Source organism: Scardinius erythrophthalmus (assembly GCF_964197995.2).
Source record: "Scardinius erythrophthalmus genome assembly, chromosome: 24".
Taxonomy (NCBI): Eukaryota; Metazoa; Chordata; class Actinopteri; order Cypriniformes; family Leuciscidae; genus Scardinius; species Scardinius erythrophthalmus.
In genome coordinates this window covers 15041612-15185790 of record NC_138244.1, presented here as the reverse complement: position 1 = coordinate 15185790, position 144179 = coordinate 15041612, and the positions used below count along the sequence as shown (strand labels likewise).

Below are 144179 nucleotides of genomic sequence, written 5' to 3'. Positions count from 1 at the left end.
AGAAACCCCCGCCTAAACTAGAGCCAATATCCCTTGGAGTGGAATCCCTGCAATACAGGACCAGCTAGTTGAAGTGAGTACCCTACAAAACAACTGCTTTAATCGCGATCAATACACCCGAATATAATTACTTCAGCGGTATTAGGTTTGCATATGTGTGTTGAAGCAGACTAACCCCATGGTTAAATCATAAAACATTGAGTTTAAGTGAAAGGTGAAGTCAAAGGTGGACAGGCAGCGGTTCCTCCTGTAGTCGCCGGGCCGATCAGTAGGAGAGTCGCAGGCTTTAGCTGTGTGTAGGCCGCAAAATAGAAACGTTCAGAAAACACTCGTTGTCGACAAAAAATGTATGTGAGGAAAGTCATTTTATTCTTTTATAAGCATTTCAAAATATGCGTGCCTTTAGGTTTGTGTGTTATTGTTGGAGGGAGAGTGAAATCGATGTTTTAGGCGTTGTGTTATATGCCGCACGTCAGTTGAAGTCTGTCCCAGCTGTGGAGACACCTGACCGGCTTTCAGCGCGACTGACGCGCCGCTAGACATACATGATGTGAGATATCAATAATTGGGGTTTTAATAAAGATTCATAGATATTAAAATAAGGATTAAATGTGTTGTTTATTTAATTATTGTCATTTTGAAGCAGAAACGGGCTCTACGGAGGTCTGCGAATCTAAACATAGTGTTTGAGCAGGGATGATGTGAGATATATAAGTGGGAATCTTTCATATATGTTTTCGCTGAAAATAAATAGTAATTTGCTTTTAGAATTTATATTTTTCTGAGTAAATATGAACTGCGTCGTTTATAAGTGCGTTTGTTGTGATACAATGTCAGTGTTGCACAAAAGACAGGCTGAATCGCTAGTTGTGATTTGCAATTCATTTTAACGTTAGCTATAGTATGTTGTTCTGAATATAACTTTGGTTCTGTATTCAGTGGTAAAATGTGGACGTAATTTAATTTGTTTGCTAGTTTTTTTAATTATCTGTGCGTGGACTGCGAAAACCTGCCAAACATTCATCTCTAATGTGACCCAGTGATCCTATTCTGCAATCCCAATACATCAGCATGTTTATAGCCAACTGGGCTAACTGACTGTATTGAGAGTAACATGAAAAGGCTTAATGTGCTTTGTGGTAGCTTGATGTTTTGAACTGCTTTGAGTCTATGACAGCTGACTATATTCACTTGTAATGGCTATTAAATTAGTTTTGAGCTAACGCCATGTATTTTTTCGATATGAATATTTAACAAGAGCATTTATGTAATAGAGTAAAGTATTGTCATCATCCAGGCTGCTGTGTTTAAATCAAATCTCACTTAATCCCAAACTACTTTCTGTGACTTTGCATCAGCCTATTGGCCGACCTGCCATAGAATCTCCTGAACTTACCGTGCGATAGGATGTCCCGCAGTCCAGAGCTGAAGGAAGACCCCATGGAGTGCCCACTGTGCATGGAACCGCTGGAGATTGACGATGTCAACTTCTTCCCCTGCACCTGCGGCTACCAGATCTGCCGTTTCTGCTGGCACCGCATCCGCACAGACGAGAACGGCCTCTGCCCTGCTTGCAGAAAGGTAAGAGCTTCTGATGATTGTTTATTGTATTGTTATATATATCTAGTTGCGAAACACATTCTAATACCAACTTCACTCAGTCTGCGTGTTCAGCTTTGTTTTTAAAACGGGTGGTTTGCGATTTAGCTGCTCCATGTCAACCTTTCTCACTCATTGTGACAACTAACCTGTCACTTCCACACCATACACACGGACCAACTGGCTGGACCAACTTCCCGCAAAAAACATCCGGTCAAGTCTAAAATATAAACACGTATAACAGGCTTACCATAGTAAATCATGGTAAGACAAAAACGTGTTTTGGTATTTCTGCTACTGTGTTGGCTCGCCACTTGTTGCCCAATATACAAGCTAGTTTCTGAAACAAAATCAGTTTAAAATCAAAACCACTGAAACTAGTAGCAGAATCTAGAGAACTGGATGATTGATATGTATTTAAACAAGAAGTTGCCATGACTATATTTAATTGTTGATTGTAAAAAGCACACAAGCACACTGGTGAAATATTGTCTGATTAACTGGCCTAAATGTTCTAAAGCCGGGTTATGCATTTGTGGCTAAAGTATGTTGTACCACTTTTTTGGCAAACCGCACTTCCCAAGTGTAAACGCGATGTGGTTCATTTCATTCACTGTAATGGTGTCAGCCTGAAAACTTGACCTATTTGCAGAGTTCTTTGAGCATGCCAGCCCTCAGGATACGGGTTCAAGCGAGATCATGAGTTGTGTGTGTCTTCTGTAGCCTTACCCGGAGGATCCGGCAGTATACAAGCCACTGTCACAAGAGGAGATCCAGAGGATAAAGAACGAGAAGAAGCAGAAGCAGAATGAAAAGAAGCAGAAGGTGACGGAGAACCGCAAGCACCTGGCCAGCGTCCGCGTGGTGCAGCGAAACCTCGTGTTCGTGGTGGGACTTTCTCAAAGACTCGCGGACGCAGAGGTGATTCATCGTATTAGACAATGTCAATGTCTTTTTTTGTGCTTTTTATTATATAGTGCAGGGCTCCAGACTAACTTTTTTTATTAGGAGCGCTGTAGCCCCTGACTTAAAATTTTAGGAGCGCAAGCAGAAAATTTAGGGGCACACCTTCACATTTTCCCCCTAAATAACTATTACAGACAAATGCTTTGATAATAAATAGATTAAGCGTACAGAAATTATGGTGCAGTTTTATTTTAAGTTCACAGGGCTCCAGACTAACATCTGAGGGCCGCGGCTCTAAGTTCTACAGAAAGTATTTGGTAGCACTGTGGGATGACAAAGCACTGAGCTAAATTTGTGGTGTATAGATAAAGTTAAATTTAATTATTATCCTTCATAATGTCTTAATATTATTTCAAAAGCAAAATGAGTGACAAAATAGATATTAGGGAGTGAAAATAGCCAATAAGCACCCTCAGCAGCTGTTTACAATGGTAATTTAGTCTTCTTTTAAAAAAAAATAAGTGTGAGTTTTCCTACTTCTTGAAACTTTCAGTTTTATAAATAGAGACAATCTTTAAAGGATGAACAAAATGTTTTGGTCGACACATTAAAAACAACAACATTTTAATAGGATATAGTTTTGAAGTGCTGTAAAAAGATGTGTAGGCTACTTTCATAACCACAGTATACCATAGTTATAGTTATGCCTGGTTCAGAATACGCAATTTTTTTGTCTGTTACTATAGTCAATGTATCAGATTACACTCGACTCCTAAAAATCTTGTCATGTCCTGGACAAGAAACATTGTCAGACTACACATTGCTTTACGACCAGTCATCTCGAGCCGTCTCACACACATATTCACTCGCACATGTACACACGCACTCACTCACATACACGCACATAGACTAACGCACGCACACACTCACTCGCGCACACACTCTCTCACTCTCTCTCGCTCGCTCGCTCGCTCACTCACTCACTCACGGTGCGTGTCCACTACAGCGGCAAAAGTCCGCTCAGTGCCGCTGGTAACGCTGTAACGTCTCCGCTTTGGGGTGTGTCTGTTGCGAGTGTGTTTAATCTATGTTTTTTACAACACACGTACAATATAATCATCAGAGATGCACGCCATTACATTTAGAAATAGGCAAGCTTTGTTTCCAAATGCACCAAGCAAAGATATCCTTTCAATTTTATAAACTTTTATTAACCCAGCCAATATAATCACAATGAACACATCCAAAATAAAATCTTTAACATATATAACAACTGCAAAGCGTCTAATTTGTAAACAAAATGATTTACGCACTAAATCCAGCATTAACTCCGGCACAATTTGCATATTTTTAAACTCTCAGAACAGACGTCACATCCCGAACCTCACAGCAATTGGCTGCCGACCGCGTTTTTCGCTTGATATTTGCATAAAGTCAAAAACTGCCCAACCTTTTTGACGCTCTCGGTCGCTCTCAACGCTTTCTCCGGTCCGCTGGCAATCCCAAAATGCACTGCGCGAGCGTGAAGCTCAACTTCCATAGGAATGAATTGAAAACGCTCGCTCCGCTCCGCTCGCAACGCGCCAGTGGACACGCACCGTCACTTGCGCGCGGGCGCACACACACACACACACACACACACTCATTCACTCACTCACTCGCGCGCACACACACACTCATTCACTCGGAACCCTTCATGGAGGACCGTTAAAAAATTAAACATGCTAGTCTTCTTGTCGTGATGTCGTAAACAAAGCATCGCAGACGCGACGTCGGTTGTCGCCCACTTTGAACGAGATGAAATTTACTGGTCGCACATGTGCGACTGGATGTAAAATTTAGTCGCACACTCTCAAATTTTGGTCGCAAAATGCGACCATTTGGTCGCAGTCTGGAGCCCTGTAGTGACTGTTTTCAGTCTTTTCTTTTTGTGGATCTATTGAATTATGCACGTCAATATATATTTTTTAATAATTCATTCTAATTTTATTGTTATTCTAATTATTGCGAATGTACTTTAACAAATTAGTTGATAATGGTACAAACGTTTGGGTCAGTTTATTTTATTTTATTTTTCATAAAGGATTTTTAAATGTTTTTGTAAGAAGTCTATTCTGCTCACCAAAGCTGCATTTATTTAATACAAAATACAGTAAAAGCGGTAATATTCTGAAATGTTAATACAAATTATAATACAGATATTTTAAATTGTAATTTATTCCTGTGACGACAAAGCTGCATTTTCAGCATCCAATCTTCCAAGTCACATGATCCTTCAGAAATCATTCTAATGTGCTGATTTGCTGTTTAAGAAACTTTTATTTTTTTTTATCAATGTTGAAAACCGTTGTGCTGCTTAATATTTTTGTGGAAACCGTGATACACTTTTCTTTTGAGAGAAAAATCTCACTGACCCCAAACCTTTGAACAGTAGTGTACAATCTAAAAGTACTACAATAAAAGTAGTAATTTATGATATAATGTACATGTATCTAAATCACTGATCATGCGAAGAAGGGCAGATCACCCTGTGCCCATATCACATCAGTGAGAAATGTATCACTTCCTGTCGGAGGTAAATGAGAATGGCACAAAAATAGAGTGTTTTCATCAGGGAGCCGTTTACATTTTGCTGAACAAAAAGAAATTTCCTCCCTCAGAGTCATTTCACAGTTTGATTGTGTGATATATATAATAAGTGGGCATAATTCAGCGTAGTGTCGGTTTTGTCGTTCATGCACTAATTCGCTTGAAGGAATCACTGTCACTTTGATCATTTCGTAGGTTCTAAAGCGCCCAGAATATTTCGGGAAGTTCGGCAAAATTCATAAAGTGGTCATCAATAACAGCACATCATATGCAGGTTCACAGGTAGGAAAAACTTCATGTCCATGTGCTTCTCGTGTGTGGAAAAAGTCTCTGGCTTATAGGGATAGCTACCAAAAATGATAATTCTGTCATCATTTACTCACCCTCATGTTGTTCCAAACCTGTATGAATTTCATTCTTCTGCTGAACACACAAGATTGAAGAATATGGATAACGGTAGCCATTGACTTCCATTGTGTATTTTTTTTTCCACACAATGGAAGTCAATGGCTTCAGCAGAAGAATGGACTATATCTAAATAAGAAAAACAAACTGAGGCATGAGGGCGAGTAAACGATGACAGAATTTTCTTTGTTGTGTGAACTGTCCCTTTAAGGCTACAGCAAAACAGTAGAATAAAGAAAACGCACTTATATTTTGACCTTTCACTCCACAGGGTCCTAGTGCCAGTGCCTATGTAACTTACATTCGTTCAGAGGACGCCCTTAGAGCAATACAGTGTGTGAACAATGTCATAGTGGATGGTAGAACACTCAAGGTAAGTGTTAAACCATCACATCACAGCACAGTCCTTTTAACAAATATGATTCAGAACGTCCCTTAGAAGTGTCATGACGTTTAAAGTTTAGTGTTATTTATATATTACATTTATTCTTCTATCAATTTTTGTTTGTTATTAAAGTAGTTCTGTGTGTTGCTGTTTTGTCTCCAGGCTTCTTTAGGTACAACAAAGTACTGCAGTTATTTTCTTAAAAGCATGCAGTGTCCCAAACCAGACTGCATGTATTTACATGAACTGGGGGATGAAGCGGCTAGTTTTACAAAAGAAGAAATGCAGGTGAGCGATTATGCAGATCAATCAGTTCAGGCAAGTCAATACATAAATTAAATTACATTTTGAAAATTATTTTGCTCTCTCTGTATGTGTAAAAAAAATGTTTAGGCTGGGAAACATCAAGAGTATGAACAAAAATTACTCCAAGACCTTTACAAAGCGAACCCTAACTTTTTACAAACCTCAACATGTGGGGAGAAGTCGAAGAGCAAACCCAACTCCACTCAGAGGTGCTGCTTTTAATCTTCAATTTCATTACTGCACACACCAAGTATGATAACCATATCCAGATTTTTTGCAATATATGCAATAAGTAATTATATGATAGTTAAATAATTATTTTGTTTATAATTATAATGAAATAATTGTATGATAATTAATTATAATTATATTAATTATATATACCTTTCATAGGTTTGGGGTTGGTATGAAATATTATGAAATATTCAAGAAACATTTCTTATCAATGTTGAAAACAGTTGTGCTGCTTAATAGTTTGTGGAACCTGTGATACATTTTTGCGATATTTTTTGATGAATAGAAACTGCGTTTATGTGAATTATGTTTATTTTTTTGTAATATTATAAATGTCTTCACTGTCACTTTTGATCTGTTTAATGTGATTTTGCTGACAAAAAGTATTCATTTTAAAAAGAAAAATGTCTTACTGACCCCAAACTTTTGAATGGTAGTGTAAGTATATAAGTTTCTGGTAACACTTTACAATAAAGTTCCTTAGTTAACATTAGTTAACTACCTTAGCTAACACGAACTAAGAATGAACAATACCTCCACAGCATTTATTAATCTTAGTTAATATTAATTTCAACATTTACTAATACATTGGAAATCAAATGTTATATTTGTTAACATTCGTTAATACACTGTGAACTAACATGCACAAACACCGAACAGCTGTATTTTTATTAACTAACATTTTTCTTATTGTAAAGTGTTACCAAGTTTCTCTTTTCTTTTAGAAGTGTGGTTCCCATTTTTAACTTAGCATTGTTTTATTCCCAGACCAAATAGCACCAATAAAGAAGGGTGGCCCTCATTACAAAGCTATGGGAAAATGGTTAACGGTTTAACCACAGAGCATCGCAAGTCCCCTCCTCTTTTAGACTGCCTAACAGACTCAGACCACATGACTCCAGATGAACCAGACCCTGATCAGGGAACAGAGCAGAACATGGGCCTCCCACCCTTCCCATCAGCCTTAGAGCCTACCAGGTACTGTACTGCAGAAGCCTAGCCAATAGTGTTGATAGATAACAACATCTAATGACGGCACTTTTTTGTGTGTTTTCATTTCAGTCCAATTGAGAAACCATCAGAACCCCTAAGTATAGGAAACGGGGAAAATATATCACAGGTAAGTGCAAAAAAAGTAATTACTGATAATAGTTATCATGTTTTTTAGTTTTTTTGATCCATCTTTCTGTATTTGGTTTGGCAGACATCCAGTAGCGAGTCCCCATCTCCTCCACCTGGCCTTACTAAACCCAGCCTCGTTGTGCCCATCAGCGTGGCCGAACTCGCAGCGCGCTCACCCTTCGAAGGGGCGGCAGCGGAGTCTCAGTCTCTTTTCTCAGACAACAGCAATTTCAGACATCCCAACCCCATCCCCAGCAGCCTGCCCCCCTTCTCCAGTTCACCACAGGGAGCCTCTGACTGGCCCATGACTCCAGAACCACAGAGCCTTTTCACCTCAGGTAGGCCCATGCAATGTAGTAGGATTTTGGAACAATAAGATTTCAGTGTAAGCGGAGCTAATCGGGTAAACCCATCAATCTCTCTTCCTTGTTGCAGACACTATCCCCGTGTCGTCCTCCACTGATTGGCAGGCGGCCTTCGGTTTTGGCTCTTCGGCCAAGCAGCAGCAGCAGGACGATGACCTGGGCTTCGACCCATTCGACGTCACACGGAAGGCTCTGGCCGACCTCATAGAGAAAGAGCTGTCAGTCCAGGAGCATTCCCCCCTCTCTCCCAACCCCTCCCATCAAACCAGCCTCCCCAACGGCCAACAGCGCCTTCCTCACCTCCAGCACAGAGGCCTCTATAACTCCTTCAGCCTTCCCCAACACATGGCCGCACGCCACCCCTGGATGGGCCTCCCTACCCGCAATAACCTCACACACTTGAACCACACGGCCACCGCAGCAGCTGCGCACAGCCATTTCTTAGACCTGAGCATGCCGGCCCAGCACCACAGCACCGGCCTTGGGGGGATTCCTATATCAGGTTTGGGAATGCATCTGTCTTGTGCACTTTTATGAATCACCTGTGTGTGTATTAAAACACCTTGTCTAAGCAGAGTACTACAGATGTAGCCCACTGATCCAAATAGAAACAAGTTGTTGAACTCATTCCCAGTTTGTTTGTTGTTGTATTTTGCACCGAGTTGCCTTTTAATTGACCTTTCGCAAAGAATGGCGCCCTTTAGTTACTGTTGCTATGTCCGACAAGCCATGCCGCTCTTACAGCACATATCATGTTCTCACGTGGTAAAAAATACATCGCGAAGCAGAGAGGACACTGACAACGTGACAGATGTGATATGAAACAAAGTCAAACTTTCAAATTTGGTCATTTTTTAAAGAAATTTAAACGATAAATACCGTTCTCTTTAATGTGTCGTGACAGATCCCTCTATAGCACCTCATTAAACTGCGCATGAACCGATCATCTCTTCCTTCTAGTTAATTTATTGCATCAAATAAACATGAATGAACATCAGAAGGAATGCACCGACGTTGATCTACTAACTCTTCTGACTGCCTTGTCGGACAAAATGACGGATTTGGCGGATTATGATTGGTCAGATCTCCTGTCAATCAAATTACCTGCGAAGGGTGAATTGTTAACTTTTTTTATTTGTTTTAAATAAGGCAGAAATAAATATGAATATTAAATGGAAAAACGTAGAAATTGTGCCTTGGAAACTAAGTTAAAGGTATAATGGAGGATTTTTTACTTCCGGGTGGATCACCTATACTATTGGTCCTCCTAATTGTCAATCATTCTGGTGAATCAATCAAACTTATTCAAAAAGTGGAGAGGGCGGGTCTTATCTAAAATTCGGAAAGATCCTCCACTATACCTTTAAATATATTTCAACTGAAAATATAAAAATAAATGGTAAAAAGAAAATCAAAACTATTATATTCAGTGACACCAACAGTAAGTTGATGCCCCGTTCTTTTCCAGTATAACAGTACATATGGTTCAGAACATTTGCTCTGACATATTCAGTGTAGACAAGGTGTAAGGATACAACAAGTTAAAATGTTTCATTCATTTTTTTTTCTCTTTCAGAAAACAATGGCTCTACAGAAAGCATAAATGTGAAAGAGTGGCAGGACGGACTGCGAGCACTCCTACCAAATATCAACATCAACTTCGGTGGCCTCCCGAACTCTACCTCTTCCTCATCCTCCTCCTCTACTTCCAGCGTGAATCACATCGGGGTGCCGGTAGGCCCAGCTGGAGTCTCGCACAGCCTCAGCTGGGACAGTGCGGCCAGTTGGATGGACCCCGCCATCATCACAGGTGCGGTTTGTGTTTTATAAACTAGTTGCGGATAAAAGCTTGGCTGGTAATAGTGCTAAATCGTGTCCATTTTCAAACTCCAGGTATCCCAGCATCCACAGGCAACAGTTTGGACTGTCTCCAGGATGACAATCCGCCACACTGGCTCAAGTCACTGCAGGCGCTCACAGAGATTGACGGACCGCCCAGCTCCAGCGCACTCCCACAGCCCCCTCACACTGGCCTCCTGGACGCGGCGGCCCACCTCTCCTTACACAGAGCCGCCTGGGCCCCCTACCTCCCCCCGCCCACACTCACCCCAAGTCAGTTCCACTCCCCCCCTCCAGGCTTTCAGACAGCCTTCAGACCCCCAGCACAGACGGCCACAGACATCCTACAGAGTGCCGGTATCGACCGTCACTAAAGACAACCCTTGATTTAACTGCATTACAAACATGAAACTGCAAATATACCCCTTCCATTAATAACGTAACATAAGCTCTCGTCTTTCTACCCTTTCCCTCTCCATCCCTTTCCCATCAGGATTTGTTTGTCTGCTGTCACTTTTTTTGGAAGGCTCTGTATTATGAGCACCATCAGTGCAGGGTAATGATTGAATGAAGGTGCCTGGCAGACACTGAGGGTCCTAACACATATACACACACCTTCACATATGATTCTGAGAGGGGGGGAGGAGGGAAAGAGTCTGACATTGAAATGTGCAGAGAACACCATGAGCACTCATGTGTACATGTGACTAATAATGGCTAAACGGAATGTGCTTAAGTGAATAACATGTCTGATTGGCCTCACTCCTTCACCCAAGGTACAGACTGAAATTTAATACTGTGAATCTTTACACTTCCCGTATGTTAGGTCTCACCACCACTCAAAGGAAACGGAAGCGGATTATTTTAAGATAAGTCTATGTAATGCTCTCTGCTTCTTACACGCTTAATGTTTACGGAGCCACGGGTGAGATGTTTGAGGGCATTTGTAGAGTCAAGACCCTGGTCCTCTTTGGAAGGGACTTCATTAATGACAGAGTGGAACCTTCTATATCTTAGGGAGGAACCCATTTTGTATTCAGGGGGTTTGTCTAAAGCGTCTTAGGGCAAGGATGGTGATGTGAGACCTGACATGCTGCTACAGGATGTCTGCAGTAACTTCATTCCCATGAAGAAAGGTGAGCAAGACCTCTGTGGAAGTGTTTTTTTGGCTTGCCTATAGAATAAGCCATTCATACAAGGTATGAATCAGGAATCGAGTCTGGAACCTTGGGAAGGATGGTGATGGTAATAAAAGGGAGACACGTCAAGGCTTGATTGAAGATAATACGAATTTTGAAGGCAAAACGACAGGCACACACTACCATGCCCCCATTCCAATGCCTTCAAACGAGTTCTACTCTTTTCTTTCTCATCTGTGTGGCCATACTAAACAGTATTTATCAAACACAATCACTCATTCTTTCAGGAAAAAAATCAATGTAGTCCGACATTTGGGTTTAACATGCTGCTGAAATCATTTAATGCAAAATAAAGCGCTAAAAGAGAAGAATTGACCCCCTTTTCTGCTGGTCTGGAACAGTGAAATCTTAAATAAAATTGAGTATTCAGTGCCTCTGTTTGATTCTCTTTTTTTTCTGATGTAGAAACAGTAGAATTGTTTTCTTACATGAGGCATTTTATTGTCCAACGATGAAATTATTGACATTGAAAACATTTATAGCACATAATGAAATCCATGGTAAATCATACATTTTTGAAACGGTGAATTTGTCTCGAAATTCAAACACGATCTACTGAACACAAGGACAAACACCAAGGACATGCTGAACTCATGTCATGATGAAAGCTTTTATACAACTGTACAAATGTGCTTTCATAGGTCCTCTTTGTGTAGTCCCAACAACCATGGCTTGTCACCTTCCGGGACAAAACGTCTTTCAACAGCCTCCGTGATTTTAATACCCATAACAAAGTCTATGAACAAGTTTGTGTTAATGTATCAAGTGTCACAACATGTGAAGCTTTAGCACACCGTTCCGTTCTCCATGCGAGACTTAGGACAGGAGGTACGGGATGGTGGAGGGGGCTGAATCGATGGTGCCAGGGTGCAGAAGAACCCGGCTATGAGGGTCAGTCCCAGCCCTCCCCAGGCACTGAACATGGACCAGCCGTAACCATGGCTTATATCATCCGGCAGGCTGAACAGATAACGTGGGTAGCGAGACAGTTCGAAGTTGATGCCGGCCACACAGGTGCACAGAGAGATGATGCAGAAGGTACCTGTGGTGGGACATAATTACTAATCAAAAATAGGGGAGAACCCTAAAACACATTAAAGAGCAATTCAGTGAATGAACGTACCTCCCATTAGGAAGAGTAGACCAGCAACGTAATGCATGAGGCCTTGCTGCCAGCAACAGCCCAAAACGCCAATGGTCCAGCCAAAGAGAATGATGGATAGAGCCATGCCCATGAACCCAGCTGTCATCCGACGCAAATCTGGAGGGGAACACAACAAGTTACTGGGGGTGCCCAATCCTGCTCCTGGATTACTACTATCTTGTAGAGTTTAGCTCCAACCTGTTCCAGCACACCTGGCAGGAATTTCTAGTAATTCTGAAGGCATTGATTAGTTTGTTCCAGCTGAACTTGACAGGAAGGTGACAATTCCAGGAACAGGATTGGATACCCTTGCTTGAAACTACTGCTATATCAAACACACTCATTTGCAGGGCCTTTTAATTTGTTATGAGTAGGCAAGCTTTAAGGTGCAGTCACGTTTACTGTTGTTTAGCCAAATTTTGAGGGCGAAATCCAATTCATTCCAATCAGAATCCTTGCAATCAGGCAGATTTCCTCATGTTCAAGTCGATTATGAGAATTTGACGTGCTGACCAACAGAAAGCTGCTTGGTTTGAAAGTGATACATACATCTCTGTGCTACTGACAATGGATTTTTGGATTTTGCTGAAATGTCCCTAATGTGACCTTTATCCAGGGCCCAGTCAGTATAGTCAAGTCAAGTCGAGTCACCTTCATTTATATAGCGCTTTTAACAACATAGATTGTTTCAAAGCAGCTTTACAGTGATAATAGGAAATTAAAGTAACAGAGATTGTTTTGGCTTTACAGCAGCTCTAGAATAAAGTTATTGTCCAGCTAAACTTAGTTTTGATTGATTCACTGATTGAAGATCATTAGTTATTAACTTAGGGGCCGTTTACACGACATCGTTCTAACAGAAAACCCTTAATGCGCTCCGGCCCGCTCATTCGCACAACAACCGTGCCTGGTGGCTCGAGAACGCAAACCTTGAAATAGGTTCCAAGGTGCAAGCGCTGAAATTTTTTGAAAAAAGTTATCATCTCTGCGTAAACTTCAAAAACGCGAAACTGTGGACTGCGGCGGACTGCGGTAAACCTTGGGATAAACTAATATTAGCGTAGACGCCATTCTTCTTATGATGTAACGAGTAAGTCAGGATTTATTGGAAGTGTTCCCGGTTCCGGCTGACCTAATCACAGCCATACATTGAATTATAGAAGTTGATAATGTGTTATGTGTATGCTAGGTCAAAGAGATGTGTCTTTAATCTAGCTTTGAACTGACAGAGTGTGTCTGCTTCCCGGACAATGGTAGGAAGACTGTTCCAAATTTTTGGTGCTAAATAGGAAAAGGATCTACCACCAGCAGTCGATTTGGTTATTCTAGGTATTATCAACTGACCGGAATTTTGAGATCGCAATAGACATGAAGGACTATAATGCGTTAAGAGCTCGCTCAAGTACTGCGGAGCTAAACCATTTAGTGCTTTGTAAGTGATCAGCAATATTTTAAAATTGATGCGATGTTTAATAGGGAGCCAATGCAGTGTTGACAGAACCGGGCTAATATGGTCATACTTCCTGGTTCTGGTAAGAACTCGAGCTGCTGCGTTTTGGACCAGCTGTAGTTTGTTTATTAAGCGTGCAGGGCAACCACCCATAATAGCATTACAATAATCTAGCCTTGAGGTCATGAATGCATGAACTAATTGTTCCGCATTTGTCATTGAGAGCATATGACGTAATTTAGATATATTTTTAAGATGGAAGAATGCGTTTTTACAGATACTAGACACTTGACTTTCAAATGAAAGATTGGTACACCTAGGTTCCTAACCGACGACGAAGACTTAACAGAGCAGCCATCAAGTGTTAGACAGTATTCTAGGTTATTACGTGAGGACGTTTTTTGTCCAATAATAAGAATCTCTGTTTTTTCAGAATTAAGTAGTAGGAAATTACTAGTCATCCAGTTTTTTACATCAGCTATGCATTCAGTTAATTTTGTGAATTGGTAAGTTTCGTCAGGGCATGAAGAAATATAGAGCTGAGTATCATCAGCATAACAGTGAAAACTAATGCCATGCTTCCTAATGATTCCTAATCGCATGGTAGACTAGTATAGTAACACTACATGGAGGACTATAGGGAAGGCCCAGGATAACACTGATGCAGATCGAAAAGAGCAAGTCCCACTCACGCAGGGCATGCCAATCATCTTGCTGGATAGTCTTGGTGATGTTGTAGGAAAGATCCTTTCGAGTCACTGCAGGGGAGGAGTAAAAGTACCTTATAAAGGAGCAACGCTCGATAGTTCCTGGAAAAACAAGAAAATCAGAATCGGCATTACATCCGATCCCAGTATGATCCCAAGCTCCAAGATATAAAGTAGGTCCAGACAGTTGTTAGTGGTTGTCAAGCTCATGGTTAGGTGGACCAGGTCCTCTGTTGAGCTGAGCCTGCTTGTGCATATGGACAAGTGTCACATTTAGATGTGTAAACTACACAAATGGTCAAGTGAGTATTGCTCGATTAAATAAGTAGTTCTCAATCCAGGTCCCAGAGTACCCTAGCAGACCATGTTCAATTATTGGAGCCTCTACTAATGAGTTGATGAAATATATCAAGTGTATTGAATGAGGACATTCAAAATGTGTATTGTTCAGGTACTCCAGGACCAAGATTGTGGACCACTGAACTAAGCCACTACAATATAGAGAACAGAATGTATAACTACAATTCATGTTCAGAGGTGCTCATTATGTTTAACAGTGCCCTGTGCAACTGATTATAATGAATTGGCATTTTACTCTGATGCATAGTACATTGCAAAGCAGATGCTTCAATAATGTGAGCCTGGAAAATGCCATTTCAAGCTAGTAGACATGTCTTCCAGCTTGAAATGGCATTTTCCAGGCTCTCATTATTGTAGCATTTGCTTTGCATCAACACAGCCAACACATTCCTATAAGACTCAGTTGGATGTTTTTACCTTTCTGAATGAGCTCTTCGATGTCTGGGTCAAATCCCACCCTGTAGCATTTGCTCCACAGCCCCATGTTGGTTGAATTGTAGCGTCTGCTGCACTCATCCGCCGCGCTCATCGCGAACAGCTGACGCCGGTTTCTAGTCAGCAGCAGTCGGTTTTCCCATCGGTCCAGGTTCGCTCGGCTGGCTCGCAGTGGAAGGCTGTGGTTGGGGATGTATATGAAACCCGGATCGCTCCTGCGGTTCGAGAAAGTGCGGCAACGTTCCTTGTATCTCCTCGCGTCTGTTTCGTACCAGTGATCCGATGAGATTGCGATCGTCAAGAAACACAAGGCGACGAGAGACAGACAGAGACCCGTGTACAGAAGCCACTTCCCCGTCGCCATCGTTCTGCCAGGCCGCCGATCAGCACCTCATGGTGGACAGCTCCTTTCACCGACGCAGCGACTCAATCCTGCTTCAGCATCTCTTTGCGTGTTAAAAAAGCGAAATGGTGTGCTTGCTGTAAACATGCCCTTTTAAATGAATGAGATACGTCGACTATTACAAAAAAAAAACCCGTTCCGTCTGTAATTTCCTCTAGCCTGCTCGTGGACTGTATTTGAGGAGCTCTTCCTCTCTGAGCTGCTGCAGGCAGGGACACAATCACACAGAGGGGAATCATGCAAAAATCATGACTGAAAAAGAAATAAAAAAATAAAGGAACTGGAAATTATTAAAAAATGACGACTGAAAAGGCATTTAAAAACAAAGGAACTGGAAATTATTAAAAAATGACGACTGAAAAGGCATTTTAAAATAAAAGAACTGGATATTATTTAAAAAAAACGACTGAAAAAGATTTTAAAAATGGATTCGTTCAGATAAATCACTGCAAATACAAAAGAATATAAATAATCTCGATTATTTTACCCACTTAAAACCTCACCCCTTAAATATAGAAAAGAAAGAAAGAAATAAACCCACACACAAAGACACTAAAGCTTACCATTCACTTGGCCTACTACTGTTGCTTTCTCGTGTTAAGCATGTTATCACTCGAGGAACAGCAGTTAAAAGTTCTGAACAAAATAAGCTTTAAAACTGCTTTAAAGTCACGTTAATGACTCGTAGTCATTTCAAATGAATGTTTATTGGTGATGGATGCACAGTAGTATCAAAGAACAGGGGTGATTTACACAATGGCCTCCATGGGGATCAGAGAGTTGGGTGGTTATATAGGTCTATATAAATATGTACATATATCCCTTAAGAGAAAAGTGGAAAATGATCAGCAAAAAAAGCATTTCCTGACACCTTTTAAAAAATAAATAATTTAGACAAGTAAAACATATTCAATGAATATAAATTATATAAATGAATTTGATATGTGATTTGAGTTGTATATCCCATTATACATTGGCCTATTATATTAAAAAGCCAAAGTCATTAATATTTCTGTTTTATGTGATGCAGCATTTCACATTTTTTTCATGTATAACATGTCTATCTTCCAGTTTCACAGACAAGGCTTAAGATCAGTCCCAGACTAAAATGCATGTTTGAGCAGTTTTAACTGAAAGACACTTGCACTAACATATCTTAAAATGTCAAAAACATTGTTTTGTCTCAAGATGCAAACCAGTAGTGTTGTTTTTAATAAGGCAAGTTTATAAAAACTACTTAAAAGCCCTAATTGAACTAAGGCCAAATCCTGGCTTAATCTAAGCCCTGTCTGTGAAACCAGGCCTAAGTGTCCAAGCTCTCATTGTAGCATTTGCTTTGCAAAATTGAAAAGGTGTAAATCTGAAGACTTTTATCAGGCATTGGTGTGTTTGATCAGGGTTGGAGAAACTCTGCAGAAGGTTAGTCCTCAGGGGCGGGGTTTCACACCCCTGTTCTACCCTAAAAGAACATATCTAGTTGAATACTTTATTACCTTAAACTAGAAACATACCTCAGGGGGTACAGAGGTTTCAAAGTGTGACTTACTTTCTTAAACCAATGTTCACAATTAATATTAGCAATTTTATTGTTTGTACTGAAAAGCAATATTAATATACAACTACTTTCTGCAAAGTCAGAATGTCCAGTACATTGGCAAATTTGTTTCGAGTCAATCCTGGGATTCTGTACCTTTTGTGTCCCCAGTAAAGATCATGATCTTACTGCCAACATCAACTTTTAAAACCGGTCATAGTACCATTAAACTAAGCATATTGAAGTTGATTAAATTACTGCATTTTGAAGCATAAAAATAATTTCTTATGTAACCATACTTGGGTACCCCATTTTCATTAAAAATACAACACTTGTGATATTTCCCAAATTTTGTACATTGTATATCAGTAATGATTCTCTCTGAGGTTTTCAATTACTACATTTAACAATTATAATAGAGGTTTAGCTTGTCCCTCAATGTATTGTCCACTGTTATTTGACTACTTTACCCCCTTCTAATTAAAGTTTAGAAGAAAAAAAAAAAAAAAAAAAAAAAAAAAAAGCATCCATCCTTTCTTTGGACCTTGGGAAAGTGATGGGGAGCCTCCATTTTAAGTTGCGTTTTTATAAAAAAAAAAAAAATCCTTCAAATTTGACGTGGTCGACCTCAACACGTCCACTGTCTGTTTAAGGAAATTTGAAACAAGTTAGTCGAAAAGTCACTTAAACCCACACAATTATTTATTTGAGAACCTGTTCGCTTATTACTGGTGGATAAAGTAATAGCAGGGTGGACAAGTTAAACGCCCAATAGGAAAGACCGCAAATTGAATATTAAAAAGGCCTGTTCACACCAAGAACTAGACTATAACGAACTTAAGGTAACGTTATACAGGCCTACCATGTGTAAGTTAGCCTATGTGCAAACAATTTTAACGTAGGCTAGGGGTTAAAAAGCTGAACATTCAACATGAAGTACAAAACACCACCTCCAGTATTTCTCAAATGCTCTTTATTCAGTACAGTTTACGTTTCAGATCTCAATGAAATAGATTTACAACAAAAACGGTCAATTTAAATAAAATACGCAAGTAACTCCCCCATTACAGCCCATTTAAAGATCAGATATGGCGCCATCAAAGTTACCAATGAAAAAAAGAATAAACGTAATGCAGTTCGTTAGAAGAACGTTGACATTAAAAGATAAAATACCAACACACACCATAACGTTACACACAACACGAAGCATGATTCGAGCACTTACACGAGTCTGTTGTACACAACGCAATGAAACGGCTGTCTCGGAGGGATCCTAACCCGCAGCGAGTGTCTGAGCGCGGGCTTGTTTGCAGGATCACTGGAGAGGTCCGCAAAAGTTCGCCATGCTCAGTTTAATCTGCTCGGGCTGCTGAAGCCCACAGGTCGGAAGCCTGTGCAACAGAGTTGAACTCTTCGCGGCAGCAGGACTGTCCGCGCACAAAACACTCAAACCTGTGAGACCGAGCATCAGAGTACTCTATAGCTTTTTTACACGAATCGGAACCACGGAAAACTTCCTGTAATATACTGAAAGCTTAAGACAAAACAGCATAAATACCGTACAGGAAGCCAGAGAGCGTTAGGGTTAGAAGAAGTACTCTGCTTTTTCCCGCACGCGGTGACGGTTTATATAGTGTTGATGATGTCATGAGTATGGACACTCCCACTGATCTCTGATTGGCTAGATCGCCCGCCAAATTGCTGATTAAACTCAATCACATTTGATAGGCACTAATTGCATTATTCAACTCAAATTAGACAAAAACAACATGATTGCATTATTAATATGGTCGTGGAACCCCTTCAAATAGCCACATCCTGGTAGTTGAACTTTATTAATTGAAAAGAAAGAATGTCCATCCATAACACAAATCTGTGGTTGAACAAATTGCAAAGATTATGCTCAGATTATTTATCAAAATAAATTATTCAGTCGTAACGTCATGGGTTCGCTCTTAAATTTCTAATGGGCTTTTAGATTGGTTTTGTTAGATTTAGTGAATTAATACTGTGGTTATCATTACATTACCTGATAAAAACTTTCACGTTTTTTTCCTCCCACAAAATAAAATACATGCAGTTATTATTTACAAGTACAACTAAATGCTAAAATGTATTTTTGTTGTTGTTGTTTAATGACATATAGGCCAACCCGAAAATTATGCTGCTTTCGTGTGTTATCGTAAGTAGGTAGCCTAGGTAGGCCTTGTTTTCTAATCTAGTTAAAAAATTCGACATGAATGCTCTCTCAAGTCAAAATTTGAATGTGATGTGGTCGTAATCACGACTTCAGAAGTAGGAAGTAGGAAATTTCCGATAGCACATGAAGATTAGTATTTTGTTCATCACAAATTAACACAACCTTTGTGAATTTTGAAGCCTAAATACAATCTGCAGAAGAAAAAAAGCTAAAGTAGCCTAAGCTGAACGACTGCATGACTTCCGTGTTACTAAACTTCCAACAACTCTTTCAATTTCTAGCCTATATATATATATATATATATATATATATATATATATATATATATATATATATATATATATATATATATATATATATATATATATATATAAACATTTACCATAAAAGAGAGTGATAACAAACTCGTGATTAATTTGGTGTGATAATGTTTAATGTCTCCGTATCCTCTGTAGTCCCATTTAGCCACTTATTAGCAACTGCATTTCTCAAGACAAGTAAAAGCTTTTAAAATATCACAAGGGGGTATTAATGATGTATTTTATGTTGTAGAATAAAACGTGAAAATCTTTCAAAGCTAATCTCAGGAAATTTTACACACACACACACACACACACACACACACACACACACACACACACACACACACACACACACACAAAAAAAAAAATCCATTGACTTCATCAGACGTGCTAATGCTAACTCGTTTCCAGGTTTTTGGCCTACAGAAATACGTCATCCCTGCAGCACTCCATGATGTCATACAGGTTCTGAACATCATGAGAGTGAGCAAATAGTGACTATTCATTTTGAGCGAATTATTCCTTTAATCTTTCACATTTTGCTGTTACTTATGGCAGGAGTTTGTTGTTTCCAGTAGATGGCAGTAGCGACACACTCGCTGTCTCGTCCAGCTGTCTTCTGTGTGAGAAATCATAACACGTCCTCTACTGTACTTGAGTGAAAGTGAGATGTCCACCACCGGACACCAGGCAGACCACCACCTAAAATGATTATAGTTCTGCACAATAATTGTAATAAACGATAATCCTTTCTCTATTAATATGCATTCAGTTTATTAGTATAATAATCTAACATGTCACTGTCATTGAAAACACGCATGTACCATATTGATGCACATTAAACTGAATGATATAATCCCATCATTTGCTCTTAGCTATCTTTTAGGTGCTGAGGCAGCATTTACTGGTGGGAAGGTGAGCAGGGTATTAATGCAGACAGACAGCATATTCTGGGCCAGTGACAGTGAGTCAGCACCAGCAGAGGGGGGGAGAGAGAGAGAGAAAGAGGAGAGAGAGAGGAGGGGGGGGGTAAAGTTCTACATCACTAACCAAAAAGCTGCAACCGACAATACACGAAAAGAAGCATGCATATAACACAAATCATTTTTAAAGTGCAAGCAATGGGCTTTTTGCATGCACACTTTGTGTCTACTGATACACATGTACATATTGCACCATACTGCAGTGAATCTCCTTGATGCCGTTGAGCTGACATTAAAGAGGCTTGGGAATCTTATTACATTCCTTGTTCTTTATACATACCTTTTTGACTGTCAAATTCATGCTTGTTTGCAGTTATTTCACATTCTGATGCCAGGACTCATTTGGATGCCAATGAGTGAGATATTCTTTGCTGCAGGAGTTTTCTCACTCTCTCACTCTCTCACGCAGGCGCTCTAAACTGCTGAATTCTCTGCTTCATGGAAGACTGCAGAAGCCTGCTGGGTGCTGCTGAGCCTTTCTGACCTGCCTGTCCTTGACTGCTCTTGAGAGAATGATGGAGGGAGAGAGTGGGAGAGAGAAAGAGAGAGCTCCGAAGCACTGGCACAAAACTCCTCGCTCTTCATGCTTCGCAAAAAGAGAGAAAAAAAAAGAGCACATGGCTCATTGCCATTATCTTCAAATTCTATCAAAGGAAACATACTCAACCAATGTGTTTCACTGCAAAACACAAGCTATATTTTATTCTATTCTGATAAGTTTACTTATCATCATTAATATTTTTTTTGTTTTTATATATATATATATATATATATATATATATATATATATATATGTGTGTGTGTGTGTGTGTATGTATAATTTCAAAAATAATAAAGATAAAAGTTAAATTTGGCAAAAAAAGAGGATAAAATGATCATATCCATAAACTGCTGTCACATCAAAGTCAAGGACGTTTGAAAAGTGTAAACTGTCTAAAATCAGCTGCGGTTGATGATGTGATACCTAAAGAGTGACTTTCATGCTGCCAACAATGTCACAAACTGAGAGCGTTGATCATGTGATCCGGAGAGGAGGAGTCACACTGAACCTGAGAGTGAAGGAAATAAACTGACTGGTTAATAGACAACTCAAAATATCATAAGTATTTATTTCTGATATAATATATATTAAAAAAGTATTAATATAATTTATGTTCATAAGATGTATATGTATATTCTGTCAAAAATGTTGACATTCTTGTAAAATTAAATTTAAACATTCTTTTGGATAATAACAGAAATCCATTATGTTTGGCAAGAAATTAGCAATGTTAGAATGATAGATGTTGATTTAGTCCATTTTAGGGATTCTTAATAATTATTCAAAATATCATTGCATGTAATAAATAAATAGAAAAATAATAAATAAAGCAACAAGAACAACAATACAGATGAAATATATAGCTAAATACAGCAATTGTTGTGGTCCAAGTGCTTTAAGACATATCAAACTAACTAAAATGAACTAAAAATATAGCTGCAAGCAGCAATTATCGGGGCCAAGCAGAAAAAGAAAATGAATGCTTTAGAAGTATTGTTTTCCATTGTTGGTTCATGTTAATTAATGTTAACAAATGGAACCAATTAATCTTTTTTAATGTAAAGCAAAAGTAAATAATCTATTAGTATTAGTATTTGTTTGCTAGTTTTGTTTTTATATAAAAAAAATAGTTTAAAGAGGTATGATGCATGAAACATGTTGGAGAGTTGGCTTATTGGCAAGTGTATGAATTTTTTTCCCCAATAAAAATGCCGTTACTGTAAAAACATCAGTGCCAACATTAATCATCTGCAGTGCAATATTGTGCTCTCGAAAATCTAAAAGGGAGCGAACATGTGCATAACCAGCGAACATATATTAATGAGGACATCACAGCACTTCTGCGCACTGACACTATCACATTACTGACAAACATATGACCCTCTTCAGCGAGTCTGATGGAACTTAAATGACAGTGTGAGCTGTAGATTGTATATATATGGTGATGGATGATGATGACTCTTTCTCCTCCGTCCTCAGTGCCGCAGGCTGACACAGCTGGAAGGAGTGATCTGTATTCTGGGAACAGTGAGGTCAACCAATGCTCAGCCACTGCAACTTATTAAAAGGCTAGATGTACTGACTGAGAGAGCAGCATGTGCACTGCATAAGCACTCTTAAAGTACTGACTGATACATACATGTGCTGATACAAGTGCTGGATATGCATATGGACAGCATAAAAACATGCTACCTGACAAAAACAAAACGAAGCACAGTGCTCTTTTTCCCTTTATCTTTTCAATTTCAATTCCCCAAACTATGTAACGCACATATGTTCAGGGCTATTCCATACGGCGCATCAACTTTTACTGGCCTTGGTTTGATAAAGAGCACTGTGCATAGTTTACATAAGATGGACGAATAGATGGACATGCCTTTAATTATTAAACACGGCTGACGGCAGCATTACAGAGATAATGCGAAGAGGAAGAAACCATAAAGTGAGGCAAAGGAAAGGCACAGACTGAATGAATGGATGGGTGGATGTATAGATTGATGCATGCATTAATATCTGCATTACGCAGTCCGATGCGACCATCTGATTTCAGAGCAGCGCAGTCAGGGAAAGAGAGAGAGAGAGAGGGGGAAAACGCTTTATCAGGTAATCATATTCTGAACACATGACACATGCAGGAACAGTGCCATCTGCAACTCAATCTGACTGATGCAGTGTGATGCGCTTCAGATCATTCAGAGCTTTCCGAAGACACAAAACAGATCTGAGAGACTTGCATTCGTCGAGACATTAATGTTGCAGTCAGATAGAGGAAAAGTCTCGCATGATGACAGCAGGATATGCATGATTCATCTGTATTGAGTTGCGCAGAGTTTCCGTCTTTAAAGGGAGTGACTAGCAGCACTGAACGTGCCAGAGGCCTGACTAAGGGAAATGCATGTCCCATTAGCCCGACTTTCCATCTGATTTATGAGTATTTACATCTGTGTGTGTGTGTGAGTGTGAGTGTGAGTGTGTGTTCCCTTCAGAATTATTTCAGCAAATGGTAAGGTATTTATAAAACACAACATGTGCAGCTTGTGCACACAGAAAAGTGACAACCCAACCTGTTATGAAAAATACTCTTGACCTGTAAACACAGTTACAACTTTTTGGTAAAATCTACCTTCAAAATTTAAATAAAAATAAATAAATCATTTATATAAAATAATATAATAAAATATAATATAAGTAATGTTATATAATTTAATATTTTTTTTCTATATTCATTTCATTCCATATATATAATTTCATTTATAGAATAAAAAGAAAGGGTTTTTTTTGTTGCATTTTTATATATTGTGTGTAATGGGTATATTTATTATATATTTATACAACTCATTTTTATTAATAAATATTATATTTATATATTAATAAAATATTTATTTTTTATATATTAATTATATATATATATATAATTAATATATAAAAAATAAATATTTTATTAATATATAAATATATATATATTTATTTTTTATATATTAATTACAGTATAATTAATTATATATATATAAAAATATAAATATTTATTATATATTAATTATATATATATATTCTGATATAATATTTATAATTTCACATAAATACTAAATAAATATACCTATTTTACATTTGTATTTATTTAGTAGCCTAGCCTATATATACACTCTAAAAAATGCTGGGTTGTTTTAACCCAATGTTGGGTCAAATATGGACTAACCCACCGTTGGGTTAAAAATGCAATTTAAAAATAGACAAACCCAGCCGTTGGATTACATTTTTAATGTAACCAATGCAATTTGTCCTTTTTTAAATTGCATTTTTGTCCATTTTTGATTTTGTCCAAAATGCAATTTGTCCATTTTTAAATTGTATTTTTTAACCCAACGTTGGGTTAGTCCATATTTGACCCAACATTGGGTTAAAACAACCCAGCATTTTTCATTAGAAAGTATATTTGCTTTCTAATAAAAAATGCACTGCTTTAATACTCTGCTAGTAAGTTGCGCCAAAGTATTTATTCCCTAAATGATCCAAAAACACTGACTTTGCACTCAAGCTAATAACCTTGTCTGACCTCAGATAGCCTATATCTCGGGGCTTCCATTAGGGCGGTCTGTTTTTGTGACTGAGAAATCTGAGCAATCCTCAATCAGCGCAGCAGACGGCAGAGATTACCCAGACTCGAGCTGCTGTTAATTGCGAGGTGGAGTTTTCCAGCTCCATCATGGCACAGCTGGAGGATCCATGTGAACGATTTTAACACCAGAAGATAAAACTGCTTTATGACAGGGAACACATGGAGATCAGTCTCGGATCCTCAGCACTAGGAGGCATGTGGTCGGTCAGGACAGGACAGGACAGAGGAACTGCACTGGGCCTGATGCCAGCTCACCCCACCCCAGCTCCAGCCTGCAGAGAACTGCAGCTCCAGAGGGCAATGCAGAGGAGGAGAGAGCAAGGGTACTCCAAGCACAAGACACTCCAATATCATGCTTTCCACTCTCAAGGGAAACCAAATGTGCCTGATGTGCGTGTATATAAAGGAAAGCAGGCGGTAGGTGGATTGAAAGCAGGAGATAGACATCTTGTTGACGATGTAAACTGCCCGTTCACATCCTTTTGTTGCCATGTCTGTTCAGTGTGAACTGGATGACTAGGGGCTTTCTGTTACAATACACTGACCACACTCCATAGACATCCTCATTATCATTGATCACTTTTTTTTTGTCACCTTGCTTGAGGATGTTTTTGATAAGTTTGAATTAAGGACAAAGTGTTCAGCACTGCACTGCATGATATTCATCATATGTCCTTCATCATGACTGAATATTTGTCAGTTTCCACAAACAGGGTTCAAACTCTTCTTTTTCATCAATTGGACAGTGAAATAAATCGTCAATATTCATCAACTCACACATCAGTTGTGGTAAACGGAAGCTCAAGCATGCTTGCTTGACGTGCGATAGCCAATGAGGCTCTGTTTGAGTTCACTGATCAATAGCCTAAATTCAATCTGTTCATTATATAAAGCGATTGTGTAAACCGCGCTATTCATGTGGATTTGTTTTATGATCTCTTTATGAATTTTTTGAAGTTGTCAATGGAGGGACAAATAAAAGGATCTTCATTTGTTTTTCAAAGATGAACGAAAGTCTTGCGGGTTTGGAAAGACATGAGGGTGAGTAAATGATGAAAATGTTTTCATTTTTGGGTGAAACAACCCTTTAAAACCCTTATTTGTGTCATTTAATAAGCATAACGCAAATTATTACATTAAAACAATAAAAAAAAATCATACAATAATTTGGGTTACAAAGTTAATTGTTTGATCTTGGCAAATGCCGTCAACTGAGAAAAAAAACTAAAACTAAAATAATACTACTTACTTTGTTTGAATTATGTCACTTCCTGCATGTCACAGTTTTTATGTAATATTAATACAGAAAATCATGCAGCAACAGGGTTGGTCGTAAAATATCTGTTATTCGTGAATAAACTACGTTTTGGTCATTAAAATGGTTTCATAATTTAAAAAATCTATATTTTACTGCTAAGCATTGAATATCTTTTCAACAGATTATGGTACAATTATGATATTAAATATATATAAAAATCTATGCAAGATTAAAAAAATAGAAAAACAACCAAATAAAAATAAATTGTAAAAAACATTATGGAAATACACCTTTACAGACTTAACTGATAAAAGTTTTTACTGCTAAGCATTGAATATCATTTCAACAGAAATCATGAATCATGTTAAAATCATGATATTTATCCCATTTTATGGGGAATACAGGCATTTAATGGGCTACTTTTCAAGTTTATTTTATGTTAGTTTATCAAACATGTCTAGTAACAATGAAAAATTTTGTTGCATCTAATGCTTGCAACAAAAAAATGTTAAAAAAGTAACAGGAAAAAATTGTTGCGCACTCATGAAAAGTGTCATTCACTTGTGTTATCAAAGCTATAGACCTTATGCGCCAGAGAAACTAGGGCGCCGCCATCTTTAGAATATTGTCTGCGAACTTCCGTTTTTGCGGTCGCTCTGTATTTCTATGACATTGCTGTCCTTTTGAAGTGAATTTACTTAATGTAAAGTTAACGAAAGTTATCATGAGGATTGTAATGTTTAAAGCAGATGTCTTAACAAATGTCAGTAGACCGGGAAGATTTTAAAACGAGCCGTTCATTCATAAATATGCAAGATCGCTGTGAAAATACAGACCGGAAGTCAAAAGACAACGAGCGTAGCGCTGAAAAGGGGCGGGGCTACATAAGGTCTATAGCATTTAAAAAATAGACCACAGCCACTGCCTCCAAAAACCAGTAACATACACCTGACAGCTGATAATTAAAAATTTATTGATTTGTATGTATGATCAAATCATATTTGACATAAGAAACAAAAGAACCCTTGCATAGATCACAGACCATGCCTTTGTCAATGTACGACAACATTAAAAATAATTTAGCATAACAAAGATTAAAAAATAATAAAAAAAACGTACAGAAACATGTAAAAGACGACATGAACAGTTTGACCAGATGTACATGGAACAACCATTAACATGGAGTCATCATCTGTCTAACATAAACATGTAGCTGAGATGGTCAGTAATGACTGTATGGACTCTAGTTTGGGTTTTTTGGCGGAATTGAATGTTTTGTCAAATGCATCATTCCATGACTTGTATCATTCAGCATCCTGAAAGCAAACGGCAAAATCTCAAATGAAGCAAAAAAAAAAAAAAAAAAAAAAAACAGAATACGGAAATCTGATCAGTGGAGTTTGACGGATTAAAGAACTTTTCCCAAACGAAAGGGAACAGAAATAACATTGGCGAATAAATAATGAAGATGGCTTTAGGAACAAATGACAGCAAGGGCTTAAAAAAATGATGCAACCAGAATATAGTTGATCCTCAGTTTTGAAAGGCTAAGCTCATGCAGTCTTCCATACACCATGCAGATTTTTGCAATTGCTAGGTTGCTGTTGTGTTTTGGTTTGGTATGGCGGTATGGAGTTAAGGTTATTACAAAAAAAAGTACAATGTACAGTACATTTTCGATGCTAATGCCATTTTTTTTTATTTCATGAAATTGATAATACAAGCTATAATCTTCCTATATATTTGTAATGGCTTGTCTTATGGACTCGTTTGTGAGTCTACTGTAGTTTTATCAAGGGCATGGGTTTGTTATAGTACAGTTAACTATAGTGCCACATGGACGTAACATGGTAATATAGCTAGACGAGGCCACGCAGGTGAAGAAAATAAGTATGTCTGACATCCTCCTAAAGGCCACAACCTAGGGATCCTCATTTTTCAACAGAAAGCTTTCACATCGGGTAACTTAGTATTAGTTATGATGGCACGTTTTATTCCACTACAGTGTATTTTACCTTTTATCTCTTCTTGAAATAAGGTTTCAGCTTGTTGTTAGGAAATTCTGAGCAATGCAAAACAACCAAATCAAAAGAAAGAAAACTAAAACATGTAGTATGCTATGGATTTACACCTTTACAGACTCAACTGATAAAAGACCTACCTCCTAAGCCATAATTCTTTTCACATTTTGCTCATAAACGGTCCTCGCCTTATATCAGATGCAAAATAGACTTCTTAGTACCACAGTACTAACATAATTTGCTTCAATAGGGAAAAAGAAGCGACACTTCCACTTAAAGGAACATTTCTTATTTTTTGTTATAGTCTCTCAACATAAAGTACATGAAAAATGATCATTGGTGGAAATTGTTTGTCCTCTTGCATTATAATAGGTTTACATCTCTATTCTTATCAAAAGTTTGTTTGCCACAGCCCTTGGTAAATATCAAAATAAGCATTCTGGACAGTCCTGTAATACACTTAATCCCTATTGCTATGATATATGGTGTAGTTATTAAATATAGGATTATGCATAGCACCATAGGGTTTGATCACCACTCACATGCCCAGTGGAAACAGTTACTTACTCATCTCATCATGTTTCATTTACCATATTAAAATGAAATTGTTGTGATAAAATGTGTTGCCTGTTAAGATAACACCACGATTTTACGTTTGCTAAGCCCATTTTTGTTTCCGCTGAAGCAATGTTATGAACTCTAAACAAAATACACATAAATAAAGCCCTGAAAACTTCGTTCTGGCACAGAGCTACAGCAGAGGTGACTAAACCCATGTTAGTGTTATAGAAAACTGCCCAATGGTAAAATGCTGCTGTTTGCCTTTGATTACAATCACACCTCAAGGATCAATAAAGGTCACATGATCAGGCAACTTGTTTACGAGCTGCTCTAGCAGACTTGCTTGTGTTCGTCAAATGAAGACTAATTTAATCGTGGCCATAAAGCGCTTTTTAATTATCAAGGAAAATGAAAAACTTTTAGCTCTATGCACTGAAATAGCCCTCATTAGCATGAACACAAGATTTCACATTAAAGTTTAAGTCATCAGTACACTCCATAAATCAATTAAGTCTGCATTCAAATTTGGTCATTTACAGTACCTGTGTGCATATGGCCCGGACGGGTGCAGGCTCAATATACCGTCTTAATTTGAGGTTGCTATACTAATGGGATAAACATGACTTTTTAACATTACGTAGACATGTCTTTTTGAGGACATACTTTAAAATGACTTTGCAAACGTTACAATCTACTTTGTACCCTGTGGTATTAGGAAAACCTGTGCTGTGGTCTCTTCCCAGATCTCTCTTTTAAAAAAGGACTAAATCGCAAAACAGAAACCAAAGTGAATGTTGATTGTGCTTAGCAATGGAGCGTTACAGATACGAGGGGTCAGGGACGGGCGCATTGTTGAAATTTGTTGTAAGTGCTTGAAAAAAGGCTAATTCTAGGACACACTAAGTGTATTATTTCTGCCGTATCATCACACTTCACAGGCTCTTATGTATCTCATGTTCTGCTCTGCAGTGAGCTGTGCGGCGACCTCACTGAGGTAGACTCTTTATTATGGCACAACATAATCAAAACCACAACGAAAGGCAGATCGAAAACTCTAAAAGGTCCCGTCATGTGAAAGTCATATGTCTGATTTCATACTCAAGCTCAGCTGTCATATGAAAACACAGAAAATGTTTGAGTTTGTGCCTGACAACCGTGTGTCACGTTCGGCAAAACAACAATGAAAATGAAAAGCACTCCGAATACACTGTAATGACCAGCCTCAACATACATTATGACAGTTCTAGAGCAGATATTGTTCCCTTGCCCTGCCCAAAACTCCAGTTACTCTGAGGCACTTTCACCTGTCCGGTTGCTGAGAGGGTCAAAGGCACTAGCAACTAATATGAGTAATTCTGCCATGTTCTCTTTTGCATCCTGCTAAGATAAATTAAGCGATTTTTGATTTCATAAATCCTAAATTTGATCGCAAAATGGAAGCGTGTAGTATAATTGCCCATAGTTTTCTTTTTTTTCTCAAAGAGAGAGAGAATGCCCATGCACTGCACTATTTAAGTTATATTCTTTTTTTTTCTTTTTTTTTTTAACAGGTGCGCTTATTATGAGTATATGCATTTGATAGTATCTTGATAGTTCTTTTTCTGTGTCTTTGACTACTTTTTAGATTGAAAAGTTTGCATCCCAGCGTTGGGGCTTGCATATATATTTTGTCACATTTCAGAAAATGTCAAGGAATCAACGTCCCTAGTTTCCCTGATTGTAACAACGACACCCTTATGAGGTATCTCAATTGCAACAAGCTGTTATACCGATGTCATGCATTAAATATACTAGGATACACAGTACCTTAGTTGAGTAGGCCATAATGCAGGTTCTTTTGACATGCTATGATATCATTAAGATTCTGTTTCCCGTAAGGTTAAACATTCAGTCTTTAAATACACCTAAATGATAAGCATCTCAAATCATGACACACTAGTGCACTTTTCATGGCGACAAATAAGGAGGTTGATGGAGAGGGGGAGCTGATGGAACCGAATGCAAAAGAAAAGCAAAACAGGAACAGGTGTCCTATCGTCATGAGGTAATGTCCGACGCATGCCAATATCAAAACGAGGATAATCTAAACATGCTAACTATGAGGCTCCTCTTTCGGCATTGTGCTGTCTTATATCTAAAGGTCATGGCATTTAATCACTTGGTGATATCTAAATTACAGCATCTGCTGGAAAATAGCAGCAATGCGGATGTCCATGAGGCGATGACCTTGGCCTCCGTAGCATCCCAGCAGAAGATAAGTCTTGTTCATTATAAGGTGCTTTGCTGGTCAGTTGGGGAAGACCACCTACGGACGAGGTGTCCACCGCACACTGCACTTGGTCTTTTATGCATTTTCCCGGATGCAGTGTGCAGCTTACTGAAATGTAGTCTACAGTCCATGCGTGATTTTTTAGTAATCCCATCGTCGAGAGTCCTTCAGTGCCTGTGGACGTTAGCTAGGTGCTCGTGGAGGCTTTTTTCTGAATCATCCTCTTTGGAAATGTATTAGACTAAGTATATACTGAATCATCTGCCTCATTTGCTGCAGTTATGTTCTATATGTTTTGGTGTAGTATTTTTCTTTCGTCTGCATTGTAAAGATATTCGCATTGCAAGGGCTCACGAGAGGAGGTAAAGTAAGCATTCATATGTGACCAGTCAGTACTTGACTGAGTTTTCTACTGTGTCTCTAGACATCGGTTAGCAGCTTACTTTTGTTCACACAGTTCTGATTAGCGGTAGTGCAGTTGCCAGTTCTGAGGTTGGCATCTCTGAAGTTGTCGATGCTGTTGTTTATGTCTCCGTCTATCTCCATGTACTCTGACTTGCTGACGGTCGAAGAGCTGCGACGACTGGAGTTGGAATCAGAGGCGATGTTCGGGTTGCTCACGTTGAGGAGTTGGGCCTGCTCCTCTCCTTCAGTTTCTCTATGGTAGAAATAGTTGAAGTTGGACACGATGACAGGCACTGGGAGGGCGATGGTCAGCACACCGGCGATGGCGCACAGGGAACCCACGATCTTGCCCCCTATAGTCACTGGCACCATGTCCCCGTAGCCTACGGTAGTCATCGACACAACCGCCCACCAGAACGCGTCAGGGATGCTGGTGAAGTAGGACCCTTTTTCCTCGGCCTCTGCAAAATACACAGCACTGGAAAACAATATGACGCCAATGAAGAGGAAGAAAATAAGCAATCCAAGCTCTCGCATACTGGCTTTGAGGGTCTGCCCCAAAATCTGAAGGCCTTTGGAGTGCCTGGATAGTTTAAAGATCCTGAACACCCTGACCAGACGGATCACCCTGAGGATGGCCAGTGATGTTGCCTGCTCGCCCTTTCCCTCCTTTCCGTCAGGCTCGTCCGCTAACTCTGTGCCCAAGGTGATGAAGTAGGGGATGATGGCCACGATGTCAATGGTGTTCATCATATTCTTAAAGAAAGCCGCTTTGCTCGGGCAAGCAAAGAAGCGGACTATCAATTCAAATGAAAACCAGATGATACAGAGGGTCTCTACAATGAAGAAGGGATCGGTCAGGATGTTTGGTTTGTAGTAGAAGGTGGTGTTGCCTATAATCTGTATCCGCCCTGCAGGGTCCTCTTTCAGTTCAGGTAAAGTCTCCAAACAGAAAATGACAATGGAAATTAAAATGACCATAACAGATACGATAGCAATTCCTCTGGCCGGCCCCGAGCTCTCGGGATGCTCGAACAGAAGCCAGATTTGCCGTTGAAACTCACGCTCTGGTAAGGGCCGCTCTTCCTCACGGATGAAGCCCTCATCTTCACGAAACTTCTCCATCGCCTCGACCCCAAGTTCATAGAACTTAATTTCTTCCGAGAACATATCCAATGGGACGTTTGCCGGCCTTCTCAGTCTTCCACCGGACTGATAGTAGTAGAGGATGGCATCAAAGCTCGGACGATTTCTGTCAAAGAAGTACTCGTTTCTCAAGGGATCAAAATACCGCATCCGCTTCTTTGGGTTACCTAAGAGAGTCTCTGGAAACTGGGAGAGAGTTTTGAGCTGGGTCTCGAAGCGCAGCCCCGCTATATTGATGACCACCCGTTCGCAGCATTCATGATCATCGTGGTCAGGAGGGTACGTGTCCTGCGGATGTCCCGGCACGGCAGAGGTCTCATCCATGTTGTCCCCAGCCACGACTGTCATCCTGCAGGTCAAAGTTGGAGCTCCGCAGGAGTTAATTTAATTGAGTAGACATCCAATTGCCCTCCCAAGGCGTCGCTTTCCGTACTTTGCTCTGATTCCAGACCCTTAAATCTATCTCGATCCCCGGGTATATGGTATGACTTGATCTTTCCTCAGTGTGGCCCCACTGCGGTTGTCACTGATTCGACCATCGCTCCCTTCCGCTGCATCCACTACGGCTGCCTCTGTCACCGAGTCAGAGAAAAATGGATCGAACAGCGGCGATATTTGCTAGCTCAGCAAGTTCACACTACTTATTTATTTATTTACTTGTTATTGTATGTATATATCACAGAAGTGCACAGCCTTAAGGGCACAATTCTGAATCATTATGCTAATTTAGGTTATTGAAAAGATGTGACAAGACACTGTCACTTTTGCTCCATCACCACATACATGCAGTCTACTTCTCACTATATATATGGGAAACATATTATTGAATAGCTTAGATGTAAGTTTGAGTACATAAATTGATAGGAAAACATGAAAATGACTTTCACTTGAGGCTGATACATGCAGTTATGATGCTCACCTCGCTACTGAAGGAATGCGTCTTCTGCCGGCAGTCTCCTGTCAGAAATGCACCCTCGATTCTCTTTTGTTGTAGAAAATGTCCTTGTAAAAGCTTCTTTACATTTTCTCACTTTCAAAATGTTCGTCCATAAATGTCACATCCATAATGAAATGAAATGATTCACGACATTCGCACGCGACGCTATAATGACAGAAATATGGCTTTGAGATGTATTACAAAGCTTCACATTCAATTTAAACGAGGGATAAAATACAAGAAGCGGGGAAAAAAGGCTAAAAGAAAACATGAAGCCGCAACGTCCTCCCTCCGCTCATGCTCGTGCGGCGGCACCTTGGTGTAAATGGCTTATACTGCATGAGAAATTGTAATGCTGCAGCTCAGCTCAGGCGGGAGATACATTAAGGGGGCAAAAGCGAACCATACCATTTCCAGACATTACTGCATCAGCAAAATTTCCCTCTTACGAGTAGACAAGATGACGAGCGGTCTGTTTTATCTGGACACACTGACAGGGGTGTATGGAAGCGAAAGGCTTCTTAAAGAGGAGATCAATAAGGGGAGAGGGAATAATTCCTTAATCATGCCCAACATATTGTTGCACTGTATTGCACATGGGAGAACGAGGAGCGGGAGAGGGGGGTAGGACAGTATGGGGGAGGGGTTCGACGCAATGCGTGGCCACAAGTGCTGGTCCACGCAATGCGCGAGAGCTTTTATGTGCCAACACTGGCGCAGTATCTGATTCGCCGAGCACTAATGTGCACAGATACTTTAACTGACCACACTAACCAATAACCACAATAAAAAGACGGCTTCTCTAAAGTGCTCTTCTTCGTGCAATACTGCGACTTCTTTCCACCCAAAAGAGTTATAGAGCCTCACAGCTCCATGCGTGTTGATGGGAGACTAGATCGTGCGGGGGTTGGAATATTTATAGAATAACGTGGGTGTATGTACTTGGACGGACGGCGGTTTGTGCAGCACCTCGGTTAGAGCTCTTTTCAGCAAACGCCAATAATAGGCTTTCCCCCCTCCCAAAAAAAAAAAAAAAAATCACATTTTTCTCTAAATAATTAACTGGATTTTTTTTTTTTTCTTGACATGTTTGAATTGCTTGTTTAACATTTTGGTCATTTAGAAAATCACTCTTTATAATTCACAAATGTATAGAATACACAATATTATACTATACCCTAACAATATAGAATACACAAATATATCAAGAATATAGGCTACCACTGATATTTAAGTTAATGACAGAAAAGAGAAGTCATTTTAAGATGCAGTTATTATAAATGTAGCCTAATATTTGAGTCTATCCTTTAATGTTTTTCTAAAAAATAAATAAATAAAATAAATTATATTATATATATACATACATATTTTTTAATAAATTATATTTATAATATTGCAATAATAATAATAATAAAATATTAATATTTTTAAAATATATAAAAAAAATATTTACGTCAACATTTCAAGACTTTCTGTCATTTTATTTATTTATTATTTAATATTAATTAATATTATAATTTTATTTTACAATCTGTGTATAGTTTCACCACCAAGATATGTTCAGAAATTGAAAATATATGTTCATTACAGAAAGCTTTAAACTAAATAAGCTTAAATGTATTTAATAAACCTCACTGATATATATATATATATATATATATATATATATATATATATATATATATATATATATATATATATATATATATATATATATATATAAATTTAATTAAGGAAAGTATTATTACGGTGATGATTCCTCCTATTCACCAGTAGGTGGCATACAAACATCACCAAACGATGTAAACACCACAGGAATGATTGATCTGTGCATGACATCTTCCCATTAGTGTCATGTAGCACAATTAAGAGAGGGAAAAGCCTGAATAAAAAGATACATTACAATTATAAATAAATATAGGCTAAAATGTATAAGATAACTCATGAAACTTAGTATATCCAGTTGATCTACTAATTTGTTTCACATAAATCATCAGCCAAATCAGCCAACCAGAGTACAAGCACAACCGTTTTTATTATAAGGCACTAGAACAGCAGCTGCAGTGAGCTCTTAACTGCTAAAAATCATGAATAAGAAATGGGCAGCCCTTTCCTCCCTTCACTTTGCCGTTCAATGACTTCCCCTCAATACATGTATAGGCCTACTTTCGGTGAGCAGTGATTAGTTCAATCAACATAAATGCATAGGTAGTCATTAATCAGAGCTGTCTGAAGTGTCATAGATCCCACCTGTTATACATTATTGATGGAGTAATTGTGCAGTTTTGTAAGTGTTTCATCTCTCTGTTTAAACTGACCATGACCAAATTACTTCATCTTTATTTTGGAGACATATAATTGCATGCATCCACTTCACTTTCTTGGACACCCAACTCAATCTAGTTAAATTGCAAGTGTTTCTTGGACCATTGCTATCATATATAGGCCTATATATACAGGGTGGGCCATTTATATGGATACACCATAATAACATGGGAATGGTTGGTGAAATTAAAGTCCTGTTTGTGAACTTCTAAATGGCCACCATGGTCACCACCCATCTTGAGGAGTTTGCCCCCTCACATATACTAATGTGCCACAAACAGGACTTTAATATCACCAACCAGCCATATCCATATAAATGGCCCACCCTGTAGATATATTTTATGCTTAGTCAGAAATATTAGTCAAGGTAACAAGCTACAATGCTAGTTAAAAAATGATGAAAACAAACGTCTAATATGAATGTAACAAATTATTTATTTACCAAAAATAAGTTCATTCTTACCTCATTAATAAGTTAGAAAAATAGTTAATTTACTTGGTCTGATGCTGTCATGTGGGCAGGTTAACAAATCAAAACAAATGTTAAGGAAACAAGTGTCAGACCATTCAATTACATTTCATCCTGAGCAAAGGCAACATGTGCCAACAACAACTCTTGCATTTTCAAAGCACACATAAAGCACAAGGCAGAGATTACTGAGATATTTTAAGAGCAATATCTATAAGGCACTGACATAATGAAGGCTTAAACAAAGCTTAAATCAGTTTATAAATATTTAAATAAGTTCTAGATTACAAATATATTACAATATATTACAAAAATCAGTGGCAGCCATACACTTTTACATCCTTCATTAATTTTGTTTTTCCATTGATATTTTGGCTAAATTTGAAAGTTCCTCTTCACCTGGCTGTTGTCAGACAACAATCAGGTTTGATGACGCACTTACGACACAATGAAAGCTATAATATTTTCACATAGGCTACAGTATGTATTTGCATTATGCACATAAATAGGCAAATGAAAAAAAGTCAACTGTATCAGCTTTGCTGTTACATTCCTTTCGAATTCATATTTTTCCTTCCCTGACGAACAACCACAGACATAAAAGGTTATAATGCACACATATTGCATGTTTACGAAGATCATATGAACTTCTGTCTTCTTTATAGAGAAGAAATGCCTTCATACATCTGCTGCATCCTGCAATCAGAAGTAACATCAGGTGGTGACAGATAATGAGACATGCACCCATCAGTGAGTGACATTTGCCTTCTCAAACAGGTTCCATGCTGTAGGACTCTCTAGATCCCTAACCCCGCCGCAAGGGGGCGATTGGCACCCATAATATCACATTGGTCCTTTTAACTCTTTCCCCACAAGCGTTTTTGAAAAAAGTTGCCAGCCAGAGAGAGCATTTTTGATTATTATCACGAAAGTTTCACGTAAAAGCGTTTTTGCCAAAGACTACACTGGGATTCAAAACGATAATCAAAAGAGATCGAGTCCATCAACACCCCCAAAGCTTCACAGTCCTAGCGCGTCCTGGGTCAACATTTCATTTTGATTTATATGTTGTTTAATGATGATGATTGAACGTTATTTTACATATGCACATGTTTACAAATGATATGGTTTGTTTCTGCTGCTTGATCAGATTTTGTACTCTTTCAGAAGATGTGGCATAGCGCCCCCTACCGTATAACAGTGAAAACACAGAAAGCCGGAAATTTCCGTCAATGGTTGGGGAAAGAGTTAAGTTTGAGCGGGGCTGTCCACCTGAACAAGAGGACAAATAATTTACACAAAGCTTATTCTCTCGACTTAGGAACTTAGAACACTAATTTAGAATTCAACCAGTGTGATGTCAGGCACATATATTGACTTTTCTACCATCATTATCTAGAGTTGGAACCCTACCAACAAGATTCCCAAACGTACGCGCACAGAATGTGATACTCACATAAAAGCTCTTTTTGGATTTCTTATACATCTGTGAGTTTGTCTGTATGTTCCTCTGGTGGATTCAAATTTGATACGCTTGATGAAATCCAGTCGTCTTCGTTTGAATGTTCTGATATCACGAGAGAGGGTTTACTGTCGCTTTTATTTCGGTCACATAGCGAAGGCAACGGGCGGCCACAGGTCACGTGCGTGTATTCCTCTTGCTCATCTGCGTTGTGCTCTCGGTGATAGAAATAATTGAAATTCGACACGATTACCGGTACCGGCAGGGCGATTGTAAGAACTCCTGCAATGGCACACATTGATCCAACAACTTTGCCTCCAATGGTGACGGGATACATGTCGCCATATCCAACTGTAGTCATGGTAACAACCGCCCACCAGAACGCGTCAGGGATGCTAGTAAAAGAAGATTCTGGGTCGTCCACTTCGGCGAAGTAAACCGCACTGGAGAACAATATAATGCCGATGAGAAGGAAAAATATCAGTAGTCCGAGTTCTCGCATACTCGCTCGTAGGGTCTGACCGAGAATTTGGAGACCCTTGGAGTGCCGTGAGAGTTTGAAAATCCTGAAGACGCGAACCAAGCGGATAACTCTCAGTATGGCGAGGGACGTGGTCTGTTGCGAGTTTGACTCGGTCTCGGAAAGGTCTAAACCTAGAGTAATGAAATATGGAATAATAGCCACAATATCTATGGTGTTCATTATGTCTTTGAAGAAGGCAGCTTTGCTTGGACATGCAAGAAACCTTACAATTAGTTCGAAGGAAAACCAAACGACGCAGATCGTCTCCAACAAGAAGAATGGATCCATGAACAGACTTTTTTTCCCTGAAGTCGTTCCGTTCGGCGCAAGGTGGTTATTGAACACACGATCATCCTCTCTAAATTCGGGCAAAGTTTCTAGACAGAAGATAACAATGGATATCAAGATGATCATTACAGATATTATGGCAATGATTCTGGCTGCTCCTGAGCTGTCAGGATACTCGAACAGCAGCCAGATTTGACGCTTAAACTCACTGGACGGCATGGGCCGTTCTTCCTCTTTCAGCAAACCCTCGTCCTCTTGGAAATGTTGGATGACGTCATCACCGATCTCGTAAAATTTGATTTCATCGATAAAAATCTCAACCGGCACGTTGACGGGTCTTCGAAGCCTCCCACCTGACTGGTAGTAATACAAGATCGCATCAAAACTAGGTCTGTTTCTGTCGAAGAAGAACTCGTTCCTCAACGGGTCGAAGAACCGCATCCTTTTAATCGGGTCTCCTAGCAGCGTGTTCGGGAATCTTGCGAGTGTTTTAAGTTGCGTTTCGAAACGCAGACCTGAAATGTTGATGGTGATGAGCTCGCAGCACTCCTGGTCAGGACACTCCACTTCACAGACGTCCTGGAAGGGGGGGTCAGCGTGGTCCACGCTTTCATCCTGGTTCTCTCGGGACATATTTGCCCCTCGAGAGTTTTGCCTGTTGTTCCTCCTCGACTTGCCGCCACTCCACCAGTTTTGGGGATCCGATAGCTCCAGCCTGACGGAGATCGAGACCTAACTAACTTCTGAAACTTTACTACCTTCTAAAAATTATTCAAACCCGGTTTATTGTTGTAAGGGAATAGAAAGTCATACTGCCAACACGCTCAGCCGAGAGCTGGAACAGATATAGTAACTCAGACTGCTTGAGACAGCAGAGGGTGGGCTGACTGTGATTGGCAAACTGTGACAGAAGCAATGCGCCTTGGCTGGTTTGAACTTTAGAACCTGTAATTTGAAGACTGAAAAGCTTGATGTTGTTTCTGTTCATTGTATTTGTCAAGTACATTGTAATTATAAATACACACATACCCCTAACAAATTCTCTCTCTCTCTCTCTCTCTCTCTCACACACACACACACACACACACACACACACACACACACACACACCCCCCACACACTCACTCACTCACTCACTCACACACACACAAACAAAAATTACCCATTTATAGTAAATGTACAAATAGTTTGCAAATTCAAAATTTTTTCCAAACTGTTTATTTAACACCCAAAAGAACAGTTTCAGTGCTGCTCAGATCTGGGTCCTCTTGAAGTGAGAAGTGAAAGTGCTGGCTTGACTGACACCTGAGCACCAGCAGACTCGCACTGGATTAGCAGCCGTTACACTGTACAACTTTACAACTAACACCAATAGCCGTGTTTCCACTGTCGGGCCAGTGCGAGCCAGGGCTGTAAACGGGCAGGTGCCGGGCTAAAAGCCCCGGGCCTGTAGCACCGGGCCCAATATCTGCTTCCACCAACAAATGGAAGTTTTGTTGAGAGAGAGAGAGAGAGAGAGAGAGAGAGAGAGAGAGAGAGAGAGAGAGAGAGAGAGAGAGAGAGAGAGAGAGAGAGAGAGAGAGAGAGAGATCATCACACCTCTGACACCTGTGTGCTGCAGCTGTCTGGATCAGCCGTCTTGGTTCATATATTCTGTGCTTTTGCTTGCTTGTTAGACCTGTGCTTTCAGCAGAGCCAGTCAGGGACCTCTATCTACATCAGTGGTTCTTATCAATATGCAAAATTACTAACATATGCCAAATAACAAAATTTACCATTTTGGTGAACACCAAACGTTTAATTAGACCAGCTGAAATGGAGTGTTTTTTCATTCTTTCTAAAAGTTATTTTACTATCTTATCAATTATAGTTAGTTGGATTTTATGATTTCTATATCACTTCACTGTAAATTATTTTTTTTTTAAATCACAACTTTTTATCTTTTGTCAAATCAACTTAGATGTGATTCAGATAACATATTTTGAGTTTCTATTTATTAAACCAATCACCATTGTATTAACTCAAATTTTTAATTTCAATTAACTCAAAATTAAGGCAACCAGCTAACTTACTTTTTTAAGTTAAACCAACATTTTTTTTATATAGAGTATGATAGGTTGTAGCTGCAGCTGTACCTCTTGTGTTCTTTATTAATAAATTACACAACACTTGCTGCTCCCGACATTAAAAATAACTCTGCATATGGATATAAACAGACATGATAAATCAGTTAGGCGTTTCCAAGCAATCAGTAACAGTAGATTGAATCTTGGAGATATCCGATAAACAGGACAATTTATTCAAGGCAGAAAGGCCAGGGATTCCCATGAGAGGAAAATGCTGACAGAATGCAATTTGCCACCTTAATAAACGGCACCAGCACTGGTCATGTGAGTGAAGGACAGCCCTATGGGACGAGATATCATCATTCAATTCACACCCAAACGTCAGTGTGGAATTCCTGCAATGTTCAGATGCCGTCAGGCTCCCCGAGGAATCAGGGCTCACGTTTCACCTTGTTGTGTGTAATGGTGTGATGGTACATCCAAGAAATGTAACATGTTTTCAGGTATGACAACCCTTAAGCCCTCAAATTTCAAAGATCTTATATGGAGCTGCGACCCTCAATGAAAGTTTCTCACTGCTTCTGTGCAGTTGTGTATACTAGTATATAATAGTATAGGAGTCTTTCCCGTTGCTACAGTAAATAAAGCTCAGATGAATTTCAGTCTCTGTTTAGTTTATCAACTTATATTACACTCTTGTCCAACAGAGAACTTAATACTTTCATCATCCCCTGTGTGTGATAGTACCTTAAAAAACGTGTGTGTGTATGTGTGTAAATATAGTGGGGCAAATTTGTACTCATTCACATACACAATGTTTTGGCTCAGTAGTTGATTTGCATGTGAGGTAACATTCCTTTTTAAAGAGATAGGTCATTCTATAATTATTTCGTTTACTCACCCTCATGTCATTAAGTGAATGTCCAGGCTTCTTTTTTTTCCCCCTGGACAACCAAAGCAAATGAAAATTGGACTATTAAGTTCCACAGATGACAAATAAGTAGTTTTTAAAAAAAGTACTAAAAAGATGGGTGGGAAATTCCATTAAATATCTTTTATTATTAACTAGAAGACTTGACTAGCAGCTACTATAGCTAATATATCTGTCCTCTCAGTCAGATGTGAGACAGACCGATTTATGCGTGATGATTGATAGCTTCTTATGATAGGTCTGCTGAGAGATGTTCTATTAAATGATAATTTTCTTAAACATTATTAACCCATTTTCATGTAGTTATTCTAATGTGACCTAAATGGAGCATGATAGATGGTGGTTCGCAACAACACCTAATTACTACATTTAAGGTGAAAAATGGCCGTGTCAAAACAAGCTAAGAAACACCTGCTACTGAAGCTCAGCAGGTTCATAGTGTGAAACAGTGCTAAGTTGCTGCTGACTTCAACACCTTACGCTACTGCAGATCAAGGCTTCCTCCATAGAAAGTGAATACGACTGCTAGGCATTGCGCCAGTTCTTGGGGTTTGATGGTCACCAGTTTTAGCAGGGTGTCAGTTGAGTTTGATGACCATGTTTTTGCTGATAGGCGACCATGGCATGAGGCAAGGGGTGGTGGTGGTGAAACCCGAGACTGGAGATCCGGGATGTTGGAAGGCATCTCTTCTGCATGCTCTGTTCCTCTCCTGACTCTTTCCGGATTATGATTACAGTCCTTGATTAAGACTTGCCCTTTTTAGCCTCAGACACACGACGTCTGCCGTCTACAGCTGCGATCGGATCTGCTGGAAGGAAGGAAGCCCTGAACTGTGTCCTGCTCAACATGAAAGGGTCAGTTTTAAATGTGAGTGAAACAAAGGAAATTTTCTCAAATGTCATTTTATTTGTGGTTTACTGGAGGTTTACGTGCAAAATCATAATTGAGGTAAAAGGGAGTTTTTATAATGAAAATGATTCCTAATGTTATTTTTCTTGTTGCAAAAACGACCCTTAAAAAGTGCATTCAGTATTTTTTGTTGCACTATGCAGTCGTTTTGGGCTTACAGTGGCACCTAGTGGTGTGGATGAAGCATTACCCAGAAACGTATGTTTCAAAATAAATTATAAATATATATAATTACTAATAGATTCTTGACAGTAAAACAGAAAAAAATGACTGAGTGATATATAATTTTTATCTGCTTTTTTGAAAGCTGCTATACATTTATATAGCTATACACACAACTCAATATTTAATCAATATTCGTTTACTTAAAGAAATGAGTGATAAAATAAATAAAAAGCAGTTTATTATATTATAAACAGGCTACATTAAGTGTTAATTTCTTTTTAGAGTAAAACTGGAAAAGAATATGTAAAAAAAATTACTGGGGTATGAAATTAACCTTCTTAAAGTGTGTGAATGCTCTGAACAAAATTAAAAAGTATGCAAATATAATTCCTTGACAATTTCTGAATCAGCATTGCAGCCATAAACCATCAAGTATCTCAGTAATAAATCTGATACTGTAGCTGGTATGTAGATGTATGCGATACAGCTGAACATTGTGTGCATCATTTCTCAGTCTTCTCAGTAACAGTACTGGGAGACACAGATGTTTGACCCTCAGATGCAGCTGAAACTGTATCCAGCCTCACAAGTATCCCTCTGGACTGCCAGGAACTACAGCTAGTATTAATAGCCCTCCAGCACTTTCTGAAGAACCGTATTGGAAAACATCCCCCAATACATGCAATTAGTCTGCATTGAATCAATCAATAGCAACTTTTAATGAAGAGCTATAAAACAATCGATCTATGACTGGAGTCCTTTCTCATTCAGCTGATTCATGCATTTATAACAGGCAAACTGGTGAGAAAGTGGTTGGAAATGTTCTTTTAGACTGTTTTGCTTGAAGATCTGCAAGTTTTCTTCTAAAGTTGTGGTCACATTAGCGAAATTTCTCAAATTTCACAAAGTCCACCGTCTACTGCCAATGTAGTATAGTATGAAAACACAGCTCACACAGAAGCTAAACCAATCAGCTTTCAGTTTGCAAATTTGCATGGCCAACCTGAACCCACTGCGAAATCTGCGTGGGGAAATCCTTCACTCACAAATTAAATTCCTGATTGGGTGGATTCCTATTGCAATGAACGAATTATCAACGTTAAATGTGACCACACCTTAAGAGCAACGGATGCTTTTAAGTGCTTTTCTCATTACATTTCAAAGTATACTTTGAGTTCTAAGACCAAACCAGACCACAGGTTTCTGATGTTTGTGTAAAACAAGGTGAAATTCTTTCTCGCACCCATTTTTGTCCACCTAAATCAGGGGTGTCCAATCCTGCTTCTGGAAGGCCACTGTCCTGCAAAGTTTAACACTCTAAACCCCAGTTAAACACACCTAAAGCAGCGAATCAAGGTCTTACTAGGCATTCTAGAAACTTCCAAGCTGGAGTCTGCAGGACAGTGGCCCCCCAGAACCAACTTTGGACACCCCTGACCTAAATGTAAATCAAACTGTAGGTATTCAATGCAATGATAATGATTTATTTATATATGAACTAATTAACTAATTTTCCTAATTAAATTAAAGAATTGAGTAGTGAGATGTAATTCTGTTTTTTTTTTATTACATCCCCCTTTCAGTTGAAAAGAAGCTATTAAATATCCTTGTAAATCCTTCCCCACACTACTGCATGTGATCCACATATCAAGTTCTCTGTTTGAACAATATGCTTAAAATTCCCCTATTATGCCTTTTCGAATAGTACATTTCATGCAGTGAAGTTGTAAAAATCAAAGTGCAGAACATATAAAAAGTTAGTGTCTCCTAAAAGAAGGAATCGATTCTAAACTGCTGAAACGAGTGCCAGCAATTCCAGTCTCACTTCCTGTTACAAACCCATGTAGATTTGTAACAAATTCACAAAAAAGTGAATCGCTACAATTCTACTTTGACTCGCCCTCAAACACCGTAGTTGGAGGCCAGGAAGAATTTGATGTGTGTTGTCGACATGTCGAGAAGACACCGTTTTCTGTGCTAAGAAAGCAAATCCACTTTGCATGGGCTTCAACTGATCCGGTAAAACCAACGCCATCGTTGTCTGTATCACAGTGTATACAAGTGGTGAGGAAGCCTAGCCTGGCAAGCCAGACCTACATCAAGATGTTAGGTCTGGCAACTCACCATAGACACGGCTCAATCCGAGGGGCGGGCTTTCAAATTCCCTCTGCACGCAATAGGACAGCGCTTCAACCTAGTGCTGGGCGGTTTGACCAAAAATCAACATCACGATTTTTTTCTAAATTATACCGGTTTCACGGTTTTTACCGTTTTTTTTTCTTTTTTTCAAGCATGATGGGTGTTAACCACATTTTCTACTGAGTGAGAGGAAATACTGCAGTAGATTTACTTATAATGCCCTATTTTATTGTCATGAGTGAATATTATAGAAAAAATCCACACTAATATTAATAATACAGGTTTGCAAGGCTGTTTACAAAGAGGTGCCAGCAGGACGCGCTTTAGGAGCGGCAGAAACAGTGGTTTCCCCGGTAACGGCTGTACACAAAGCAGCAACGCTCATAAACACTGCTTTATCAGGAAAGATAAAGAAAGATTCAATCGTAATAACAAAGAAACTTTTCTAAAGACCGTCAGTTCACTTCAGGTACGTTAATACAGTATAAAAACACGCGCGCCGCGAGAAAAAAGACACTCTCACCCCCACACGTCTCGTGCCCATTCTAGTCAATGCTTGTGTTTCAGATCGAAGCTTCCCAGAAGCGGCTCTCCGCGCTGCTTCGCTAAATATAGGCGCCTAGTCTATTTTGACGCACCGCGTGGAGGACGGAATAAAACCTTGTCGCAGCTGTAATGCGCCGCAGACGTGTGTTGTAAATGAGGGGTAAAGCGACATACACCGGTATTGCGGTATATTAAAAATTCATATCGTAACAAAAATAAACACCGGTATTCGGTATGAACCGGTAAACCGCCCAGCACTACTTCAACCAACCAGAGCATTTTCCCAAAAGCGGAGCTAATATTGATAGATTCAACTTTTGAATCTGGCCGGCAAAACTACGAACACATCTTCCTTTTTTAAGAATGACTTAAGTGCCGTTCTTTGCTCTTTTCTCAAAGAAAAACCTAACTCCAAGTCCTCCAGAGTCACGGCCAAAGCTGATTTGAAAGACTGTTCGCCAGAAGCAGCAACTCTTCTTTGTTTAAGTAGCAGGGAACCGTCGCAACTCTGTCGTCATTATGTTAAGCCCGCCCCGCCTTCTCTATACGCGATGTGATTGGCCTGACCCAATTTAGGTTTTTACAGCTCCGAAAGTCAACGGAGAGTTGCTAGACTACCCTGGCGGCAAAATACATTTTGCTGCCACTAGGGTGCGTCTAGATTTCTAGGCTAGAGGAAGCCTCCAGAGCTGAAATTCAGATATGGTAATAGCCGTTTTGTTTCCGACACGCGCTGTTAGCGATAGACCAATCACAACAGACTGGGCCATCTGACCAATCAGAGCAGAGTAGGCTCTCAGAAAGGAGGGGTTTAGAGAGACCAAATCCTCGAACAAACTGTTTTCAGGCTCTTTGAGAAATGAGGTGATGTGCAATGTATATCATGAGAAAATTACAGAGATTTTGACCTTAGATGAACGTAAACCTGTTGTAGGAGACCTCCAAAACAAAACGAGGAACATTAGAAAGACATACAGTAGTGGAGCCCTCTAATCAAGGTTAAGATTCATGTGGTGCCTTCTAGTGAAACATCACACTATCTGTGGGCACTCTGATATATTAGAACTGACATGTGTCTCATTCATTGTATAATGCTATTTGGCATCTCCACAGGTGGAAAAAAAAGAAAACAAACAATAAAGGTTACAAAGAACTCCCGAGTTTATTTCTTCTCCAATGAAGACTAATCAGAGGAAAGCAGGAAAGAGTTTACCAGACATGTACATCCAGTGTAAATACAAATGTTTGATAAACAAACATCCAGTCACATTCAGCACATCAGATTTACTCAAGTCTCTGAGTAATTGGACTCCAATTTACGGTGGTTGTTTCTCTGAAAAAAGTCTATTAAACCCAGTTGCTGGGTGGCCGTACCAATGTAAATGCCATTGTGACAACTGTGTGCTATACAACCAAGTGCAACCATGTAAAACAACTTGAACAGAGTAATACACTGAGTGAAATAATACAAAAACACCCTTTTCATGCTATAGCCAATGACTTCCAGGGAACAATAATCCATTTTTTAAAGCTGGATGAAGAATATGGTAGAATGCAAAATAAAAGAATAAAATGTTTCAACAAGGCATTTAAAAACTATGATTTTCCAGCTCCTTCAACATTTACTACAGGCAACCATGGCTAATTTTCATGCCCCCATTGCTCCAGGGATCAAACTAGCCCATTGTGGAACACAAATGTCTGTAAACGAAACTGTTCTGGGGCAGAAACAGAGCGCAAACAACAATACATATTTATTTGGCAAATGACAATCATTGGTGGTCAATTTTTCCACTTCAAAAATCAATAATGGAATTTGATTTTTAGAACAATGTTAAAAGATGAAATTAATAAAACCAAGGTGCACTATTCATGTGTTTTCACAAATACATACTTCTGCACAGACAAAATTACCATCATATTTATTCTAACTAAATGATCTTCCACTATGTAAGTGGCCATATATTTATTAAGCCCAAAAGTGCCATATAAAAATCTATGGTAAACAAACAGCATCCAAGGAGTCCAGAGTCTAACTCCAACAGGCATATACTGACTCAAAATGATTTGAAGAAAGAAATTTTCAAGTGGCAAATGGTCTGAAAAAATAAAATAAAAATAAAAAATAAGGCAGAATAAGGCAGGTGAGAAACAAGGCTTGAACGGATAAAACAAAAGAATAAAAGACTGTCTAAAGTGCAACTTAGCACAACACATTTTGAAACGCGTAAACATGAAAAGAGCAAAAAAAGAAGTGTTGGGGACAAATAAACCAGAAAACCATGACATACTGTAAGACCCTCTTCTCTTTAGAAAGAAAAGACCTGCTTTTAATCCAAAACGAGCTGTAAAAATCTGCATAGTCAAAAGTTACAAATAGAGATGCTATGAATGAGTAAAACAAATAGAAATGTTATGAATGAGTAAAACAAATTAGTAGTTTTTATGCATCAAGTTAATTTGGAGTTCCCTATGCACACTTTTAGAAGAATCATAACATATTACATACATAGAGAAATTAGCCTGTGGTTGCTTCAATAATCAGATCTTTTTTGGGGGTACAATATTATTAAATGAAGACATTTAACTAACCATATTCAAAAGGCCTTAATACTTCAATAATCTCAGGGCTCAATGATGAGGAATGAGAATTAATATATTAACATTACCAGCTAATTCCTGCTTAGTTTGAACAGTCTTTTATTTGTGCACATTCATTTAATGAGTAAGACTGGTGATATTTTTGTGCTTCAAGTAAAAACAAAAAACAAACAAAAAAACACCCTGATACAGACCAGAATGAGAATAGTTCAGCCAAGAAGTATTTTAATATTTTATCATGTTGCTTCAAACATGTATGGCTTTTTATGTGGAACACAATAGGAGATATTTTAAAAACTTTTTTTTCTCTCTTCATAAAATGAAAGTCATTGGGGTCCCAGAGTTGTTTTGGACCCCACTGACTTTAAATGTATGAAAAAAAGAAAGAAAAAAAAAATCTTCAAAATATCTTCTAGTGCATCCCACATGAGCAAATCATATGGGTTTGAAACAACATGAGAGTGAGTAAATGTTGACAGAATTTTTCCTATTTGGGTGAAAGGAGCAGCTTGGACATTCTGCTTAAATACCTCCCTTCTGGGTTAATATGTGAACTATTCCTTTAAAATGAGGTCGTTTTTTTGTCAGAAGTTAATACAAGTATCACTAATGAGAAAGTTGGCGCGTCCCAAGGAACGGTGTGGTCGGCAGTTGGGAGCTGCTTTGCGCGTATGGATTTCAGTTGACGGTTAAGTCTGTTTCTTTTCCCCCTAAATCACATCTAAAAGCTCTCAGCAACACTAAGTGCTGTTTCTTTGTGCAAGGCCAGCGGTGATGCAATTAAGTGAAAATGGCGGTAAGCTCAGAGAAGGTTATATGGTCTGACTACACACGGATCACACAGAGCCCTCCGAGAGACACAAAGGAGTACCAGCTCCCGTTCTGAAGTGGCATTTCACTATTGTAGGACACAGGACAAACAAGTAAGAAGCACAACCAACCCCCAACCTTATAAAATAAGACCCATCCTGACAAACACTTGTGTAAGATTATAGTACGCCATTTGAGAGAACATTATATAAAACACCCCTTCCTAATACTCACATGTCATTTAAAAGAGAATATGAAATTATTAATTTTTTTGCAGTTTCCTCTCCTCAAATCCATCTTTTTGGGTTGGAGATTGGGCGGACAACTTCCGGAAGCCATCTTCTCCATATAGCGGTTAGGATAGTGCTACATTAAGATTAGGGCTGCCTTATGGACTACCTTATGTCATATGTTGATCCAGTTATGTCTCTGGGCTTGTGACTGTGGTAGCTGCTGTGGAATTTATGATCTTCATGTACTGAGTGTTGATGGCATCGAAGGCCTCGTCCCGATGAATCATGGCACCAAACACTAGAGGCTGCGGAAGAGGCATAAAAAAGTTAGTGTGCTTTTCACACTAGTGATTTTGGTCCATTTGACATCACAGAAAGTTTTGCATGGACTTCAGTATGAATCGCAGTCGATATGAAAGCGATCCGGTGTAGAAGCGATTCTATTGGCTGAAAGAACATGTAAAGGACACTCGGTTTGGTGCCTGATTAGAAATCTAGCAAAATGCAGCTTTTAGATGGTCACGTATCATATAATATAACCAATGCTATAAATACAGTAAGAATTTCACATTCAGTTATCTCAGTTAGTGTGCAAGCTAAACAATTAGCCTACTAGCTTTTCCTTTTTTGGCACCTTCTTTGTTACCTAGCTACAGTGGTAAACAGCTGCCTCTGGTGCTCACTGTGGTGCCATGGTTTGGAGCCAGAGAATACAATGAGCAAAGAAACCTAGCAGGGTGAGAGGGTGGAATTGAACTGTGTAAACAACCTTGAAACATTTCACCTTAATATCCTACTATTATAAAGAGGAAGTAATTATAAATTAGAAGTAATAATACTGAAAAAAAAAAAAAAGTTATACAGGTAGCTTTACAATTTAATTTATTTATTTTTAATTAAACCTGTGTGCAACGATACTCATTACAGTAATTAGCCTACACATGCACAGTAGTATATACATGTGTTTTAGTATGTAAACAATACATGTATATTATTTATAGAATGTATATATACAGACACCAGAAAAAAATGCCATTCCAAATATTTGCTGTTTGTTTGAAATTTCTTTACTTCAAAGATCTGATTTTTTTTTTAAATCATGGTTTACACTAAAATAATGAGCAGCACAACTGTTTTCAACTTAAAGAAAAAATGAAATAAAAAAAATCTGGGTTGGAAATGAATGGTGGCTTTGGGCAAAAATACCATGAAAACGAACAAAAATGCCCCCCAAATTCAAGATAAGGGGGCAAAATACTAATGTAAATAATTTTCATGTCACTTTTATCATGACAGACTTAAAGGGAAAGTTCACCCAAAAATAAAAATTAGCCCATAATTTACTCCCCCTGAAGCCATCCTAAGTTTATGACATTCTTCTTTCGGACGAATACAAATCGGGGTTATATTAAAAGAATTGTCCTGGCTCTTCCAAGCTTTGTAATGGGAGTCAATGGGTATATATTTTTGGAAGTCCATCAAAGCTCATCCATCCATCCATGATAAAAGTGCTTGACACGGCTCTGGCAGGTTAAAGGAGAACTCCGGTCAATTTTAACATTGAGCTCATTTTTTTGTACATTTGGAGTGCTGTCAATACAGAGAACAACGCCAAAAAATCGGTGTTGTCTACACCGTGTTATCCTCTTTTTAAAATTTGCACCCTGTTGACTTCAATGGGGCAAGTACTAAACCTGCTTTTAGCCTCTTAACATCCTTAATGTGTCATTACAAGTGCCCAGCCAATGTGAGTGATTCCTTCAGAGTGATCACGGGTGAATCTGACTGCAGTAGATGTGAAAGATATGAATAAAAATGATGTTATTTCAGCCAGCGCACATACCTGTGTTTATTTCCTGTTTTCGGTCGAAGTCCACAGTAGTCGATTGCCGAGTTCTCCACTGTTGCTTAGCTACCTGCTAAGGTGTATGATCACGCGCGTGAACTCGAACAATCGATTACTATGGACTTCGACCGAAAACAGGAAATAAACACAGGTATGTGCGCTGGCTGAAATAACATCATTTTTATTCATATCTTTCACATCTACTGCAGTCAGATTCACCCGTGATCACTCTGAAGGAATCACTCACATTGGCTGGGCACTTGTAATGACACATTAAGGATGTAAGAGGCTAAAAGCAGGTTTAGTACTTGCCCCATTGAAGTCAACAGGGTGCAAATTTTAAAAAGAGGATAACACGGTGAAGGCAACACCGATTTTTGCCGTTGTTCTCTGTACTGACAGCACTCCAAATTTACAAAAAAAATGAGCTCAATGTTAAAATTGACTGGTGTTCTCCTTTAATAAAGGCCTTCTGAAGTGAAGTGAAGGGTTACTCTTTTGGCAAAAGTCGACTTGCGTACGGCCGTCTACCAGAAGCAAGTTATTTTAGTCGATAAAGTTTTAAATATATATAATTTTCTTACACGAACACATCGCTTCACTTCAGAAGGCCTTTATTAACCGAGCACTTTTATAATGGATGGATGGATGCGCTTTGATGGACTTCCAAAAAAAAATATATAACTATATATAGACATTTTTCAATATAACTCTGTATTCGACTGAAAGAAGAACGTAATAAACACCTAGGATGGCTTCAGGTTGAGTAAATCATGGGCTAATTTTCATATTTGGGTGAACTATCCCTTTAATGAAAGTTTTCTGACAGATCTAATGAAAAGTGTAGATTCCGGTATTACATTGAGATCGTTTTGTTGAATTTAGGGCAAGTTAACATGACAACAACGCATTAACAGCAAAAAAAAAAAAAAAACAAGTTACAAAAGCAGACTCCATTTGACCCTATGAATCACCGTAGTTCAAGCCGGGGTTGCCTTGTCTGCAGTTTTTCCCTATACAAAACAGTACATGTAGCACACCTCCCATCCAATAATTGCAAAGAGCTTTGTTTTGATACTTCTAATAAGAAAAAGTCTCAGCTTTCAAATTCCGTCCATTTTAAAAAGTTAGTGTAGTCACGAAATTCAAACAATAAATGATTGGTGATGCTCTTAAATGTGATGTTACAGAGTGCTGTAGTGCCTCCAATCAAGCGGCAGCTTAAATACAAGTTATAGTACGAAAAAACATGCATGAAGGTATGTTGAAAGATACAGTACGTCTTACCGAAATGAATCATGTTTAATGTAATCGATCAATCGTTTTAAACCGCGGAGATACGTCAATAAAACAGCTTGTGAACAATGTTGCTCAACCTTGCATTTACCTCAGGAAAGTTATTCGATATTCATTAGTTAGCAATAAAAATCACTAGAGAAGAGCTTATTTACGGTTAATTGTATATGTATGCTCCAATAAATTCATAAGAGTTTATGAAAACTACCAACATTTCAGTTTTTATTTAAGCACTATTATTATATCTGAAAATAAATAGCAGTTGAAAATAATCGTTTGAGCTCTGTTGTTAATTTTAACCTCTGATATAATAGTAATGTACCAAATGAGAGGGTTCTCAGTATACTTTGCAGCATTATTTGGGAGAGATTTTTTCCCCTTAAGAAAATCAAAGATAATTCTGAACAATCGGCTATTGGTATCGGTGGAGAAACTTAGTATCGGTGCATCTCATATATATATATACACATACACAAACGCTCTCTGATATTCTGTACATTGGCTGCTGGCCACTTACCTTTAGAGTGGATGGCGTTGTAATCGAGATCCCCATCCCAGATCCAGGCAATACTGACAACACCTTGTACTGTTAACATGTGTGGAGAATCCAGTTAGAACAAAGCACTCGAGAAAAATTAGTTAATCATCCACAAAACATTTGGCAGACCTTCTGAATATCTGTGATGTCGTTGAGCTTGATGACTTTATTTTTTTTCGAGGAGGTTGCCCGGGAACTGGAACTCTCGAAACACAGGTAACTAAAAACACAAAACACAGTTTTATCATGAAGAACTGCAGTGGGCCTAGCAATTCTCTCATGCAACTCTTGTGCCTAAAACATGACAAAACATTTACAACTTTGTTCAGAGTAATGCAATTGGTAAACATTGTCATTTAATGGAAAAATACTGCTGTCCTGCATGCGTACTTCTCTGTGACGTAGAGGACACCATTGCGGATGTAGTCAGTCGGCATTTTCCTGTCTCTGTTGATCAAGCAACATCGCCATCCGTTCTCACACACTGTGAATCAAATCAAACATTCTTTTACAATTAAAGACACAACAAAGTCCATATGAAATGTTCAACGGCTACCGCAGTTTCCCTTCCCACCTGGCAGGGGGCGCTCATTTTCAGACAAGTTGAAGACTTCATGAAACGGGCCTCTCTTGGTGTTGTAAGCCCGTCCGCTTTCCTCCTCACGACCAATCCCGCATGACATCCCAGCCGATTGAGCGCCACGTGCTACCGTTGGCTGGATCTGCTAAGGGGAACAATCAAAATGATTAATTTAGGCGCAGGATGTGCAAATAAAGCCCCAGGTTCCTGTGTGCCAATGAAGGATCAATGCTATCTTTTACCTCCTCACCAGATAAAGAACAGAATTAATCCTAGATCAGCACTTGAGGGCCCCAAAAACAGCACCCATGTGGGGGAAGCTTGTCAATTGTCATAAAACCAGTGAATGCCATTGAGCCAAGCAGCAGTGTTGACCTATAGCAAAGTGTATGATGGGTCAGTGGCTCAGCTGCGTGTGGACTCCTGGTGACAGACTCGGTTCTCTGGGTTGGATGCCAAACAGTAGCGAGGGATGCCTGGAGGAGGGTGCTGCTGAGGACTAGTGCAAAGCTCAAAGCCGGAGTTAAACAGCCACTTATCATAGGTATTACCACTCACCAACATACTGCCATATTACCAAGGTATTCATTTATTTACAGAATGTGTTAGAGTTTGGGACTGAGCAAGACAAATGTCATCTGATCAATGTTCATGGGCATTTCTTCAACTACGGGCACTTTTAAGTCGTGGGAGTTGATTTATATTAAAATTAGCAGAAGAGCTATTTGTTATACATACATATACACTTTAAAATTAATTAATAAATATTCTATTCACAATACAATTTGATAAATTTTCAATGCCATCATGAGCTATTTTTGATACTTTCTAATGTCTTATGACTAGATTTTATCGTTTAGGTTATACAAATCAATCAATAATAAAATTGATAACAATAAAACATCCAATTGTCTTATCATAGATGTATATAATAAAACTACACACATGCACTCTTATTTTATGCCATCCTATTTTTAATGATGATTATGTTGATGATACTAATAATAAAGATTCTTCATTTAAAACATATATAACTAAGAATAACAAAAATACATATTGTTACTGTAATAGGTTTTTTTACTTTGTTTATACTATCAGTTTCATTATTTGTCATTAATTTATTGTTATAGAGGTTTATCATTTAAAGAAATTAAATCTATTCATATCTAAAAAAATAAATAAAAACTATGATAATATAAACAGTAAAATAAACCAAGTAAAATTTTAATATCTATTGTGTGAAAACTATTCATGGCAATTTTCAATGCTTTTCCTCATTTGAATCATGTACGTCTACTTTTGTTAGTAGAAAAATTATATTCACTTTTGAGTTTGAGAAAAGTATATGTTAAGGGACTTTACATTTTATTTTTTCCACATGGTAAGTGGCCACAGTTGAAGAAACCTTATATTTGCAGAAAACTGCTTCTTCGTGCATAGAGAGTACGTCTGCAAATACAACATATCCGCAAAAGAAATGTTGAATACGGTAATTGACACAACTGACTACTGTAAATGTAGCCACTTTGAGGCCACTGCTCAAACATGACAAAAACTCTAATCCTATAGTCATAAAATTGCATAATATGCAACATTTTCAAATAACAACCATTTTGAAAGTAAATATATGCATATATAATTTAGTTTCTAATATAATTCATCTGATCATCACTTGACCTCCATTTTCTGAGAGGTAATTGTAAACTAGCTTTGAAAAGTAAACACTACAAAGTGGCGACACCAGAAGAGCCAAGCTTTTCAGAATTTCTAGCCACCTACACAAGGCATTTATGTAATCATATGAAAAAAATTGTACTGTAAGTCGTGCATAAATAGAAAAGGATGAGTTTCCTTCTAATTCTCAACAAATGTCTCCATAAAGTGTAATTTGTTGCTAAGATATATAAAAGCTTGACTGCTCTAATGTGGTCACTGCTTCAAAATACTATTACGCCTATTATTCTACACTAAACTATAGTATAGAGCAGCAGAGAACCTCTCAGATAAACCTCGCATGTCACACACACTCACACAGTATTTCTACACTATCAGCTTGTCTGATGACGATAGATCAAAAACATCCTGGTACTTTTTACAATCTTGTTCATATATACGTTTTGTGCAAATTAGTAAGATGCATTTTTTAAAAGACAGTTTTTGATCCAAATGTCGACAGACATTGTCAGTGGCATACTGCATATTCCTGACACACACACACACACACACACACACGCGCACACACACACACACACACACACACACACATAAAACACACACACACACACACGCAGGACCAGCCATTGGTGGCAAACACAGGCACTGTTGTCAAACCAAAGGCCACACTAGATCCCTACCTTTTCGAACCCAGACAGCTGAGAGAGGAAAAATAACAGAATAAACATGTGACAGGCCATCACACAAACCAAAATCCTGCCATTTATTAATGAAAAAGAGGAATTACATATCCTCCATTGGCTTAAATCATGTTTAACTATCTTGTAGACACTGTTTTGATCTGTCCTCCATTTTGTGTTTATTTCGGTTTATTTTATTTTATTTTTGTGTATTTCATTTTAAATTATATTTATCTGATTTTAAGATGTTATTAGCACCAAGATACAAATCTTATTCAAGAGTGACCTGGCTAAGATGGAGATGTAATGTAATGACTATATTATAATTAATGATCTTTTTGACAGCTTGGCCAGGTCAATAATATAATATAATATAATATAATATAATATAATATAATATAATATAATATAATATAATATAATATAATATAATATAATATAATATAATATAATATAATATAATATAATATAATATAAAATATAATATAATATAATCTTTTTGCCAACAAGAGTTTTATTTTGGTTAAATAAAGGCTACTAACTAAAAAGAGGAACTACTGCTCCTTTTCAGTCATAACTGACAAGTTCCTCCTCATAAAGAGACAAATAGGAATCAGGATTAATATTTTACAAGCTTTTTGAAACCAGAACAATGAGGTTGCGCACGCGAACAGTTGACTCACCCGTCTGCTCAGTGTGGCGTTGTTACGCTCTTTGAGCTGCGGGTCTGTGGGTAAGTTGGCCCATACAATGTAGGGCGTGTCGTACTTGTCCCTCAGTTTTGGGCAGCTTTTGAAGATAAAGTCAATGATGAAGAATTTGATGCCAGCATAGAATCCTGAAATAACCACAAATAAATTAAAATTAGAGACTTGAGACAAAAAAAAAAAAAAAGCACATTCAAATTATTGTTGCAAGTCAAACTGAATTTCTTACCAATCATAAAGCCTAAGAGTTTATATGGCAGCAAACAGGAAGTGATGAACGCCATCCACAAACCAACATACAGTTTCTGTGTGATTTCAGGCTGCACCCACATGAACAGACTGCAATGCAATTATATACAGTACATAAATATTATGCATATATGTATGTAAATATACATTTATACAATAAAACATACTTAAACAGGGCAGTACTACCAAAAAAAATCAATATCATTGTACTATTAATTTTATATCAACTTTATGCTCTCTCACAATAGTACTTTTTTAAAACTAAATAATAATAATAATAATAATAATAAAACCAAAATATATTTTTATAAATATATCACAATCATAAAATAATTTATTTATTTGAAACTTGAATAAAATAAAAGTACTGTTAATACACAAGTTAAAACATTTTTTTCATATTTATTTTAAAAAACCATTACACAGTATATACTCTTATACCGGCCGGTCCCACAATTCAATATCTAACATACTCACTTTTTGATTTTTTCCAATACGTCTGACATCTTTCCAAATAGATTCTGTGAAAAGACGTCACTTGTGCGTCAACAGCTTTATGTGTGAAGCAAAATGAAAGGTGTCGGCATTACACCACCACAGCTAGAACAAAGTCACAAATCACTTACCTGTGCCTTCTGTGCAACATCCAACACTAACTGGAACTTCTCTGAGACTGTGAGATCTTCCTTTGGAGGCTCCTAATAAAAAGAAGAGCACAAATTAAGAATTAAGGCTTTTAATCAAGCATTTATATTTAACAACTTACTGATGTTAATAAATTAAAATGAGGCTAATACTTACTATCGGTTCGGACACCTCAGGCACAATACTCCACTGTATCCTCCAACCCCTGAAAAGATACACGCAGAACTGTTTTAGTACGCAAAAAAATAAATAATTATACCATATTATAGGATTTTAAATGTAACATTTTATTATTTTTTAAAGGTAATTTTTTTATGCTAAATAATAGGTAAGTTAAAAGGATATCCAATTATGGGTCAGATCCCATGTCATGCAACCAGCACATGGGTTTGTGAACTAGTTGTGAATTGAACCAGTGATAGATTATGTCGGACGTACTTTGCAATGAGGTAATTCAAGGACAACCGAAGAATGGCTAAAAATAGAAACATGGGGATAACCCAGCCATGCCAGGCAGCATTCATATAGATCTGTGGAAAAGATGAGAGGGAAGAAGACATTAAAATGAAGGACGGCATGTCAGGCGTGTTTCTGGCAGTGTTGAATCATGTCAGCCACCATACAGAAACACGTGGTGGCACTATTTATCTACATTTTAGTATTTTAAGATCAGCCAACTTTTATCACACCGAACTAATAAACATTAAACCGTGTAACAGATTAGTTTTAACCTGAGGCGGGGCTTTTTCAAATCTGGTGGTATGCAGACAACAATGAGCTTTATTTGTTTTAATTATGGTAGTAAAACAGATACTTTGGACTGGGAGGCTACATAAACATGATAAAGAGTGATGAATGGTGTTTGAGGGATTTGTGTGGGTGGGTGGGCTGTGCTCACAATAAAGGCGATGGCTGACGTGTAGACAGAGTGCCAGCTGGATAAGGCAGAAAGGTTCCTCATGAAGTTAGTAACAGGCTTAGCACCCCGTTCTGAAAACACACGCAACACACAGACCAGAACACAGTCAGTTTCATGCCCGTGACACAGCAGAGGTGATGGGAATTAAAATGGGGCTGCAATCCATTAAAATATTTAGCGTTATGGCTTGGAGGGTTTTTTATTTGGGCTGCAATATGAAAACACTTACTGAGTCGTCTCATATTTTCAGTTAATCTGCAAAGAGGAGAAAAGAAAATTAATTATTTAATGAGATCCGTTGGGAGGGTGAAATTATAAAGCCAGAAATAGCATGAAAATTGAGACTGCATATAAAGACATCCAGTTCAATGTCCCATCCAGCACATTAAAACAATTTAAAATATAGAAAATATACAATAAAAACAGGTATATTAAATCACAGAAAAAAAGCCTGATTCCAAAATGGGTTTTTAATCACACCTAGCATTCAATTACATCCAGGTCATTCCTAGTTTTCAAGTATACTTGAATATATTGGATAAATATGAAACTTAACTTTAAAGAGGGAAATCAAGTTTTTTTCTTTTCATAAAATTACAATTAACTGAACAAAGCTGAACTATAAATAATGAAATTAACAAATTTACTTTGGTTTTAGTGGATATTGCCATTTTTCCATGACAAAAACTGGCAATTTTTGAAAGTCTTTTGGAAGTTAAACAAAACAAAACAAAAAGTTAATGGAAAAACAGCAGAAAAAATATTATATAAATATTAGGGCTGGTCAACGATTAATCGCATCCAAAATAAAGTTAGTTAGTTAGTTAGTTAGTTAGTATATATATATATATATATACATATATATATACACATATATATATACACATATATACACACATATACATATATATATATATATATATATATATATATATATATATATATATATATATATATATATATATATATATATATATATATATATATATATATATATATATATATATATATATATATATATACATATATATATGTATATGTATAAATATATGTATATATATATGTATATATATGTTTTTTTTGTGTGTGTGTGTGTGTGTGTGTGTGTGTGTGTGTGTGTGTGTGTGTATATATAATTTCTTAAATATATACTTGCATATGTGTGTATACATGCATACATACATACATGCATACATAAAATATAATGTATATATCTGGAAAAGGTATAAAAATATCTATTATATTACATGTATAATTTAATACTTTTAAATACTTGGGTAAATAACTTCTAAATGTTTTAGTATAGTTGACCAGAGTCTGACCAGGGTTTACAGAGTTCAAAAGGTACTGCGTAACAGGAATGACCCATGGCTTGAGCAGTTCTCTGTTCAACCTCCCTTCAAAACCTGTAAATTATTAATCGAAACAAACTAAACGAGGCTTTATTTGAGCTGGTCACCTTTTAGCACTTAGTGGTTCCTCAGTCTCGACTGTATTCTCCTCAGGCTGAAAGCGGAAGTCTTCGATATAAACACCAAAGCGCTCATAGAGCCATTTCCACAGCCGGGATCTTAAGGTATCCTTCTGTTTGTCCCCTACCAGTTCAAAAACAGCACAACACTTCAATGCAGCATTGCAGACATTTAACTGATTCACAATATAAACAAAAAGGGCTGTAATATTCTCAGAATTCAATTGAGCATGATCACAAATGAGAATCAGCCATTTCAAGGGATGTTTAATTATAGGTGAAATGAAAAAAAAAAAACTCCTCTTCTATATGAATTGCAGTTGACAAAATAATAAAAGAATGAACTGTGATATAACAAAATATCTGAAGCATGAAAGACAAAAGCTAAAAATCCGCTATCAATCAGTTGAAGCGATGGATAAACTATAATCGTGTTCCTCAAATGAACTTCAAAATAAGGGCACTGGTTCTCAATCACTAATAAAGTGTTGTTTAGCGCACAGAACAAAATTGCCACACACTATTTCAGGCAGGACAGGTGCGTGTCCAATTCAATTTATTCTTCTCGTTCTAATGTTGATGAATCCGGATTATTCTTAATGAGGGACTGTGTGCCCGCAGCTAGTAATTACACAACGCACATCCAAACCATTGCCATATGAGAACACAAATAGCAAAAGTAAACCCAAATGTGTTACTCAAAACCACATAAAACACAAAAACATTTTATTTAGGACTAGACTGCATGTAATAATGTTTTGCACCACTAATTATTTACGCATTCACCAATAAAAGCTGCATTTTTGTGCAAAACACATCCCAGATTACGATGCAATGCATATCTTTTTTGTTATTAAGAAATAAGACTTGCTTAAGGCCCGAAAATAATCTGCATTTCGCCTTTCGAAGGATACTCATTTGGCCGTGAGCGTGGTAAGATGTTAAAAAGACTTTGTATTCAAGTGTTCAAGTCACTCGCACATGCAATGTTATATGTGAACTGTCCGAGGAGAAACAAAAATTGGGCTGCACAAGGACGGTGTGCCGAGACGTCCGCGGGCCCTCCTGATGACGAAAATTACATTGAAGTATACTTGGGCTTTAATTATACATTTTCTAATAATAACGCATAAAACAAGATCAAATGCAGAAAAAAAAAAATCTAGGTGTGAACCATTTTTCGACATATTTGACAGCAACTACCTAACAGCCTCAGTGCAACAGAAAAAGTACTCTATTAGAGAATAAAAGAGATTGTTGAAAAATAAAATAAAGAAAAATCAATAAATTAACAATGAATGCGCCCTTAGAGTCAAAACAGCAACAGGCAAAAGTGATTATGATGATGTATTGCTATTAGAGATTGCAATTTCCAATTGAATGCATAAGTAAGTGGGTCTCAAGATCTCTATAGTTCTTTAAGGAGAACAAACTAAGCTTTACCTGTTCCATTGACTGAAGTGACTTGTGGCTTTGGAGGTGGAGGTGGAGGTGGTGAATCTTCTAGTCTGGACCAAGCACACTTATTGTTTAGAAAGTATTAACAACAAATAAATATAGAAATAACTCAAATGGAACATTTATTTATTAAGTTATATACTATAGACGTGTCAAATGCTGTTGCGGGAAACTTCTATACTGTGGAAAAGCATCACCTCCCATACCTGGATCTGAGAATTTCATTCATTTTCTGCTCGAGATCGACTCTTTTCAATTTCTCTTTCTCCAGCTCCTGCTTCAGGGTGTCGACATTTATCTCTTCTCGGAGCTTCCTCAACTCCTCCTCTGTGAGCAATACACAAAGAAAACAGTTCAACTGCATGATTGAAGGACTGAGGAGATTGCTGTTGACTTCAGGAAACGAACTCGGAGACCATCAGCAAGCTTGAGGTCTCTTTGGCCACAGATGTCAAATATACGCGATACAAAGGGTCAGCTGGTCGTTGTTGCAAAATAAACCCTGACAGCATGATCAGGATCTTGTATCACTCTGTTAAGGTTTATTTCGCAATAATGACTGGCTAAATGTTCATCTAGGCAAGAGGAGAACTGCCTCCCCGACGGAGCCTGGTTTCTCCCATGGTTTGTTTTCTCCATTTCTAATCACCTGATGGAGTTTGATTTCTATTGGCTTGCTTAGTTGGGGACACTTAATATTCAATAATATTGATTTGACCCGCGCTGATACTATCGGATGAGAACAAAACTTGAACTGAGCTGAATAATGACACTATTGTCTTCTGTAGAGCTGCTTTATAGCTGAATTGAACTTGTTCCAGAGGGTTAGGATGACAGGATCCTAGTCATCCTAAATCTCAAAGATGACACTAAATTAAGCTCTCTCACAGGACAGGACACTCGCCAGAGGAAACAGAGGAAGATTTGAGACACTTCATCCTCAATTTCAGAGAACTTGATGATTCTCGAGTCAAACAAACATGTAGCTGCTGGCAGAGACGGATCGTCCTTGATCTAACAAAACGAAAATAAATTAAATCACAGTTCTAACAAAGCATGTTTTCTGAAAACTTCTTGCCTCTGGACTCATGCACCAGCACAACAGCCCTAATAGAGTAGTTTTTCCACCTGCCCTCTATTGCACACAATGCCTGCTTCAAGGTTGCCTGGAACACAAGCCCATCTTCATCTATAATTCAGCAGTTCCTGAGTCTCCCACAGAGGCGCTATAGTCATGATAAAGACCCCCTGCCGCTGGCTCAAGGGCAGGTGCGCCAAAAGAGAAGACATCTGAATCCAGATGATCAGTGCAGACCATAGGGGCCGTCGCTAAACCCGGAGCTAGTGGACGGAGGGACTGAGCAAGCTGTTTCACAGTGATAAAACAATGGATCGGAATGAATATTTATAGCCATGATGCTATTCTTCACTTTACAGCGTGTTTGGAGTGTCAAGGCAAGCAAATCTAGATGTAGTTGTACAAAAGTATAAATAACATCAATAATCATAATAATAAATCATATTACTATTAATAATAATAAAGAATAAGAACAAACCAAAGAATACTTACAGATATCCTAATCTCCTGTAACATGTTGTGCAAAGCAAATGTTTAGGAGCTTTACATGAATAATCCTTTTGGGAGCATTTGCTAGATTCGTGCTATTGTGTGAGCTTTTTTCACGTTCTGGTATGCAAACTCAACCTCGCTTACGGTTACAGTGAAATTGTGGCAGAAATAATCTTGTAAGCAGATATTAATCTTTGCCATGCTACAAGCACTTAGTCTTAGAACAATATTTGTGGTGCAATGTTGCACTGCACAGATGAGACCCTGAACTCAAACGGCACTTACTGTAAACGTAATGGTAACTAACTGTAAGCCAATAACCCATTAGTCAACAAGGAAATGTAATAGAACCTAGCGTCGCGTTTAAACATTGAGTTGCTTAGTCACAATGTACTTTGGTTACTTTTACACTGGGGCTGAAGGTGAAGGTGTCATTTCTGTGCCACTAGTAGCACCAAATAGAATGGTAAAATATATTTTAAAAATTGTGCGTGATTGTGTATATATGTATACACACAATTTTATAATTATTTAAACTCAGATTTTTAAAATGTTAATAATTAAATGATAAAGTAATTACATAATTAACCCATAAGCAATCAGCAGATTCAGCACATTGCTCAGGCAGTAACAATAAGGAAGGAACTGTAAACAACATTTTTATGGCTTGATAAGGACATGCTAAATGAGTTTGCCAGATTGGTTGTTGGCCCACTGTCCTTCACTGAAGCTGTGCTGTCTCACTGCCCTCTCTGAAATACAAACTTCAGCCTCAGCTCACGCCAACTTACTGGAGCAAAAAAAAGCTAAAAAAAAAGAAAAAAGATAGCATCTAATGGCCCATTTACACCAAAGCAATTAAGCATATGAAAGCCTTTCTGACTGACAGCATCCTTTCACATAGTTCACCCAATCAGCCATGCCTGTCTCTGCCAAAAAGACCATTAACACAATGGCAAAGGCTACACAAAACCATGGACCAATGCTAGCTCATCATAGAGTAATCTGATGAAATGAATTTGTGAACTACTCATGTTAAGCTAGAGCACCGTTTTCCTCCAGAAAGTTGAACAGGAAAAAATAATTAAAATAAATGTTTGAGGAAGTATGATTCGTTTTGCAAGTTTCACCAAACATTAGCAATGAAGGTCTTTCATGTTGACATGGTGCATGTTCTGGCTGAGCAAGGAGTCACTAGCAGTTAGCACAACTCTATTGTAAAACTGACAGCTGCAGCTTCCAAAGAGGTCATGTCATTTGATCCAAGAACAGTGAGATGAGGGATGGGAAGTATGAGGATCTGTCTTATGATCTTATGACCATTTGTTACCGGCCCCTGGCATTTAGCAAATACCAACATCACAAGACTAATGCTACAAGTAAACTGGGCAATAGCTCTTTGGACTTATTCATTTCACAGTCATAAATGTTAACAGTACTACTACATTGCAATGTAATGGACTGATTTATCATATATTTGATTGAAATAATTACATTATTTTTATATATATATATATATATATATATATAAATACATTTTGTATTTCTTTATTTCATATTATACAATTAAATTAGACCCATGTCCAGGTCACAACCCACTAATCAACAGAACAGTCCAGATGTGAAGAGTCACAAAAAGAGCATCTAAATCTTTGACCTCACCGCATATACTGTAACCTTGCAGCATCATCATTCACAGATTTTAAGTCAAAGCCATTAGGTCTCTCTTTCTTTCTTTTTTTCTCTTTTTAGAGCGGAGAGGCCCCTGTTGTGTAACAAACTATTAATAAGTCCAGTCTGCTTTTTTGGGCAGCAGCAGTTTGACCGCCCAGGTCTGACCTTTTGCTGCTTTCCAGTACTGCAGTGCTCGAGGGCAATTCGTATGCACTCACATACATACAAATACAAACGCAGGGTCTAAAAATAGACCAGACACTCCCAATCTCGTAATGCACAACTAACGTTCTGTTTAAGCCAATATAATGAATGGAAAACTGAATTATCATATGGGAAACAAGATATTTTAATACCTGAACATGCTGGAAAAATCTAAGGATAAAGAAAAAGATGATACTAGTCCAGAAAACGTCTGTTGTATGCGTGTGTGTGTGTGTGTGTGTGTGTGTGTGTGTGTGTGTGTGTGTGTGTGTGTGTGTGTGTGCGTGTGTGTGTATGAACCCCAGTGGAGGGCTAATCTCTGCTTCTGAAAGTCTCACTAATTGAAAAGTGGTAGAGGTGAGATGGATCAGCAGTATACATGGTGGGTTTATCGCCGTAAGGTTCAGGCAGCTCCCGTCCTAATGAGAATGATCTCACTCCACTGCTCGGGGTGATAAATCCACAGACACAGTGAGACATCACCCATTTAGCTTGAGATATACTGCAGATCCGGAGGCCTGGGAGGACAAATCACTTTTTCCTGAAGAGCCGTTTCTAACAAATTCTGGATATCCAAGTTAATACTAAATTTTAAAGCATCTGAGAATATGTAAAAAAATATATATAATAGCCCTATTCCAAAAGCATTTCAAGGTTTTCATAGGTGTGGTTTTAAGTATGCAATCCCTAAATGCACTGCAACAAGCTCAGTAAAAAAAAAAAAAAAAAAATTCCACAATGACCTGTGTTGAATGAAATGTTGATTACAAACACTTGTATTTTATTATCATTTACAATTAAATGTATATTAGAATTATAAATATTCAAATATTATACTTTTATTAAGAGTAAATATTAATAACAATACTATACTTTAATCAATTATAATTTTAAATATTTATAATTATAACAAAGGTTGCATATAAGTATTACATTTTTATTAAATATGAATCAGCCTGGCTCATCAATATTAATTAGATAAAGCATTTCAATGTATTGAAAGTGTGGTCCTAGGTAAGCAATCTATATTATATTGTATTATATTATATTATAAATCACAGCCTGGCTCATGAATATTAATTAGGTAATGTACAGTCCTAACTGACTTGCTGAAAGTGGGCGCTAGTCATATTAGGATCACTGTTCACCGCTTTCACTTTCGATGAGTCGACTGTCAATGCAACCAGTTCCATGACAGCTGCCTTAAACTGCTGACAACGCAGACAGTACGCAGTGATACAACTTGCAAGGTTTTAGAACAGAAGCACAATGGCTTAAAAATGGGGCCATTATAAAGCATGAAATCCCACAGAAAAGAACTGCAAAATCAGCAACAGAATAGGATGTGTATCAGGGGAGCAGTGATGATAATTTAAAACGATGTAACCATGTAAAACAGGGATGCTACAAGAATTTTTCTGGGTTACTCACGAAGAAAGTGCTTTTCCAGTAAGGCTATCTCCAGGTGACCTTTGACCTCGTTGAGTCGGTCTGAATCGCACATTTTGTAGTCCTGGTTGAGAGCAGCAGACATGGTGAGAGTCCCTGAACCAGCCTGGAGAAAATCAGTAAGAGAAATTAATTGCAATGACACCAATACTAGTCTGAATCAACATGTTATGAAAAGCCAAATGGCCCAAAATCTTTAAACTGATCAGTGCATTAAAAATGTTTTTTTTTATATGGCCACGTTATGGTCTAATAAATGAGTGCCCATTAGGAGTCCAGTAAAAGACATTTCACGGATTTGTACTCCAGCCTGCCAGAGACGTTACAGCATCATCTTCATAGAAGTTCAGCATAACCAGGATTCAACAAATCACGGCTCTAGTCACCAACCGGACGCCAGTGCGGCAGCTGTAACCATGGTGACCAGCTCATAAGCTTGCAGAGACACAGCAGCTCTCGTAGGTGAGCTTTCCAGCGCTTATCAAATTAGAAGCAGCAAATGCAATTTCTTAGAAAATGTGCTTTGACAAGGCCGACCTATACGAAAGCCCTTAATAACATCATTTTCTCAAAACGTGTTTTTTTCTTGTAAAATTTCATGTAAGACATCAAAGGTCAGTGCCGGACACTGAGGGCATTAGAAACAAACGTCCATAGGAAAAGATACTGCAGCTTGAGTATCTTGAGATAACATCTTGAGATTTTTTTTAGACTAGAAGTATTTGGAAGTCTGGGTGTGAACGATGGAGGGAACTCTCAGCTGCAACAACAGGAAGAGGTCATTTATACAGAAAGAAATACAGTGAAGCAAATGGATGTTTGGGCTGAAAGTCCTTTGGGAATCTGGCTGTCTGCCTCTTCATGCAATGCAAAGAACAGGAATTTAATACAGACTGGAAGCAAGTGACGGGGAACACTTTTTTTACATAACTATTATTAATAATGCTATTATACAAGTATCGGTTAATAAATTTGTTTAATATTCAGTTAAAAACATTTAGCCAACACATTTCTACATAAACCCCAGTAAAAAAAAAACGGTTAGCGAATAACCCGACTCCACCCACACTGCGCTGAGATGAATATTGTTGGGCGGAAACCTTAGATTTCTATACTGCGTAGTTTGTTTTTTTCATAACTGATTACTATTGATCACCCTTTATGTCTATCTGCGGGTTTTTGCAAATATTTAACCAATGAAAAGTATTAAAAAGAGCTTGTGACTAACCCGGTCAGTAAAGCCTCATAACTTCACCTGTCGCATGCAGTTTGAACAGTCTATGCTTGTTTGTAATGCAAGGGTAAATAAAGAACTGGTTCTTTGAAAAAGTACAGTGTTTACTCAGGAAACATTATATATGTAAAGACTAATGTTTTATGTATTTGAGGAGCAGAAAAGAGTGTCTCAGTCTAGCACAGTGGTTCTTAAAATAGCCTGTGCGAAGCACTTCATCTTTTATAACAAGAGATTTTGGCCCAATAACAGAAAGAAATTTTCCACTACAATAAACTTTATAAATCGTAAGTTGATGAAAACGTAATGAGATGCACTTACTGCCTCAGATGCGGCCATTTCAATGACGGACAAAACACCCATGTCCAAAATTCCCTGAAATTCGGTGGTCAACAAACTTGTAACTCCATTTGCGCTTGATTTTGGTAAAATGTTAAGAATATAAATGCCACGTGAAAGTGTCCGCCCATGTATAAAGCCACAATTGTAAAAAAAAACAGCGATGACATGTAAAACACACTTCCTTTCAATAACAAAAACACACAACAACAAAAAAGTGAGAAAACAGCCAGTACTGCGTGCACAGCCTACTCAACTCAACTCAACTTTATTTATATAGCACCACTAAAAACAACGATTGTTGACCAAGGTGCTGTACATTATTGCACAAAACATTGGCATTAACATCATTTACTACTTAAGAAAACATGACAAAACACAGAACATACCAGACACTGCACAAATCAGCTACAATTATAAGCCAGAGAAAAATAGTAGGTTTTGAGTTTAGCTTTAAACTCATGTAGGGAAGTGGCAGTTCTAATAAAAACAGGTAAGCTGTTCCAAAGTTTTGGTGCAGCAACGGCAAAGGCTCGATCTCCTCTCGTTTTTAATCTGACCCGCGGAACATTTAACAGTCTCTGGTTGGATGACCTAAGAGACCTTCCAGGATTGTGAATGGAGAGTAAATCAGAGATGTATACAGGAGCCAATCCATTCAAGGATTTAAAAACCAGCATCACAACTTTAAAATCAATTCTGTAACGGATTGGGAGCCAATGCAGAGATTTAAGAACAGGGGTAATGTGCTCTCGTTTGCGCACACCAGTAAGGAGCCTGGCAGCTGCATTCTGCACCATTTGCAGACGGTTAAGAGTTGCTTGATTAGTGCCCAGATACAGAGAATTACAATAGTCAAGCCTTGTCGAAATAAAAGCATGAATCACCCTTTCAAAGTCCTTAAAAGAAAGAAATGATTTCACTCTGGCTAAAGCTCTAAGATGAAAAAAACTGGTTTTGACTACCGTATTAATCTGTTTGTCGAATTTGAGAGCACTATCAAAAACCACGCCCAGATTCTTCACTAATGGTTTCACACATGGAGATAAAGAGCCAAAATTTGGGCAAAGGGAGCTAGCAGCTTCTGATGGTTCAAAAACTATGATCTCAGTTTTACCATCATTAAGGTGAAGGAAATTTAGCGACATCCAGGCCTTTACCTCTGCTAGACAAGCCAACAGCCTAAGTGATTAAAGATCAAGAATCCATTTTTTAATAACATGCATCAATGAATCATTTAAAAAAACGGAATGGGAATAAAGAAATTAAAATAGATTTTTTTTTGGGGGGGGGGGGGGGGTGAACTGAATGGTTTTCTATGACTGGTGTTATGAAATCTTCAAAATAGAGGTCTACACCATTTCGAAATGGCTTATTCACAATCTTATCGCATCTCTACATTTTTCTACAGAGACAAATCACTCAACTTTAAAAAAAAGATTTCTGACAGATGCTCCCTTGATATTCCCACATATGAAGGGATGTCACTTACAGGGTCTCGCTGCTCTTCTGTGTCTTTGATAGAGCTCCGCTGTTTTACTGGGACGTCGTCATTACATTCGCTATCAGATGCGTTGGGGGACTCGGCAAGGTCCAGGAACTCATCTCGCTTCGGTCCTCTGAACCTTATCTTATCCAGACGCTTTAGCATGTTCAACACAGAGATCTGTGTCTTTATCTTAACATGGCGGCTGGCAACCCTGTAGGGACAAAAGCAGCTTCTAAGTCATTGTGTTGACATGAAACCGTGCAGCGATGAAGAAACGTACAATTGCACAATTCTATCTTGATAAATATCATTCTCATTTAGACCAAGTTCTGGCTTTTCATATGTTCATTGCACATACTGAATATGGAAAGTACCACGATATGAATATTTACACTCATTGAGAAACATTCTTCATATTATTGTCCAAGTGAAAACCAGAAGCGGAGTAAGACAAAGCCAGCCATTCTTAGCTCAGGAATAATGTGCAACTGACAGTCACTCGCTTACACAATAATAGTCTCTCTGGACTGGGTATTGAGGTCTGTGAACTGGGACGCCTGATCTCGCTGTGAGAAATTGCTACAATCTCAAAGAGATCAGCTGATGTGGGACTAGTGTGGCCCAGCACCCTGTTCTGTACAGTATGTGGGTCAGAGGTAGAGGCCCCATGATCCTCACGGCCGTTTTGGCCGATAGTGAGACCCTAGTCCAGTTTGAAGTGTGAGGAAAACCAGACATTTCAAATCTATCTAAAAGTGATAAGTAAAAGTTACTCCCCTCCATGCCGTAAAAAATTCTATATGACTTCTGATTTGTAAATGAATCATATAGACAAGATTTATGAACTGAATTGACAGATTCATTGAAAAGACTTGACTCGAAATAATCTGTAAATGTTGTATATATGGTCAGTACTGGATATTTAATTGTACATGCTCATGCCCATAAGATGAAAACAATTATTGGCTTATTGGTATAGTCTAGAATTTTAACACAGGTGCAGCACTATATAATGTACTCAGTATATTTTAATATTTTTTTTTATATTTTCATTTTTCATTTTAGTTTTAGTCATTTTATTGTGATTTTGACATATTAATTCGTTTTTGGCAAATATTTCTATTTACAGTAGCTTTAACATTTTTATATAAATAACTATAAATTAAAATGATTATAAAACTATTTTATATTATAGTTTAAGCCTTTTTAGTAATTCAACTTAAACAAAAATTTAAACAAACAAATATTAACTATTGCCTTGACATTTAACTGAAATAAAACCAGTTTAAGTTTTAATTGAATTACAGAAAATCATTTTTAATTGTTTTAGTTAATAACAGCACAGTTCCTCACACAAAACTGGTCTCAGAATAAAGCATTTTAAAACCCACCTTTTTTTTTATTTACTTTATGGCTTTTGCATCCTTTTCCAAGCTTGAAAGCCTCACTCACATTGATTGTAACTGTATAGAAAAAAAGCAACCAGCACATTATTCAAAATGTTTCTTTTGTGTTCCACTGAAGTGCTAGTCATACAGGTTTAGAACGACATGAGTGTGAGTAATTAATGACATAATATTAATTTTTGATCTTTAATCTTAATATGTGCCAATAACTACCTAATGGAAACAGGACATTCGGCTGTTAAACTCATGGAAAGAAGCAGGTCATGAACTATTGTGCTCTTCCTCAGGCAATGTCTTAAACGTCTTTGTGCATCTACAAACATTCCCTGAGAATGCTGAGGTTAAAACACTAACACAGCTTTGCAACATGTGACTGGATTATTTATACAAAAAAACTCTCCAGGAACCAAAGGCCCAGAGTGGGGCACAAAATAACGCTATTAGTGTTCCAAACTCTGCATTCCCTGCAGTTAGTTGACCTTACAGCAAACAAAGCAGGCCTGGGAACAAAGCGATCGTATGCGTGCCTAGACACTCAAAACCTCCAACCCAGTTCTAATTTCACTTCCAGAGCTCAGACAACATGCTGTACATGATAATGATAGTACTGAGGTTTAACACCAGTCGTCTTGTTCTTAAGCAGACTGATTTTGGCTTCCTGTGAATTAGAAAGGGACTTTTTTTTTTCTTTTCTTTTTTTACAATAAGCAGACGTTTCAAGCAGCTCTCATGAGGGAAACGGAAACATATCTGCGGATGGTATTTATCACCCATTTGTCAGATTTACAATGTTTAAACTCATTAGAACGCAGCATTTTATGAGAAATTATGACAGCGTGTGACAACTAATCACAGCCTCTTTCTAAAAAAGTTTTGCTTGTGAAAGAGTACTACATCAGGCCTAAAGTAAACCTTCATTTTCTCTCTTATGTTTCATAGTATAAGAAAATCATTTCTTTAAAGGAACAATTTTCCTAAAAATGACACCTGGTGCAACGTATCTTTAAAAGTCAAATAGGCTAACCCAAATTTCTGAAAATTCCCTAGCTCAAATTGTATTTTTTGTTAAAAACAAAACAGTTTTATGATAAACATAATAGAGATGAAAGCCAAAATAGTAAATGGCATATTTTACTAGGTTATTCACTACTCTGTAGAGGGAGGTCAAAATGACAATTTTCACCTGAGAAAAGTGACCCACGTTTGGTTTTTGACAATTTAAAATGGTTAATAATCAACAATTTGGACATGGAGCTGCATTGAGATCCCTATATCTATGGGTTTGAAACATAAGGCCTTAAAAATTAAGATACCAAAAGAAAAGTTTGCCAAGAACCAGAATCTAAAATCATATTAAAATGAATCGTTAAAACGATTTATCGTTAAAAGGTTGCGATCTTGATTCAAACACCAACTCGATCTTATTCCTTAATGACAGTGATTCGCCTGTGTCTATTAAACCTTTGACGAGTTCGATCACAGCGAACATTCAGATCTGCGTTGGCGCTGCCGCTGACCCAGCCAGAGCAGCTGTCATGTATAGGTCACAAACGGTCTTTTCAACAACACAGTATCATTATTTCTGTTACAATAATTCAAATTGACACAGAAGTACTGGGATAAAAGCTTATAGTTCGGATATAAACACTGATGTATATGGTAGCAATCAAAATACAGTAAATCACCTTTTGAAAGTAATGACGCTTCAAATAAAAATGGAATCAATTACATTGTTACACCAGTAGGTGGCGAAAAGTGCCCGTTAAAGAGATTCGTTCAAAAATGCTGATTCATCCAGTAATGAAACAAGTGAAGTCTGTGACTGTGTCCGAAATCACCCCCTATACCCTTAAATAGGGCACTTTTTGAAGGGACAGCCATTTGTAGTGGTGTCCGAAACCATAGTAGACGTTATCAAATACACTCATTTAAACCCACAATGCACTACAAAAACGAGTGCACAACCGATGTACGCTCAACAGCTAGAGAATACTCTGGTCCAATGTGGGTGCAGCGTAACATCATAGTTATTAGTGCTGTCAAATCGATTAATCGCAATTATTCACATCTAACAGAAAAGTTTGTTTATGTAATATGTGTGTATATACAGTATATTTACATACATGTCTCTGTGTGTATACTGTGCACATACATGCACACACATATATAATATAAATATAATACATACACACATATATAATGTAAACAAAAACTTAAATGCGATTAATCGATTTGAAAGCACTGACTGGTATAAATTCCTTTTTATTTGACTATTAAATTGTTTAATTAAGCTATAAAGCTTTACATTTAGCTCGTTTCCGTGAAAGAGTTCAAGATAAATCTTTACATTACTACTGGAGCTGCCAGATTGCTAAGTGACAAAAATAATTATTAAACAGCAAACACAAACTATGCAAAAGTGGCAGGCCTCATTTTCATTCACTCCTTCAAGTAAACTATATTAGTGAAGTAACGTAGGGAATAGTGAATGAGGGTACAAGGGGGGCGTTTTCAAACAAATACTAAAAAAATACTTACAGGTTGTGATTCATAAACCGATTGTCCCGACAAAGTGGTAACTGCTCCATCTTTCATGAAAAGCTTTTGTGCGTACAGCTGGCATTGTACTCATAGGTTCTGGAAGCTGTTCTCCGTAAAATGTGCAGAGACAGATAAACGTTGGGGTTAAAATAGTCAGGAACAGTGTTAAAAATAAATGTTTTTAATTCATCCGCCTTAGGAAGGCCAAACAAAGGGGTTTTGGAACCGGGGTGGAAAAAACAGCATCTCTTCGACATGGCAACAAAACGCTACTAAATGCAGGTGTCTTCATCTTGTCTAGCGCAGTTCGACTAGGCCTCGCCCCCTTTTTTTGCTATTCCATGGGCAGGATTATTTAAATGAGTGACATTGTGACTTCACAAGATCAGGAAAAAGCGCGTTGTAGTCTGGAACAATTCACGTTGTAGTCCCAACAAATCGTTCTAAGAACCTTGCCAGAACATTAGCCAACATTTTGTGAACGTTTCCTGATAGCTGGGAATGTACAATACACGACAAAATGCGTTATAAAAGAAAACAACGTTCCATGGCTGTTGAATTCCATTCAAGACGCCATTATATTGTAATTCTATATTAACACCTATTAGAATTACATCATAGGTAAACACCATGACTACCAAAACTATTTTCTCAGTACTGACGCCACTGGGCGACTCCCCTTTCACTCTCCCGACTCTGAAGATGAGTTCAGCGGTCAGGCTGCTCCTCTGTGCTCCCTTTACAGCCTCATTTACTGGCATTGTGGCAATCTCCATTCCCCCATGCTCTCTCCAAACACCACCCGCCCCTATTGTCAGAACCTCCGCAGCCTATTACTGTATCTGTCAGCAATGTTTAGCGCCTTTTTACATGCTTCCTCGTTCACTGAAATCTTCTGTTAAATAATAAAAAGCATCTTGTTAACACAATGCTTGCTTTAGCCTATCCCAAGCATTCTGCATCTTCATCACCTCCCCGTGTAGTTCAAGTTGGATCTCATCAATAAAACATCGAGGGTTGACACAGTTACACCATCAATAGATTGCCGACTAATGCCTTGACCTAAAAAGCCTTTCGTCACTATGGAACATCTTATAGATCGATGCCGTGTATAGAATGGCGGCTTTCGTGTGCGTGCACAAAATTTCAAATCGTTTTCTTACCTCGTCTTGACTGTAAAGGATGGTTGTCACATTAAGCCATATAATATATTAATTAATAGCGTGAAATAGACATGTCCAGAAAGCGTGCTGCGCTGCACAAAACTACAAACAATGTGGCACATTCGCTCGCGAGTCGCGCGGGCTGTAATGAGTTTGAGGTTTCGAATTCGAACGCAACAATGTAACAAAAGCTTCATCAGTCCGACACATTGTAGCACGCGCCCCGCCCGCAGTGGGATTAAAAACCAGAAAGGGGTTAGAAAGTTTCTTACCCACCTTGCACGGAATCCGTAATTAAGTTTCATTAACAGGAAGGCATGAATATTCGAGCTTCGCCCCGCTCCGTCGCCACCTGCTACAGCTCGATCAGAAATCCTGCGTAAAATGCCCAAGCAGACACATTGATCTACCAATGCGACTCCATTATGTGTCAGATGTTATTTGCGGCGTTATTGCGGATTAGAATCGCATGCAAACTGCAAATCATCATTTGAGGTATCTTTCAATCTGTTGTTGATATCCAGCAAGACTCACTTCACACCAGGAAATTTCGTCAATGACAGCGACAGAAGCTCTTAAAGGGGCCGACAATTGACAGTCGCCTCTTATCAGGCAATAATAATTCTTTTTCGTGAATTAATTAAATAAGTTTCTGTATTTAAAATATTTTAAATAAGGCAACAACAGAGGGACTTCTGTGTCTCAACAAGTGAGGTGGACATTAATCCCATAACTCGTCAATCCATGCTTAAAGTTTATGCGTCATATACGCATACGAGGGTGAAAACAAACGCAAGGTGTAGGCCTATATGTTTTCTGTATTTTTATTAAGTGAACTTGTTTTGACTTGAATATAAGTCTAGACAGATATGTAACAGGTCTGGTTTGACTCGTTTTGAGGGTGTTTGTACTACAGTTCAAGTTAACCTATATCGCTGGATGATTGTGTGTCCACTAGGTGGCGCTCAACGACAGTTCATTGTGTTTACATTTGAACAGTACAACTTTGTCGCAAAAAAACAGTAATCACACATTACATTTTCTTTACATATTGCTTATTTTATATATAACTTCATCACACAATACTATCAAAGCTATTAAATGGTACAATGAGAATCATCATTGTTTTTTGTGTTTTTTGGAGGTGTTACATTGGTAAACAGTAAAATTTAAATATTACAATATTTTTTAGAACAAGAACTTTTCAAATATATTTCGAAATGTAATTTATTCCTGTGATGCATTCAGAAATCATTCTAATATGCTGATTTGCTGCTCAAGAAACTTTTTTTCTAAAAAAAATACTATCAGTGTAGAAAACAGTTGTGCTGCTTAATATTTTTGTGAAAACCACTATACATTTTTTAGGATTCTTTGATAAATAGAACGTTCAAATGAACAATTTATTTTAAATAGAAATCTTTTGTAACATCATAAACGCTTTGCTGCCACTTTTGATCAATTTAATGCATCTTTGCTGAATAAAAGTAATAATTTCTTTCAAAAAAAATACTGACCCCCAAAATTAACTGTAGTGGAGATTGAAGGAAATGTCATAATAGCAGAAATAAAATAAAAGAGTTTTACTTAAATTTTTTAAATTCATTTATTTACAATATTAAAATGTATTATCAGTGCGAATAGTACAAATATAAATACCTTATTTTACATGCTGGAATCTAATGTCTACAAGCTTTGACAAGTAATGGAGGTATTTCATGGATACACATTTAATGTGATGATCATGTTTGTTCAGTTAAGGACAACCGATCAATAAATGCTTCTAAACTATTACAGATTACATAGTTACTGGCCTGACATCACTTTCACATAGATTGAAATTTAACATGAGTAAAAAAAATAAAATAATAATAATAGTCCCTGAATTTCTCCATCTATATATTATTTACATAAGAGGTTTGGCAGAGATTATAGATGACAGGCACTTTAGGAATCCTTTGATTCTCTGTTGGTAATTTAGATGCAGAGCAAACATAATAAAATACTGTTTTTCTATGTACAGCACTGGCTGAGACATTAAGACATGCTGAACATAAGCTGTAAAATACTGTCAGAGGTAATCAGTGTAAAAACACAACTGCCCATTGAACCCAATACAGAACCCAATGACAGACAATGTGTATGATGGACATTTTCATACTAATAATTCATAAGAAACTGGGGGGGGGGGGGGGGGGAGAAAACCTCAACAAATTTACAAATTAAGCTACAACTGCTAGTTCTTAAAAATGCACAATATATATAAAAAAACAATATAAACATTCAAAACAGTGCTGTAAAAATACCACAGTCAAACATAAATATCCAGTATTGGCATCGCAATGAAACCCTATTGTACAATTTTACAAACAACCCTATTACACATCTAAAATACAAAATGTAACTATAAACATTACTTACACACCATAAGTCATCTGTTAATGACTGATGAATTCTGAAATAACCTGTACAAATGCTTATTAATATCAAAGTTTTTATTTTAGTAGCTCCAGATCAACTTTATCCATTTCGCCGAAAACCTTCTGTCCCCATCCAGCAGAACTTGGGCGACGTAGTGCTTTGGAATGCTGGGATACAAAGCGCCCAGACTCCATTTGTGTTAATCGAACCTTTAGAAAATACTAAAAACAACTTCAGAGCATGTCCATGTTGTGCTTTAATACTAGTAGGGAGATTCTTCAAAACCCTTCCAGTTCATTCAACGTCCTTCACAGTGAAGACTCAGATTGAAGTTTCATTGCTGCCACTAACAAGAGAAACACAGAGTGGTGTTACATTCAGAACGTGACCAAATAAATTCGAATGATCAGCATTTGACATCCAACTCACTCGGAATGGAAGTCTTGGTCCGCCAGGGAGACGTGGCTGGTGCTGAGCTCCACGGAGATCCCGTTCAGCGCAGGCTGGCGAGGTAATGGAGGTGGCTTGATGACGATGCTGTTGGCCTCGGTTCCTGAGCGAACGCCCTCGTTTGACCCCACCGATGGAGTCTTACGGGGGATCTGGGGTGGGTTGTAGTCGCTGAGCTTCTCCCTCAAGCGGTTCTTCATGTTCTTGTCCGTCAGTGGGGGTGGATATGTGATCTTGTTCTTTAAAATGCCTAATAAAAGTGAAGCAATAATATAATATAATATAATTATTATATTATAAGTTGCCTATTATCTGTTAAATATTATTTTAATATTATAAAATATATAAAATACAATCTTCTGTAAGCATGAAGAAAATTGATTGTTTTTTACATTTAAAGTACTAAAATGGTTTAATTCTCTTGTTTTAAATGAAAAATATAAATAAATATAAAATATATGTATACATGTGTTGTCGCTCACCTCTTCTGGGTAGCTGGTTGCTGTTTGGCTGACTGGGTGGACTCTCACTTTGAGACACATCTCCATTTTGGTTTAGTTTATTCCCTTGATGAAGTTCCACATTCACTTTAGTTTCCACCCGCAGTTTCTCAGTACCCCTCGTATCCTCACTTTCACTGGCTGTGGGCGGCTCCACGGGCCAGTACTGCTTCCCATGACCAGACACAGCATCAACTGCAGAACAACATGGGTACAGTTATCTAACATCCATTCATTTAAAATGAATTTGAGATATTTTATGTCAGGAATGAATATCTTCTGGTGACTGACAACTATATATCTAAATCTTTTTAGTGTTTGCTTGAATAAACCATGTAAAAGAGCAGGTCGGAGGTCAGAGAAGAGGTTGCAGGCACCTTTAGGAGTGCTGTGGATGGGCGTTCTCTCGTTATTCCATTTGGTCTTGGAGTGCCTGGCCTCATCCTCACTGTCCGAGGAGTGGGAGGAAGCGTAGGAGCTGCTGTGTTCATCCAATGAGAGCTCACTGTCCGAATCTGAGTCTGTATAGAAACAACAGAAGAATTAGCCTCTGATCACAGAAGTGCACTAGTTTACCCATAATTCATTGTTTGTTTGTTTTCTGCTAATGCTCTCCTAGTGACTACTAACTAACAGAAGAGCTTTTAGCATTTGGCTGCTTAATAGAGTTCTTGAATTTTCCTATGGAACAAAAGTTATGACACCAGTTGACCCTTCAATGGTCTGTGTATGTTGTGTTTTTAAGTGTATCTTCCCTCACCTTCTGCCTTTTTACTCTTATGGAAAAAGTGTGACAAGTCTCCTTCATCATGTCCCACTTTTCCACCATTAGACGATATGCTGTGTTTCTTCTCCCTGTGTGAAAACAACATTAAAACTATGTATTAAATATTAAGAGTTTGTTGCGGAGTCACACTAAAGTTATTTAATGACAGTAAGTTGATAAGTGAAATCTTCACAAATGCAGCAGCTGCAAATATAGCAATATGACAAATATGACAACCAGAATTTTTGCATCACTAGCTAATAAAATGTTCTCTGAAAACGTCATATGCTTTACCAGTACATTTTGTAGTAAGTAGAATGTGCGTTTGAGAGATGAATCAATACACATTAGATCCAATATGTGATCCATGTAACACATGACCCTGTGCTGTGAATTAGGACACCATTTACAATACTGAAGGGCTCTGTCAGTGGTTATGATAAACAAAAATCTGAGTCATAAATATGGCTAAAGTGGCCCCATTGATAATGTACTTAGTTATAGTCATAATGTACTTAGTTTCATCTAAAGATAATCAGTGGAGTGACCTAAAAACCGAATGCTACTTTGAGACGTTTACGCACAATATAACAGGTAGTAATTGGTGCAAATATGTTAGTGAAACAGCTGCCAGCACAGCTGCAGGCAAATATGTCAATGATTTCATATGCGTTAATTCCAAATATATTTAGGGCATGTTGCAGAAAACCGATTTGTATATCAGAGAAACACTATGGCCTGCAGAAGTTCAAAGGATACATGATTCGTGTTTTAAGAGGTTAAGGAGAAGGTGTGGAGATCTTTCACATAAGTATTTTTAAAATGAAACAACAAATGAAACCATATTGTTAAGTGTTAACCCATATCATGTTTCACTTGTGGTGTATTACCTGAGTGTGGACACGAGGTAGCTGCTGCTGTGACTCTTGCCTGATCTAACAGAGTTCTCAAGAGATACAGAGGACTCTCCGATGCTAGTCCGGTACAGACCTCCATCCTCCATGTAGACGTCACCATTCAGAGAACGCTGGAACGACAGAAGAACAGATTCACTGTTAACGTTTCATCACTAAATAAATTGTGCCTGTATGTGAATTGTTACTTTTTTAATTAACTTTTTTTTTTTTTTGTAGGTGTCAAACTGACTGTGAGTAAAGTAGCCCGTGTTGTACTGGGATCTTCAGCTGGCACTTTCTTCCCTGTAAAGACACTTTTCAGGTTCCTCCTCACGTCTTTATTGAGAATACAGTGGAAAAAGAAGATGCAAATGCCCTGGAAAGAAAAATCCATAACTGAATAATTACATAGACACACATTTGTTGTAAAACACAAGCATACCTGTTGGTTTAAGAGAGCAATCCAATTCTATATGGTTTGTATAGACCATATTTTATTAGGTAATTCCCAATAATTATTTTCCATTGTATTGTATTTAAATTTTAATATTTTTATTATTTATTACATTATTTTTAATAATATTCTTTAATATTTTTATATTCTTTTTACATATTTTTTTTATTTCCATATTGTTTGTTTTATCAGCAACAATGTTAATTATTAATACGTTCGTTATTAAAATAATTTAATTTTACATTGACAGTTATGTCATTAATGCAAAGTTGAATCTAACTTGACTTTATTTAATATTTAACTGGACTTGGTTGTATTCTATTTTACATTTCTATATTTTTATTATTATATATTTATTTTTATCTCATCTTTTTATTTTACCTTACATTTTCCATACACACATATATTGTATAATATATATATATATATATATATATATATATATATATATATATATATATATTGCTGAAAATTATGTCAATACAGCTTTGTTTACATTACCTTGGCTCTAAATCCAATCTACACAAACTGTAGACAAGTTCTGACAAACAGTGTACATAATTCACATGACCATATGTACCTGTAGGCAGCTGAGGAAGGCAAAAAGGTAGTGGAAGGAAAGCACATCACTGTTGACTGCCATTAGACCCAGCAGCCAGGTGGCGCTGATGAGCAACAGGAGGAGGAAAGCCACTCGAAGAGCAGAGCTGCACAAGAGCAAAGAATGTTGAAAAAGATTCTGCTTCAGGCCTTCTGTATTTCAGTATTGTTCAGTTTGACCAAACTCTCACTGAACTTACATTGCTCCTGACTTTTCTGTGCGCTGGCGCCGTCCAAATGAGGCTTTAGCTGCCAGCACAATTAGGATTATATTTATCTGTTAAAAAAAAATGTTTTTCATTATTTAGTCAAAACCAAACACTTCAGTTGGGAAAAGAAAATGAATGGAAAATTTACACTGTGCTAAATGAGATTAAACTGACCAGCACTAATATGGAGATTGGTCCAGTGATACTCCAGATAAGAGTGTCGTTGACAGAGAGCCAGCAGAAATCAGGGTTTCCATAACCCTGAGGATCCAAACCCACAGCCAGACCTGACAAGAGACAAATAATCAGCAACAGTATACAATCAAGATGCAAATTACAGGGGGTTTAGGGGGTCTGACCCCTCTATTTTAAGGTGCAGTAAGTGATTTCTGAGAAACACTGTTGATATTTGAAATCAACCCAAACAAACACACCTCTCTCTTCATTGCTCCGCCCCCAAAATGCACAAACACACAATGCAAGAGTGGCACATACCTGTATTTTCTTCCTGGTTTCGGTCGAAGTCCATAGTAATCGATTGTTGAGTTCACGCGCGTGATCATAGGTAACTAAACCTATGCGTGTGAACTCGACAATCGATTACTATGGACTTCGACCGAAAACAGGATGTAAATACAGGTATGTGCGCTGGCTGAAATAACATTATTTTTATTAATATCTTTCACATCTACTGCAGTCAGATTGACACGCGTTCACTCTGAAGGAATCACTCACATTGGCTGTGCACTTGTAATGACACATCAAGGATGTTAAGAGGCTAAAAGCAGGTTTAAAATTTGCCCCATTGAAGTCAACAGGGTGCAAATTTTAAAAAGAGGATAACACGGTGTAGGCAACACCGATTTTTGTCGTTGTTCTCTGTATTGACAGCACTCCAAATTTACAAAATGAGCTCAATGATAAAATTGACCGGAGTTCTCCTTTAACGCGGGTCCTAAAGCTCTCGCCTGATCATAAAAACCCTTCTTTTTTCAGTGATATTCCTCTGGCCTTATCTTGTTTGCAATGCCTCTCAGCCATCTCTCTACAGTCTTTCTTCAAATCTCCCTGTTGCTCACTCTCTCTCCAGCCCCATCATGAGTGGACACGCCCCCTGCTGCTGATTGGCTACAAGTGTGTTGTGGCGCTCGGTTTGATCCACTTTTAACAGTGTTTTTAACACACGAACCGTCCAAAAGAACTTCAAAACAAAATGTTTTGAATGTGGGGGGGGGTCCTATACTAAACATTTTTTATGAGCAACTGAGTCTCATACCAGTGATAACAGCAGGAATCCCCCAACCGATGGCGTAGTAGAAGCGCATGTGGCCCTGGTTAATGTTACGCATCTCAGTCAGCATGCGATAGATGTGCAGCCCCTCCACAAACATCCAGGCAAATGTGCACATGTACGAATAATGTAGCAGAATGGCCACAACAGTACATACAAACTACAAATCAGACAAAAAAACAGGTTAAGTATCTCACAGAAACCTCAAAATGAAAATATAATTATGCTATTGCTATTACGATCTAAAAACTGCACACCGGACTGTCGGTCTGATTGATGCCAGTGAGGAAGATGAGCTCAGAGAGGAAGATGGCGGCCACCAGGTTCTTGTGGATGCTGTGTAGGTTGGAGCGCAGCTTGCGAAGAATGGCCAGCAGGAGGAAGGTGATGAGGAGGGCCACCAAAGAGGCGGACACTGTGGTGTAGGTCACCACTTTTAGAGGAAGAACATCACCATGCTAAGGACGAGATACCAGCGTTGAAAAACTAGTTAGCTAGCTGTATACTAGCAAAATTCCACATAAACCAAAATAGCTGGTTGTGTCCTACCTCTCGTTTGGAGATGTCCATGAGGACAGCAAAACTGGTCATGTGGTTGCACTGGCAGCTGATGTGAGTCGAGTTCCTGAAGACCAGCTCACAGCCTTTAGAAGACCAGGCGCCTCCACCAGAAACCCTATCGGATAAGAAGACACACAAAAATACAAAATTATGATGTTTTTTGCAATCACAGCATAAGCAGAGCTTTCCTAATATATTTTATTCGAATATTAATCATTAAGTACTCACGGGATGGAGTGGTTCCAATAGACGCACACAGGTTTGGTCCTCTCGTGGGACTCCAGGAGCCTGAAGTTCAGGGTGATGGGTCTTTGGAGGGGTGTGGGGAGGGCTTCTCCGTCCCTGTGGACCACCACACTCACTACAGGCGTGTTGATGACAGGACGAGTGGGCAGTCTGGGGATGTGTAGAGCACCAGATATATTTACAACAACAAATTTATATCAAAAGATTTTTTTTCTTGATATTGTCATCAAGGCTACACAATCTATTGGTACCATATTGGTTATCGGCCGATATTAGAAAATGTTTTATTTATCTGTGTTGGCTGATTTTTATAATTTATTGAAGCCCATTTCCAGGCAGCACATAAGAAGTAAAAAAAAACATCCGTTAGTAAATTATATACATAATCTCAATTTTGACTTATGTCATTTTTCTTTTATATCATAATTATGACTTGTCATACTTAGGATTTCTTATTCTTAATTTTGACATCTCATAATTGTGACTTAGTACATCATTTCAACTTATCTCATAATTATGACCTTTTATGTCACAATTATGACTTGTCATCCTTTTTATATTTAAATTGTGACTATTTATGGCATAATCAATGTAGGATTTTTTTTCTATGTGGTGGAAATGGGCTTCTGTACATATTTGATGTTTCGTTGTTTTGTGCTCATTTCCTCTATTTTTACATTCAGATTAAATTGGCCATCATTTTACACTCACTTAAAGGTAATCTTTAAAACACTATAATTTAATAACACTGCTGAATGTAATCTTGAATAAAAATGAATATCCATTTTACATACTGTACATTATAATGTTGTCTAAATTCACAAGTCACATTTATAATGATTGATTTTCGTTTTTAGTGTTTTATTTTTAACATATTTAAACAAAATAATTTTGAATTTTAATACTGGCTATTTATCAGGATGAAAACAATTATCAGCTGACACACCAACGGGAATTTGAATATAATATATGATAGCATTGCATATCCTGGTCAAGGAAATCTGTTGTTTGTATGTAAAATCCAAGGCCTACCTTAGACTGCGGCGGTCCGGATCGTAACTCTCAGGAAGGAGACGTCCCAGAGACCTGTAGATCATCACCATTACAACAGCGGGTGGATCAGGTTGTTCTGCATGGCGTCTTTTTTTAATGGACGGTGTTAGATAAACAATATTTGATCCATCCATGCTGATGAAAGACTCATTTGATGCAATCTGAGCTGGAGGCTCTGTGGTAACAGCATCTATAGGGTAATACGACATAAGAAAGTTTAGTTTAATTTCCATGACTACAACTTATAATATAAAGAAATAAGTTTCGAGGTGAGAACCTTTGCTCTTTTTCGGCATTGAAAGCAGGTTTGGGAAGAGGACAGATGACTCCAGCTCTTTTGCGAACACCTCCGTAACCTCCTGAAATCGAGGAATCTTGTCTTGGTTTGCAGTGGAGTCCAGAAAATCTAATGCAACAACTTGAATGTGAAGAAAAATGGTAAATATTTTTACACTAAACACTCAAAATTAAGCTACAGGACTGAGAACGCAATACTAACTCATGTTGTCAGAGACGATGGTGAAGGGTCTCAGGTAGGTCTTCCTCACGTTCTGTACCAGAGTGTTGGCGTACTCCTCAAAGTGGTGCAGCAGATGTGCCGTCCCACCATCAGAGCGCTGTATCTTCTCCCAGTGCTCCTTGTTGACTGGGTCAAGAATGGCACTTCCAGCTTTAATGATGTTCTACCACAACAAACAAGAGTAACGTTTATTAATACTGTATAATAACCACCCATAATTTTTTTATGTCAATTAATTACTAAAATAAATAAGGTACACAAATACATTTATAAAATACATTTATTAAAATATTTTAAAATAAATTAATAAAAATGAGTTAATTTAAAGACAGATCTGAAGATAAAACTAGATATTTTGAACACATTTTTGCACACACTTTATACTTTGCACACATGCATTTCAAATTTGGTTTTAAATGCTGTCTAACTGGTCAAAGCTGGTCATTAGTTGGTCCAAGATGGTTTAGATGGTTGATCAGACTGGTGAGGTCAACCAGGTAGACCTTCTTGATTAAAACATTTTGAGAGAGTAGGTCACTTTTGACCAGCAACAAACCAGTTACAATGTTCCAAAAACCATCTTGACTAACTTAAGCCTTGAAGATCTGGTTCCAGTAAAGTTATCTTTAAAAAATTAGTTAAAACTAAAAAATTTAAATATTAACTAAAATTTTATATTACTCATACTCATATTTTATATTACTCATACTCATATTCATACTCTGAGGTGCAGAACCCATTAGACTGAGCTTGAATGTGAAGATACTGAAAGATACTGTGAGATTGTGGAAGTGTGTGAAGGCTTCGAGGAGGCTTTACCTTGTTGAAATCGGTATCATGAGTAGCTGTGAGCTCAAAGCCCTGCTGCAGACTCTCATGCTCTAACACACTGGCCAGCAGATGGTAGGCAGTCCTCACGTCATTTCCAAAGAGATGATCCGTGTGGTCTATGGAGGCGTACAGCGCCCCCGCAAGGCTTCTTGATCTTTCTCCGTCCATTCGAGAAGAATTAGCATGAAGATCCTCACTCTGAGTCACAAATGTGGTCACACTGGTCACTTCTAGGATTGTGGTAGCTGGCGTAGAATGTTTCATAAAATAGAAAAGTTGAATCAAGCAACAAAAGAGTCACAAACCTCTTTCTTTAGCTTTGAGAAGCTGAGGGAAGTGCAGTTGAAGAGCTCAGGTGGAAGCCAACCTTTATCATCGCTGCAATGACGGATAGCTGTGCCTGTAAAAAGACATATCAAATGTGTATATATCGATAAATGATTCAACAAAAAATAAATAAAATGATGAAAATTCCGACATATACTACAAGTCAAAGGTTTGCACACATCTCCTTTGTTATTGTAAGTACTATTTTCTACTTTTTTATTTATAGTAAAATCATTAAAATTTAAAAACACAAATGGAAATATGGGATTTATGTAGTGACCAAAATATCGATTTATTTATTAATTATTAATTGTTTATAAAATATAATAAAAGAGAAAAATTAACTATATTTTTATATAATGTATTTTTAAACAAATATTTTAGTTTTGTACTAAAATGTATTTGTATATTTTAATAAATATAATTCTAAATCTATATTTTTTATTAAATATAGTTATGTACAAAAATTAAATGTTTCAAATTCAGTGAAGTGTGTCAAAACTTTTGGTTGTTTATGTTAACAATGATTTCTTGATTTAGTTAAGGACCGTATAATTAATCTAGACTCACCGCTGGATCCTTTGGGGCAGTTTGTGGCTGCAGGGCCACCAAACGTGGTCCGGGGCCACCAGATACCGCCTTCAAACGCTTTGGGACAACCGTCATAAACCACTAGATAACAAAAAAATGGAGTTAGAATGAGAGAGAAAGGACAGTATGGCAAAACAGATGCCATTTAGTGTCACTAACACTTGTTGCTTTGTCTTAATGACCTTATTAAAATGCCTTTTAAAGGAATAGTTCACCCAAAAAATGTAATTCTGTCATCATTTACTCATCTTCAAGTTGTTCCAAACCTGTATGAATTTCTTTCTTCTGTTCTGCTGAACACAAAAGAAGATATTTTGAAGAATATGGGTAACCAAAAAGTTAATTGGCCCCATTGACTTCCATTGTAGGATAAAAATACTAAGGAAGTCAACATCAACTCTTTGGTTACTGACATTGTTCAAAATATCTTCTTTTGTGTTTAACAAAACTTGAGGGTGAGTAAATGATGACAGAATTTTCAGTTTTGGGTGAACTATCCCTTTAAGGAGCAACACATTCCTATTATTTCTTCTTCAATTAACCCCACAGTCAGTACATGTACTCCATGCTGACTTGAAAGCATTCTGCTTATGATTATAGTGTATTACACTTACATTTCATCATACTGTGCAAGCATATGTAAGCTAAAATTGTAAACAGCTTTCATTTTTTTTGTCCTTATTTATTCAATTTGTGACCAGTTTTGAAATGAGCTCAACAACAGTAAACTGCTATCCTGTCCAGTTGACAGCACACATACCCACGCATCCCCCGACTGTCACCTCTGCGAAGGGGTTGTCACAACGGTTGCACTGACGGCCCACCACGCCCATCTTACAGGCGCACTGGCCCGTTACAGGGTCACATGTCCGCGAATGCGCTCCAAGGTGAAAACAATCGCACGGGTAGCAAGTGTCCCCACCAAGAGGCCGAAAGTAATTGTCCTGAAAAATTGAGGAGGAGAAAATAATGGCATCTTGTGAGCATGGACCTGAGATCAAAATATAAAGAAGTGAATACTTTTATTCAGCAAGAATGCGTTCAATTGATCAAAAGTGACAGATTTGTATTTCAAATAAATGCTGTTCTTTTGAACTCTGTATTGATAAAAAAAAAAAATTAAGCTGTTTTCAACAATGATAATTTTTTTTCTTGAGCAGCAAATCATCATATTAGAATGATTTCTGAAGGATCATGTGACTGAAGACTAGAGTAAGGATGCTGAAAATTCAGCTGTCATCGCAGGAATAAATTAAAGTGTAATAAAATTGAAAACAGTTCTTTTATTTTGTGATAATATTTCACTATTAAATAATTAATAATTTCACTTAATTTTCTATTAAATAAATGGAGCCTTGGTAAGCATTTTCTTTTAAAAGCTTCTTACCGGTTCCAAATTTTGTACAGTAGTGTGCTTAAAGAGTTGAAAAAATGAAAATTATCCCATAAGTTACTGCCATCCTAGGTAAATGATATCCTTCTTTCAGCTAAACACAATCAGAGATATATTAAATCATATCCTGGCTCTTCTAAGCTTTGTAATGGGAGTGAATGGTGAATGGAAACCCAAAAAAGTGCATTCATCCATCATAAAATTAATTAGCGATTATAGTTTATAAAGTTATAAATATGGAGATTTTTCTCACAAAAACACATCGCTTTGCATTAGAAGGCATATATTAACCCCCTAGAGCAGTATAGATTGATTGATTTATGATGGATGGATGCACTTTTTTGGGCTTCAAAATCTCAACGTACCATTCACTCCCATTATAAAGCTTGGAAGAGCCAGGGTGTTTTTTAATATAACTCAGATTGTGTTCGGCTGAAAGAAGAAAGTCATATACACCTAGGATGGCTTGAGGGCGAGTAAGTTATAATTTTCATTTTTGGGTGAACTAACGCTTTGATACAATAAAAGCCACACAGTCCATTTTATATTTATATTGTTGTACAACTAGAAGTCAGTGGTTTCCCGTCAGTTCCTGCGCATTCTATTGAGAGTCTGGAGCATGCGATCACTTGCAGCTTACCTTGCAGCTACACTCTCCTGTGGTTTTATTACAGTCCCTTTTGAAGCCTTTGCTGACATCGCAGTTACAGGGCCCACAGGTCGGGTATCCCCACCAGCCGTGAGCACAAGGTTGATCCCCTCTGTGTGTGTGCGCACACGACAAAAAGATTGAAAAGGGGGACAGAGAAAAATTAAATCATGCAATAGTGCACTTTAAACTACAAACTTCACAGAATGAGACTCAAAACAGCTTATATTGGGGACTGAGACTGATTGGATTTGCTTTGAAATTGGAAATAAAATTCAGCTGTAAAATCAAAGCGGTGGATTCTGACTGCGAGGCTTGCTTGTGTGAAAGCAATACATCACTCTAAGCCCGCTTCCTTTGTGATCATTGAAAAGAGAATCTTCTCATGGTTAAAGGAAGGAACAGAAACAAAATAATTTCAAACATATTTAATCCTATAATTTAAGTCTTTCCTCCTCTCATGGAACTTCTTTTATTTGTTATTATCTAATTTTTGGAGTTTACAGATTACGAACATTTAAAAGAAAATGCACTTTTTCAAAACTCAAGTGATTCTGCTAAAGAACAGTTTATCTTTAGTGGATGAAAGACTCGCCAATTACTGGATCATTCCAGCAGTCGGAGCTTTACTTTATTTTGTTGCATTATAAATGAAAGCGATACGGTGTGGGTGTCAAGGACATGTGGAATTATCAGAATTAAAGGAAAGACCAGATTTAAAGGATCATCGAAACAATACCATCACAAATACTGCCAGCATCTGCGATCACAGCTTTCGCCACTTACAAAACCTTGGCAGTTCATGAAACAGACCATCAGACAATAAAGCTGTTGTCAGTAAGCGTGTTTAAGCATGCACCGAGCTTTAACTAAAAGTCCACCAATTTTCTTAATCCTAACCAAATCTAAACATAAAGGGACAGTTCACCCAAAATTAATGTTCTGCAATTATTTCCAAAACTGTATGACATTCTTTCTTCTACAGAACACAAATAAATATATTTTAAACAATGTCCCAGTGTTTCTTTTTCTCTTTGTGGCCATGCAATGAAAGTCAATGGGGTGTCCAATGTTGTTTTACCACATTGACTTATATTATATGAACAGAAACAGTTGAAACGGTCTTCAAAATATCTTTTATAGTCCACGTTCCACAGAAGAAAGAAAGTCATACAGGTTTGGAATGATATGAGGGAGAACTATATCTTCAAATACTAACATGACCCCTATTTTATCATCAATCAGACAAAAATGGTATGTCTGATCAAGTACTAACCCTCTGCTCAATAACATGCATAATCTGAGGCAACATTCATGTCCGACAAAAAATTTACATGCAAAACTTTTGGGTTAGGCATTTGTTTTGAGCCCTAACCTTAGTAAAAGCAATGAATGAATGAATGAATGAATGAATGAATGAACCAAAGAGAAGGAGAGGTACTCACTTGCGCTCACAGTATTGGCCATAGAAATTGTGTCCACACTCGCAGCTGTAGCCATGTTTGGAGCTGGGTTTTCGAACACAGGAGGAAGTGTGTTCGCAAGGGTTCAAGAGACATGCATCCACACAGTCTCTGCCAAAGTAACCTGGGGGAAAGGAAAAGAGAGAAAGAAAGACTGAGAAAGATTCATAAAACTAGACACTCAAATCTTTACTCATATACACAAAGCTCTAAAAGTCTTATGTATGTCCTCCTTTTGCTTTAATGATAAACCACATTTAATTCCAATTTAAATGTGGTCTCAAGTTTTTGGACCCCACTACATTATTAATCTAAAAGGTTTTAGTTCCTATGTAGAACTGTTGGTGTTACCTGGCTCACAGACACACGTGTGAGACGCCCAGTTGTCCCCGCAGCGGCTGTGTGTTGGACACAGGTTGGATAGACAGGCATCAGGTACGTTACATCCGTCTTTAGCCCGGACTCGTGTGGCATGCCGTATGTTGATGTTGGCAGTGTTGGTGGACGTCTCACCCATTCGCAGACCCTATAAGATGACCACATGAAATAAGTAACATGTGAATAAGACAATACACACCTTTAAACAAAGTAAATGTGCTTGTATGTGAGATCTACCTGCATGCAGCCAGTAAATCCTCCCTGCACAGTGCCATCTTTCTTAAGCAGTCCCCCGATAAACAAGTTCCTCAGTTTAAGCCCGGGTAGCTCATTGCCGATCTCCACTGTCCTCTATATATATCAAAACAATATCAGAAATATCAGAACTCAAACCACATGCCTTTATTGGTGTTTCTTCAACTAGAGGCACTCACCTAGGGTGATTTCACACTTTTATTTTGTGAAGGTCACATTAAAACTTTTTTATTCCATCATTTACTTTTGCAGCAAATGCATGGGAAATCTATCATAAAAATGTAACATTAAAAACATAAAAAAGTTTTAAGTCCACACATCACCACATTCCCATAGTTGAACATTATTTGTGTTTGAACCAGACTTAGGTGGTCTACAAATAAATAAACCTGATAATATAGATAATAGATCATATACCTGAAACATGCCATAATCCAAAGACACAAGAGCCATATATTTGATGTCTTTGCCATCTTTTCCGCTCTTGAGCTCGACAAGCACATGGTGCCATTCACCGTTGTCCACGCAAACCTGAGGAAAATCTAAGAGGGCCACACGTCTAACACCCAGAAACACCTGAAACCGAAGGTGTCTGTTGCTCACCTGGAAACACAAAGTAAGAATATGAGAAATCTATGACAAAAAAGGATGAGAGCACAGTCTGATTTATCTGTTTAATTAAACAAAGACATATCATGGAAAACAAGATTGAACATGGTGGATTACTGAAGCAATACTCACCATAAGATTAATCTTGGAAAACTCTCCAGCACTGGCTTGTAGCAGAACGCCTGTGCTTTTTCGGGTGCGAAACATAAGACCCATGTACCAGGGAATGGCAATGGTAATATCGGTCTCACTCCATGACACCAGTGCGTGGCCATCGAAATGCAGGGGGGCGGGCATAACTGTGGAAAGAAGACCATCAGACAACAATTTCAATCCAGACTAAACAAAGTAGTTTTATTAACTGAAATCTGTTAAATAAAACAAGCACACACTGAGGGAATCACTTTGATATTCCCTCCTGTCCCGACACACAAATAATAACTATCATTCATGGACAGAGGAATGTTTCCAGTCATCCAGGAGATTTCTTAATCAGGAATGTGAAACGTTCTTACACACCAGTTTCCTCAGGGCAAATATTTTACTTTCTCTAAGCGTGGTCTGAACTTATGGAAATAACAGTAATATATCTTAGACATAACCCTGGGAGTGTGACAGTAATATTAGTGATATTCATAGCTGGCCTTCTCTTCAGTTTTCCTCAATTGAGATTTGCCACCTACAGAGGAGAAGAAGGTTTTCAGAGCACCTGATCTCAGTGTGCTTTGAAAGAGTAGCCTGAATATCTTTTGTAGACTCATAACATGGTGTGACCTCTCCATCCAATTGATAAGCAAAAATAAATAGAAAATGTGTGCTCAACCAGGTTTCCTTCCAAGAAATTAGGTCAAACTAAGCTCACTGAAAATGTTAAGCTATTTGCAACCCCATTCACTCTTTCAAATCTCCATTGCCCGTTAAGGGGGACTCTTTGTGATTATGATGCACTTACTCAAATGGGTTTACAGTATAAAAAAACTTTAGACAGACAGACAGACAGACAGACAGACAGACAGACAGACAGACAGACAGACAGACAGACAGACAGACAGACAGACAGACAGACAGACAGACAGATAGATAGATAGATAGATAGATAGATAGATAGATAGATAGATAGATAGATAGATAGATAGATAGATAGATAGATAGATAGATAGATAGATAGATAGATAGATAGATAGATAGATAGATAGATAGATAGATAGATAGATAGATAGATAGATAGATAGATAGATTCCTGTCTCAGGTATGAGTCACTGGATTTGTGTACACTTTGGTATGAGGCCAAGGGCAAATCCAGGCAAAAGATGGGAGGTGTGTCTATGTGTTGTGTCCATTAAGCAAAATCAAGTCAAAAGAAGAATGATGTATAGAAAAAAGTAGGAAAGAGAGGATTATCTTACCATGTTCACAATTCTTTCCTCCGTAGCCTAATGGGCAGTTACAGGTGTGGGTGTTCCATCTATTCACACATACGCCTCCATTCAGACAAACAATCTGGCTACAGAAGTCATGTTTTGCTGCACAACCTGAATAGAAAGGGAAAGTGCACTTTAAATATTAAGGGTTGGAGTTTGACAGCTTAATGGAAAGCTAAGAAAGAAAAACATTCTTTGAAGAAACAGTGCTGTGAGAAAAAAAAAAATATTTAAAGAGGCCACATTTTATCTGGGATTTTCTTACTGTAATTTTTCTATAACATCGTTATAAACTCAAAACGTTTCTAAAAGTTTTGAGTTTGTTTTTTTATAGTACTTCGAACATGTATTATTAAAAAAAAAAAATCAGGGTAGATATGATTTGTCATGATATGAACACTTGTTATACAGTTTCTAACCTGCTGAGGTGCCATTGTTGGCAATGAAGCCGGCCATGTCTATGGGCTTGCTGTCGATAGTCAGGTTCGTAATGCAGCCCACGAAGTCTCGGTTCTGTATGGGGAAATCCTCAGGGAGGTTTGGAACGCCACCCAGGAGCAAAGGTCCGGTAAGATCCAGTGACCTGCACACAAACAGAAAGATTCTTGAAGCCACGGATACAAGGACCCAAGTTCCAAACATTCTCCATTATATGGAATAATACAGTTGCATTAAAAAATACAAATATTAATAATTACAGGCGTTAAACCAATCATTTGAAAATTAGATTGGAAATAATTCAATGTTTATGTGCGTTCAAAACCCGAGATATCTAGACCTTGAAGCCCATTAGGCAAAAAATAGATGACAATGAGCTGAGTGGCTATTTTTATAGTACTTTTTTTTAAAAAAGAGAGAAAACCCCCTCTAGGTTTGCATGTGTTCTATATGACAGTCTGGCCACAAATTAGGTCCACAGAATTTGGCATATTTCACTGCGTTAACACAAATAAAACCATTGATTCCCAGCACAACTACGCAATATGTTTGGAAAATCTTTAACAATTTTTTCATAATATTTGAATAAAGGGTGAAGATGTTTCGGTAGCACTTCGGTAACCAAATCCTAATCCTACCCTAACCCTATAGTAAGTACATGTAGTTACTTAATATTACTCAGTACTTAAATGTATAATTACACTGTAACAATGACACCTTAAAATAAAGTGTAACCGATGTTTCTACTATGCCGGAAAATTGGGTTAATGCACTTCATAGCCTTTTTTCTTTTAAAACAGATATTTATCCAGTATTATATTCCAACATCTGGCAGCAATGATCATATCCATCATAGTCTATCATTCATAGAAAGGCTATCAGATTATGAAAATAATCTTGTATTTTCAAAGGAGGCTTTGCAAGAAAAAAAAGAAAGAACCATTACAAATAAAATGTGCAGAGTTATTAAAAGGAGTGTGTTTACATGATTTTTTTTAAATTCAGAATAATATTTCGTTTTATTTGAGAGTTTTATTGTCACCAGATATGCTGCAGTTTTGTATTTCAGCATCTGGGCTTCACATTCTGGCGGATAGCAGTGCATTTAATTTACAATTCATATTGTGAACCATAAATCCACATAGATCTGTAGGTTTATGGGTCAGCACTTACTGCAAGCATATGGTCTTACCCTAGCAGTTGCATTTCAGAGGCTTTACAGACCATATCTCCACTTAACTCTAGGATCTCCACCATCTAACACTGTGCTGTTCTCCACACAGAGAGATAATTAGCCTACAATAGCAAATCCCAGCTGTAGATAAGCCGAGAGTGTGTTCCCATTGTAGAGCCCATAAAACTTGTTTGACGTGAGACAGAGTGCAGATTGATGGAGATTAGGGGAAAAATGGAGTGAAATGGGAGAAGCAGAATGCTCTGTAATCTCCTTTAATGATCAGCTATTCAACACCCGTCGGTGGTTAGCATGCCTTCGTGTACTCAAGTTCCTCTGTCCCGTCACACTCTTCCTTTCAGCACACAATATCATGTCCGTGAGGGCTTTAGATGGTGGAAACATGAATGAATGTGGGAGACAGAACTGACAGACTGGGAAGTGCAATTTATCAGGAAGGGATCACAAACTCCACATGAAAACTTTTTAAATAAATAAACAAGTATTATAAATATCAATAATAAATTAAATATATATATATATATATATATATATATATATATATATATATTTTTTTTTTTTTTTTTTTTTTCATGAATATCCTGTTTCACTCTTAAATACGTCACACTACGCAAGTATTGTGCAAGTTTCATGTTGACTTTAAGAAAACATTTATCTCTTTTGGTCTGTTTGGGTCAAAATGTTTCCAGGTTTATCACAATAATTTTTTTTTTAAATAATAATAATTATTATTATTATCATCAGAGTGCTGATGTCAATAAAGCAAAGGGATAAATAAAATATATAAATAATAAAATAATATTTATATTTAACTGCATAATAACAATAATCTAAAAATCATATATTAAAAAATAAATATAAATATTTTTTTTCTCTTGTTTTTTATTCTTGTTGAATATTCTGATTCACTAAATATGCCACACTTGTAAAATGGGTTTTAAAAGCAGTCTCACGTTTAAGAAAACACTTACTTCTTTTGGCCTGTTTGGGTACCACTGGCTGCACAGCTGTAGTTCCCAATCTGTCCCCCGAAACGCAGAGCCATGGCCACATCACAGTCATCGACGGCAACCACTGCAACCTTTTCCTCAGAGGGGCCATGAGGGACGCCAAGACTCCCTATATTAGGCTTGAATAAAAAAAGTTGTGTCTTTAAATCTTCACAGTTAAAATTTAATGGTAATAACTACCATTAATTAGTTAATTTGTGGCCTCCGTCAGTTATCTGGACACTAAAGCTTAGCTTAAAACAATGTATGTAGTTTCTAAACACTGTTGAAATTCAAAAGATTACATATTTAATTGTATTAACAGAAAAAAAAAATAAAGTAAATTTCAAGTATGTCAAATATGTTACATTTATTTGTACTGCTATAAATAGTTTTATTTACACAATAAAATATATAGATGTTTTTATAATTCATAAATGGGGATCCCTCGCAAGGACATTTGTAATTTGAAAATCCATCATCTAATGTAATGAAGATCACACATGTCTCTTAAATCTTCTTCTAAAATCTTGGAACATAATTTCAAAGTTTGCGGATCGGAGCAATGATAGATTTTGTTTGTTTGTAATCTCTAACACACAGCATGAGATGATTGTTTACCCCTCTGTGACATTCTGGCATTCTCAGCTCATCTAATTGGATTATGCCAACGAGACGCTGGCACAGAGGAGATACCAGACAAAGAGAGCACATCATTTCATGTACAATCTCCCCAGAGACCCAAACGGCTTCCACAAAACTGCAGAAATTTGTATTATCATCTGGCAACACCCTTCCCCCACACAAGAGGTTTTTTGAAAATTTCTCAGCTCATTAAAATTGATTTTGCGGTGCGAATGATGTGTTGAGTTGATCTTTGATGTCTGGCCTGTGGTGTTAAAAAATTTCCAAGTGACAGTTTGGTGTGATGTGAACATCACTCGCTCCTGAAGACTGCGGTCACCATTCAAACTAAGTCTATCTAGTTATCTGTGTAGCCTTTGCTGAAATAAAAGAGAAAAAAATAAATTGTAAGTATTTGTCTGTTACCAGAACAACAACGATGATAAATTTGCTGCAAATTATTGCAACATAATAATAATAATAATAATTATTGTTGTTGTTATTATGCTGCCTATAAATCAAAGTGATAATTAATATTAAATGACTGTCAATATTTCTATTCAACATTGCATAACAATAAATAACTAAATCATTGTTATTGTATATGTATAAATGCTAAATAAATAAACCTCTAACTAAAAATTAAAATATTCATAAATCAGATGCCATATTCCTCTCAGTTGCTTCCTGAGAGAGGAGATGAAAAAGGGAATGCAAGTAGACTGATAAACTGGTCAACAAGGAAATCCATGAATGGGAGAATTCCTACACTCTGACGCAAGTGTCATGGAATAAATCCAACCGGTCATGGCCTGAAGCGGACTACTCAGTCAACAGCAGTCAATTTAGCTTTAAAAAAAGGTGTGAAAACCTGGTGAAAAAACAGTTTGAGACACTTTTAACAGACCGAATATCATGTTCGCAAGGACGTGCATCTCTTTACAGATTTATCAGGTGCAAGACGAACATGAAGAAAAGAAAACTGATTCGGGATCAGAGTGTTCACGACCCGAGGTCACCGCAACTCAACCATCTGCCACTCATAATAAGGATCCGGTTCTATTGTAACGCCTTAACGATCCCCAAATCTCTGCTGTCTTGAGTCCAACGACGAAAATGAACTCAATGACAAGCTCAACGCCCTCAGGAACACACATGCACACAAATCCCGACAACGGCTATTAACCTCCACCCTTGTAACTCATCAGCCTTTTTGTTTCAAAGATCAAAACAACGGTTCATGGATTCTGGGGGCTTACACCTGAAAAAAATCAGTGATCTGTTTCAGATAGGAAAACAAATGTATTGTATTATAAGGTAGAAAAGGTTGGGCAACAATATGCTCTGTTTGGGGTCAGTGAAAACCTAAAGCTGTCTGTAATAGCTCAAAAAATATACTTTTTAAATACAGGTAGGTATTTAAAGATTCTTCTTAATCGTATGAGAACTGACTATAAAACAAATGTCATCTGATTATCACACTTCAAACGTCCTCCATGTCCTTCAGATACAAAATATGTATAAATGCAATGAATTTTTACATGCTAAGCTTTTATTACTGGTGTAACCAGTGTAGAACTATACTGATGCCAATTGATTTTGTTTTCTTTTAATAAATTGTTATACCATGAGCATTTAGCAAAGTCAACTAAATACTTTTCTTTTGAACTATACATCAAAGAATCCTGTAAAAAAATCCAATAAAATATTAAGCAGCACAACTGTTTTCAACATTGATCATAATAAGAAATGTTTCTTGATTTCTGAAGGATCATGTGACTCTGAAGAATGGAGTAATTATGCTGAAAATAAATATATGAAAATTTTGGTCAAATAAATGCTGCCTGAGCATAAGAGACTTCTTTCAAAAATATATTAAAAAAAATCCTACCTACCCCAAAATCTGTAGTGAAAAAATCATTGGGGTCTCTGGACATCAAACATAAAAACAGTAAGTCTCAAAAAACCATTAACTGCCAAACTGTGAATAATGCAACAATCTTTCCATCATCAAAGGATTGTTTGTAAAAATCGGAGTAGGCAGTCACTTGCTGAGACACTTTAAAATGAAGAGTAACACTTCAAAGCATCACTGCATTACAGCTGCGCCCTGTTGGGTTTGCTTATTATTACTCAGGGTAAATATCTGAAAGTGTCTTCAAAGACAACTCGAGCCTATAGACAAAATAACACATAGGTTGAACTTTGGAAAGCAAAGATCAACAGGGTCAAATAGAAGTGATTTACATAGTTTTTGAGACGCCATTTCACAATATGGTATGGCAGACAATTCAACCAAATCTTGTTAGAAACTTTCGGACATCAAAATAGAAACGGCCAAACGGATGTCGCTAAAGACCCGAATATGTAATAATGACTGCCAAAACATTCATGCATTTAAGGGTTAACCTCACCACAACCTTACCATATGGTCATATTATCTTTCATTATTTTTTTTTATGAAATAAAAAAGCATTCAGGAGATTTACAATAATAGTCTGGGTATTTTTATGTTCATGTGCAGCAGAAGAAAAAAAGCGAGCCATCTGGCGCTTTTAGAAACTCCAAGTGTGTCATTGTAGTCCCAGATTAACTCAACAGGGGGTTTGCTATTGTCTGCGTTCCTGATCAGACTATATTGAGCTTGGACTTGTTAAATGACAGGGTTAAGGGGGAGATATAGCCACAATGGAGCAAGCACGACATACGCATGGGGGAAAAAGGACATTGAATCTAAATAGACGGCTTTAGAATCTGATCTTCCATAAGAGTTTACTAGTGTAAATGTTACACTTGCATGCTACATTATATTATATACATTTTGGATGCAACTACTGGTCTCAGTGAGATTTCCAACTTGTGTTGGGCTTTCATCTGTTTAGTCCAACTTGTGTCGAGGTTAAAAAGAATTTATGGACCATCAAAAAGAGAAACCTTCAGAATGTTGCTTTTTAAAGAGACTTCACTGAGATTCTCTAAAGGTTCATAATGTTTCAATTCAGGAATACTGAGACAGACTCAATTAGTTGCTCAAAACGCTTTCTTTCTTTTTTACAAATACTGTTTTAAAGTAAGGCAGCATGTAAATAAGGTTACTAAAAGGTCACTTAGGAACATAAGAAGGGGTTAATGAGAGCTTAGAGCATTCAAGCTGAATTAATTGCATGTGTAACTACAAAAGGTTAAGGTTTTCGTAATTCAGCAACAACAAACAAAAAAAAAACTTGAGAACTACTGCTTCAAAACATGAAGAACAAGGATTGAATACCTTATTAAATAATACTATGAGTTACAAAATACTCTTAAAAACAAGACGCTGTGTAATAAGACACCCAGGTAAAAGAGAAGACACAACTAGCTTTTGGCCGTGAAACATGAAACATGACACATGACATATTACACACGCACCAAACTTCACGAAAGCTGCATTTCAGCAAATGAAATATGAGGGTTGAAAAACCGAACAGGATAAAAGACGTAGAAATACAAGATGTTTCTTTTGACTAGAGTTCTTACAAGGTGCTGTGAACTTTGATACAGCTAGAGATGCCGCTGATATCACGTGTCTTCTTTCATGAAATATGGACACAGAGGCAATGATCTCATCAAGAAGCACGCGACTTGTGAGACTTTCTCTGGCATAGGACCAAAAAATTCACAAAGTACAATCAGAACAAATTTGTGCATATTCTTCGTAAAACCATTATTGCATAATGCATTGCACAATCAATGCAATTATGTGCTTAATTGACTTACAAATGACTACAAATGACTTACCTTGTTGTAGTAATGTAGATGTACAGTGTGCCATTGTCCATTGCTAACCCCACCAGCTACAAATGGAGTCACTGTGGTTTTAGATTCTCCTAAACAAAAATAACAGGAAAGAGGAAACCATTTCTTCAGTAATTTTGCTAGTGATAATCGCATTTCATATATACATAGCTTAACACAATATGCAATACAATACAATTCCCAAACAACTAAATTCCAGACTAACAAAATGGCTCCAAAGCACCTTGAGTATTTTAATATGTGTGGCATTTTTCCAGTCTAGTGGACAAAAAAAGTAAATCATTATCGAGGAGATAATGGCATGTCAGGACCTCCCATGTCAGCACTTTCCCTCAGTGCATACACTGTTAAATATCATAGCTGTTTATATCTCTCTCCAACTTAATTAAGTTGAGTGATGGCTAGTAAGCTGGGATGGACCTTTGACCTCTGAGGGTTCATAATTTACCAGAATCACTGTGTTGTTTGATGTTTTACATTCCAGGACAGTGGAGGAAATTCCTTTCACTGTCTTTATTCTCAGCTCATGTGGACGGGTGACCCTCAGTATTGTGGTTAGACGTAACAAGCATCTACTAATACTAGGACACTCTAGAGATGAATTCCACTACCGTGTTTCCTTTGGAAAAAAATCTGACCTGTTAAAAAGACAGTACGTGGTATTTCACACACACTGACTAGACAGTAACTCTTGTTGATGTGTGAGGTTCAACAAAACAAAGGAACAGGTAGACAGAGGAAGTGTGTTTTAATGCTCTTTGGCCACCTGCTTCCTTTGGCACAGCTCTGGATGAGCAAATACGCACTAATGTTTGGGATTTGACACTCAAAAAAAAAAGTAGATGAATATTCAGGACTCTAAGGCTTTGTTCAGATTAAAACCGATTGAAAACCAGTTAGCTGTTAGTAGTTTGAGCAACAAAACAAAACTAAACAAAAGTCAAAACTACAAACTCGATCCAATACAAATATATGTAGTTTAAAATCTGATTAAAAATGTAAAAACATTGAAAATATGTGAAGGTGTCATTCACAAAGATTTTTTAAATGCATTGGTTTCTTGGGTATTTTCATTAAACAAAAACATTGGGTGCTGTTCTTAAAAAACTAAATTATTAACATTCTATTTTTATATTAAAACTAAAAATACAGATTAATTGAATGGTGCCATTTAGAGATGAAAGTCAACTACTTACCAGCAGAGAAGGTCAGCTGGATTTGCTCTTCGACAATTTCAATTGCAATGAAATCATGCCTTTCATTAAACCTGCCATTATAAAGCAGCAGGCCGTTTCTCTCTCTGGTAGCAAACCTATGAATAATTAAAAATAAAATAAAAAAAACATTCAAAACCTAAATGCATCATAATTAGCTTGTTCAATTCAAACCTTAATGCATAACAATTAGCTTGTTCAATTCAAAGTAAGATCCACAGTCTATTTCTATTTAAGTTTCTTAAATAGGTTTAAAAAAATGTTTTGTACCAGATTTATCATATATTCATCAGACATTCTATTTTAATAAATATTAATTTCTGATCCACAGATCAAGAGTCCAGGAACATCCTAAGATCACTCACAACAAAAACATGCATGCTTGACAGGAGAGTAAAAAAAGATAGGGAGTGGAGGAAAAGGAAGTGATAAAAGCTGCCAAGAGACACAGCTAGAGGTAATGACGCTGTAATGGACGGGGGAAACTGATACTCTGATGTTTGCCAACCTCTGGTATCTCAGTTGGCCCTGTGGTGAGGGCACCTGGGATTTTTGCAGGGAGAGGTGTCAGATTGCACATGGCAAAGGGGCAGACTCACAGGAAGTACGAACAAAGATACCTCACTGCACGCGGCATCCTGTTTTCATGTTTGTCATGAGAAGACCTTGTGTGGCTGGTATGCATTCGTGTCTAATTTGCTAGATCGGTTACATGGTAATTAATAAATGGCACAATGGGAAAGTGAGGAGACGTGGTAGAGGTTAAACAGGTGTTTACCCTTAGAAAAGTTTTAACAGCAGAACATTTTCCCAGGACAGAACTGCATGAGATTTGGATGCGAATCAGATGTTAACTAAACGTGACAAAAATCATATAAAAAATCAAAAATCATATAAAACGAAATAGAAATATGTCAAAATAATACAAACTAAACTGAAACTATCAAAACCAAATAACTAAGCCTGAACTAAACTGTAAAATATATTAATATAGTATTAAAATTGAAATGTGTTAATTTGACTAATAAAATGTATAATTTTATTTATCATCATTAATTAATACAACTTTTATTTTATTTTAATATATTTAAAATAATTGTATTATTAATTATTAAATAAAATGTATTTTATGTATTATAAGATTATTCTTTTTAAAGTATTAAAATATGATTTATTAATAAATGTATCATTTTATTATGATATTTTTATTTTAATAGTATTAAAATATTATTTAATTAATAATATATAAAATGTAATTGTTTATTATGGGATATTTTAATAGTGCTAAAATCTTTTTATTTTAATAGTATTAAAAATATTGTTTTATGAATATGTAAAATTGTATTAGTTATTACGGAATATTTTAATAGTATTTTATGTATTATTATTTATTATAAGATATTTTATTTTAAAAGTATACAAATATTATTTTATTAATAACATTTATTTATTATCAGATATTTTTATTTTAATAGTATTTAATAATAATAAATATAATGGTAACCATCGGCTAATAGACAATGTTGTCTAGAGAGGTAAGTGCATGGATGGATGGATGGGTGGATGAAGTGATAGATGGCGTAACTCTAGAGGGTTTACTGACATGAAGGAGAGGGTGAAGTGGAATCTCTGCCTCAGGCCTCTGAATGTGACGAAGGACTGGCCAGGGAAGCTGCGTGTGGTCATCTCACAATAGGGCTTCTCGTACTCGCCGTCAGGACACTGGCACAGGAAACCTCCCACCAGAAGGTCCACACACCTGCCTCCGTTCTTACACACACCTGGAACACAGCGGCCTGAGCGCGTGTTCACCTCACAGCGCTCTCCTGAAAAGAAAATACCCGAGAAACATTACTACAACAAACTGCTTTTTATGCTTTCTGAAGAAAATATGAGTGGTGTGAAAGTTGATTGTCTAGGCTAGGGTATTGGTGCCAAGGTGTTGCTGAGCAGTGCTTGAAGAACCTTTTTCCACAGTAAGGACCTTTTGTGCATTGAAAAGATTCCATGGATGTAAAAGGATCTTCGTTGAACCATAGATGCCAATAAATAACCTTCATTTTAAAGAATGTAAAAGGCTCTACTGTGATAGAATCTGCAGACAAAAGTTCAAGTTGTTCATTTCTGACACACTTCACCTTATGGTTTGCTAAATGGTGACAGAATTTAAATTTTTTTTTGTTGAACTAATTCTTTAATAAAATGGACAGTTCAGGTTCTGGATGCTGATTGGTCCTTCCATTAATGCTAAAAGAGGTAACAACCCCACATTTCATACGTCCACTGACACATACTAAGTGCAATCCAGCCATGGAACTCAATTTCAGATAATAATTGGAAACTTGTCCCCTTCACCCAACCTTCTAACCCAGCCACTTGAGTGAGCTTAGTTTTAGTTCCAACAGGACAAAGGCTTCCAGTTCTGTCCAAACGAGAAGGTTTCAGAGAAAGCGTTGACCACCATGTCCTCTTTGCTTAGTGATTCCAGGCAGGCTGCTGTGCTCACTGACCCAGACTAACCTTTGTTCATACTCTAAAGAAACAGGACCAAAGCCAAGCAACAGAAGAACAATGAAAGAGCCCTGGTGGTCTGTAAGACACCTGTTATGCTCCACTAGCCTCATAACGGGACATGAGATCTGGGGTGAACCGATGACGGCTCGCTATTGGAAGATGCTGCAAGCAAAAGTGACATCATTCACATTGTTACAGGTAGATGTTTGCCAGACGGTTCCTTTGATATTTATCACTGTAAACGTTTTTGAGGTTGTGTTAGGGGCATTTGACCAAATTAAGATTAAATTCAAGAAAAACACGTAGCTGAAAGATGAGACTGCTTAACTTTAATTGCAATAAAGGTCAACTGAACCTGATGATTTTGTGTGCATACATGGCCCAAAAAATAATTTTTGCCACAATTTTGACAGCAGGTGAAATGAAAATAAATAAATAAATAAATAAATATTAATGACCATGAATACTAAGGTAACACATTACAATAAGGTCTCATTTTCAGCATTAGTTAAGGCATTAACTATCGTAAACTAACAATGAGCAATATATTTTTACAGCGTTTATACAGACAGATAGACTGTCAAAGATAGATAGATAGATATGTCTTTGTACGACCTTTATATATATATAGTTTGTTTGGTTTGTTTTCACTGGGATAGACGCACCCGTAGCACAGGACACAGAAACATGCCGATAACAATCTTCCCAAAAATCCATCACCATGCTGACAAATGCAGCAGCTGCGGAACAAACATCTGAGGTTTGCTTGGAAGACTTTACCTTGTTGCACTTGTAATCCTGTATCTCTGACTCCAGGCCAGCTCGGTGTGCACACTATTGTGTACCTACCATTACCTTGACAAGATCTGGGCCCAGAGGAACTATGTCGACTGGGAAACACAAAAGAGGTTCCAAAGAGGTAATGATCCAAATGTCGGTCAGATAATCCCTCATTTCTGAGGAATTAAGGGGATACATTACTCTGTAATGAGAGAAACCCATGAGAGGAACTACAGAGGCCACTGTCAACACCTCTAGTTATGACCACATACTACCTGAGGGCTTGACAGGGCAGGGGTTCACTACTCTTTACTGTAGTTAGGAAACCTGAGCTGACAAACAGACAGAAGCTGTCAAAGTGAATGATCCAGTGCGGGAGCTCCGAACCTCGGGACTGAGCGTCTGGATACCGTTCCTGCTGTCAAACTTACACAGGATAATTCCTTCCAACAAGAGCTTATCTCCTTTCAAGTTATGACAGAAGCAAAACTAATGGCGCTCTCAACAGTCTGAGCAACTGAGAAGAAGACAATTTGCAACCAATTTTAAATAAACCATACTAAATCAAAACACAGGTTATTGATATTTGCAGTGTTTCCAAAGGCACACATACCTATTAGCCTAACTATAGCTTGGATTTGGGTTAGAGATGTGAATAAACCCCTAAACCTAAGCATTAAAAGTCAGCAAGCAACTTTTTGACGTGAATCATACCTCAAATCATGCCGTTTGTTGAGAAGAGGTGTTGTATTAATTTTCTAGGCAAGCAGACTTGCAATTTTCACTTGGCCGCCGATAAAATGGGTAAATGATTGTGTGTGTGCGGTATTCAAAATTTAATTGACAATGCCTCTTAATTCTGAATTCAATCCCCAAAGTGGCCAAAAGGATACAATTCAAATTTGAATGTAAAGATTTACCATGAACTGACATTCAAAGAAATTCATATAACTGAAATGTTAAACTAAAACAAGCAATGATAGATAGATGTTAGATTAACAGATACTGACCTGTGAAATCTTGCAGGCACTCACAAGTGAACCCCCCCTCTCGGCTGCGGCACTTCCCGTTGTTCTGACACGGGCCTGAGTAACAAAGGTCCACCTCCGTCTCACAGTAGTCTCCAGTGAATCCGTCAGGACACCGACACCGTAACCCGTTCACGGGGTGTATGGGCCTGAAAAGAACCGTGTTGGATGCCACGAAGGGAGCCGTACTGTCAAACTTCAGAACGGCTACACACTTCATGTAGTTCTCACAGGGCTCACGCAGACAGATATTATCATCAAACGGCAGGACGCGCTGAGTTGAGATTAGCCTCAACAAGGTGCGGTTAAGGTACATCTGCTCCTGCAGTTCCTCTGATGGGAAATAACGTCCCGAATCTCCACCAGGGAGCAGGGCTGAGAAAGTGACGTTGAGAATGCTGCCACTAACATCCGTATCATTTTGGACGTTGAAGACGAAGACGCCATCGGGGCTGGTGGACAGGACCGCGGCTACACCTTCAGTAAAGAGTGAGAGCAGAGGGGAGAGGAAACGCTCCTGAGACATGTTCTCGAGACGAACGGTGATGCTGTTCGTCAACATGTCATCCGTAATGATGGTCACACGTAGGGTGCAGAGGGCTGAGACCTGGTGGAGTCCATCTGTGAAGACACAAAGTACATTGAGGGAGCCGATTAATGTTTAAACCAAAATGAATGCCATGTCAGGAGCTGGCAGGTGGTAAGTTTACATTCTTGAGAGTGAGATGAACTTTATGAACATGCTTGAACATGGAGCTCAATTCATGTTGCAATGTGATTGTTCACCAAGCACTTCTACCTTCACAGTTTTATGATCATTATTCACACTGTTTGAACAGAAATACAAGGTTTGTTGTGGATGAGGTGTTGATTACCGGTTGTAATTTTTTTACAAGGAAAAGTATAAATACATTATTCTGATTTGAAACTTATTTGAATACAATAATAGAATATATCTGATACTGCAAAAAAGTATATATAATACTGCTTGTATTATTATTATTACTAGTGGTAGTATTAATAATAAATAGGGATGCACCAATATGAAAATTTTGGACGATACCGATAACCGATAATTATTTATATTTGAAAGCCGATATCTGATATATTGGCCGATAAATCTTAATCCAAAATTTTATATAATTTCTGAGGGCCCAGTTACAAAAACAAAAGTCTCACCATTAAAAGCCATGTCCCAAGCACATCATTATAATGTTCTCATTATGATTTTATGTAGCCTACAGTATTTTCCTGTTTTGAAGTAATTACAATCATATTTTAAGCAATTCAAAACCATCATGGCAAACAGTGCGCATCTGAAGTGTCTCAGCTAAAGGACATAATACATTTTTTATTGGCTTTAATATATCAGCCAAATGAATATATTATTCTGATGCTTATTATAAAAATATTGCAAAAAATAAAGTTTATTTTTATATAATATCATTACAATTTATTTATAAAAAATTATTTCATGAAAAAATAATGTTTATTATTGTTGTTAATTAATATATGAATAATTTATATATACATACATATACACACACACACACACACACACACACACACACACACACACACACACACACACACACAAATTTGTGTGTGGTGGTTCCATTGAAAATGTTGGCAGAGCAAATCATAAAATCTGAACTACTAGTCTGATGGCCAGCAGAAAAAAATCCACCTTCCTTTTCATTCATCCCCACTTTATCATTACCAAATGTTGAAAAGTGTCTAAGTGTTGTGTTGTACATCTGGCCACTGTCACATTTGCCCTGTCCTTTTGTTTGACAGGCATTGTTCATGGTCCAGCGTATTCTTTAGTACCAATTGCGGGCTCCTAGTGTAAAGGGCCCCTATGTCATGTGAATGGAGAGAGCTATAATTGCAGGACAATGAGGACATGTTTCCACTCTGTTACACTGTCTTTTCACATTCTGTCAGCCAAGCCAGACATGCAGTTGCAGACACAACAAGGAGTTTCTCTTTCTAGACACACACGCATTTGCACATGCACAAAAAAACGCCACGCATACACATTAAATTATATTAATTTCATACTTTACACGCACAAACACAACAGTTGAACAAGTCACAGACAACTATTGCAATCATATCCCATTTAAACAATTAAGTTTAACAAACATCACCCTTCTTATTTCCATTTTATATCATAACTAAGGAGATGAAATAATATTTAAATATCATAGGAATTCTTACAAAAATATATATAAAAAATGCACAATAGTGATCATCACAGGCATTGGTAATTAAAAATATATATATTTCCAATGCAAGAAAGTTTTCCATCTATGTTTTACTGTAGAAAATATTTTGACATGAATTATTTTGATTAATGCAATTATTTCAATTAAATTGTGTAATCGATTGACAGCCTAAAACTAATTTCCTGCTATCTTTACGCGTTAAACATGGGGTGTCCTGGTAAGCTTGCAATCTTGGCAAATCAGAAATTTGTCAAATACTAACCGCAATTTTCCCAGAAGTTTCTATGAGGGGAACGGCTTATAACAGGTCACATCCTGCTCCATTGTGTTCATAATACTCAGTAATCCCATAAACTACTTAACTAAGTTTCTTTTAAATATGCTTAGTAAACTTTGCTAAATAGTGCCAGAAATCTGATCCTTATATGGAGAAAAACGCAGTAATGTATATGCTAAGTGGTTTCCTGTTTTTTGTCTTTTCCTTAATGAGGTGTGCAATACAATCCCAACTTTGTATATTGCTGCCACTCTGAAATGCATTAAGTCTCTCTCTTTCTCCCTCTCTGTTGACTCTCTTACCAGTAATTGCTATACATAAACACTCTGGCATAAAATAAAATATTAGAGACACTTTACATTAAGTCATATCACTGATGAAAATTGATCCAAGCACTTTAAATCTGCAGACAGCACAACTGCTGAAAATTTCACTTGGTTAATTTATCCAGTAGTTCATTAGTAGTAATCATCACTACTTAAATATGTATCATACAAAAGTAATGAAATTGTCATTGAAATCCAACCTTAAAACTGCACAGTCATCAAACATGTAAAACCTAGTTATTCCTACCAGAAAAAATAGAAGCAGAACGTTCTCAACTAAAAAGGCCTACAAGTGATCTTGTATCCTCTCCAGGAAAAAGCTTGTACAAAAGAATGATAATTCTCTAAAATCTGTCTATACAATCAAATATGAATCGCTGTGTTAATATGAATATCATACACAAGTGTGGGTGGTCCAGAGCAGAAACTGTACCAACTGATTCCAGAGACTGCAGAACCAGAAAACAAAGCAAAACATTATACGATCATTCGTTTAAATGGAATAACTTAGCACCGCACCACAGAAAGTCCAGCTTCAACAAATCCATCAAAACTGACTGTGGAGATTATGACACTAGCAAAGTAAACTACACTGAAATGTTCACAGTTTCACTTGGCAACAAACTCCTTTGCAAGACCACTGAGCTGTGACAGTGTGTTCAGTTTTCTTTTCGAACAATCTGAGAATGAAGGCAAACACACAGAGCAGCTTTTCGGCATAGTGTTTTCCGAGGGAAAAAGCCAAACAGTCTGTGCAAAGATAATACTTCAGTGTAGTTTAAATACACACTTTAAAGACACTTACTCGCAGGAGCTGACCTGCAAATGAACACAGTGGGAAGTTTAGAGGTTATCACCTAACTGTTAAACTGTCCTACAGCTAATGTCAACCTCGGTTTCCTGGTTACCAACTACTATGTGGATGACGTGAAATCAGAGCCTAAACGCCTATTTCCACGCACTCTCATGACAGCTCAAAATTTGTATGCGATGGCAATATCATATAATATAACTTGTCTCATGTGAAAAGTACAACTTATTTTTTTTACTATATGAGTCACGCATTTTTGTACAACTTCGCCATATCCTAAACATTTTCACAACTTTTCATGAGAATGGTTGCCTTTCACACAAATAAACTTTGCTTTCCATTTATTACTTAAAGCACACTTTAAGTATGCTTACTTCAATACTAAAGCAAAAACACTAATTACAAGCATAGACAAATACAACAAAGTCACAAAAAAGTAAGGTCTAACTGTACTGTAGTGTATGTATTCAGGTACAGACATGTAAAAATTAGGCCCAAATGTAAAATAATAGTGTTCACTGTATAAATTAAATATAGATTTTTTTTATTGTTGTTTGATTATTAATAATGACTTAGACAGCAGCAGGTATTTCGGCTACAGGTTGCTGTCACTTGCAAGACCGAATGCACGGATCTATCCGATTTCTTTCTCAACTGTTTACATTCACTTAAGACACAACCGACTGTGTTTACGAGATACTTGCCCGAGACTGGTATTTTGACATAATTTTGTGTGTATGTGTCTGTTCAAGCACATGGAGATGCAAAAGAGGAATCAATGTGTGCACAGATAACAGCGTGCAAGAGCCGAATTGGTGGTGAACCTTAGCAATTAATCCGTGAAACACATGCATACCGAACCGTGGGGCCTTGTCTGTACGGATTATGGATCAACTACGATCCGATTAACCCCTAGTATGGCACATCTGAATGTGAATGAGATTTGAGCTGCAGTGGAAGGAAAGTTTGGTAACACTTTTTTTAAGGTGATGTAGTTACATGTTATGACATGTACTTATTATAGTAATAACACTAAATTATGCATAATTACAAGTAACTAACCCTGAACCTATAGTAAGTACATGTAGTACTTGCTCAATGCTCAGTACTTGTTTGAGTAAGTACAAATGTAACTACGTCACCTTAAAATAAAGCAAAAGTTTTTCAGCAAATAACAACCCAGAAGACTTAAAAGTCATACGGGCTGAATTTGTGGTTGATTGTACGGAAAAGACCAATGTGAACATTCTGCTAAATGGAAGAAAGGAAGCCATACATGTTTGGGTGGCATGAGGTTGAGTAAATAATGACAGAATTGTCATATCAGGGTGATCTAATGCTTTAAATATGGAGTTTCATGGGGTGAGAATACAAAATGTTGAATACAAACACATCAGTCTTAATTGTCTCTTTTCAGTCATCTGTCCTGAAATGCTTCTCAAAAAGCATGTGGGAACATTCAGTTGGACAGCTGATTGGCAGTTGGCTGGTGCAAAAGTAGCAGGGAATCCCAAAAAACTCCTGCCAAAGCATCAGTTAGCCAACGCCAAGACACATGTCCTGCTTCACTGGCAGTGGCCACAGCAACTTTACGGCTGATGGCTGACCTAAATATTTGCGAAGCTGAGCCAACTGGTGCCCGTCGCACAATAGGCACAGCTGAGAGAGGGGCTACTGAGAGCACAAGGCAATGAGGGCAGGGCTGTTCCCTTTAGAAAAATCATAAACGTTTTTTAAAAGGACTTCAAATATGGAAGTCAATTTCCACCACATAAGAAAAAAAAACATGTTTTGGTAAATAATAATTATGAGATAAAGTCAAATTATGACATAAGTCATAATTATGAGATTAACAGACAAAATTATTAGATAAAAGTCAAAATTATGGTATACTAAGTACATACTGTAAGTATTAGATAAAAGGACATGGTTATGAGATATTTATGTGAAAAACAAAATAATTATGACATACCAAGTCAGACTTCTAATATAAAAAGTCAAAATTATAAGAAAAGTAAAAAATAACGATAAAAAGTATAAATTGAGAATTATGACATATAAATTCAAAACTAGTCGAAATTATGAGATAATACATTTAATGAAAATTATGTGTCAAAATTATGACACACCAAGTCAATTATGCTATAAAAGTCAAAATTTTGACATACAATGAAATAGAGATAATTATGACAGTTGAAATTATCACATTAAAAGTCAAAAGTTTATTTGTTTATTGTTTGTTTATTTATATTTTGCACCTTAAAATACAAAATGACAAAAATAATAATAACAAAACATAAAATATATGAACAACTAGGACAAATATTATCAATTTAATGATGTGCAGGAAGAGGCAAAAAACCCCAACTGGGCTTGAAAGTAAGACATACTAAGTCATAATTATGAAATAAAAAAATGAAATTATGACAAATATGAAACGTAAAAATAGTGGGAATTCTATTGCACAATTAAATATCTAATATCAAATGATGACCAATTAAAAAATATATTAAAAGTATTTGATAAATGATATGGTCCCATACAGTATATTCATGGGTATTGAGGAGAGATTCCCTGATATGATTGTAAAGCACTTTGGGTGTACAGTAGTACATATGAAAGCGATATATAAATGCCTCATTCATTCATTCATGTACTGTATTTGTTCGTTTTTGCAGAAAATATTTTTTCTGTGGTCATCGACGACAGCATGCCACTTTAACATTCTATGCAATCAAAATGTTCAGTTTTGTTTGTTTCTTGCTTGTTCAACATCTATCTTCCGTTCAAGCCCTACATTCCTTCTTAAGGCCTATTAAAAGCTTTCTCCCTGGCATGGCTTGTGTGGAATGTGGTAAGTTGCACTCTGAGAAATTAATGAACAAAGCATCTTTCTAGAGAGTGCATGGTCTAAAGTGCCTGATAATGGAGACCACACCTTGGCCGGCCTCCCTCATGAATCTGTTGTGATTCTTGTTAACATCATCGGTGGCAGGTCTGCTTTGATCCCTTCAAGCACATACATAAAACAGAGGGGAGCACAGTTGAATGGGACCCTGCAAGGTGTGGATTTTATGGGTAGAACTGTTACTGTTGCCCAAGGCCAAGAGACATGCTTCTGCTTGGTTATGCGTTAGTATCTGTTAGAGGTCATTGAGGATTGAAGCACTTATTTAAAATATTAATACATTAAATGCCTTTATTTAAAAATGCAGCAAAATGCAGATGCCATCAAATACTGAGAAACTGGAAGCTTCCGCCTTCATTACTCTGCATTAGATTAGCTCATCCAAAACCCTTACATTTCTTGTAAAGGTAGTGACATGCCGAAATAATGTATTTCAATTATGAAATCCTTGCTGAATAAAAATATGTATCTTACTGACCTCACCCACTTTTATAATTCTTCTTGACCTTTTTAGAGCTAGGGAGCCATATCCCGGTCACTGTTTGCTTTCATTGTATGTAAAAGTGCAGCTTCTACATTCTGCTGAACTTCTCCTTTTGTACTCCAAAAAAAGAAAAAGAAAAAAGGTCATATGGGTTTGGAACATGAGGGTGAGCAAATTACTACAGACATTTCATTTTTGGGTCAGCAGCTTTAAAACTTTGATTTGGGAGAACTGCGATAGTTGTATAAAATTCTTAAGATTAAACAAAGAATTTGCCTTGATTGCATCATCATTTCATTTCATTGTTAAGGAAGGAATTCAGTATCAAAGCCTTAGCGTTAGAGAAGATAAAGCCCAGTTTGCCCTTTGTACTCGTGCAGTCCAATGAAAAACCTCCATTCACCATTCCTGACTCTTTTTCAAATAGTCTTTGGTGTCCAATGGCAACAGCTTGTGCCTGGAAATTAAGAGCAGTACTCCTAAGCTCTATTTATGAGTAACACAAACTCTGCAATCATTACCAAGCTTTGTCTTTTGATATAAAAATCTACTTCATGCAAGTGGTGTGATCCGGAATATTGTTTTACTGTCACGCAGGTACACCAGTCACAACATACTGTGCCTGACTGACAAGTTTTCAGTTGCTGTTCTGATCTCTGCTCTTTCACCAGACAGACACCAAGTGAGTGCAAAAAACTCTCTCCTCTTTCAGCTGTGTCCTTCCTTTAAGGTTTCGACACACAAACAGCTTTGTCTTCACTGACAGAAATCTGCATGTGGACAATGCCTCCCTCCTCTTCGGATTTAAGAAGCCCCCCGAATTTCACCCCCTACCCTCCTTCTCACCCCACTTCACAAAAGGGGCCCGTGCTTCAACCCCCCAGCTTGGCGCAAAACGCTTAAGAGCTCCACAATGCTCCCCCATTCTCCATGGCAACAACAACGGAGAGCCAGAGCTTTTCAAAACTCTTTTTCCCAGACGTCCTTCAGAGGACATCCATAAGAGAACCCAATTGGATGCTTCGTTCCATTACCAGAGGATTAAGAAGGAGATCAGCTTGCTCAGCGCAAGTTCCCCGGGTCAAAAGATCAGCATATGTTGTGTTTTGGATGTTGGTCCACACCAGGCTTCTTAACTAGTTTAACCAGCAAGACTTTCTTGTTCTTTCTGGTCTAATGAAGCAATCAATTCCTTCCAAATCAACCCAACATTTTTGAAAGGAATTGACAAATGGCCAAATTGGAATTGTGGAAGGAAATTTTCTTGTCAGTTCTTCACAAACATATTGCCTCAGATGCTGTTTTTTATCAAAGACTTTCTTAGTATTTCTGATCTAGTGAAGAGCAGCATGTTTTGGTGCACCACCAAGACCAGCACTAACCTACAGTACATAAACCAGCCTGGACATGCAAGGAAATTCATGTTGGCCTAAACTGGTCTATGTCAGCGTTAAAAGTGACCTGACCAACCGCTTGATCCCTGCTTTTCTCTGAAAAGTTCACAAATTCCCTGCATGGTTTAGATGCTTCGAAAAGCTGATAAGATAAAGATTTCATGCATAAGATGATTTAGAACGTGCCGAAATAAGGATAAAGACATATGCACTGCCATTAACGGAAGAAATGTGTGCACCACAAGCTTTGCATCAGTCGCTGCGTGAGATATCACTTATAGACGAAAAGGGGATTGTTGAGATACATCAAAGGTTCAAAAGATAAAGATGAAAAGATCAAAGATTGAGAAGTGCCCAACCTTTAAAATAAAACTGTAGATCAAAAGTTGACTGAAGAATTAACCACAGATGGTCCTTTCCTGGGAGCTCACTCTCTCGAATTAGATATTGAATTATCACTCAAAATCCAAATGGAATGTTGTGAATGGAATGCACTGCTGGGATTGAGTCAAGACTGAATGTTAAATGTTGCAAAGTAACTAACACTAAAGATGAGGCATGTGCTGGGAAAGAGAAGAACCACTGAGTCAACATGAATACAGATGCTCCAATGATTCATACACATTAAATGCCTAAGATTTTTAAAACTTTAAAGTGTACTTGCTTGAAGCTGCATTCATATTAACGCAGCCAACAATTTCAAGGAATAAAAGGATAACCTTAGATTTATCAAATAAGCACAGTACATCATGTGCATCCAACTCTCATCTCTCTCTCTGTCTCTCTCTCTCTCTCTCGCTCTCTCTCAAAAAACAAACAAACAAAAAACATTTATTTTCCAGCATTAAAGAAAAAGCTTGAATGGTAATGATTGACTGGTTTAAAAGCTTTCCAAATTATCCCAAATTAAAAAAAAAAAAAAAAAAGAATAGAAAAATGGCCACATTTTGTGGAAGGAAAAGTTCTTACCAGCTTTCACAAACATATTGCCTCATATTCTTTTTTTTCTTTCTTTTTTTCACTGCAAGACTGTACTAAATATAATTGCAATCAATGCGATACTTTGAAATGTGATAATTTGAAGCATTTAAAAAAACAATTTATATCTAATAAAATATCTGTAATTTATCAAATGAATTAAAATGTATATTAAAAAGAAAACAAGGTTTAAAAAAGTATATGCATAATGTTTATAATGAACAAAAGCAGGATTTTATTCATCATAAGCAGTAATGTTTGTGTTCTCCCTCCACTGTCACTGTGTACTAGGAAGTTATTTGCCTGCCCACTAAGCAGTGGCACATGACATTTCTCAGAATCAAATTAAGTGGCAGTGTATCACTGGAACTACATGCTAAAGGTGCATCTCTACTTACTGGCTGATCCTGATCCTCTGTAAGCCATGCCAACAATTAAACAGAAGAAATCAAAACAGCACAAAACAATCTCTAGTTGTACCCAGCCTACATAGTTGTTTTAAAGGCTCTTCAATTAATCCCCCAACATTTTCTTGTCAAATGTGACACCTTATACGAGACGATATCGTCTTATCGTTGTGAAACTATCACTCCATTGACATCAGTTCTAATCCTGATATCACATGATATCTTGTTTGGACATGCAACATGGTTTTCAGCTAATGAATTTCAGTTATTTTAGCTTTTTTTGTTTTGTTTCATTTTTCTCAAATGAATCTTGGGGCATGGTACAGCCTGCGGATGCAGAATGTGAATAAAGACTTGAAATCATAAGTCAAGTCAAAACCACCTTTGACACGTGATCAGTCACTGTCAAACAGGCATGGCATTCTGTAAGCTTTGGCTCCTGGGAAAAATGTACATGAAACGAACAAATCTGACAGGTAAGAATGACATTTGATTTCTACAAGATTCAAAGGGAGAAGGGATCACTAACTTTTATTCATGTTAGTGCATGATAGTTGTTAGAGGGAATATGTTCTGATGCATCTGAGGAATGTGGGGGAAGATCAACAACAGTTAATTTGAAAATTGTTGGAGAGTACCAATTTAGAAACAATTACATCTCACTATCAAACCACAGTTGCTGTACCGAGTAGAAGAGACTTTAAAAGAGTGTGAGCGAGGCATAGGCCCAGGTACTAGACTTTTAAGAAAGAGAGATAAGTGAGTCCTAAATGTGATATGCAGAATGACCAATTGGGAGATGTACAGTTGTGATCATGAGGTAATGTTGCAAGTACTTTTTTTGACTCTGAGGTTTGAACAGGCTTCAAAAACAATCTCATATTCATTGAATAATATATTGCAAAAAAGAAACTTCAGAACTGCTGCAAATAAAGAAGCATGATAATTGTTGTTATGGATATGTTCACTATAGGGAGTGCCATCAAATATTGTTGAGCATAAGCAGAAACACAGTATGGCGGTAAAAATAATTTAGATATTCAGGGACTGAGAACCCACCAGAAGAGAAGAGCACACAAGGAGGCAGATCACTATCACTTAGAGCATCAAAGAAAACCAATTAACACACCGTGAAAAGAATAAAGCTTGCACAAATCCCTTTCTACTATAAGGCAACTTGCAAAGCAGATTTTGAAAATCACTCAAACCACTGCACACAATACTTTGACTCTTCACCACATAGTAATAGTTTTAACTTTTCAAAACAAAAATTGTGCCCAAATATTGTGGTATGTGCATAGTGAGTCTCACCTGAAACCGTTACCCTCATTGTGGCCTCAAGTGGCCTGTTGTTATCCAAGTCCTTGCTCAGCTTTAACTCCCCAGTGTCTTGATTGAGAATCAGCAGGCTGAGTTCATTTCCCTCAACAAATGTGTAGAGGAGCTTGTCAGACACATCTGGATCACGAGCAGGCACCTTCCCGATAGCTCCTGTGGGAAAGCTGCTGGACTTATTAGTAATGTAGTTGTTAAAAATAATCTCAAAATCCTGTAGAACGGGGTCATTGTCATTGACATCTACTAGGAGGACGTGTATAGTGGCCCGACTGACAAGTGGTGCGGAAGTGGCCTGGACCACTATTACGTACTCCATCTTGGTCTCGTAGTCTAGGTCAGTAAGGGCAATTAGATCCCCGCTGAAGATGTCAAGCTGGAAGACCTCAGGAATATTGCCCTCAACAATCTGGTAGAGGATCTGGGCATTGGTACCTTCATCTGGATCTGTGGCACTTACACGGGCAAGAGTGGACCCTACAGCACTGTTTTCCTCTACGTATATATACAACTCGTCCTTTTCAAACACAGGGGCATTATCGTTTATGTCCAACACCGACACATGAATGTCTACGGCTGCTTTGAGAGGGGGCACTCCTTTGTCCACTGCAAACGCCTTGAGATTATACACTGCAACGTTTTCCCTGTCGAGCTTATGGGCTGTTCTGATGATCCCAGAGTAAGGCTCAATAAAAAAGTCCCCCTCGCCATCATCTCCACCCTGGAAGGTGTAGCTCAGTCGACCGTTAGATCCCGAGTCTCTGTCTGAAGCGGACACCTGGAGTACACTAGTGTATGCCGGTGCATCCTCAAACACTGTTCCCTGGTAGATGTCCCGGAGGAACTGCGGTGCATTGTCATTGGCATCAAGAATGATAATCTCTACATAAGTGGTGTCTGATTTCTGGGGAATACCGTTGTCACGGGCAATGATGGCAAGCGTGTAGGATGCCAGATCTTCGTAGTCAATCTCAATCTGAGTTGTGATGGCACCGGTGTCAGGATCAATCTTGAACTGTGGCACATTGTCCTCCATTTCATAAGTGATACGGGCATTTTCACCAGTGTCCTCATCGGTGGCACTGATGACCACAACTGTTGAGCCTACGGGCCGGTCCTCGCTCACTAAAACCTGGTAGTTAGCACTTTGAAATACTGGTCGATGGGTGTTGGCATCAGTCACATTAATGAAGACTTGAGCTGTGTCATGGCGTGTACCATCCGAGGCGGTGATTGTTAGGAGATACTGCCTTTCTTGCTTGTAGTCCAGAGGTAGTGCCAAAGTAATAAGTCCCCCTCCACTCTGGCTGGTGATGGCGAACCTGTTCCGTGTGTTCCCACTAGATATTTGGTACGTTACCACACTGTTTACATCCCTGTCTACAGCTGTGACGGAAAGCACACTGGTGCCTACAGCTGCATCCTCATTGACCTTTAGGTTATACAAGTGCTGTGTGAAGGTGGGGACATTGTCATTTACATCTAGTATAGTGACACTTACACTAGCTGAAGATGACATTTTAGGAACCCCGCAGTCTCTGGCCTCAACACCAAAACTGTAAAACTCTGTAGTTTCCCTGTCCAGCTCGGCACCAACCGTAATCCATCCAGTTTTGTTATTGATAGTGAAAGGAAAACCAGGTGATGTGTCAGTCAGCTTGTATTCCAAATGGGCATTGTCACCTGAATCAGCATCGATAGCTTGAATGTGCATCACCGAGTAACCTACAGGAACATTTTCTAACACTGAGGCTTGAAAGGGTGTGCTGACAAACATGGGGGCATTATCATTAACATCCACCACTTGGATTACAACCATACCTGTGACATTAATAAGAGGTGGTCGCCCTCCATCTTGTGCTTTCACTCGCAGTGTGTACTCTCTTATCATTTCATAATCTAGAGGGCTGATAACATCAATGACACCCGTAGGGGAGTGTATGTAAAACTGGCCCTTTATATTCCCATTTATGATGCTGTAATGCACTTTCGCATTATTTCCGGCATCTCTATCTGTAGCCTTCACCACAGCTACTTGTGAATTCACGGCTATATTTTCAGGAACTTGAACTACATATCTCTTCTCACTAAATTGAGGGTAGTTATCATTCTCGTCCTCTACGAAGATGTGCACTGTGGCTGTGGCGGAACGTGGACCGGGCTCTCTGCCCTGGTCGTTGGCTTCAACAATAATCCTGTACTGAGATTTAACTTCTCTGTCTGGTCTGACTCTGGTTTTGACCAACCCATTCCTTGGATCAATTTCAAAGCAAGCGTTCACCTCATCATTATTCACAATCTTATAAATCATATTAGCATTAGAAGGGGCATCTCCATCTGTAGCCCTAATAGTCATCACTTCAAAGCCTACTTCAACATTTTCTCGAATACTAACCCTATACTCATTTTGTTCAAAAACTGGCGCGTGGTCGTTAGTATCGCTGACTGTGATAGTGAGGTACGCTGGTTTAGCTGATTTTTTAGGGGTTCCCCTATCAGTAGCAGTAACTTTGAACACATGTGTGTCTTTAACTTCTCTGTCTAAAGGTTGTAGAGTAGTTATACCACCCGTCTCAGGGTTTATTTGAAATAAATGGTTAGATCTGCTGTCAAAAAGAGCTTCCATATCATATTCAACAACACCAGCGTCTCCATCATCGGCGTCGAAGGCTTTGAGGGTAATGACGCGCGTTCCCGAAGGCTCGTTCTCGGGCACTGATACTTGGTAGTTTGGCAGTTGAAACTGAGGAGCAGAGTTCACGTTTCTTTTTTGACGTTTAACCCACGGGTCTAATTGACCTCCAATGTGTTTTCTGCTTAAATGTAACTTAACATCGACAAATAAAGAGCCATTCAGTGAGTTAGGCATTAAACAAATCAAATTCGCTTCATCTTGCTGCTTATGAGGTAAACAGAGGCTCGTGCTCCTGAGGGAAATAACGTGCCGCTGGTCTTTCTCCACACACCTACCTCGAACCATTTGAGAACTACGCATGGATACAGGTAAACGTTCGTAAATGTTTATGGGTAAGAAGTCTAAAGAAAAACATGTCTCATACCCAGTCAAGAGATAGAAATAGGCATCTGGTTTACGATTTTTTCTTTTGTGTTTGTTGAAGCAGTTCTGCCCATGAATGAATGTATTGAAATGAAGGAGAATGAAGTTTTCTGAAAGCAGAGATTTAATCCGCAAATACAGTGGCACAGGATTTCTCGGTAAACGAGTGCAGTCAACTTTGCGCGCGAGTGATACCAGCCCATCACTTCTCCGGATCTTTAGAAAGTGCCGTAAAGACTTGTCTGTGAGACTTCTGTCGATTACGTATGTCCATTCTGGCCCGATTGATACATTTGCCAGTGTTGCACCAGGCTGGAGGGCTTCCGATAGATGTAAATCCAAGCATCCAAACGGTGAGAGATGAATAAGTAATCCAAAGCAGATCCATATAACTGTTAATTCCATGGCTCACGCGCATTTCATTGAGAAAATTTGTCCAAACAATCCAGAACGTTTACAGTCTGCAAAATCCCAACCATTCCTGTAACGTGCAAATGCACATTGGGTCAAGGCATGTTTCTGTGTGCAGGAACCAGCAGCAGGGACCAGAGAGCTGCACTGATAAGTTTTAATGAGTAAGATGGCTCTTCACCCTCCCCTCCCCTCCCACAACAATTTGCATGGACCTACTCATGCATTGTGATTTTGAAATATCCAATGAGCTCAACCGAATAGCTTACATTCGTGGCTATTAAGGCTATTAAATAAAGTTTTAAACGTTGATTTTTTTCCCCTATTATGTAAAGGATTATAATGTATTTCTAAATACTGAGACACAAGTATAGTTAAAAACAAGGTTTAAAAAAATCGTTCTTTTATGTTAATTTTTCTTGTTCCAAAATGTAAGAATGCACTATAATTCTTTATATATATATATATATATATATATATATATATATATATATATATATATATATATATATATATATATATATATACACACACACACCATACATACACAGTACACACACCGACTTTGGTTGTTCTTAAAGTTTCCATAATCATTTGAAGACTTTTAGCTGTAGCCCTTACTCTGTTCATTCCATGTACAACCTTTTTTCACCGTACATTGTTAAATAAAACATCTCAGCCATAAATAAGCACCAATAAAATATATGTAATACTCAAATTATCTGATTTCTTGAAAAAAGAAAAGGTGCTGAACCTTGTGTCTATCCCGAGGAAATAGATCTCATGCTCAACTCTTCGTTCTCATTCCCCAATATAAAACTCCATGAAATGGAATTTAGTTTACATACATCTAAAGAAGATAAAACAGTGTTTTGTCTGATAGTAGTGATCTAGGGCAGATCTTGGTTGAGTACGCCCCCTTGTGGATACTTAAAGGAATAGTTCACTTAAAAACGAAAATTCTGTCATCATTACTCACCAAGTTGTTTCAAACATTTCCTTCTTCTGAACACAAAAGATGATGTTTTGAAGAACTTCGGTAACTTAACAGTTGATGGACCCCATTGACTTCCATAGATTTTTTTTTTTCCTGTTATGGAAGTCAATGGGGTCCATCAACTGTCTGGTTATCGACTTCCTTCACATTATCTTCCTTTGCGTGTGTGTGTGTGTGTGTGTGTGTGTGTGTGTGTGTGTGTCTATATATATATATAAATAAAATTATTGTAAAGAAAAATAGTACACAAAGCAAAACATTTCACAATAACGTTTCATGTCTTAAAATACAAAACAATAGACAGACAAAACACTGTCTAAAAAAGAAAAACATTATAGTCTTGCCTTTCTTGTTAATCGTTAGTGGAAGATGTCCACATATGGTTACTCTTAAAAGGAACTTGATGCTAAATAACTGTAGGACGAGTTATGGAAAAAGTAATTGGGGGAAATTGGCTGAATAAATAACATTAATTCTGAGAAAAGGTCTAGAATAATTTATTTGCTATAAGTGTGGCTAACTTTAGTGGGGCACTGTGCAATCAAATCAAGGTTGAAAGAAACAGTAGTTTAGAATACACATTCTCTGATCATTTAAAAAAAATCTTTAAGTATTAAGTCAAGTCATGCTCAAGTCAAGTATTAAGGCCCATTCACACCAAGAACGATAACTATAACCATAACTATATTAGAATCCACATTAATGCCTAATAACAGTCTGTTTATTATAAGCACATGCTGTGGGTGTATTCTGATTGGCTGTCAATGTTTTACTTGTTCAACATCTGAAAAAAATCTTTCTGAAAATCCAAAAATATTATTCCACTGTTGGGCTTCCCTGTTCTCATAGAATTAGAACAATTAAAACAGCCTTCAGTTTGAATGAAAAAATAAACAGACTTCCACAAATGTGATTTTCTTACAGTGCAACTAGTAGTAAGCTCGCTAAACACACAAGAAATATATTTCTTTACATACTGCTGATTTTTTTTTTTTATAAATATAGACTTACAAATTCTAATTAATTATAATTGTTAAAGGGATAGTTCACTAATAATTCTGGGCAGGATTAATAATTCTGGTCAATAATTCATACAGGTTTGGAATGACATAAGGGGGAGTAAATGACAATTTTCATTTTTGGATGAAATATCCTTTTAACTACCTTCAATCTTTGTGCCCAAAAGTGATTAAATTCAAACTAAATATCTAAATAAAATTCATGTGTTCAAGTTTCATTTATTGCAGTTGATGGGTACAACATTATGTAAACGTTTCAAACTAAACTGTTAAATTCTTCCAACCAAAAACGTAGGTTTTTTTTGCCACTCTTTACAGTCCTTTATAATTCCACAGATCCACCCTGAATGAGGGACATTAGTACAAAAATGGCCAGCAATGGGGATGACTATATCAGAAAACAAACAGCCCACACAGCTTGGTCAACAGTATCCAGTCAGACAGTCTGAGAGCAGGCAGGATGCTACTGGTAATACGGTCTATATCGTGACTGGTCAGGGTGGTGAGGCCCTGGCATCTGTCCCTGTGGTGGTGGCCCCTGCATACGGGGCGGATGGGGTCCGCGTGAATTGGGCCACATCCCTGGGCTCATGCCACCTGGTTGGGTAAAAGGTGGGCTAAGAGTGCCTTGGTCCTGTGGCATTGAGTTTGGGTTGTAGTGGGGAATCGGACCTGGTGGAGGGTGATTCATGTAGGGTGGCATCTGGCTGATGATGTGTCCAGGTGGAGGGGGTGTTGACATGGGAGGTGCCTGGTTGTAAACCATGTGAGGTGTGGCCGAGCCTTGCGGCGGGTGCTGCATGGGGATGCTGAGAGGGGGGGGTGGGGGCGGCGGAGGCCTGTAATGTGGTTGTTGTGGTGGAGGCATTATGTGATGCGGGTGGGAAACCACTGGTTGGCTTGAGTATTCACCAGGGAGATGGTGCGGGGCTGGAGGTGTCTGTGGGTGAGGCTCACGGGGAGAGCGGCCCAAGCTCCCCGAATCATCATGAATGGGCACTGTGATGAGGTTGCTGTGCTTCCGTGTGGTCACTGTGGCAATCCGGAAGGTCTCCGGGGGGAGGGGCCGTGGGGAAGGCCCCAGATCGGAGGGTGAGGATGGAGGCGGGTGGTTGTAGTTATCGTGGCCTTGCAGTGGGGAAGGAATGAGAGGGTGTGATTTAGACAGCTGGGGAGGTGGAGGCAACCGGAAGCGGTCTGGTGGGTCGGAGGCCAGCGTCGGGTGTGGTGGATCCGGGCGAGAGCTTCCGGTCTTGCTGGCCCTCATGTGGCGATGGTTGATGTGGGCCTGCAAGTCTCGCTGTGAGAGGTAGGTGCGTTTGCAGCTTTGCACGATGCTGCACATGAAGAGGGAGCCACGCTGGCACTGCTCGATGCGCTGGACAGGGTCTGTGCAGCTGTAGAGGGACAAACTGAACTTAGGATTTAGTAGGGGAAATGGACTCTTATACACAAACTATTAAGGCCCGTTCACACCAACAACGATAACTATAAAGATAAAGTTCTAAATATTGTTCTGAATATAAAAAGTCCACACCAGAGCTATAACGATAATGATACAGAGGAACGATATTGCTGAGATCACTTTCAGAGCGATTTTTTTTCCCAGCTGTTGAACGATAAAACGCTGACAGCCCATCAGAATCCATTCGAATTTAAGGGCTCATGCATTTAATGTATGGAAAACAATCGGCCATACCCTTAGAATGGACGGTGAGAAGTATTAATGGAGATTATTATCATAATGTCAGGCTAACAAACCATGTAACAAAATTAACTCAGGTATCCAGCGCTAGTTGACAACTTTGTCTTTGAAGTTGCTGTGAAAAAGACTAGGTGTTGTTTTTATTCCACAATATTGACTACATCAGCTAAATTCACTTCTAGATTAGATTGTCCTGCATGCTGAGGACATCTGCTGGTTAAAGCCGTGAAAATGCAAAAACATGTTCAATGACATGTTATAAACACTTCAAAACCGCAGTTGCTTAGATTAAACAGACCGTTACCGTTTGTTGGTGTGGACGCAATTATCGTTATCATTATAGCTATCGTTCTTGGTGAGAACAGGCCTTTACTCTGATTTCCATTTATATCCCAGGACATCTGAACGAACAAAGGACCTGCTATTCAGTATTCACATTGCCCTCCAAAAGTTTAGGCAATATCAACATAAAAGCTTATTATTTATTGCCATAATTATTATTGCAAGACCAGCAACAATTACTTTCTTTTTGATTTTATAATAATGGCAGTATATACAGGTCCTAGTCAGACAGTGATGCCTGATTACCGGACTAAATTTTGCCCATAATTAAGATTAGTACAGACAAATAGTACAGACCAAATAAAACACAGTTTAGAGACACTATCATATTTTAGTATGCTCTGATTCAATGATTTTTGTTTTGTTAAAAAAGCCATAAAAAAAAAAGATTTATGCTTGTATTGTCTAAAATCCTATTATGACCAAAAGTAATTTAATGCTAAAATCATGGCCTGTAAAAATCTCAGAAATGGTAAATATCATCTTCCCTGGAAATTTGATCTAAAAATGTATTACATTATATTATATACATAACTACATAATAACACCTGTTTTTTGATAATCCAGGGAATTAAAAATATATGCACTTTGTAAAAATGTAAACCAAAAACAACATTAGACAACAAATAAATGAGATGTCAGTACAAATCAGTACAAAAACAGATGCTTCACATTATGTAATAGACGGTGTAAAGTAGACCTTATGAGCCACATTCAAAGCTGTTGTAAAATAGTCGATATAGACACCTGTGACTGCATATCATTTCAATTCTATATCAATTTGCCAAATATTTGAGGGTACGTTTACACGACAATGATGTACTAAAAATGGAAAAGTTTTTCCTTCATGTTTTTCACGTACACAGATGACAACATTGTCAAAACCATCCTCATTCACATGGATCAGCGAAAACGATTAAAAACACTATATTATGATCAGTAATTGGTGATCTCACTTTATAAAGAAACACTATGTGTCTATAGATTGAACACGTAATACGCATGAGCATGCTGCCAGCGTTTTCATAAATTCACATTAAAAATATTTTAATTGATAATGTGTCTTTTAAACAGCCTTAAAGACGCAAGTGGTGCACCAAAACTAAATTACTCTCAATATGACCAATTAACACTTAACACTAGAAACTAAAAAATATTTTTAACAAATTATGATTTGTATGATATATTTATAATATAAATTAAAATGTAAAATAAAAACACTATTCAGTCTCAGTTTTCGCATTTTCCCTGTCACAAAGTGAACATCTGTCCACATTAAGTATAGAAATGCACTCACCAAAAGGATTATAAGGGAACACCTGTTCAATTTCTCATTAATGCAATTATCTAATCAACCAATCACATGGCAGTTGCTTCAATGCATTTAGGGGTGTGGTCCTGGTCAAGACAATCTCCTGAACTCTAAACTGAATGTCAGAATGGGAAAGAAAGGTGATTTAAGCAATTTTGAGCGTGGCATTGTTTTTGCTGCCAGACGGGCCGGTCTGAGTATTTCACAATCTGCTCAGTTACTGGGATTTTCACGCATAACCATTTATAGGGTTTACAAAGAATGGTCTGAAAAGGGAAAAACATCCAGTATGCGGCAGTCCTGTGGGCGAAAATGCCTTGTTGATGCTAGAGGTCAGAGGAGAATGGGCCGACTGATTCAAGCTGATAGAAGAGCAACTTTGACTGAAATAACCACTCGTTACAACCAAGGTATGCAGCAAAGCATTTGTGAAGCCACAACACGCACAACCTTGAGGCGGATGGGCTACAACAGCAGAAGACCCCACCGGGTACCACTCATCTCCACTACAAATAGGAAAAAGAGGCTACAATTTGCACGAGCTCACCAAAATTGGACAGTTGAAGACTGGAAAAATGTTGCCTGGTCTGATGAGTCTCGATTTCTGTTGAGACATTCAGATGGTAGAGTCAGAATTTGGCGTAAACAGAATGAGAACATGGATCCATCATGCCTTGTTACCACTGTGCAGGCTGGTGGTGGTGGTGTAATGGTGTGGGGGATGTTTTCTTGGCACACTTTAGGCCCCTTAGTGCCAATTGGGCATCGTTTAAATGCCACGGCCTACCTGAGCATTGTTTCTGACCATGTCCATCCCTTTATGACCACCATGTACCCATCCTCTGATGGCTACTTCCAGCAGGATAATGCACCATGTCACAAAGCTCGAATCATTTCAAATTGGTTTCTTGAACATGACAATTGAGTTCACTGTACTAAAATGGCCCCCACAGTCACCACATCTCAACCCAATAGAGCATCTTTGGGATGTGGTGGAACGGGAGCTTCGTGCCCTGGATGTGCATCCCACAAATCTCCATCAACTGCAAGATGCTATCCTATCAATATGGGCCAACATTTCTAAAGAATGCTTTCAGCACCTTGTTGAATCAATGCCACGTAGAATTAAGGCAGTTCTGATGGCGAAAGGGGGTCAAACACAGTATTAGTATGGTGTTCCTAATAATCCTTTAGGTGAGTGTAGATACTCTTTATAGCATAACTCCAAAAACAAAACTGGATGTTTAAGACAAGCATGTGCTTCTGAACCACATAAAGTCAGCTTACATACTCTTATTCTAACGCCCACAGACGTTACCAAGGAAACAGAACATTTTCCTGATTTGCTTGCACCTTACAGGCAACATTTAGAGGAACGCTACATCCAAACTTTATATACCAGGGACAGACACGGTGTGTTTTTAAAAGCATCACTTGAACCTCAAACATACTAAGAACAGGATAAAATCCACTTAAACTGTTGTAGGAGAAACTCACCCTGGGCACATCTTGTCGCATTTCTTCTCATAGTGCAATGCACAGTCATAGCAGAAAACATGCTTACAGGGAATCTGAAAAAAAAAAAAAGAAAAAAAAAAGAAAGAAAGTCAAACAAGATCTCCAGCAGTAAAAATTATGTTTTAGGGACATATTTCTTACCATTCGCCCATAGATCTTTATTGGCAGGCCGCACTTGTCACAAAAATGAACTGGAGTGTCATCTTTTACTCCTACCAAGTTGAGCTGAGGAAATAAGCAGATCACTAACTTATAGTAAATATTTGATTAAATATTAAAATATTGTACACATTTCCTTTATTACATAATTATTATTACAAAAATATAATCTATTTTGTTGAAAATAATTGATGAGAAATGTGTAACCTTATAATCCCAGAAGATTGGCTGAGGGAATCTGCGCTGGTTTCCATACGCATCTCCAGATTTACACTCAAACCTTTCCTCTTGTTTATAGCTGAAAGGCTCTGAAGATCACAATTAAGTTTATGAAAAAAGAAAAACATAAATCTATTCATAAACAAGTCATTACTACAGTTTTATTTAGACTGAGCAAAATTTAGATTTATTAGTGTATCCGACTCAAATCCATTAAGCTGTTTAGAGTCCAAAAAGCAAAAAACACATGAACAGGGATGTACTGCTATAGCAATTCCGGCTGATGCGATAAACCGATAATTATTACATTATGTACAAATGAAAAACAAAACACAAAAAACTAAAATGTAATTTAAATAATTTAAAATGCTACAAGTAAATTTAGGAATCACAACATTATAATGTACAGTACGAAAAATGGATATTAGTTTTGAGATTGGCTGAATATTACATTTAACAGTATGGTGTTTTTAAAAATTAACTTTAAGTGAGCATTAGACAGCAAAGATAATATAAATGTAAAATATGATAAATTAACATGCACAAATCTTTACAGACAGATACAATTTCATTACTTGCACGTTGCCGGTCAGTTCTAAAGATCAGATCTGGAAACACATCAGATTTATGTGTAGTGTGAACAAGGTGGTAACACACTCTTTTGTACGATACTGCACCCACTTAGTGAGACTAACCTTCTTCACTTTTTGAGGGCAGTCTGGTGGTGGGACGCTGAGGTCGGGCGGGCGGCTTGCCCCTTACCGTCTGTTTAGAAAGTAACTTGATTGGGATCTGTCTGCGAACATCAAGACCTCCAAGGGATCCTGAACCATCAGTTCCTTGAAGGTCATCTGAGGAAACATACACAAGACATCATTAATAAGAAATCCACACTAACAAGCACAATACTAAAACTGATACATTATTAGGGGTGATTAATCTGTCTGATTTCCCGATTCGATTCGATTACGATTATTGAAGTCCCGATTCGATTACAGTCGATTTTCGATTATTAACGATTCTCGATTAGCGATTATTGATTTTCCATTTCACAACAGTAAACGAAAATACACTACAAAGTGATTGCAGTATTAAAAAAAGTCAGCGGCTGAATTACTTAACTCTTTTATTGAGTAACAACAACTCAAAGCACTTTCTGTGTCGTGTAGTTATAACTTCAGAATTATTTGTATAGCTTATGTTCTGTAGAACACAGAAATTAATACATCACATTGTGTTGTGACTCATCAAGTTGAACTAAACAATAACACATTAATGAAAGGCTTATTTCCTTTAGGAAGTAGATCAGAACCAACATACTGTAGAAATTGGACAATTTTCTTCTAGAAAGACAAGGTGTTCAGGTGGAGGAAGACTGCAGGTTGCAGTCGAAACATGTCAAGGTAAAGAAAATTTTTTTTCTCCACCTGAACACCAGAAAATTGTCCAATTTAATCATTAAGAAGACAAAATGAACATTTTTGAACTTACTGTAGCTTCAATTAGTAACATACAAAGCCACTCTTATACACAACTAAATAATAAAAAGTTATGACTTGAAATGTTTGCTGTATACTACAATCAAAAACAGCTTATACAAAAAAAGTGAATGAACATCTGCAGAGGGCACAGTCAAAATGTAACTTTTTGTGACTGAAATTGCACATATTGCAGTATAACAGATCGGTTTACACAGTGTAAGTTACTGATGTGAAAACTAAACAATACAGAAAGCAGCTCTCATACAAAAATACTAAATAGGTAACAATGAAATTGCCAATTTTACATACGTTAGCTTTTAACGAAGAAGGTGCCGTTCGAATTTGGCGCTCAGCCGAGTCTATTATGCATGTGCGCGACTCTGTTATGTGCACGCGGCACGCGGCACGCCACAGACTGTCCGCGCACTGCACGTCCGCTTATAGTTCCGCCTTTTGCGTTCCGTCAATATTACGTTATTAGAAAAATATATATATATATATATATTTTTTTTTTTAGAAAATCGATTTTTTGACATTTGTGAATCGATTCATAATCGTCCTCGTCCGCATCGCGATGCATCGAAGAATCGATTTTTTTCCCCACCCCTATACATTATAGGTCTAAAATTAATCACACCATATTATCACTAAAAATGAACATTTCATAAAAGGAGGAAATGGATAAATTAAGGAATAGAGACCTGTGTTATCCAAAAAGTGTTCAATAAAAAGGGGAGAGGAAACCAAATATTACTAACCTAGACAACCATAGTAGGGGCAGGTCTTACTATAAAGCTTATACACAAAATTTTCATAGTAACTAATGAGTATAACTGTGTTTAAAAATATATTTGGAAGTCCAATGTGAATGTCTCCTGCGTTTATTTAAATCTGGCACTTGCTGGACCCGCGCGCAGCACTAGTTGGTCATGTCAGCGGCTAACAGCTGAATACATCCCTTAATGCGTTTACTGCCAATACACAACAACGTGTAAATAGCACCAGGATTCGCTGCTTTACTGGCAGGTGGTTACCTTTCACTCGAGAGCATTTTGGGTATTTAAAACGTAAAGCTGCTGCAGAAAAATACTTCAGTTCGTTACATTAGCTTGTAGCTCACCATTTTGGTCCATGACTTGACGCTGTTCGTACTGCGAATCTGCGATGAGGTGGTGGGAGTGGCTTCTTGTTGTTTGGAGTTCAACGTTGCGCACAATTTACGCATATGATGTTTTGCGTTAAGTGTCGAGTTTCTGTTGTTGATATACATCGATTTAAATTGCGTTTTACATAATGCAACCACCAAAAGTAGTGTTACAAGCAAAACCCACTCAAAATTGAAAACAAAAGTAATGTTTTATATAGGCTACAGACAAAAGAAAACACAGCAACATACACTTTAACATCATAAATAAACCATATGAATACCACAATATAAACGTTAACTATAATTATTACATTTACAATTCATTTAAAAATACATTTTACCATAAAACCCAACAAAAAAAGTATATATATATATATATATATATATATATATATATATATATATATATATATATATATATATATATATATATATATATATATATATATATATAGCATATAAACTATATTATATTGTAGGCCTATTATATTATAAAGTCCAGGATAACCTGTTAAAAATTGCACCATAGTTGAAACAGTGATGTATATGGTCTCAGATAGTAATAGAAATCAGAAACACATTGTGGCTCAGCATGTTGTATTGTTGAAGAAGAGTAAATAGCTTCTGGATATCGGTTTTAAAATGACTCATACAAACATGCAAATGTTCTTTTAGCAGAACAAATTGTGCTACAGGAAAAACAATTAGTCTATTCTTGGTATGCAACCGTCCATCTCGACCATTTCTGGCCAGCTTTCATACTTATTAGTTCCCCTGTCATTCTTCATGTGCTGAAAAAGACAGAAAAGGGAGAGGCATACATTAAGTTTTTTCATTGCATAAACTTAAGCACATAAATGGGTGAATTTGGGTTAAAAATGGGTTACCGTCTCAAAAGAGACATGGGTCATGGTTTTCTTCCCACCCACAAAGATCCAGTTATCTCTGAATTTTAGTTTGGAAATATATGAACTGCCAAGCTCTGCAATAAGTGCCCTTGCTTCATCATTGAGTCTATAATAAAGGAAGCATACAAATCATGACATCATGAGACAACACCATCATAAGATGCGCATGTAGTATATGATGAAACTAGAGAAAGAAACTTACTTTGTGGCTGGATCATCAAAAGAGGCTATTAACACAAGAGAACCATCCTCGATTGACTTCAGAAACTCTATCAATTCCTCAACCTCTGTCAACAGCAAAAGATTTATTTATTACGTGTGAACTGAGAATGAGAATGAAATAAGGATTTATAATGCAGAAATACTGAACAACATGGTGTAATGAAGTCAAGATACAACATACTTCCACTCCACATATTGAAGCTGCCAGTGTTAACGTGTTCACCTGTTTTTTCTGAATTTTTGATGAATAAGAAAGAAAACATATTACACTCTGGCAAGAAATGTATGTGAACCCCTTGGAATTAATTGGTTTTCTGCTGTAATTTGCGATAAAATGTGATCTGATCCACAAACACAATGTGCTTAAGCTGATAACACACAAGCAAATCTAATTTCTTGTTTTTTTTGTTGAACACACCCATTAAACAGTCCCACTTCTGGAGGAAAAAGTAAGTGAACCCTTGGAGTTAATATCTGGTCAAACCTCTTTTGGCAGCAATGACTTCAATCAAGTGCTTTTGGTAGCTGTGGATTAGACCTGCACAACGTTCAGGAGGAATTTGAGACCATTCCTCTTCACAAAACTACTTCAGCTCAGCCACATTTGTAGGCTGTCTGCTGTGAACACCTCTCTTGAGGTCATTCCACAGCAACTCTATGGAGTTCAGGTCTGGGCTCTGACTGGGCCAGTCTGTGGTGGATTTACTTCGATGCATAGGGTCATTGTCCTGCTGCATCACCCAAATTCTAAGCTTCAGCTGGCAGACAGCCACCCTGACAATATCCTGTAGGATATTTTGGTAAACTTGAGTTTTCGTTTTCCTCTCAATGATGGCAAGAGGTCCAGGCCCTGAGGCAGTGAAGCAAGCCCAAATCATGTTCCCTCCACCATACTTCACTGTTGGGATGATGTTTTGGTGTTGGTAAGCTGTGCCCTTTTTTGTGCCATACATAGCACTAAATATTCTTACCGAACAATTCAACTTTTGTTTCATCAGTCCATAGATTTTTTTCCCAGTGGCGATGTGCTCTTTTGCAAACTTCAATCTTCAAGCCTTTAGCTTTTACTCGTGGGTTCTTCTTTACCTCATTGAGGATTCTGCATTGTGCCTTAGGAGTCATCTTGGTTGGGCGCCCACTTCTAGGAAGCTTAGCCACAGTACATGTCTCCATTTATAGACAATTCATCTAACTTTTGACTGATGGATGCCTAAACACTGAGATTGCTTTGTATCCCTTTCCAGCCTTACGGAGATCAACGCTCCATTTTTGCGAGGCATGGTTCACATCAGTTTATGCTTCTTACCAACAGCAGTCTTAAAAATACTTGCATGTAATTTATCAATCAAAGCAGCTCTAAACCACATTATTAATTGGACTCCAGGTGTGCAAGGTATTAGCTTTCGTTGAAGTAATTAGTCTATTGATCCACTTTTTCCTCCAACACTGGGACTGTTTAATGGGTTTGTTCAAAAAGACATGAGAAATTAGAATTGTTTGTGCGTTATCATCTTAAGCACATTGTGTTTGTCTATTGTTGTGACTTAGATGAGGATCAGATCACATGTTATGGCAATTTACTGCAGAAAACAAGTTAATTTGCTTTATGCCCAGCTGCACTACTTCCTGAACTTCAGCCAGCTCCTTTGTTTCCTGTCTGCCATTATTGGACAAACTGATTAATCCAGGTGTGCCTGACCTTAGTAACAATAATCAGACACACCTGGATTAATCAGTTTGTCCAATAATGGCAGGAAACAAAGGAGCTGGCTGAAGTTCAGGAAGTAGTGCAGCTGGGCATAAAGCCAATTCCAAGTGGTTCACATACTTTTTCTAGCCACATATTGATAAAATATTTCAAAATACTAATATTAAAATATTACTAAATACAAAACATGGTGCCATTTTAATTTTTTGCTTTTTTTAAAAGGGCTTGACAAACTTACCATTGATAACAACAATATTAATTCCTAGCCAATTATTACCACGTGTGTCTTTCTCTATTATCCTAAAACAAAATGCAGAACAGGTTTAAATTCTGTCAAATAGCACTTATGGTGTTGGTTTTATCATTCAGTAAAAGTATATTTACATTTTCCCCTCAAAGCATATTTGTGGACCAACCATGTTTGTTGCACCGCTGTAAATCTTAAAGGCAAAATCTTTTCCAGGACATGGTTTTGGGAGGCCACATTTGTTTTTAGGACCTGATAAAACATATATATATAAATATGTACCCTTGAAATATATATTTTTTTACACTGTACCAGACCAGATTATTCAGTGATTGCTTACCATCATCTTTGTGATTATCAGGTTTCAACTGGTCATAAACTCCTCCCCCCATTGACCTTTCTGGGTTAGAGAAAAATATAAAACACACATTATACATAGCCTATATGCCAGTACAAATTTTAATGAAGCAAACTTAGTTAATTAAATTAAAAAAAATATATATATATATACAAAAAAAATGTAATATTCCTTACAGTAACTCACCCACTATATTTGATAGTGTTAATTCAGGATTGATCTGCAGGAGCTTGAGGACAAAGCTTATGGATATTATGAGGGCAGCCACCATGAAAACAAATTTCAATTTTTCTGTGAAAGCAATTGTGATTATATATATTTCTCATTTTACCATAATATCCATCTTTGTTAGTAGATTTAATGTTTGCACAGCATCCTTTCAAAAGTGGAACAAAAGTTTCAAAATGTGCTGATATTTTTCTGATGGTAGATGTTTTTTTGTATTTTCTGGACCTTGTTGGTCATTTATGGTCATTAGGGGGCTGAGATTATTGGTTGATTAAGCTTGTTCGATCTTATAGACCACCTTGGACCACTAACAAAACAGCAGTTATCATGTCAAAACCTGTTTGACCACTTTAAGCAGACATGCCATGTTTTTATCAGCAGGAACAAGGGCCTAATTCAATCTAATTTAAATTGTGTTGGTTTTCATAGAAGAACATTAGGCTACTATAACAAGTCTAGAAAGGCTGTTGCATCACTAAAAAACTTTAAGGGCTTGAGAATATAAAGCTTTTAGAGTCTGGCATCTATGCAAAGTAAGGAAACATTTGCATTCACAGTCACTTTTCAAATGTACAGCTTCTGCGTTGTGATAGAAGATAATGCAACCAGGAAAGTAAACACTGCACTGAATGAGACATCTAGCATGTCTTCAAAAACATAACTTACTGTTGCCTCTCTGTCTCCTGTGTACCACAAGGGGACCAACTAGAAATAAAAATGTCAACATAAACATGAAACATGAGAGAGACAGAAGAAGATAGCGAAGAGAAGCAAAACCAACCTCTTCTAACGTATATCATGACTGAAATGTTCGGCTCTCCTCACAGAAGCTGTAGATCCACTTTAAGCGAAGGTGTAGAAAAAGTTATTCAGCACAACACATCAGCAATCTATCAATTGATCACTTCCTATATTTAAAAAAATGTAGAATTAAAAATACTTATGTTTTTTTTAAATCATATCTGTTGTCCTTGCCACTGCGGATCTAATTTAATAAAGTTGCTCTAGACTTTAGACTCTATACGGAAGGATGACTAATGGCAGTGCAAAGGTAGTGAGGGCTACTGCATTTAACCCATATACTCTGTCCAACTTGATTAACTCGTTCTTGAGAATTCTGGCTAAAACGCTTTAAATCAAGTTTGTCAACTTTCTGTAAATAATGATGTTTGCTGTCGTTACGACTATTTCCTTTAAAATAAACAATGGAGACTTAGCCTATTAAAAGAAACACATAGAGAGACTAGGCAAATATATTTAAAAAAAGTAGTATAAAGCAAGCAATCTATCCTACTCATTTAGAAGAAAGATTCCCCTCGTGAGTCCATGTATTTTTCAGCAATTCTGTTGTACCTAAGAGGGAATTAGTATGACAAAAAGAAGGCTATTGGCCGTTTGTGGACACCGTAGTCTCACGTTGGCGTGTCTGTCGTTCAGCGAGTACGCACTACGCCGCGAAACCGCTAGATGGTGGTGTCGAGTCGACTACAGGAGCACTAGCAGAAGACGTTCGTATACTATGGAACGCCGTTGGGGACAATTCCTATTATATGCAACGCGTGAAATTTGGACGCATTAACACGCACAGTTTGTACGCGTCTTTTTGGTCCGTGTAAACGCGAACGTTTTGTACGTCTAAACGCGAAGTTTTTTGTCACGTTATTTAAAGACACGATCGTTTGTATCGCCTTAACGCAACATTTATGGCCGTGTATTTTTTTGTTACGTGTTTCTAGACGAAAGTTTTCGTCGTGTAAACATGACATTTTTGAACGTGTAATATTTCTGAGTCTTATTTGATGTGCGACATGAAAAAAGTTTTTATTTTTTACTTCAAATATTAGGCATAAAAAATATTGAGTTGTGTTGTACTGACTCTTGCATTTCCCACAATATATGTGGTCTTTTAGATTTTGTATTTGAAAATGGATTTATTCACCAATTTGTTGCATTCGTGCCTAAAATTGTCATATGGTGTGACATAAAAGTTATATAAAATGAAAATGGGATATACTCTCCCTAAGAAACTAACTTCAACATACATTTTTTCATTACTATCTTAAGATTTAACATTTCTTTTGTGCAGATTAATTAGATTTTGTATTGTTTTTCTAAATCATCATGCAAAGTAAGTAATCTCTCCTCAGCCTTTCCAGATATTTTAGATTAATTATGTTAAACCCGGTTATAAATCTATGAAAATGCTTGTGACTCTTGCTGATACTATTTCTCTTGTGTTCCGTTGACTTTTTTATGATTTATGATTAAAGTATTTTTACTGGCACAATTCTGAATGTCACACCAAATTATATAGTGTCACGCTATATGATGAACTGCAACACTCCACGATTTGTCAATGTAAAAAACCTGTTTTTTATTTGCATTCATCATTCAATTAATTCAATTCAGTTAACTTTAATCAAAAAAAACATACTAACATTCTTTTAAAACTTTTAAAATTATAATAAACTCATAAAAATGAGTAAATCAAACACCATATCACTTCAAGAACATTAAATTAAGTATAAAATTGAAAAGAAATAATTTAATTGTATAGGTAATTTAATGTTCACTATTAAACATTCACTATTATTATTGAATATGTTTTGAATAGTTATTTATTCTTCATTAAAAAAGGTGTATGTAATATTGTGTGACAAATATATCATATGGTGTGACTTAGAAAAACACTCACACCGTATGATACAGTGTCACACCATCTGACGTTTTGTTCAGTTAAGCTAATCTCTTGGTTAACTAAAAACAGCTAGCTTATACTTAGCATGTAAATTGCCACATGGCAGGAATGATTTTTAAGAATTAATAAGTTAAATTTGTATAAAAGTGTTTAATTTTTATGTAAATAATGTCACACCATAAGACACAAAACATTGACCACTAGTGAGCATATCAGATACAGAGCTTTTTAATTAAAAATGAAAATGCCAGAACTCAACTCTTGACCTTGCAAACCACTCCAGAGATGACACTGTAACTTCCTGGTTGAGTGTGGACCTCTTCATCATAATGATGTCCAAATTATTGCCCGTTAAAAATATAGATTGCAGTATCACACCATTTGACGCCTATTTTACGGACAAAATGTATTTGTCCAGAACTTGCTTTAAAATCATACACAGATATCAACACTTTCTGTGTCTGTTGAAATGGCCTAATTCTGTTACTTAAACTGTAAATCTATCAATTATTTATACTTTGCTGATATATATTGTCATATTAGTAAGGTCACACATATCCCGGACAGTCACACCACATGACAATTTTGATGTTTAGATAAAAATTTGAAGTAGAGGTCTTTATACACCTACTACAGCTATTATGCAGTAATAATATCTTGTCAGAGGAACAACATGAAGATATATATTTTTAACAAATACCCATTTTTAATAGGTTATGACATCATGGACAGGTAGAATTGCATGTCATGTCTCCCACCCACAAACAATTTTTTCTGTTTTAGTTAAACTGGTGATAATTTAGAGTCAATGATTAAATACATTCAATGACTGCATGAATTAACATTATATTCTTTTGTAACGTTAAAGGAATTTGTCCTGTAGGTAAAGAAAACGACCATATTTCCCTTCTGGTTAATACATTCGAGGTGTCTATTTGGACCACTGCAAATAGCCTACTTGTTGGCAGAACTAATTACACTAGGCCAGTCTACCATATATGTGGAAAAAGTCACCTCTTTAGTCAGCGGTTGTGGCGTAACGTGTAAAGGGAGACCGGGGTTCTATTCCCACTGACAGCGCTTTTTTTTATATAACTTTACAGTTATTAAACGCATTTGTTTTCAATAAAAATGATTTGAATTAAAATTCATTTTAATTCATAAAAGTTACATTTAGGGTAAGGTTCGGGGTAGCTCTAGGTCTTTAATATCTCAATAAGTTGCCATGATTTTAATATTGTTTTATAAATCTAATGATCTACTGTCAGTTATATTGCAGGATGTTTAATGCACAACAATACTGATGAGCAAATAGTAACGTTATCTGTCACTATTTATAAGTAAATAGCATCTAAATGTCTACTGAATCCACAACTGTTGCCATTTACACTTGGACTTGGACTGGCTGCCCCACAGTTTACGTGGTCCGCCTGCTGTAGTGATTCTGTAATGTTTATGTGTCGTATGATTGTGTCTGTGTTTAAATGTTGAATAAAGATTTGTAAATTGTCATAGGCTATGGTGCTTTGTTTTCTGCTTTTGTATTTGCCTTATTGTTATAATATAATTGTTAAATTTGTGATTGTTACAATATATTGTTGTTATTAGATTTTTATCTGACATATACAGTATACATACAGTAGCCTATATGTGTATTAATTATTTCCAGTCAAACTGACATCCCGACTTCAAGGAGCATTCCAGAGTCTCTCATACCAGATTGATGCTGGCCCACTCGGAGATTACTCCAGTCATTTTGAAAAATCAATAGCCACAGTATTTAGTATTTAGCCTTTGCTAACTTTATTATTCATTGTATTTATTAAAGTTGAATGATTTATGGCATTTATTGGCACTATTATGTATAATTATTGACACCCCACCGTGGACCTCACTAATTATTAAACCCTGGCTATGGCCATATCCAGTGTTGTATGTTGTATATGTTAACATATGTTATACATGTAGCCTGTTATAAGAGGATGCCAACTGAACGCAGTCTGTAAAAGTTCTTTGACAGTTAAATAAAAAAATTCTAAGAGCCATCGTAGAGAGTCAAGTCAAGTCAAGTATATTTATATAGCGCTTTTCACAATACAGACTGCATCAAAGCAGCTTCACAGCATAAACCAAAATAACACAACAAGGTTTGTTTCTAGTGTAAATTTATTGATTGATAAAATTAAATTAAATATTCCCAAAATATCCCCAACTGAGCAAGCCAAAGGCAACAGTGGCAAGGAACCGAAAACTCCATCAGCAATCCACTTTTCCACGTTACCGGAGACAAAAAACCTGCATGAGTACAAACGGGATGAGATGCCACAGCATGACATCACAACCAACGTATAAATGCATCATTGACTCTAAAGTTTTACGCTTGCCTATGTACATGCCAACGTAAAATTACGATCTCATTCACGAACAAATGTTACGTGTGACGTTTGCATAGGTATTTGCTTACCTAACAGCACATCATCCCTCACGGAAAGAAATGTCGTCTGATGTTTATGTATGTATACAGCAACGTGCCATCGCATCACAAATGCAAATGCAATCCTAAATAGAGCAACGCTATTGGCTGTTGTGCGGTCTGACGCGACACCCGAACATATACTTCGTATTTACGCGTACAAACTGTGCGTGTTAATGCGTACAAATTTCACGCGTTGCATATAATAAGTATTGTCCCCAACGGCGTTCCATAGTTTACTTCTGTATTTATCATAGACTGTAAAAAAATATGGACGTAGTGTCCGTGACGTCACCCGTAGGTTTCTGAAGAGCATTTTTGAAGCCTAAAGTGGGCGGAGCCGGCCGTCGCCATCTTGGCCTTGCGTCACTCCCGGATAACAGAAAATGGACAAACAGGCGGGGCGTGAGTGCGTGGAGCTGAGGAGCCTGGCTAGCTATCTGAAATCACCTAGCTCGACGTGATCGAGTTAGCTGATGATGTAAAGCCAATTAAACGTTCCTATTTTTGCCCTTCGAAATATTATAATAGTTAAAAGACATGGCTACAAGTGAGACTGTGTATTACTTCGAGAGTGTTTGTGTGTGACAGTGATTTATGTGCATACATGTCCGTCACTCTTTCATGGTCCGTCAGCGCGGCATCGCTCAAGTTCGTAGAGAGCTTATTCAGTCCATTTTAAATTCTGATGTTGCCGTCTCTCAAATGGGTTATGGTTTAACCGTTAAACCATAGATATATTGCCTTTGAAGTGCAAGTAAATGCGCTAGAAAATCCGCGCTCATTCACGGACGGAGAAAGCACCGACGCCCGCATGATTTCATCTGACGGTACATAAGCATATTATAATCCATCTGTTCCATGGGAGCAGAACGAACGAGCATTTATTGACGTTTTAAATTTGAAAACCCCAAAAAGCAACGAAATTGTCAGACATCCATTAGTGCATGTTCACAGAGGAAAACAACTGAAATACAGCGCTGGTTGTTCTCTCGAACGATAACGACGTAATCCAAAGACGTGAGCTTTGTAACGTTACCCAAGTATTAAAATTGTATGAAATGATAATCCCGAAAAAAAGCACAAACACTGCAGAGATGGCAAGTTCAGCAGCTAACATTTGCTGAGGTGAAGTGACGGGTGACGGCTAGTAACAGCAGACAAACGGCTAGCACTGACAGCGGCAATCCATCTGTCACTCAAGTGGCTTGGCCACACCCTTAAATTTAAATATTATTCAACTAAACGGACGAGTTATAAAATAATTCACCCCCCTCACAGTTGTTATGAAGGGCAAAATTAGCTGTATAGACCAAATCCACATACAGACACCAGGCTTTAAACACGTTTTTTTCTGCTGTAAAGTTGGTCATTTTAACATGGGGGAGATACAGATTTGACTCACTTCTGACAACAGCCTCAAGCGGCCAGTCAACGAATTACAGTTTAACTCACTTCCGTGTTGGTTTCAAGGGAGAGACGGGGAGGTTGCCGCTTGGTATTTATATTATGTGCAGAGCTATATTTTAATCAGTAGTATTGTACCCTCACTTTTTCTTGAGTACCGGTACTTCTCACATGTTGCCGGTACCAGGGCCGGCTCTAGCCCTTTGGTTGCCCTAGGCAAGATTGAGTTTTGCGTTTTTTGAGATTGAGTTATAACTTTATTTGTTATAATTTTAATGATTATGGCTTACAGCTTATGAAAACCCCAAATTCAAAATCACAGAAAATTAGAATTGATATGAATTGATATGTCATAAGCTGTAAGCCATAACAAAGTCTTGAAATATCTCACTTTGCATGTAATGAGTCTATATAATATATTAGTTTCACACTGAAAAAAACTACTTGTAAGATTTACTTAATAAAATCCTCGTAACAATTTGCACAAGTATATTTTAAGTAAATTTTACTGCTATAATATCAAGTACAACTTACGTGTCATTATCAAGTAAAATTTACTTAGTATTGAATGTAACGCTCATGAAGAAATTAAGTAAAAATTACCTATTTACATTTCATTTAGAAGTTATATTTATTTAAAATAATTAAGTAAAGTTTATTTATTGTTTTATAATTAGGAAGCTTGCTTTTATGAAATTATTAAGTAAATCTTACCATTTAATGAAGTAAATAAGTAGATTTTATTTAAGTTTTTTTGTTTTCATTTACTTAGTTTTATGAAATTATAATACTCCCTATAATTATGTAAACATTGCTTATTTCTTTTTTATAATCATGAACATAAATAAATTAACATTTTCTCTATATTTTTCACGAATCACACAATTAAAATACAATTAAACAGTTTATTTTTCAGTCATCAAAAAATGTTCTTCATACAAAAATGAACATTCACAGTCATCTCTTGACACAGGTGAATTCAGTAAAACTTTAGAATTATACTGTAACCTTTGTTTTAAACATAACAAATGTATTTAAAAAAAAAATATGCAAAACATTCGACATTCAAAACAGCACTCTGAAATAGTGAACTTTTAAAGAATACCATTACAACTTTAATGTATTAAAACATGAACAGCTGAATGTTTAAACAGTTACATCATACCATAGCATTTAATACAACTTCATCCTTAATCTTTGAACTTTTGGGTAAAGATTAAAGGAGAACTCCGGTCATTTTTTGGTAAATTTGGAGTGCTGTCAGTACAGAGAACAACGACAAAAATCGGTGTTGTCTACACCGTGTTATCCTCTTTTTAAAAATTTGCACCCTGTTGACTTCAATGGGGCAAGTACTAAACCTGCTTTTAGCCTCGTAACATCCTTGATGTGTCATTACAAGTGCCCAGCCATGTGAGTGATTCCTTCAGAGTGAACACAGTGAATCTGACTGCAGTAGATGTGAAAGATATGGATAAAAGTGATGTTAACTCAGCCAGTGCACATACCTGTATTTACTTCCTGTTTTCGGTTCGAAGTCCATAGTAGTCGATTGTCGAGTTCTCCACTGTTGCTGAGTTACCTATGATCTACTGCAGTCAGATTCACCCGTGTTCACTCTGAAGGAATCTCTCACATTAGCTGTGCACTTGTAATGACACATCAAGTATGTTAAGAGGCTAAAAGGAGGTTTAAAACATGCCCCATTGAAGTCAACAGGGTGCAAATTTTAAAAAGAGGATAACACGGTGTAGGCAACACCGATTTTTGTCGTTGTTCTCTGTACTGACAGCACTTAAAATTTACAAAAAAAATATTAAAATTGACCGGAGTTCTCCTTTAAGAAGGATGGATGCATCAATTGGATCTTCTCCATCAGCACCATGGATGGAAGACCAGTATTTGAATGATGTGCTGAGTGATGTCACTGCAGCTGTCCTCCTGCATACAGTTTAGAAGAAAAAATATAAATCTTTTGAGAAACAAAAATAGAAAGTGACTTCATTATCACAACAGAATGAACACATACACTTACTAAAAAAAGTATTATCTCTACGATATCTTAGAAACACAGACCTTATTTTGAGACCTCATTTATGCACGATTTAGTGCAATTGAAAAATTGTAGCGTTATGTGTAGACCTTCCTGGGCAATATTCATTAAGAAAATTCAAACTTTTCCATAGTCAACAGTATAACGTTAACGTTACTTAACGTTACAGCAGGAAAGCGGTTAATGTTAATTTTAAGGCCTAATGTTAGCAAGCTAACGTTAGCAGTTACAACGGTATCCAATCAGTTTGAAATTTTTACACGAAAAACAGTGCTTTGTGAATCTATAAAACTATTGAAAACTTTTCCGATTAAATATCCGTTAACTAATGTAGGAAGTGAAATGTAAAGGCGGGGTTATAACGTTAATGTACTATGGATAACCCAGACCCGTTACACTAATACGAGGCCATGTTATAAGATCCATGTTATAAGACCGCGGGCAGTTATACGATAATGTCTATTGAGTCAAGTAAACAAGAATCATCAATCAAAATCCTCACAGACCCATCTTTTATTAAATGTAAAACAGAAAGACAAACTTACCTCAAGTGGAAAAAGCAGCCACGCAGCAGCTCGTCAATCCGTCTGACCCAAAGTGGCAGTTAGACTGTCTTGTCCAAACACGCATGTGCGGATTCAAACGCGCTATACTTTTTCGATTAAAATTTACTTAAAATTACTATGTTTATGTGAAGTGACTATGAAATGTTTAAATATTACAAGCAAATATATAATAAGATTTACTCTTTCCAACCAGTTAATTTATTACTTGAATTAAATGTGTAGATATTTCAAATTTTACTTAGAAAATTCTAGTTCTCATTGAATTTTAATTTTATAAAGTAAAAATTATGATGGTTAATTTAATATATATTACTATACCAAAAAGTTCGTTTTTACAGTGCACCTTATAAGTTGAATAATTGAAATAAATGAACTTTTGCACGATATTCTAATTTTTCGAGTTTCACCTGTAGTCACTCCAACACTTCAACAAGCAAAATATTACTTAAATGATACACTCTAATAAATTGCACATACAAAAATGCTACAAAGAATGTTCATTGATGAACAAACAAAAATGCTCTAATAGTCACTCCAACACTTCAACAAGCAAATTATGACTTGAAGAATCAACTGTAAATTGTTTATACACAAATTCTACAAAGAATGTTCAAGGATATTTACCAAATTGGATTAATTTAAGCAAATTATGACCATTAAACTGGTTTAACTATACCTTCTACAAACAAATGTGCTATTATGGATAATGTATGTACCACTACAAAATTAAAATATTTAAGTTCTTTTAGTTCTATCTCAAATAATAAAATATTAACAGTTGTTTCTGCCATTTCTATTCACCTTCAAAGTAACTATAGCTAGCAAACTATAGCTTAGTGACAGCAATGAAACGTCCAATATTAGGTGATGTAGGTAGGCTACAATACTAAGTCAATTTATTTCATTGGACACCTTAATAGCTAAGATGAGAAGACTTACTCTATACTGAGCTTTATTTTTTATCTTCTTCCTTTCTCCGTTTTCGTCCCTGTGCACCAGAGGTTTAGACCGCTTCATTTTCGATCAACGCGCCAGCAGCTGAGCACTTCCCTAACGTAATGTAACGCAACCCTCCCGCCCCCGCCCATCCAGAAATGGTCGACAAAAATCATAAATTCAATCTAATAATCAGGTTGACAAGTAATTAAACGTGTGGTTGAGGGGGCGCCCTTTGCCCTTTGATCATGTTTAATAAACATGTTTTATTTCGCGTTTCGTTCTAATTTTATGATTAATATGGGAAGTAGATAGGGCGACACTAGAGTGCGTCCGCGCCCCCAACACATTTGTCGCCCTAGGCAACCGCCTAGTTCGCCTATAGCAATCGCCGGCCCTGGCCGGTACTCTGAGCGCACACAACGAAACGTACATCAGGCTATTAATTTATTGTATACATCGCGCGTTCTGAGCTTTTGTAAGCTGTACGAGCATGACTGACTGAATGAAGCCTAATATTGATTTAGCATGAGTGGCGCACGAATCACCGCAGGCGCGTTCACTAGCGCGCTCCAAAAGTGTGATAAAATTTGCACGAGTCGTTTCTATGCCACGCTAATGATCAAATGTGCAATCCTTTTGCAATATAGATAATGTAGTAAAACGATTCAGAGAAAGTCAAACATGATCTAAAACAGCCACTAAGAAGACATCATCCTGCTCCAACATACATTAGCTTTTTCTATTGCATTTATTGTGGAAACATTTGACTAGTTGTATAATTTATAATAGATCATCTCTTTTGGGGGAACAGATTTTCCATTAAAGATTTATGTTACAACTGTGGCATGTTGTAGGCTAGTTTCTAAATGCAGCTTGCTATTTTTCATAATAAATGCTATAGATAAAAAAAGAAAGAAAAAAGTGAACATTGGCCTAAGCATAGTAAGCTAATGAGGAGCCATCAATAGTCTTGTTTGTAATTAAATCCTTATTTTAACAAATGCTATAGTTAGATGTTACTTTTAAGGCCGAGCACAAGTTAGAACGAGCTTTAAAATTCGGACCTTCTTGAATTATCGACTAAACAATTGATTTTCCCCATGTGTAAAATGTGTTCTTCTAATTATGACGGATATTAGGAAAAACCTGCTTTCAGATATTCCAAGAGATGACAGAAAATTTGAAGTAAAGATAATTTGACTTCCCATTGCACTTTGTGATAAACCAATAACTGGTACAACAGTAACAACAGTAATTAAATATTATGTGGACTGAAATTGTGTTTGACTTTGAACAACATCTACACTGTAAAAACGACAACTCAAAATTGTTCACTTTACTAAGATTTTTGCATTCACTGACAATAAAATTGCTAGTTTGAACTTGAACTATCTGTTGTAAGCCACTTGAACTCACTTTCAGTGTAGTAATCTCACAGCCGTCACCATGGTAACCCGGGCGGCACGTCAACATGGTTACAGATGGCAGGGAGATGCAATCTTTCCCCGCCCAGCGAGTGCTTGAACTGCGTCAGAAACAGAGCGCGCGCGCGATCAGTTGTTGGTAATTTG

The 144179-nt window shown here is 37.4% G+C and overlaps 8 protein-coding genes across 24 annotated transcripts in view; 1 reads left to right on the top strand and 7 right to left on the bottom strand.

Annotated features, from left to right (window-relative positions):
- Positions 1-11323, top strand: part of cnot4a (CCR4-NOT transcription complex, subunit 4a) — an 11527-nt gene extending 204 nt beyond the window's left edge. The window contains exons 1-13 of the mRNA XM_081356424.1: positions 1-73; positions 1359-1581; positions 2323-2520; positions 5290-5376; positions 5771-5872; positions 6047-6172; positions 6278-6399; positions 7193-7402; positions 7487-7544; positions 7629-7884; positions 7982-8413; positions 9488-9721; positions 9805-11323. The exon at positions 1-73 is cut by the window's left edge and continues 204 nt beyond it. Of these exons, the coding sequence (XP_081212550.1) occupies positions 1408-1581; positions 2323-2520; positions 5290-5376; positions 5771-5872; positions 6047-6172; positions 6278-6399; positions 7193-7402; positions 7487-7544; positions 7629-7884; positions 7982-8413; positions 9488-9721; positions 9805-10124 (2319 nt within the window). The 5' untranslated portion in view covers positions 1-73; positions 1359-1407 and the 3' untranslated portion in view covers positions 10125-11323. The remainder of the gene's footprint in view (positions 74-1358; positions 1582-2322; positions 2521-5289; positions 5377-5770; positions 5873-6046; positions 6173-6277; positions 6400-7192; positions 7403-7486; positions 7545-7628; positions 7885-7981; positions 8414-9487; positions 9722-9804) is intronic.
- Positions 11131-16213, bottom strand: tmem178ba (transmembrane protein 178Ba). 2 transcript variants are annotated; one of them, XM_081356425.1, is made up of 5 exons: positions 16012-16213; positions 15028-15700; positions 14236-14352; positions 12073-12210; positions 11131-11991 (listed from the first exon to the last, which is right to left on the bottom strand). In XM_081356425.1, the coding sequence occupies exons 2-5, from the start codon at positions 15407-15409 to the stop codon at positions 11735-11737; spliced, it is 894 nt and encodes a 297-aa protein (XP_081212551.1). In that variant the 5' UTR covers positions 15410-15700; positions 16012-16213; the 3' UTR covers positions 11131-11734. The 2 variants fall into 2 exon arrangements, with proteins under 2 accessions (XP_081212551.1, XP_081212552.1); XM_081356426.1 differs by having other exon boundaries at positions 15028-15650.
- A 10630-nt stretch (positions 16214-26843) lies between these two features.
- kcna1a (potassium voltage-gated channel, shaker-related subfamily, member 1a) lies at positions 26844-34512 on the bottom strand. The gene is made up of 2 exons (XM_081356770.1): positions 33204-34512; positions 26844-32856 (listed from the first exon to the last, which is right to left on the bottom strand). The coding sequence occupies exon 2, from the start codon at positions 32630-32632 to the stop codon at positions 31154-31156; it is 1479 nt and encodes a 492-aa protein (XP_081212896.1). The 5' UTR covers positions 32633-32856; positions 33204-34512; the 3' UTR covers positions 26844-31153.
- A 1451-nt stretch (positions 34513-35963) lies between these two features.
- Positions 35964-39318, bottom strand: kcna6a (potassium voltage-gated channel, shaker-related, subfamily, member 6 a). The gene is made up of 2 exons (XM_081356207.1): positions 37472-39318; positions 35964-36711 (listed from the first exon to the last, which is right to left on the bottom strand). Exon 1 carries the CDS (start codon positions 38919-38921, stop codon positions 37494-37496), a length of 1428 nt encoding a protein of 475 aa, XP_081212333.1. The 5' UTR covers positions 38922-39318; the 3' UTR covers positions 35964-36711; positions 37472-37493.
- A 6865-nt stretch (positions 39319-46183) lies between these two features.
- gramd4b (GRAM domain containing 4b) lies at positions 46184-74398 on the bottom strand. 8 transcript variants are annotated; one of them, XM_081356841.1, is made up of 22 exons: positions 74098-74398; positions 72656-72761; positions 70103-70174; positions 68715-68922; positions 65632-65755; positions 60959-61079; positions 60738-60802; positions 59283-59418; positions 58053-58078; positions 57803-57894; positions 57343-57434; positions 57061-57109; positions 56886-56957; positions 56737-56780; positions 56240-56349; positions 55987-56141; positions 55304-55321; positions 52944-53094; positions 52760-52853; positions 52499-52589; positions 52349-52417; positions 46184-48994 (listed from the first exon to the last, which is right to left on the bottom strand). In XM_081356841.1, the coding sequence occupies exons 4-22, from the start codon at positions 68871-68873 to the stop codon at positions 48878-48880; spliced, it is 1785 nt and encodes a 594-aa protein (XP_081212967.1). In that variant the 5' UTR covers positions 68874-68922; positions 70103-70174; positions 72656-72761; positions 74098-74398; the 3' UTR covers positions 46184-48877. The 8 variants fall into 8 exon arrangements, with proteins under 8 accessions (XP_081212967.1, XP_081212968.1, XP_081212961.1 ...); XM_081356842.1 differs by lacking the exon at positions 55304-55321; XM_081356835.1 differs by lacking the exon at positions 70103-70174 and having other exon boundaries at positions 74098-74379.
- A 1067-nt stretch (positions 74399-75465) lies between these two features.
- On the bottom strand, positions 75466-118896 carry celsr1b (cadherin EGF LAG seven-pass G-type receptor 1b; the record flags this gene model as incomplete). The annotated part of the gene is made up of 35 exons (XM_081356691.1): positions 75466-76588; positions 76672-76942; positions 77175-77387; positions 77570-77713; positions 77953-78047; positions 78849-78985; positions 79105-79230; positions 79889-80015; positions 80109-80185; positions 80292-80404; positions 81394-81568; positions 81666-81866; positions 81958-82084; positions 82198-82365; positions 83248-83458; positions 83546-83686; positions 83768-83951; positions 84608-84817; positions 84925-85019; positions 85517-85618; positions 86298-86481; positions 87571-87691; positions 89025-89166; positions 89394-89568; positions 89658-89771; positions 90093-90278; positions 90417-90583; positions 91691-91816; positions 92125-92288; positions 94310-94467; positions 98729-98817; positions 99943-100058; positions 101564-101786; positions 104265-104903; positions 115410-118896. 35 exons carry the CDS (start codon positions 118894-118896, stop codon positions 76564-76566), a joined length of 9033 nt encoding a protein of 3010 aa, XP_081212817.1. The 3' UTR covers positions 75466-76563.
- A 1228-nt stretch (positions 118897-120124) lies between these two features.
- Positions 120125-128828, bottom strand: LOC308685133 (E3 ubiquitin-protein ligase Hakai). Of its 3 annotated transcripts, XM_081356692.1 has the most exons (7): positions 128775-128828; positions 126869-127024; positions 126162-126262; positions 125937-126020; positions 125775-125848; positions 124825-124881; positions 120125-122330 (listed from the first exon to the last, which is right to left on the bottom strand). In XM_081356692.1, exons 1-7 carry the CDS (start codon positions 128785-128787, stop codon positions 121382-121384), a joined length of 1434 nt encoding a protein of 477 aa, XP_081212818.1. In that variant the 5' UTR covers positions 128788-128828; the 3' UTR covers positions 120125-121381. The 3 variants fall into 3 exon arrangements, with proteins under 3 accessions (XP_081212818.1, XP_081212820.1, XP_081212819.1); XM_081356694.1 differs by lacking the exon at positions 124825-124881 and having other exon boundaries at positions 120125-122315; positions 128775-128826; XM_081356693.1 differs by lacking the exon at positions 124825-124881 and having other exon boundaries at positions 128775-128825.
- Positions 128829-129386: 558 nt separating this feature from the next.
- On the bottom strand, positions 129387-133975 carry LOC308685130 (protein FAM3C). 7 transcript variants are annotated; one of them, XM_081356684.1, is made up of 11 exons: positions 133865-133970; positions 133254-133380; positions 133139-133177; positions 132431-132535; positions 132227-132286; positions 132024-132138; positions 131878-131939; positions 130113-130163; positions 129912-129996; positions 129689-129815; positions 129387-129592 (listed from the first exon to the last, which is right to left on the bottom strand). In XM_081356684.1, exons 2-11 carry the CDS (start codon positions 133270-133272, stop codon positions 129506-129508), a joined length of 750 nt encoding a protein of 249 aa, XP_081212810.1. In that variant the 5' UTR covers positions 133273-133380; positions 133865-133970; the 3' UTR covers positions 129387-129505. The 7 variants fall into 7 exon arrangements, with proteins under 7 accessions (XP_081212810.1, XP_081212811.1, XP_081212809.1 ...); XM_081356685.1 differs by having other exon boundaries at positions 133254-133313; positions 133767-133889; XM_081356683.1 differs by lacking the exon at positions 133865-133970 and adding an exon at positions 133767-133833.
- Positions 133976-144179: the final 10204 nt, after the last annotated feature.

Excerpts from the sequence above, each read along its gene's own strand:
- tmem178ba (XM_081356425.1), bottom strand. The coding sequence starts at position 15,409 with ATGGCGACGGGGAAGTGGCTTCTGTACACGGGTCTCTGTCTGTCTCTC. Across the intron at positions 14,353-15,027 it reads CGAAGAGCTCATTCAGAAAG|GAACTATCGAGCGTTGCTCC; the intron begins GTAAAAACATCC and ends TTGTTTTTCCAG. Across the intron at positions 12,211-14,235 it reads AGATGATTGGCATGCCCTGC|ATTTGCGTCGGATGACAGCT; the intron begins GTGAGTGGGACT and ends GTTCCCCTCCAG.
- kcna1a (XM_081356770.1), bottom strand. The coding sequence starts at position 32,632 with ATGACAGTCGTGGCTGGGGACAACATGGATGAGACCTCTGCCGTGCCG.
- kcna6a (XM_081356207.1), bottom strand. The coding sequence starts at position 38,921 with ATGTCCCGAGAGAACCAGGATGAAAGCGTGGACCACGCTGACCCCCCC.
- gramd4b (XM_081356835.1), bottom strand. The coding sequence starts at position 72,705 with ATGGAGCAGTTACCACTTTGTCGGGACAATCGGTTTATGAATCACAAC. Across the intron at positions 59,419-60,737 it reads CACTTCAGTCAATGGAACAG|GGGACAAACAGAAGGATACC; the intron begins GTAAAGCTTAGT and ends TTGAACTGGTAG. Across the intron at positions 57,435-57,802 it reads CGTCAGCCATCGCCTTTATT|ATCTATATGAATGCTGCCTG; the intron begins GTGAGCACAGCC and ends TCTTTTCCACAG.
- LOC308685133 (XM_081356692.1), bottom strand. Across the intron at positions 126,263-126,868 it reads GCCCTCAAAAAGTGAAGAAG|AGCCTTTCAGCTATAAACAA; the intron begins GTTAGTCTCACT and ends TGTGATCTTCAG. Across the intron at positions 125,849-125,936 it reads TAAAGATCTATGGGCGAATG|ATTCCCTGTAAGCATGTTTT; the intron begins GTAAGAAATATG and ends TTTTTTTTTCAG.
- LOC308685130 (XM_081356684.1), bottom strand. Across the intron at positions 132,139-132,226 it reads TGATAATCACAAAGATGATG|GTCCTAAAAACAAATGTGGC; the intron begins GTAAGCAATCAC and ends ATGTTTTATCAG. Across the intron at positions 130,164-131,877 it reads TAATATTGTTGTTATCAATG|AAAAAACAGGTGAACACGTT; the intron begins GTAAGTTTGTCA and ends TCAAAAATTCAG.